Source organism: Callospermophilus lateralis, chromosome 11 (genome assembly GCF_048772815.1).
Source record: "Callospermophilus lateralis isolate mCalLat2 chromosome 11, mCalLat2.hap1, whole genome shotgun sequence".
Lineage (NCBI taxonomy): Eukaryota > Metazoa > Chordata > Mammalia > Rodentia > Sciuridae > Callospermophilus > Callospermophilus lateralis.
In genome coordinates, this window is record NC_135315.1 from 31,946,150 (window position 1) to 32,056,752 (window position 110,603).

General features: G+C 48.4%; 2 protein-coding genes across 3 annotated transcripts; both read right to left on the reverse strand.

Moving 5' to 3' along the window:
- Nucleotides 1-309: 309 nt before the first annotated feature.
- Mrps23 (mitochondrial ribosomal protein S23) lies at nucleotides 310-8,686 on the reverse strand. Of its 2 annotated transcripts, none has more exons than XM_076870419.1 (5): nucleotides 8,577-8,686; nucleotides 7,906-8,076; nucleotides 2,051-2,128; nucleotides 1,757-1,883; nucleotides 310-1,304 (listed from the first exon to the last, which is right to left on the reverse strand). In XM_076870419.1, exons 1-5 carry the CDS (start codon nucleotides 8,618-8,620, stop codon nucleotides 1,155-1,157), a joined length of 570 nt encoding a protein of 189 aa, XP_076726534.1. In that variant the 5' UTR covers nucleotides 8,621-8,686; the 3' UTR covers nucleotides 310-1,154. The 2 variants fall into 2 exon arrangements, with proteins under 2 accessions (XP_076726534.1, XP_076726533.1); XM_076870418.1 differs by having other exon boundaries at nucleotides 310-1,307.
- Nucleotides 8,687-17,526: 8,840 nt separating this feature from the next.
- Nucleotides 17,527-97,819, reverse strand: Cuedc1 (CUE domain containing 1). The gene is made up of 11 exons (XM_076869350.1): nucleotides 97,728-97,819; nucleotides 36,574-37,237; nucleotides 31,946-32,073; nucleotides 27,712-27,838; nucleotides 26,961-27,147; nucleotides 25,665-25,748; nucleotides 23,581-23,652; nucleotides 22,566-22,659; nucleotides 21,657-21,715; nucleotides 20,809-20,879; nucleotides 17,527-19,251 (listed from the first exon to the last, which is right to left on the reverse strand). Exons 2-10 carry the CDS (start codon nucleotides 36,919-36,921, stop codon nucleotides 20,812-20,814), a joined length of 1,167 nt encoding a protein of 388 aa, XP_076725465.1. The 5' UTR covers nucleotides 36,922-37,237; nucleotides 97,728-97,819; the 3' UTR covers nucleotides 17,527-19,251; nucleotides 20,809-20,811.
- Nucleotides 97,820-110,603: the final 12,784 nt, after the last annotated feature.

The following is a 110,603-nucleotide window of genomic DNA, read 5'->3' on the forward strand; positions in this document are numbered from 1 at the left end:
TGCCAGATATTCAGTACCCAACTGCTCAGTCTTTGAATGAATGAAATTTACTCCCCCATCTGAAAGTGAAGTATTCCTTAAACACAAGGAATTGTAAAACAGTGACAAATGTTGTGGGGTGAGGGGAACTTGGCTGAGAATTGCTTTTGCCTCATGGACTCAATGGCCTTCATGCACTGAGCACCCGTATGCAAGGAGGCATTGAAGCTGTGAGAGGCAGACCCTCTTTCAGCCTACCAGAAGACCACACACAGAACAATCGGGTGGAAATGCTACACCGGTTTTAAATCAAGAAATTTTGGAAGCAACTTATTCACAGATAACAGAGGAATGTTTCATTTATTTAGTAAAATCCAGGGAAATGAGAAAGTCAATTCATATGTCCAGCCAGTGAGGATGAGGGAGGGAGGATGTTCACACAGTACATCTGAATTAGATGCCCCTCACCACCTGGGTGATCCAGTGATCTCCAGAGACACCATTTAAATTCAGTCTTGAGTTGGGTGTAATCATTCATTCATTCACTCATTCAACAGACATTTTCCAAGCAGTCTACTATATGCAGGCCTAAGCCAATTGTCTCCAACACACTTTATCCATGAAATTCAAGTTCTGACCTTTGTCTAAAGACAGGTCCTCACTCTCCCCACAAAGCACAGGTCAGCTCAGACTCTTGAGCTGAAGTTAACAGTTTTATGGCAAAAAGTACCAAGATTATCTGCCAACAGAAACAGCTGTCAAGGGAGCACATTACGTGTGCAAGTAAAAACCTGAAGGATCCAGACAAGATTCATGTCAGAGAATCAAATGCAGCCAGCCACATACTAATACACACCTCTGAGCAAACCTATTCAGAACAAGGCCCGTTCAAACAATCTTTATGAAGGTTTCTTCATGTTATTTACAAATTCAAAGTAAATTTACTTTATAAGCAGCCAGGGAATACTTTATTTAGTAATGTCTTGAAAGTTCACAAAACTGCTTCTTTCAAACCATGATACTGAGCTTATAACAATCTGGAAATAGGAACTAAGACAAGGCAAACACAGTGCCTTAGAGATCAAGAAACATTTACATAGTTCAATTGTTAAAAATAGCTCAGCACTCATCCAGTGAGCACAGTGTGTCCCTCATGTTCACAGTACACAAGTCCTTCAGGGAGGGGAGAGGCCTTTAGACTGCACTTCGGGTGTCTCCAAATTTGGGTCCTGGGCAATGTCTTTCTGAGGCTGGTTTCCTTCCAATGCAGTTTGAGGTGTGACGCTCGCATGTTCAGATTTCCAGGAAATGTGACTACGTTCCTGCTGCTTAAAAGACCAGATATAAGTAACGCAGATGTTATCATTTCCACTCAATTAACTGGCTAGAGCCACATGACTAGCACATTCTGAAAAATTTAGCACTAACAAATTCTGTAATGACAAATAGTAAATATGATAAAAATTGATATAGAATCACAATTTCAAGAGCCTTAATGACAACTCACTTGTTCTAAATGGCAGTCATTACCACAAAATTCCAGTACATTCACTCTAACAGTATTTGACCTGAAGTCTTAGAATATGAGCCAAGGTTGCAAAAAAGAAAACAAACAAACTCCCCTTTAATTTCTGTCAAACAGGAACAAAACCCATTTTAACACCAGCTTCTTTTTTTCAGTGCAGAGGGTAGAACCCCGGGCCTCACAAAGGCTGGGCAAGTGCTCCACCACTGAGCTACACCCCCAGTCCAACAGTAACAATCTTATAATACTCACAGTCTTTGTTTCTCCTACTCGTCTTAAAATGACACCTTCTGCCAATAAAGCCTTCCCCGTTTCCACAAATAATTTCTCTTCATCTGTTTCTCCAAGCTTCTGCAGCTCAATGTACTTCTCCACAAACCTGGAATCCCAAGCAACCACACCTGAGGTCTTGTGTGCAGGGCAGTCAGGATATGTGCTACACAGCACCAAGCACTACATCTTTTTATGAAGTAAAGTTCAACAAAACTCCTCAGACTGATGACTAAATCCTTGTAGGGAATAACTCACAGCTTGAAAATGGCTTACCGTTGACAGCTTGACTTGAAGTTTGGGTTGAACAGATCAAAAGCTTTTTGGCCAGACCCATAGGCAGAATAAAATTTCCTGGAAAATACAAACAATATGATATAAATCTCCAATTATAAATTGTGGACAGCAGGGCGGAAGGAATACAGAATAATTTCTAGGCCATGGGGAGTAAAGAGTTAATGCCCCTCTCCCTTCTGCACCCCAATTTCCCAGTTCCTCTCTCAGGAAGCAACATGAACCAATTTCTTGCACATCCACCCAGAAATATCCCACACCAGCATCTATCATTCCCTGTCATAGTCACATTCCCAAAGAATGGGAAATACTGCTCTATATCTTATTTTTTTTAATTGCAGTAAAGTTCACATAAAAATTTACTCAACTGAGTGACATTTAGAATAATCACTATGACCGCTTTCTAATTCCAAAACATTTTCATCATCCTCAAAAGAGACCCTGTAACCATTATGCAGTTACTCATTTCCCCCTCCTAATGTCTTGTCTTATTAACAATTACCTCAAATCAGTACATACAGAATGTTTCCAGTTCTTTGCTGCTCTAGACAGTGCTACAAGAATTATCTGTATCTATAGTTCCTCCTGCACTGTGCACATAAGTCTGTGAAATAAATTTACACAAAAATGGTATTATTGGATCAAGATATATGCATTTGTAAATTAGCCTTCCAAACTGCCAAATGCTTTCCAAAGCAGCTGTACCAATTTACAGTCACACCAGTCGTGTAGGAGTGCCTGTCTCCCTGTATCCACACCAAGCTATTATATTCCAACTTTTTGATCTTTGCCAACTTAATAGCTGAGAAATCATACCTCACTCTAGTTGTTTGTTGCAGCAGGGAAGACTGAACCCTGGGCTCTGTACTTCCTAGGAAGCACTCCACCACACTACACCCTCCAGGCTTGCTTTCATTCCTTCTGTTTTCTCTCTCTCTTTCTAGACAGGGTCTTGTTAATTTACCCAGGCTGACCCCAAACTTGTGACTCTCAAGTAGCAGGGATTATTAGTTTTTTGTTGTTGTTGTTGTTTTTTAATGATCTTTTCAAGTTTAAAGGCAAATTGAATTTCCTTTTCTGTGAACTATCTATTTGGTGGTTGCTGTGGACTGAATGTTTGTGTCCCCTAAAATTCCTAGGATAAAACCCTAATTCCCAAGGTTTAATGATGGGACCATTGAGAGGTTATCAGGCCAGGGGTACAACCCGCATGACAGGATTAGTGCCCTTAGAGAAGAGGAGAGGGCTTGCTTCCTCACCCTGCTTGCCTCCATGTGAGGACAGCAAGAGGACCCTCTTTAAATAGGGAAGAGGGGTCTCACCGGAACTCGGATCTCAGACTTTCCAACCTCCAAAACTATGAGTAATAAATTTCAATTGTCTACAAATCACCCAGGCCACAGAATTTCTTATAGCAACCCAAACTAAAATAGTGGTCTTTTGCTCACTGGTGTGAGCAAATCCTGTAGTTACATAAATAGAAAATTAGTCCTTTGTCATGTGTGCTACTAAATTTTTTCCCAGTTTCTCTGCTTGTCTTTTGATTCCACATTCTCCAATGACCTGTCATCCAGTTCCAATGCCATCCATAGAGGCACAAATTATGTCAATGTATAAATGAAGCACAAAAGCATCCTGCACAAGTACATGCAATGGATCTAAGCAAAAATATACTAAATAAGTCTGATTCCCCGAAATACCTCATTCCTATCCTGAAAATTTCCACATACTTGTTCTGCCACCTTAAGAAAATGCTGTGAAAAAAGAAGTCCTCAAATAAAAGATGCCTGGATCCTGCCAGACATTGGTGGCACAGGTCTCAGGAGGCTGAGGTCTTGCCACTTAGCAAGACCCTGCCTCAAAATAAAATAAACAGGACTGAAAATGTAGCCTATAGTGAGGTGCCCCTGGATTCAATCCCTAGTACAAAAAAAGAAAGGAAAGAAAAGCCGAGATCCCAATTACGTAAAGACTTTATCAATCCATTTTCTTGCACTCAGGAATAATGATTAAGAATAAAGGATGTGTATTAACTTCAATTAGGCACAATCACCAATCTCAACATTTAAAATAAACTGTAGGTACTAAAACTGACGTCAGTGTTTGAGGGGAAGAGCTGTGTCAGTAAATTCTCAGTGAGTGGTGCAGTGCAGATCTATGTCCGGGAAAGCTGAATGTGGCCACAGAAGTGGCTTCTGATCCACTGTTCCACTAGATGCTCCAGGGAGCTCACAAAACTCTGTTGGCTATTCTCCAAACAACTCTAATCCTTTACTCTTCAAGGATTTTCTCTTTTATTTACTTAGGTTATTTAGGTTTGAAGGGAAAGGAGAGGGAACGAGGAATGGAGATTAATGAACAACACCTAATTTGCACTTTGAAAGTAACTCTACTAGACTAGAGTGATTCTAATTAATCTATTATTTCATTCATTAATCTATTAATTTCTTCATCTGGGCAAAACTAATGAGCAACTTCCATGTCAAGTACTGGGCACTAATTACAAGGATAAATCAGATAGTAACTGGCCCATGGTAGTGCTTAATAAATGTGTATTGTTGCCAGGCACAGTAGCACATGCCTGTAATCCCAGCGGCATGGGAAGCTGAGATGGGAGGACCGCAAGTTCAAAGCCAGCCTCAGCCTGAGCGAAGCACTAAGCAACTCAGTGAGATCCTGTTTCTAAATAAAATACGAAATAGGACTGGGGGTGTGGCTCAGTGGTTGAGTGCCCCTGAGTTCAATCCCTGGTAGCCTGCCCCTCGCCCCCCACAAAACAAACCTAAATATGTATTGTTGGCATGCAGAACTATTAAAGACAGGCTTCAGACCCTCACAGGGGCAATATGAATAAAGTACTCAGAATATTCTGGAAAGACACTAACATGGGGAGGCAGCAGAGAGCAATCTCTAAGAGTGTGACATCTGAATTGTTCTTTTCTAAGAAAAAAATAGAGGACTTTAAAGTCATTTTTAAGAAGGTTGATGACAAACCATTAACAAGTACATGCTATTTAAGCTATTCAAGCTGCAGGGGGAAGGATACTCTAGCTTCATTTGCTTTTAGTTACTTAGGTTATTTAGGGTTTGGGGGTTTTTTAAGTTTTTTTTTTTTTTTTTTAAGATACACACAATATCTTTATTTTATTTTATTTATTTTTATGTGGTGCTGAGGATCAAACCCAGTGCCTAACATGTGCAAGGCAAGCGCTCTGCCACTGAGTATAACCCCAACCCCGGTTATTTAGGTTTGAGGGGAAAGGAGAGGAAAGGAGAAATGGAGATTAAAGAACAAATATTTCTACTACTTTCAACACCTAATTTGCACTTTGAAAGTAACTCAGAAAAAGATAATCGAATTTACTGAAAAAGATCTTCCTAAACACTCTAAAACTAAGGGCAATGAGGCCAACAGGAAAAAAAAATTGGTATATTTGAATACATAAAATATCCCAGTGCTCAGCACAATGTCTGGCACAATAGTTGGCACAAAGAAAGCACCACAGAAAACATTCATGGAATAAAGTAATCAATTTCTATACACTAAAAAAAGTATTATGGATAACAAATGTTTGCAATATTTATCTTTGATTCTATAAAGAACTCTAATTGAAAGCTGAGTGTGGTTGCATGCACCTATGGTACCAGCTATTTGGGAGGCTGAGGCAGGAGGATCCCTTGAGCCTAAGAGTTAGAGGCCAGCTTGGGCAACAAAGCAAGACCTCACCTCAAAAACAAAATAAAAATGATAAAATAAAAAAAAACCTCTTACTGATAAGTAGTTACAATTATTACTGGACATGGTAGATCATAACTATAATTCTAGCTACTCAGAAAGTTGAAAGAGAACAAGTTTGAAGCCAGCCTCAGCAAAAGAAGAATAAAATAAATAGTCTAATGGTAATAATTATTACAACAGACTTAAAAAAAAAAGATATTTCAAACAAAATATAATGGCAAATTAACACCAAAGTGGGGAAACTTACTAATCAAGGAAACAAATTAAAATCTCTAGACAGTATTTTAAAAATAATCTAGATCAGAAAAAAACTTTTTTTAAAAAATATTTATTTAGTTAGTTAGTTTTCAGCGGACACAACATCATTGTTTGTTTGTGGTGCTGAGGATCGAATCCGGGCCGCACACATGCCAGGCGAGTGCCCTATCGCTTGAGCCACACTCCCAGCCCCCAGAAAAAAACTTTTAGAAATAATTATCAGTGCTGGCAGGTAGAAAGAGAAAACTCTCAGATACTACTAACTCTCCACCCTACAGAGTGAAGTAGGACAACCTTTTTAAAACAAACTGTGTATCAGCAGCAAAAACTTTAAAATTTTCACAATGTTTGACCTAATCAACTATAGTGGTAGAAACACACCTTAAGGAAACAATCAGTGTTATAAAGATATATATTCAAAAATACTGCTATTTATTACAGCTAATAATATATAAACACCATAAATATCCAACTCTAAGGAAATGTTTATAGAATATTCACAATAAGCTGCTATGTTTTTGAAAATGTGTAACATAAGAAATCGCTCACAATATTAAGTTAAAAAGGACACAATTTACTTGTATCACATTACTGATTAAATATATAGACCCACATACACAAAGAAAACACAAGGAAAGGGCTGGGGTTGTGGCTCAGTAGTAGAGAGCTTGCCTAGCATGTGTGAGGCACTGGGTTCAATTCTCAGCACCGCATATAAATAAATAAAGGTTCTAAAAAACATATTAAACTAAAAAATATATTAAAAAAACATAGGAAAGACCCAAATGTTCTTAATAACAACAATCATTTATTAAAGGCTTACTTTGTGCCAGGTCATGAACTAAAAAACTTTTATGCATTATCTTAAATCACCTTTATAACTCCAGAAGTACTGTTATTATATTTTACTGTATGGAAATTAAAGCTTACGGGGATAATTTACCCAGGCCACATAGCTGAGTCAAGTAACAGGGCTTGCCTTCAAATCACTGTCTCTAGATGGTGGGATTTTGGGTGATTTGTGCTTTCTTTTTTATGCTTCTCTTTTGTCTTTAAATTTTCCATAATAAGCATGTTTTTACTTTTTTATTAAAAAGGAAACAGAGGTCAAGTAAATAAAACATGTAAAAACTTTCTTTCAAATTTAGTGATGATTGTTTTAAATCCCTTGGACTTTTTTTTAATACATATATTTTCAGTTGTAGATGGACATAATACCTTTATTTTATTTATTTTTATGTGGTGCCAAGATAGAACCCAAGATAGTGCCTCACCAAGCACTCTACCACTAAGCCACACCCCCGCCCCAATCCCTTGGACTTTTAAGCATCATTCTGAATGACTTCAAAGATCCCAACTACTAGATCCACAGACCACATATCCCCTATCTCCACTCCCGGAGAAGCAGACACAATGACCAACATGAGCTTGGAGTCAGAGATGTGATTCCCAGAGCTGCTGCCCTCTTGTATGACCACAGGAAGTTAACCTCCTTGACTCTCACAGTCCTCTTGGATAAAATGGAGATAAGAATATCCACCTTACAGGTATAGAGTGAGGCCTATAAGATACTAATTGAAAAGAGTTTAGCTGTGTCTGGAGCACAGCAAATTGGCACAAAACAGGCCGCTACAACTGCAATTGATCTGTCAGTTGCTAGGCTCCACTTCTAAGAACTTCTGTTTCTTCTCACCATAGGGAAGGGAGGGCTGCTGATGCCCTAATTTGACTTTGATATACAAGATCACCCCACAACTTATTTTCGTTACCAGACTGCTACCTAAATCCTCCCTTTTTAACTTCTGTTGTGTTCTGATCACCACCTAGGCTGCACACTCACGCTCTTATCCGATCCTCGTGGTACCAGATGTCCTGAATAGGAGCTTTGGCTTTGCCATATCGCAAGCGGGGTCTTTGGAAGACCGGCTCCCTCAACGGTGGGAAGGCCTCGTATACGTCATACCAGAGGGGCTTCTCCTTCAACACCCCAGCCCGAAGCAGATCCCGAGTCCTTAGAGAGGGAAGAGAATCAAGGTCAGAAGATTACAACAGCCTGCCAAAGACCTTGATCAGTCTAGCAATGCCTGGAACACCAAAGGCGCCAGGCAGTCCACAGCACGTAAGGTGGGAAGGACAAAGCAGCAGGTGTTCCCCACCTACAGGGAACTGCCACATACCACATCAACCCAGCAACACCCAGGGGTTAAATCCCTTTCGCGCGTCCCACCGGGTCCATCACGGAAAATGCAAGGGCGGTACAGTCAGGCCCATCAGCCTCGATTTTCCTCCCTTCCTCTTTCTAGAGACCTCTACTGGGAAGGGAGGCAGTTTATAAAGTCAGTTTAAAATACTCCGAACCAGGAGACAGCATTAGCGCTCCACTGACTTACAATTTCTGTCTTCTTGAGTAGGGACCTCGCCCTGCTCAAGCCCATCCAAGGACGGGAATGGCCCACCGAGACCCGTGCAGAGGTCCGCATCCTCTGCCCACGCCCGGCTGCAAGTACGCACCGCGAAAAGACGCTTCCTACGGTTTCCAGCCGGCTCCCAGCCATGACCCGTGCCTGGGAGAGAGTACTACTGGCCACTACCGGAACCGGAAGCGGCGCCTGCGCTGGCGACGGCAGATACAGGGGAAATAAGTTGCTGGCCGAAAAGAGGATCGAAAGCCTTCGCCGCGGCCCCCACCGCGGGGCGGAGTCAGGCGGAAGCAAAGGACCGTCCGAAGAGGCGCGTTTGGGGCTCTCACCGGGTTCAGACAGGAGCACTAGATAGCCGAGCCAAAAGAGAGGGAGCGAACCAAAGGCGAGTAGAAGTAATAAATGAGCGATCCAGGGAGCGATGAAGTATGATGTTTGCTTTACCTTTTCTGGCCTTCTTAGCCAGGTTTCTATCAGAAGTTAGGACGCAGAGGGAATATGGTGGGGGAGAGTAGGAATGAGAAGCCCCCCAATGGAATAAAGGGACGAAGTCACTAGCTCTAGGGCGGACTGAGCCCACTCTAGGTCAGAGGGACAGACTACGCAGAAAGAAACCGAGTCTGGGACGGGCAGTCACTTTCCCAGGTTACTTAGGCCCCAGTCCTCATTCAGCGCACGCCACTTGAGCCTCCCTGCAGTGCCGCCCGCGTCCGCAGTAACCGGGATGCTGCTTGCACAGGGTGTGTCCTCCGCTGGAGGCGTCACTGGCTTGCAATCCGTCGGAACCTGAAAAGTGAAAGTGTCAAGCATAACAGATTCTGGGAAGGAAACTCGAAAATCCGGGGGAACTAACTTCTCGGTATTAAACTGTTAACAAATATGTGGTCGGGTGTGTAGCTCAGTTTCAGACTTCAGTAAAATTAAAGCATACTTAATCTGGATGTTTGTACAAAAATCATTACGGTATTGTTTGTAGTGGCAAAAAAAAAATCGTCAAATGGAAAGTAGATGGAAAACTTTGGTTCATAAATTGTATGGATACTTATGCAGCTATTGAAATAAAAAAGCTAGATCCATATGTATTTATTTATATTAATTCCTGGGGCTTATGATTAAATAAAAAAGGAAGATGCAGAAACACGTGGGATTTAGAGGGATTCCAACCTGTTAGAGGAAAAAGAAAACATCCATCTGTGTGCTTGTGTTTATATGAGGAGAGAAACTCTGGGAGGACACAACCAGGCTATGAACATTGGGTGTCTTGAAACAAAATTGGAAGAGGGGGATGGAGACTTTTTCCTTTACGAATGTTTTAGAGTTTGACTTGTAAAGAGTTTGTATTTATGTGTGAACTTTTTAATCCAATGAATGTCTTGAATCACACAACACACACACACACACACACACACACACACACACACACAGTCTCTAGGGAGCCCATTATCTTTGTCAGCAAGAAAGACCAATAAGTCATCCCAAAGTCCTCCCACTCTAAGGGAGGCCCCTGAGGGGAAGGCAGAGACTTTTTGATGAGCAGTTACTACTTGGTTGTGTTATCTCACTGAATCCACAGGCCTACTCACAAGGTAACTATTGTCATCCTCATTATAGATGAGAAGCAAGGCTAAGGGAGATTAAGTAATCTGTATGATAAGCAACTGATAGAAGCAGGATCCAGTGGGCCTGGGCCCTTTCCAGGACCCCACAATGCTACTTAAACTATCATAATTCTGGAGACTGGAGAACTGAGGGGGGTGGAGCAAAACTGGCCCCAGAGTCAGGGGGTACAGTGACTAAGGGCTTGGTCCCAACTGAGAAGTGGACTTCACTGCTGCCTTGGGACCTGCAGAAAAAGCAAAGCTCTGGCCTCTGGGCCAATTGTGGAGGCTCCAGTCTCCTAATCCTAAGGAGGTCTAGGATATGTTGCTCTGGGGACAGCAAACATGCCCCTAGCTAAATATAGTTTTCCTGGGCCTCATAACTTTCTAATTCTGCCTAAGCCAGCGCTATCTGCCAGCCAGTAGTACAGACACACTTCTCTTCTCCCACCAGAGCTTGACCCTGGAGGCTAGCAAGTCTTTGCTGCTAAAGAATTAGAAGGGTTTATTCCAAATTTGGGAAGGGGAGCCAAAGGCCCAAACCCTAATGGGAGAGAAATTACAAAGCAGGAATTTTCTCTCTGAATTATCCTGGGGTGATCCCTTCCTCTTTTGAGTCTTTGAGGTTTCCTTTTCCAGCTTCATATTTAATGTTTCTGCAACTCAGAGAGCAGAATATTGGTGGGCAGAATGGGGAGACCAGGGGCCTGTGAGAGCATGACTGACTGAAATCCCTCTGATTTGGTTCATAAATTGTATGGACACTTATGCAACTTATGCAACACTCTTGAAGGTGCACCCAAGAAATGTTCACACATAATGCAGTGGGAAGTTGTTGGGTAGCTGGGGACAGAAAAAAATAGGCATTTGAAGCTTTCTGTCTTCTTGAGTAGGGACCATAGTCTCTCAAAGCTGAAAAAAGCTGGGGCACATAATGAGTGCTGGTGAGCAACAGGCTGATGATATTCCATAGATTACCTGATTGTTTTATTTTATTTTATTTTTTGAGATATGTTCCATTCTTATCACAAGCATTTAAATGACTCTGAGTCCTAGAGATATCAGCTGTCCAATAGGAGAGTTGAAGAGGCAGAGACATAATTGATAAGTGATGCACTGAATCACTTGTTGATTGTGTTAGGTTTTCCAGGGCTGCCATAACAAAGTATTACAGAGCAGGTGGCTAAAACAGCACTAATGCATTTTATCACAATTCCAGAGGCTAGAAATCCAAGATCAAGGTGTCAGCAAGACTGGTTTCTTCTGAGGCCTTGTTCCTTGCCTTGTAGATCTCCCTGTGTCTGTTCATGGTCTTTCTTCTGTGTGCAAAAAATATATCCTATTGGGAACCAGTCATGTTGGATTAAGTTCCACCGGTATGATCCTACTTCACCTTAATTACCTTTTTAAAAACCATATTTCCATATACAATCACATTTTGAGGTATTGGGGGTTAGCCCTTCAAAATATGAATGGGGGGTTAACCCCTAACATTGATTGGCAAGTGTTTGTGCTGAGCAGCCCACATTTGTCCTCAAATCCACACCCACTCTCTGCCATTCTTCACCTTGCTCTATGCCAGAGGAGGCTGACTTCTATGATAGCATCTTCTAACCCTTATGCTGTTGGACTGGGGATGTAGCTCAGATACAGTGCTTGCCTAGGGCACATGAGGCCCTGGGTTCAATCCTCAGTGCTGCAAAAAAAAAAAGAAAAAGAAAAAAAAAAAAAGTGCTGATCCAACTGTTTGCTCTCTGCTTCCAGATGGATTCCAGTTGGTACTGCCAGTGGGAGGAACTGGCAGAGAGCTGGAAAGGTAGGAGGAGGATGCAGTCAGCCTATATTCCCCTGGCTCCCTCCCTGCACTGTCCAGGAACATAAAGTCTCAGCCCCTGTGGGCAGTTCTTTATGCAGAACTCTCTCACACCAGGTGCAGCTCATGCACTGTGCCCTCCATCATTAGCCATGGGGTCTCAGCCATCTCTCCCTTCTGGCTCCCCACATCTTTGAAAATAGCGCCCTATTTAAATAGTGCATGTTAATTTATCAAACAAAAAGAAAAGCATCCCCAATAGTGGAAAACCTCTGAGAAGTCAAAATTCCAGCATATTGAGGAAATCATGGATTCTGGTACTTACCTATCGTAGAGAGCTAGGATCCAGGAACAATTAACTCATTGCTTTAAAAGGGAGGAAGCAATAGTATATACGTAATACATAGTGTAAAATTATGGGTCTGATTACAGGCCTGCTGAGTCCCGGGACAAAGAGGCAGAAGTGCCTTTTCATATAGATATGGATATAGATATAGATATAGATATAGATATAGATATAGATATAGATATAGATATAGATATAGATAGACAGCATGCCTTTATTCTTTATTTTATTTATTTTTTTTATGTGGTGCTAGGGATGGAACCCACTGTCTCACACATGCTAGGCAACTGCTCTGCCACTGAGCTACAGCCCCAGCCCAGAAGTGCCTTCTCTTTTCTCCAAGCTGTTGAGCTCTGCTCCCTCTCCTGGCTGAGCACTCCCTGTGGGACACTCACTTCTACAGCCCTCTACATATTCAGCCAAGCTGCATGAGTGCCCTGACCTGCTATCTCCTTCCCTAGGCTTCATTCCCCCACAACTCTGTTTCTTGTCTGAGTCTGTCTAACTGAGTCTCTTTGAAAACGCAAACTAGGGCCTTTATCTCTGCCTGCCTTAACCCAGCCTGCTGGTTGGCCTGGAGCTGGCTATTAGAGTTGCCCAATGAACAGCAAGGATGCATCAAGCCAAGTTAGGACCAATGAGAATGCAATGATCCCAACTCTGACTTGGTGCCTGCCCACAGCTGGCCCACCCTCCTAGGTCCAGTTTTCCTTTAAGGGCTTCCCCAGATGCACTGCCAGGGAGAAAGCTGTGGTTGGGTGGAAATAGTCACCCATCCCACCTTGCACTGGATATCAAGGTCTGGGTCTTCTCCACTTCTCCCTGTCCTCTGTGCCTCACTGATAGATCTTTTTGACAATCCTCTAGGCCTCGGCCTTGTCGTCTGTAAAATGGAGATAATCATAGCACTCACATCTCTGAGCCTCAGAGAAAAGAAAGCCTTATTACAAGAAGTCAGTGAGTTAACACCTGCAAAGTGCTTAGAACAGTGCCTGGTGTCTAATAACAGTTCAATAAGTACAATGGATGATAACGATTTCCGACTATGAGCAACAGTGTCCTACAGTTAAATCCCATCTAATTTGCAAGGTATTTTCTCATGGCTCCTCACTCTTTTCTTCATCAAACAGGGGCTTGCCTCCAAGGAGAATTCAGTTGAGAACTCAACACTTTAAGTCAACACGTGCCCTGTAAGGTTTGTATCACCTTGGCTCCTTTCTGTATCCAAGGAGCCAGCTGTGCATGGAGCAACCATCTGACCTTTTACTGTTAGAATTAAAAGTCAATTAGAATCATTCCGTGGTCTTTTGCATCCCACTAAGGATGAAACCCTCTAAGACAGATAATTTGGGGTTGCTGTGGACCCTTTTCTTCCTGCAGAAGTTCTATCTTTAGTGTGCATGTGAGCCCTCTTGATATCTTGAGAATCACAGAGTTTGATTCAATAGGTCTGGGGTGAGGCCTGGAACTTTGCATTTCTAACAAGCATCCAGATTGACACCAGTGCTGCTAGTCTGCAGTAAGGATACTAACTCACCTAAGTTTGCATTGAAAATTTTAAGAGACTTTTTTTCATTTTAGCATTGAAAGTTGTGCAACTGGACCACACTAGGTAGGCTGTTTACACCGAGTCTATAGTGAGCTTCACAACTACTCATTCCAGATTCCCTGGAATAATCCTCTTGGCATGACAGTGACTCTTAGGGTTGGGGTGTAGCTCAATAATACAACACTTGCCTAGTATGCTGAAGACCTGAGTTTGGTCCCCAGAGCCATTAAGGAAAACAATAAGGTAAATAAAAAGTATTTTAAAAAAACAATAGCAACGCTTTACTACCTAAAAATGATAGCCAACTCCAGGCCTCAGCCTTCCTGCCAGGGTAGACACTGGTTTTGTGGGGCCTAAATAATATTAGTCTTATTTAACCTCTTAAGTTTAAACAAATCTTTGTTTTGCAAATTTTACAAAACATGAACATGTGAACAAATTCCCTCCTGTACGGCCTAAGGCCAAAGGGGTGCTCACATCTTCCTTCTGGAAAAATGGTTTTCTTTCATTGGCTAGTGACTGCCATTTCTGCAAAGTGACCTCCAGGTGGCAGTAGATTTACACAGCCACTTTTAATCCCCACAGTCTCCAGAAATTTCCACCGTCCCCCAGCTGGCCCAGCCTGTTAATCCAACAAATTAATCTATGCTGTGATAATGGGCATAAGGAGTTCATGTGCTTCTCTCTCAATAGCATTTTTGCCATTTAGTGGAAATGCTAAGAGACTGTTTTTCAAACCAGATAAAGAATGCTAATGGGGGAGTTCCAGGCACACTGTTGGATCACAGATCACTGTGGAGCTGTTTTTGAGCAGATGGATCCTTTTTCTGCTCCACAAATTGAATCCATGCTGGGCTTCTGGGTCTTATCACCTGCTCCCTACTTACCCACAACATATAGCATAGTATTTGAACATCAATTTTGGAACTCAACTGCCTGGGTTCAAATCCAGGTACTAGAACTTACTGAAGATAGATGTTGAACTTGAACAGGACTTAAACATCTCTGAGCCTCAGTTGCCTGACTTAGGTGTATGAAAGGTAATACTGATTTCATATAATTGTTGTGGAGATTATGTAAAAGAAATAATAATAATAATGCATGTGAAGCACCCCCAAAGGATGATTGGCATGCCACAAACTCTCACTAAGTTATTATCTTCATCCCATACCTTGCCTGCCTCCTTTTTCTTCACACCAAATTCTCCTGTTTTTTCTCTAATCCCTATCCCATACTCCCAAGTAAGGTGCTTCTAGAGAAACAAGGGAGGGTTAAGACCCCAGCATTGTAATAGCCAGGCCAGTTCTTCTGGGCATAGTATTTTCCAGACCATTGATCTCCTTGGGGCTGAACCCTGGGGACACCAAAACCTATAAAGGATCAGACTGCAGAGAACTTGGCTCAGCATTTTTGCAGAAGGTAAACACCTTGTGGCTACCAGGAGCCCAGTAATTGCAGATGCATGTATGGTGCAAAAGGCAGGTGATAGGCAGCCATCTGGCCTAGACTGTCTCTACTCTTGCATCCTATCCACACCTTTCAACCTAGTAATCTCTTTTTCCTTCTCTTCATCTGTGTGGTTACCATCACCTTCAGTCTCATCTACAGTAACAGGCAAAATGGCATATGGTCCTCAAACTTTTCAATCACCTGAGATTTTACAACTGGATTCTCAGGCTAAATCCCAAATCAATTGGATCAAGAACTCTGGGAATGCAACCAGTGCATCCAAATGATTGTACTGTGCATAAAGTTCATCTGAAGAGTTGTTCAAATGCACATTCTGGTTCAATAGGTCTGGGTCAGAGTCAGAGATTCTGTCTCTCACAAGCTTCCAGGTAATACTGCTGCTGCTGGACCACAAACCAAATATGAGTAGCCAAGTTGTGGAACTGTAGTTCTCAGAATTGTTCATGTATCAGAATCATCAGGAGGACTCGTTACACTGCACCCAAGTTGCAGGTTCAGCAGATGTGGAGAAGGCCTGATAATAAGTGTTTTTTTTTGTTTTGTTTTTTTGAGGTAGAGATTGAACCCAGGGGTGCTCTACCACTCACTACACACTCAGCTCTTTTTTCTTTCTTTCTTTTCTCTCCCCACCCCCATTTTGAAACAAGGTCTCACTAAATTAGCTGAAGCTGCAGTTAAATTCGTGATCCTTCTGTCTCAGCCTTTTGAGTAGCTGGGATTACAGACATGCACCACCACAACCAGTGATTAACACACTCCCAGATGATGCTACACTTTGAGCAACAGAGGAATAGAAGGTGCTACACAAGCTCTGGCAAAAACAAAAACTTAAATTTAAAAAAAATAAATAAAAAGGGTTAGGGGCATAGGTCAGTGGTAGAGCACTACTGGGTTCAATCCCTAATACCACAAAACACACACACTCCCTACCAGCTTTGGGATCAATCAAGCAAGCCCTTGGTCTCCTTTTCTGGCCTAATGCAGTACTAGCTCTGTAATCGTAAAGGAGTTACTTAAGCTTTCTAAATTGTTATTTCAACATCTGTAGCTGTTTGGGGCAAGCTCAATTGGGCTAATATAAACACCTAACAGAAGGGCTGATCTTTCAGTCCTCAGATTTGAATTTCCTGGGGGAATTTATTTTAAAAAACGAATTTAAAATAATCCCAAGTCATTGATTTAACTGCTCTGGGGTACTGAGCATTGGAATTTTTTTAAAAAGCATTATATGTGGCCAGTACTAGGACTGGCCTAGTACTGCAGTCTAATCTGCTTTGGTGTTCATAAGGATCATGGCTGAGCTCCAGGCCCCTGGTATTTCTGACTCAGTAGGTCTGGAATTAGACTGAGATTTGGCATTTCTAACAAGTTTCCAGGTGGTTCTGGGATATGCTCTGGGTATTACACTAGTCCATGGCAATCAGCAAACAATGTGCAAAATTAGATTGTCAGAGAATCTTGTTTTGCTTAGGACACAACACAGGCAGCACCACCAGTTGTCCCAGGTATGCCATTATTCAAGCCCACCTTGCATAATGGGTCTGATGGGGGTGCAGACAGATGCTCATGGGGAACTTCTTTGTAGGAAGGGCAGGAGGAACAGTTGTTTGTCCTGGAACATGGCATCATGAGAAAGAGGAGCCACATTGGCCCAGGTGACCCAGAACTCAGGAATAAGATGTGTGTGTGGAAGTTACAAAGAGGCCTTTGGTTCAACACAAGGAAGCATTTTTAACCTTGAGAACTGCCCTGTCTGAAAATGGCATCAGCTTCCTCTTTTGGCAACCAGTTTTCCTGTCCCTGTGTGGGAGGTATTCCAGCTGAGCTGGGGACCTGGGATAAGCTAGAGATGCATGAACTGGAAGGCCTCTGCATTCCTTTTTAATTCTGAGGTTGCGCTCCAGTCTGCGTCTCTGTTAATCCACAAACTTTCTATTTAGGAAGGTGACCCTCTGGAGCTTTCCCAACAGACTAGCTTTCCCCATGGTGTTTCTGCCACTTATCAGCAAGCGGTTTACTTTCCCAGGGGAAACCCGAAGGCTACAACGCTGGATAGAGCGGGCAGCAGGTGTCACCTCCTAAGCACTGTGGGGAAAGTGCTGGAGCCCTTTGGGCCCTAGATAATGGGGTTAATGGGGGCAGGTGAAGCAGGTGGGCTGCAGACGCGACACAGATCCCCAGAGGCCAACCCCTGTCCCCAAGGGAGAAGAGCGGGTAAGGGGGGGGGGGGGGTCCAGCCCACGCAGCTGGCCACATCAGAGCACCAAGAGAACACGAAGTCTTTATTACAGGAATTCCTATGAAACCGCTCCAAGAAAAAAACCCACACATAGGAGGAGAAAAAAAATAACAAAGCAACACACACACATACACACACACACACACACACACACACACACACCCCGAGTTGCGGCTTCCTTGCGTGCACTTGGCCCCCGCGTGGGGAGGGGTCAGGGTCACAGCCCAGACCTCTTCCTCTGCCACTCAGGGTCAGACCCATCTGGGCATCCCGCTGACAGCAGGCGGACTGGGGAGGGTTGCTCTTCCTCCCCAATAGAGGGCGGGCGGCCCCACGCCAGGGCCCCTGGCACCGTGCGCTGCTTCCAAACTTGGTCACCCTCCGCGCGCGGTGCTCGCTGTTCTCGGGAGCTAGGGAAGCTCCGCGCCAGGAGTCGCGTAGGGGGCAGGCAGGACGAGGAGCTATCAGGCCCTGGCCTTGCACACACTGTCTCTCGGCCCCTGGGTGCCACCAGGGCCCAGCCAAAGATCGAAGCTCATTCCCAAACTTCCAAACCCGCGTCCCTCCTCCAATAACAGATGGCAACTCTGAAGTTCTAAGAGTCTCGTGCCAGGCCAGGCTTCCCAGCTCTCCGGAAAGGTCAGCGCGTTCCCATGTCCAGGGAGGGGCCGAAGAGACTCACGGCCTCTTTCCCCTTGGCAGTGGTTGGTGCCGGTTAAGCATTCGTAGAATCGGAGTTTCCTTCTTAGGTCACCTTTTGGACTTTAGCAAAGGGCACCCCGTGAGTCCTTCAGTCCTATAAGCTCCCACCCAGGCTGGCAGCCTCTTTGCCAGCTTCATCCCTGCACTTTGTCAAAGGGGGTTCACTCCTGACCACCCCCTCCCACTACTGCCACCCACCCTAAGAGTCCAGCTGAGGAGGCAGGGTCCCTGGGAGCCACCACTGTGGTGTGTGACTCCAGACTGGCTTTTATCTTCTGCCAAACTAAAGACCCTGCCCACCAAGAGTCCTCCAGCTCCGGGGGGAACCACCCTCCCCATCCCTGCTGGGTGAAGACAAGGGGGGGGGGACACGACCCTGCCAGCCCTCAACAGAAGCAGCTTGATGAGCCAGGCCTGGGCCGGTGACAGAGTCCTCCTTGTGGTGACCTAGCACTCCTCAGACGGTGCCTGAGTGACTGTCCAGGGCTCTCCCACACCAAACTCTGTACAAGAGTTGTGCAGAGGGTCAGGAAAAGGATGGGATGCAGGAGACCTTGGGAAGAAAGGGCACGAGTGCCCAAAGGGAGCAGGGGATGGGGGTAAACCAGGTAGCCCATGGCCTGGCAGGAGAAATGGGGAAGAGAGAGAGGCAGAAGCTCTAACTGTAGGCCAGAGAGCCTCTGGTAGGATTACCCTGCCCTTTCCCAAACTCCAACCTAGGCCACCTGCTGGGATTTTTTTTTTTTTTTTTTAAGGAAAGGTTGGTTCCTGCATTCCCCATTGCCCAGAGAAAAGCCTGGCCACAAAAGGGTCTGTGACCAGCTGCTGGGGCCCCAGGTCCCTCCTCCAATAACAGATGGCAACTCCGAAGTTCTAAGTCCCATGAAAAGTGGCAGTGGCTGGGCTGGACTGTGGCCGGAGAACCATTGGGCCTCGGTATGCAAGCACCATCTGTCCGGCTGCAGCTGGGCCCTTCAGCTGGGTGCCGGTGTTGCTCTTGCTGTCCCCACCGGGTCAGAGCATCTCTGGCAAGGAGGAGCTGCTGGCATCTGGCAGGGAAAAAGGATGGATAAAGTCTCTTTCAAAGAAGTCCCTGGTCTTTCTTGGTCTCTAGTTCCTGAGGAGTGAGTCTGGGTTAGAAACCAAACACAGCAGCTCCTTTCTTTCTCCAGGGCCTCTGGATCGACCTGGAACTCTGCCTGGGGTCATTCCCGCACCCAAATTCCTAGAAATTGCACAACTGTAGCTAGTGATTGGGTGGAAATATGGGACAGGGAGGATAGAGCTGTATGGGAAAGGCTCAGAGATAGGAAACTGTCTGACTCACTTTGTGATACACTGGTAGCTCGGGTGAGCTAGACCATAGGGTCCTGGAGGGGCAGAAATGTAGACTGGGGTCAGAATTTGGTGGGCCCCAGACATTAGGCTGAGAAGGTCATACGACTGTGCTCAGAAGATCCACTCAAAGACAAGGGAGAAATGGAACCAAAGGGATTTTTGGTGATGGGATGAAGAGAGGTGGGGCAGCAAAGAGACCAGGGCTGCTAAGTAGATGATGTGTCTAGCAGAGCAGTGATGGGAGGAACAGGGAAGAGAAATGGGATGGCCAAGTCAGGAGGAGAGACTCTGGCTTTCAGAGAGTTGACATCCAGGGCTGGAAAGATAATCAAGGGTGCAGCTGAGGATACAGAGCAGATCTGGAGGAGTAACTGTGCTGGAGATTCCGATTTTGAAGCCAACTGCACACAAGTATTGCTGATGCTGTAAAAGAGGACGGTGGTGCTGCCAGAGAGTGGGGAGGGAGAAGGCTGAAGAGGGTCAAGGACAGAGCAACAAGTGGGTATTTAGGGAGAGGGAGGAGCAACAGAAGCCCGGCAGGGAGGAAAGAGAGCCAGGGCTCCCCAGGGTTACCAGAGCCCAGGGAAGGTTTCAGGAAGGACTGTGGGCACATAGTGTAGACGTGGGCACACAGTGTAGATGTGTGCACACCAGAAGAATGCAGGACAGGATGGGGAAAGGGTGTAGGGGGCAGAAGTAAATGGATGCAGGGCGAGGGGCTGAAAGAGGGGCAGATGTGCTCAAGTCCTGCAGGAGGGGTCTGTCTGCATTCCCTGTTCATTCCCAGAGAGGTGCACAGGGAGACAGGAGGAAAAACAGTCTGGGACCAGGGGCGGCAGCCACCACAGACCCCAGATCATCCAACCCAAGCAGGGGACTGGACATAGTTAGGGGGGAGTGGGGTGGCACCTAGATTTTCTTCAACTGTCTTCTCAGTGTGCCACGTGTGTCCTGGTCTATCTTCTCAACTGGGCTAGAAACTATTCGAGGTCAAAAGCTGATTTTGTTTTCCTGATTCTAGCATCTGTCAAAGGCAGGTATGATTACCTTTTGTCAAATGAATAAAGAGCTAAATAAAAGAAATGCAAAGGACAGGTTTGCATGCAGAAGCCCATGTCCCCTGCCACCACAGGAGGGAAGAGACCCAGGATCTGCACTATCCAGCTACTTGAACCCAGCACCTCTGGACCCCTGGGAAGACAGGGGGTGTGGGGTATGGTGGGTTCTGCCTTTGGGCAGTACCAGGCGGCCGTGGCTCCAGGACTTACCTCTTACTGTCCTTCTCTCAGGGCTTCTTCCACCTTGGGCACCTCCTGCCTCTTTCCCTGGAAGTCTTCATCTAAAATGCAGAGGGACTGCCTCATCGTCCACCCTGCAGCCTTACTCAGGATGTCCCCAGGATGCACAAGAGAGCCACCCTGACTCATTCTGCCCCCTCTGTCTGATGGGACATGTGCTAATTCCCGGGTGGCCAGTGCTTGGGTCTGATGAAAGAGGCAACAGGACAGCCGGGGGTTGGTCTGACTCATCACTGAGCTCAGACCTTGGACAAGTTCTTTCCTCTTCTTTGGGCCTCACTTTCCTTATCCATAAAATGGGATGGGGAAGTTGGACTATCTAGATGACCTCAAGGTCCTCTAGTCCTTCTTTCTGGAGTTTTCCTGACCCTAACAAGGCCCAATGGCATGGGGTTCAGCTATGTGCAGCCTGGTAGGGTCTGAGGCAGGGACTTCTGACCCCTGTTGCATTTGGAAGGGATTTAGTGAAAGCTGAAAGTCTGTAGGCCCTCAGACTAAAGCTGCCTAGTGTTCGGTTCTTCATGTGGGCAGTGCTGTCTGTTCCCTCACACTCTGGAAATACTGCCCAGAATATTCCAGTGCCTGGTGCTTTGTGCTATAGGTAGAGACAGGTGGAAGAGAGGCTGGATCCCCTGTCAGGGACTGTAACAAGGGGCAGGCATTGTGCACCACCCTTCTTTGGATCACCTGCCCACCAACTTTTGATGTATCTGTCCCCTGGTTGGGTGCCCCCTCCCTGACATGGAACACCCAGGCTCCTCTTGTAGGGTTACCCAGCACAGGCAAGACAGAGCTTAAGGGTCCCCTCCCTGCCTCACCACAAGCATGGCCCTCCACGTCTTCCAGAAGATTAGCTGTTGATGCAGCAGCCCCCAGCCTGTCCAGCTGTTCAGGAACACAGTCCCAGAGATGACAAGTACTGCCACACCCCATCCCATCCCCAAACCCCAGAGGCTTATACCTATCTTTCCTACCCCACAACACCCCAATACTGCTAGTTCCTTTCTTGGGGTCAGCTGAGCAACCAAGCCCCAACCCTCTCATTTTGTTCTCATCTCTAGGAACAGGAGAGCAACTTTCTCTCTGCTCCCCTTTTGCTGTTTAGCTTTTAATATCCTGGGCCCTGTTTCACAAGAAAGGATGGGAGTTTAGGTAAAAATGTGGAAAAAATTTTTCTTTTCCCGTAGTATTAGGGATTGAACCCAGGGACACTTTACCACTGTGCCACCTCCCTGCTCCTTTTAGACAAGGTCTATGTTAAGTTGCCCAGACTGAGCTTGAACTTGTGATCCTCCTGACTCAGCTTCCCGATTCATTGGGATTGCGGGCATGTGCCATCATGCCTGGCTTGAATTACTTAATTTCTACTCAAGGAACCAAAAGTGAGAAGGCAACTAAGATGAGGAGACAGGAGGACCGTGGACCAGTTCAACTAGAGAAATTAGGAAAAGGTTTGCTCATTTCAAATGAACTCAGTGATTCAATTTTTCTCCCAAGGAGAAGTTTCCACAGAGGGATGCCCAAAGCCACTCCCCCACTCCCCACGTCTGGCCCCCGGTGTTCCAAGTGATGGGCAGCCAGCTAGTGGCCTGGCTCCCAGAGCTAAAGGGAGGCTACAAAGCCAGGGCCCACTCCTGGGGAGGGCAGAGCCTGGGGGAGTCCAGCTGGGGTCTCAATCAGGGCCTCTGGCATCCACCACACCACCCAGAGCCAGACTGGAAGGATACGATGGATGCTTCGGCAAGTGCTTCCTCTTGGACTTCCTCATTTTGGTCTTCTCGGAGAAGGCCCGGGCCAGTTCAAACAGCTTCCTCCGGGTGGCTGGGGCAGAGAGACCTGTGAGCTGTTTTTTCTCTTAGCATCCAGACCACCATATGGTCTCCCCCCAGGCCTGGGGGAGGCCAGGCAACACCAGGACCCCCCCACCCCCACCCCCGGGGTGGAAGCTGGAGAGAGGGGGTGGAAGCTAGAGAGAGGGAGGTGACAATCCCAGACAGGAATGCCACCTCAGGAGCAAGGCTGCCATCCCAGGTCTGCCTGCAGGGGCAGCACAGGCCACCAAGAAACAGGCCCGGGCCAGCCAGCAGTCCAAGATCAGGGTATTCCTTCCCTGGCTTTGACAGACACCCAGGCATCTTGGCTTTCTTTTCTGCCCGCGGCCCCTGCGCCTGCCTTTCCACCCTCCCCTAGCCATCGCCAGAGTCGGTCCTGGAATTTCCATGACTAATCCGAGATTTTCCTTGAAATAGAGCCTGAAAGAATCTTCATTCACACTGGATGTGGGTCTGTATGGTGGGGAGGTGAGGGACACGGGGACATTCAAGATTGGCAGGACTTTGTGGAACAAGGTCTGAAGGCCTCCCACTGCCACAGAAAGTGGGCTTAGGAAGGGCCTCCCGTGCCCTGCCCCCCCCCCCCCCCCCCCCCCCGCATCAGACCCAGCCAAGTGGCCGCAAGCCACAGAGAATGTGAACAGTGACACGGGGTGAGGGGATGCGTAGCACATTATTTTTCTGCAGACAGCTGGCTCAAGAGGATTTAAACTTAATTTGTCTCTAGACTCAGCTGTAGAGGGAAGTGAGGTAGGAAGGTTGAGAGAGCCAGGCTGCGATTAAAGTGTCACTTCAGTTCACCAAGAGTCAGCAGCACTAAAAATTCTGGTGGGGGCTCCTTCCCTCCCATTAGGTCACAGGGCCTGCCTCCAAAGAGCTGGAGATGGGAGGGGACGTGGGCTAGACTCACATTTTCCCATGTGTTTCAACTTGTCCCTGAATAAGGCATCTTCAGACACACCAGGGTTGGCATCACTGGTTCCTGGAAGGAGGAGACATGCTGAGGGATGGGCCCCTTGGGTTTCTCAGGTCCCACTGGAGAGGGAGAGCAAGCTGCTACCAAGGCCCTGCCGAGGTGGGTCAGGGCTGTTGCAGCCCTATCGTTCCACTTTAGCAATGATGCAGGTTTCTTCCTTAACCAGGAGGGAGTTTAAAGCAAGGAGGATTTGGGGGGTTCTCCTTTCTCCTTGTAAGCCATGTTTTTCTCCTCTATGAAAATGGGGGTACTCTTATGTCTGCTGTATGTATGGAGAGCCAGATGAAACAGGGTCCTGACTATCCACTTCTCTGACAAATTCCACACTGTGAAGTCATGTTGGAAGTTTGAAATGAGCAGTGGGGGATGTTTACACTATGGGGGTCACCCGGCATTGCAAACTGGGCTGCCATTGCACACATTCACCAGCTAACTGGGGGGCTGCCTGAATCCTGACTTGGGTATGAGTCAAAGGAGGAAGAGCACAGCCCAGAGTGCCTGGGGAGATTTCCTTTGTCCTTCCAGGGTCAGCCTCTCCAGGACTCCCTCCCAGGCACTAAGCAGGAATGTGAATAGGGTTTGGCCAAGGTCGGAACTCAGCTACCCCTCAGAGATGCCCACTCTCTCGGGTACCACTTGGGTCTCCTACAGCCCTTCTAAGGCCACTGTTCTCCATCCTGCAACCTGGCTAATCCCAAGTCACCTTGCCTGCTAAGTCCCCTTTGAGTCATTCTGATCCATCTCAGCAGCTCTGGTTTCTCTAGTTAATTCGGGATCAAGGACAAGAGGCTCCGTGAAAACTCCCAGATGCGCATCTGGTGGGGCCTAAGCTCCTAGACTGTTGCTTATGAATCAGTTCCGTGGGATTTTCTCTCTCCAAGCTGGGATCAGCTGAGCCCCACCCCCACCCCATTCCTGCACTCCCCACTCTACTGTGCCATGGAAGGTCTGTTCAGGCAAAAGCTGCTGAGGCTTTCTGTGAGGCAGGCAATTTGTGGATGTGTGTAGAGCGGGGGTAGTGACTGACTAGGGGCCACTGTGTTCACAGGCACAGCATCTAGCTGTTGGGTGTGAAGGCAGGGCACCTGGGCCTCAGCCCACCTTCCTAGCTCCAGCTCAACCCTCTAGTCTGTGGATCCCGGTATCACTGCTGCCCAGGCCCTTGTCCCCCTCAGCATCAGGCCTCCTGAGCAGTAGGGCCTGGCCCTCTTTGAGGCAATTCCTACTTCTCACCACCTTATACTCCAAACTCAAAATTTTCTTCCTTCAACACCAAGGGCAGAGCCTAGCCCATGGCAGATATTCCCCAAATACTTATTAAATGAATGAATGAACCCTTCCCAGGTTAACCTTGTCCTCCTTCTTGGCGTGCATTTGCTATAATCAATAATATGTCCTCAGCCTTACTGGTTTGCTCCACCTATCTTTTGGACATACCTCCTTACAAGACCATAAGCTCCTCCAGGACAGATACCAAGCCTTAGAATAAGGCTGAATGGGGCGGGGGGAGGGGGGCCTGGGATTGTGGCTCAGCAGTAGAGTGCTCACCTAGCACACGCGAGGACCTGTGTTTGATCCTCAGCATCACATAAAAAAATAAATAAAATAAAGGTATTGTGTCCAACTACAACTAAAAAATAAATATTTTTTTAAAAAAAGAATAAATTTGAATCTTTCCCACACCCACTTGCTACCAAGGGACATTATGTGGAGTAGTATGTCCTCTGGAAGACACGCTCCAAGAATTAATTGGGAGTCCAGACAACTCATGTCAATCCCACAGCCCCTGGGTTAGTAAAGACCCAGGGCTGTTCAGTGAAGGGGACATCTCACTCCATGGCCCATGTGGAGGTGCAGCCAGACTCATCCCCTCCAGCCTGCTGAGGGGCCTCAGGCCCCTCCCTGGGTCTATTTCCTCATCCTCTCCCAAACTCCAAATATCTAAGGCAAAGTTGGGGTGTAAGTCCCCCCCACACACACACCCCGTCCAGGCTTCCCTCTCAGGAAGGCAAGGTTACCTGGGACTGAAGAGGGAAAGCCAAAGTCGTTTCCGACAGCCACGCTGCTGGATTTGGATTTCTGGGACTCATATTTCAATCGATCTGGAAAAGGACCACGTTCCTGTCAGGGCAGTTAGCTCCTGGGCTCTCCAAGGCATGCTGGAGGTGACAGAGGCTGAACCCCCCAAATCACACACAAGTGCACACAAGAACACAAATACACAAGCACACAGTATGTTCCCACTCTTAAAGAACCAGTGATAATGGGCTGGGGCTGTAGCTCAGTGGTAGAGCACTTGCCTGGCATGTGTGAGGCACTGGGTTTGAGTCTCAGCACCACATAAAAATAAATGAATAAAATAAAAGTCCATCAACACCTACAAATATATATATAAAAAAAGAACCAGTGATAAGCCAGGTGTGGTGGCACACACCTATCATCCCAGCTAATTGGGAGGCTAAAGCAGGAGAATTACAAGTTGCCAGCAACTTAGTGAGACCCTGTCTCAAAATAAAATAAAAGGACTGAGGGGGTAGCTCAGTGGTAGAGCATCCCTGGGTTCAGTACAACAAAAAGGAAAAAAAAAAAAAAAAGAACCAGCAATAACAGAAACCATGGTCAGACAACCATTTGGAACGTTACAATGTCAGAATTCAAAGGTCCTTGAGATGGTAGAGTCCAGTGCTCCTAATATGAAAGAAAAGGCCCGGAGGCCTCCACCAGCTTGGTTGAGGAACAAGGGCCAGCCCTCAGAACCGGTGTTCTCACGGCACAACTTGCTCCTCCTTCACCGACATGGGTCAGTCACACACACAAACATACACTCCCACACTGTGACCCTCACAAGACTACTTCCACAGCCCTTTCTTTATATGTCACCCTAAACACCATGCTGTCCTAAAGGATAAGGCAGCCAGGCTGGGGAGCAGGGCAGCCCACCCAAATACCCTAATGTGCTAACTAATGTCCTTCGCTCAGAGAGCCTCCTACTCTGGCACCCATGGAACCAGTCACTCTGTCCCTGGGGCTCCAGACCCCTCATGTCTGCCCTGTGGCTGGGGCTTGGTGAGAAAGGCAGTGCTCTCGCCCCTGCTGCTGAACACAGAGCGGATGTGCAAGGGGAGGGAGAGGCCTACGTGGGCACACCCTTCTCCTCTGAGTCCCAAGGTTCCCCAGGCCTCTGTAGGCAGAATTCCGGCCTCCCCCACGATAACATGAGGAAGGCTGTGCCTCATCAGCACAGAAAGCACCTGGCACCTTGGTCTCCATCCCAGCCCTTCCTGAGCCCCAAGGCTAAAGCCTTCGGTGCCCACCTCTCTCCAGGGCGAGGAGGAAGTCACGGTTGCGCTGCAGCTCCTTCATGAACTCCTCATTCTGCAGGAAGAGCGCAATCCTCTCGTCTTCCAGGTACTGCTTCCAGCGGCTGTCCTGGGCCCCAGGCCCGGCCACGGAGGGAGGGCCTCCCTCTCCACTCACAGGTTTGGAGCCCCCGGGGTTGCCCTGAGGAGAGGGCGAACATGCTGAATGCCCACTGACACATGTCCTTTCCCAGGATCCTCCAGCCCCACACCTCCCAACGGGACCTAATGGTCAGTCAAAATCCACAGGAACAGGTCAGAGCCCTCTCTGCTGTGGAAGCAGAATGGTTTAAAAATGACTTTTCCTCCTGACCTTGGACCACCTCGTTCCTTCATCCACAACCTGAGTAGTCCTGAAAAGGATCTGCTGTTCAACAGCCCACCCAGGAACTCTCCAACTCAAACCTCTTCTGCACCCTCTGCCTCAGGGTGAGACCCACCCACCACAGGGGCACCTTGGGACATAGCCAGAAAGCCTCACAAGCTGTCTCCCTCCCTGGGTCAAACAGGAAACCTCCTGGCCCAGATAGGAAGTGAGGCTTTTGGTCCAGAGTCCTTTTCCTACAAACCCAGGGCAACAGAAATAGCTCAGCCTGGTCTTAAAAACCAGGAAGCAAAACTGGCCGACACAAATTGTGTGGGCAAAGAAAGTTGCTGGACAGGCGGGGGGTGGGGGGGGTATGGAGGGGTGGGGACAGATCATTACCTGTATGCTATCCAGCTGCTGGGGCAAGATGCGGAGAAAGTCATCAGGGAGGTTGCCCAGCAATGGCGGGTTCCAGTTCCGATAGCGCCTCTGGCTTGCGGAGGGTCCAGAGCAGAGTACATCGATCCTGGAGAATGGGAGGTGAGGGAGCAGTGAGGCCCAGCGACAGCATAACAGATCCTCAAGCAGGTGGGATCCTACTCAGAGATTCCAGCACCTTCCACTGCCTCCGAACAAAGCTGGTACTCTTTCTCTCATCAGTAGCCTCAACTGATTCCCAGGTTGTGGCTGGCAGTCGTTGCTCTCCAATCACTCAGTGACCTCACAGTCCTAATGCAGATATTGTGTGCAACAGGTGCGCCATTTGTGAATGGCTCCTAGAGAGGCAGCAGTTCTACCCTTCTGTGCTTCTATCCCTAGCATCTAACACAGTGCCAGCTCATGGCCGCTGGGTAACAGGTATGGTCCAAATGAATAGATGCAAAAGGCACCGTCAGCCCGGCTTGCCTGCTCCTTGGTTTGTTGGGGAGGGGAGACTCCAGAACCCCCAGGGGCGGGGGGAAGCAGATCTGAGCTCCCATTCTGCCTCAGCCACAAGCCAGCAGGGTGGTCAAAACTCATGAGCTTGGTCTTGAACAACTTACTGAGAAGTTGGAGATGCCAGTGGAAGATTCTTGTTCCCAGGGACGCTCAGGGGCCACTATTCCTAAGCAAGGTGTGTGGCAGGAGGTCTGTGCCAGGGCAGAGGCCAGCTGAGAGGCAGGGGGCATGAGAGGAAGAGAGACGAGGCCAGCGGCCTCCCTGACCCCCACCCCTCCTGCTCTGACGCCCATGCCTGAGGGCAGCCTGGAGCCGGGCCAGGAGCTCCCCACAGCTCTTCGGCAGCCTGCAGCGTGGCAACCGCAGAACACGTGTTCTGCTGAATCAGGGAAATGACACACTGCGAAGGGCTCGCTCGCTGGCTGGGGCTGGGGCCTGGCTTTGATTTGGCCTCCAGCTCCAGGAATCCCGCCCGCCCCCTCACTGGAGGGGAGCTTTTCCGGGCTGCAGCTGACGGTGGAAATAACTTCCTTTCCTTTTCTATTTTGGGCGGGTGGCCGGCGGGGGCAGGGGAGGGCGGGGGCGGCAGCAGACGGATAACCAGCTGCTAAGTGCTCGGTGCGAGCTCGGTGCGCTCAGCCGGGAGCCAAGGGAACCGTGAGCGCCGTCCACCCTCTCGCTGCACCGGCGGCGGCGAGGCAAGCCTCAGGGAGGAACCTGCATCACAACCGGGACTCCCCTTGCTAGGCCAGGATTCCTTCTACATCACTCCACCACCGTCTACCCCCGGCAGAGGCTGCCCCCTCTCGCCGGGCCTGGAAGGCCACCTCCAGCCACAGCGGACAGAAATCCTCTCCAGGGTCATTCCCCTTCCTTGGGTCTCAGGATCTTCATCTGGGACACCCCCAACTCAACCACACCTCCAAGTCATCCAGGAAAGCTGCAGGGGGAAAGCCCAGAGTTCTATCTGGACTCCCCTCCCCCAGCCCTTTGTTACTAAGATACCCAAATGGGGCGGGGGGCGTGGTCAAGGTGGAGGACCCCTGCATTGTTTTCCTTGTTGGGGTCCTGGAGGAAGGACAGACCAGCCCCCTACTGGCCCTGGCCCTAGCAGAGATGAGGTCAGCCCATAACTGCTGGGTTGGGGAGGTGGGGGCATGGGCAGCCCAGGCAACGCCACTGTGGTCAGAAAGGAATGTCAGAAATGAGCTGAGAGGCAAATGAATAACTTCCAAGGCTGTAATTTCAGAGGAAAAACAACAGGCAGCAGCCTGTGTGGTGGGGTCCCCTGGGCTCCAGAGACTTGCAGTCAGATGGAGGGAAGGACAGGCTGGGGGGGAGGGGAAGGAGACTGAGGCTGGGGAAGATCTCCTGGTGCTGAACCTCTAGTCCCCAAAACTAGACACCCCCCACATACACATTCCAGGTTAAGTCACAGAAAGTCAAACCTGGCTGAGAAGGATTGCCAAGACCGGTCTCCCTGGCAGGGTTTTGGATGAAGCTGTACACTGAGGTGCACAGTGCCTATGCCAGGGCAGAGAGGTTGTCCAGGCAAAACCAGGGTGCAGGGCTCTGGGCATTCCAAGCATGCTTCCCTGGATGGCCCTGCCTCTCTGGGTCCAGCAAAGCAATATTCAAGCTCCCAAACTCCACCCCATCCACAGGCTCTTAGGTACCCAGTGACAAGGTGGCAGAAGGGAGCCAGACCATTTGCCCCTGAAAGTCTGATCTCCCTCAGCAGCCAGGGGGAGGTTCCTAAGACACAAAAAGGGACCACACACCACTCTTCAGCTGAGACCCTTTCAGGGGTTCCCCCACAGCTGCAGGTAAGATGAAAGCTCCTTAGAAGGCCAGGGGGCCCCTGAGATCTGCTGGCTGGCCTCTGCAGGCTCATCCAGCCATGTGACACTTCCAGGCGTTCCCTACATCCCTCTTCCCTGCTTGCAAGCCTGAGCTGTTTTCTTTTTCATCAGGCTAGGGCCAAAGTGAGTGGCCTCAGGTCATAGCTTGAATTGCAGTTCTTTTAGGCAGCCTTCCCACCCTGTGTCCGTGGCTCCCCTGGACTCTGCTCTCTTATGGGGGTAAAGGGACAGACCCACCCAGATCCATCCATTGACTCCTCACTTCCCACCCCAGCACAGCCTGCAGTTTCTGGGTATCACTTGTGATAGACCCCATCTCTGCTCTTATCCCTAACTCAAAACACTAGCTATTCTCCACCCTATAACTTCCTACCACTCCATCAGTTCCCTAAGCTACAGTCAGAGATTTCTCATTAGGGAGTCAACAGCACACAGCAGTACAGAGTAAGTAGCTTTGAAGTTAGAAAGAAATGATCAGGGCACAGTGGCACAGGTCTGCAATCCCAGCTACTGGGGAGGCTGAGACAGGAGGATTGCAAATTCAAGGCCAGCTTAGGCAACTTAGTGAAGCCCTGCCTCCAAATAAAATCAAATAGAACAATTTGAATCCCAACCTTCAGTCTTGGGGAAGTTTATTAAGTCTCTCTGAAGCTCAGTTTCCTTCTCTGTAAAATGGAGTTAAAGACAATGCCCACCTTCTACGTAGTTAGGTAAAGAACGATACCTGTTCTTATTAGCCGTGCCTGTACAATAACACAAGTTCTCCACCACTGGTCTGGGGTTCCCAAGATCCCCAGAAGGGAAGATCCACTGTGGCAAGTCGCCTTTCCTCCTCCCCCACTCCCACCCCCTGCATTATTCTAAGGAACAGCAGCCTGAGGTCCAAGAGACAACATCTGGGCTCCAGAAAGCCCACCACAAACCAGAAAAACAGGGTCCTAGACCCATAGGACCCTGTTGGTATCCTGCTTCATTTTAAGCTTCCAAATCACAGGCTCAAATCTGGAAGAAGTCTCTAGGGACCTCGAAGTCTACTCTTCTACTTCCAGTTATCAAAATGTCCGAGAAAAGGAGACATGCTCCTATTGCTTAAAAATCCCCACAACACCCCTACCCTGGGATGACAAACCAATAGCCATTCTATCGGTGACTGATGACTAGTTGGGGGTGCTGTGTTAAGGAGGATGCTAAGGTTCTGTCTTGACTCAGCAGGAAAGTACGTAGAAATTAATTAGTAATGTTTCCATGAGCCAGGTGTGGTGGCACATGCCCCAGCTACTGGGGAGGCTGAGGCAGGAGGATGTAAAAGTTGAGGCCAGCCTGGGCAACTTAGCAAGACTCTGCCTCAAATTAAAATAAAAAGGGCAGCACTTGCTTAACGTTCATGATGCCCTAGTTCAATCCCCAGTATTGGGGGATGGGGAGTAATATTTTCAAGGGCTCCAGAAGGGGAGTGTCAATATGTCTCCAGTGGTGGAGAACTTGTGCTATTGTTCAGGCACAGCTAATAAGAACAGGTATTGTGCTCTCCCTTCCTACTCTGCATGTACCTTGAGAATAAGCTCCCAGAAAGCAGAGGTTAAGCCATACTTCACTGTGTCCCAAATAGTAGGGGACATGCTACCTAGCCTAGACTAGGAATTAAGTAAATGTTTGCTTATGCAATCCTTATACTTGGAAAGTTCTCTTTGGTATCTAGCTACAATGTTTCATGCCGGTCCTTGGTGGATTAATATACTGAGAGGTCCAGTCAAGCTGCCCACTGTGTTAGTATACAACCCCAGCCCTGTCCCTTCCCTGCTCCTCTGCACTCAGACAAGATGGATTCTCACCGAGGAGGTGGAGTAGGGGGAGCGAGAGGGTAAGGCCTGTCGAACATGTGCATGTGGTAGGCCGGCGGGGAGTACACAGGCGGGGGCTCTTCATCGGAGCTATCAGGTTCCAAAGTCCTTTCCAAGATCTAAATCAGAGACAACAGAGAAAGAAATATTAATAATCCTTCCCTGAATTTAAATGGCATTCAGACAAAAACCAAGTGTGGGTGAGGACTGCTAATAAGGAACTCTGTGTATTGCTGGCGGGAGCATGAATTGATCCAACCACTTCTTTGGAAAACTGGCCTTATCTGCTAAAGCCAGACACCTGGCTACCCCTGCCCCTACTATCCCAGGATTCTCAGCAGACATGAAAGTACATGTACCCAAAGGCCAGGTCAGAGCAGCACTAGCCATCCAAGTCAGGCTCAAGAACCGGAAAAACACACACAGGGACAGAAGTTAGAGCAGCATGAACTCTATGAGGTGGCTAAGGAGGGGAAAGGGCACCAGGGGACTCCCAGGAGCACTTAACCACTGAGCCACAGCCTGTTTTGTTTTCTTTCTTTCTTTCTTTTTCTTTCTTTCCCTTTCTCTCTCTCTCTCTCTCTCTTTTTCTTTCTTTCTTCTTTCTTCTTTTTTAATTTTGAGACAAGTTCTTACAACCTGCTAAGTTGCTGAGGCTGGCTTTGAACTCAATCCTCCTGCCTCAGCCTCTCGAGCCTCTGGGACTACAGGTGTGCGCCACTGCGTCCCCAGTTGATGATGTTTCTTGATCTAGACTTCACAGAGCTGCTGCGTGCTGGAACTTTGTATCCTCTTCTTCTTAATTCTTCTTTTTTTTGGTACTAGGGATTGAACTGAGGAGCACTCTGCCTCTGAGCTACATCCCCAGTCCTTTTTTGTATTTTATTTAGAGACAGGGTCTCACTGAGTTGCTTAGTGCCTCACCATTACTGAGGCTGGCTTGGAACTATCCATCTTCCTATCTCAGCCTCCCGAGCCCCTGGGATTACAGGTGTGCACCACCGCGCCCTGCCCTGTATCCTACTCTTGTGCATGTGCTGTGTGTCCTTTGATGAGAACATCATTCACATCCTTCTCAAAGTACTTCCACATCTGTTGTCTTAACCTCAGATTATGACACCCACTTTATAAATGAGGAAACTGAGGCCCAGGTTGACTAAATGACATAACAAAAGCTACCCATGGTTTTTAGAACCGAGTCTTCAACTTGGATCATGCACTCCACAGCCCGTATCTGAACACTCAGGTTGAATTCCCAGGATGGACAGGGCCCAGATGCCTGCTCTCCCTTTGAACTCTTCTCTTTATCCAGGAGTGAGAAAGAGGGCAGGAAGAGGCCCAGGGGTGGGCAAAGGCTGGGTTCTGTTACACAGACTGACCCAGACCTTACCCCGGAGTCCACAGAGGCATTTGGGGCAGATCCCTCAGCATACACCCCAACTGGCTACTCCTCAGCCTCCTTCCTGCTCCTCTCTCTTCCTCTTGCTAGCTCTTTTTCCATCTCCTCCAAGACCAAGGAAACTGGGAAGGGCTCTGAGGCTGTGAATCAGCCCAGAGTCGCCAGGCCTCACATTTACCTCCAAGTGAGTTTGCAGAAGTCACCCCTAAAGCGGCCTCTGTTTCTGCCTCTGCAGGTCTGGGCTGGGCTACACTGGCTGGCACATCTCTGCTCTAGACCAGCCATGTTCTGCACGCGGAGCCTCACAGGGACACCTTGGCAGCGAGCATGCATATGTGAGCACGCACACACACTGCAGTGCTGTGCGCGCACACAGCCAGACTGACCCAAGGCGGCCTCCACCCTGGAATGCACTAGCGTTTCTTCTTTTGAGGCAGAAAGTATTTAAACAGATGCTTTTGCAGGAAAAGAAGAGTGTAGCTGCTCTGCAGGCCACTGCTTTGCTTACCCCAGATTTTCACAAGAAGGGAGAGAGAGACAGATCACAAACACTCAAGGGCTGTTCCTGTTCACTGACAAATCTCCAATGCCTGGCACAGGGTAATGGCTTCATAAGAGGACCTGCTGCTGCCATGCTCAGCTCACACATCCCATTTCTCAGACCCCTCTGCTCTGCGCAGTCCAGGCTGAGGCTTGGCCTGGACTATCCTAGCTGAGACTGGTCTCATGAGATAGGTGAGGACAGGAGGAGGGCTCAGGGGGACTTTTCCCAGAAGAAGCCACTTGGGTTTCCTTTGGCTGTGGCCTGCAGCAGTCAGCCCCCGAGACTTAGGGAGCACAGGCTCCCAAGCCCCTCCAGCTCCACGGTGCAGCTTCCTGGGGCAGCAGGCCCAGCCTTGCAGAGGCTCCTGGAGAGGAAATGGGGCTATGTGGAGCCCAGAGACAGTGGGCCCGGCAAGCTCCAGAAAGGCAGATACCCAGCCCCACAGAGAGGACTCTCCCCGTGCCTCCCCAGCTCCCCTGCTGCTCTCCTCCAACCCCACTAGTCACAGGAGCTTGTTCTTCTGGCTCTGAAGGTGATGGGCTTTCAGCTCTGTGGCCTCCTGGCTTAAGTCATTGTGGGTGATGGATGCCTGCCAGGTGCTCTGGGGAGCAGGGTCTGGGCCATTTATCTGACAGGAGATATTTCTCTGTGGCAAGGATACCCCTCGGGCCAGCCCACCATCCATCAGCCCCCAGAAAGGGGGCTTTTTCCAGTCAGCAGTTATTGTCATTCCAGCTGCTGCTCATAAATTTTCTGCAGCACTTTCTGCTGGCTCAGGAGCTGCCTGCTGATGGGCCCAAGCAGGGCTCCAAAGGTAGGGGCTAGGGAAAGAGCCAAGGAAGGGTAGGGGTGCTGAGCAGGGGCTCCACCGAAGGGCAAGGGTCTTAGAAAACAAGTGAACACAAAGTGCAGGCAATTTGGGGGCTGGGGAAGCCATGCAGAGGCTCACCAGGGCGGTGCACTGTGGACAAGAAGGAAGCATCCTGCCTGCCTGCCTGTCAGGACAAATGGCGCTGTAGAAAGGGTCAGAGTTTGCAGGAAACTTTCCAGCTTACACTGAAAAAAACTGTATCTGTGCGCGCATGTGTGTGGGAATACACACACACTCACACACACCTCCTTTCCAGTAGCTAATCAAGGCAGATCAAAGGAGTGGTCTCCCCTGGGAAAGAGATGATAGAAAGCTGGGCGAAGACAGCAGCAACGTTTGCTCATTCAACAAACATTCCCTGTGTGTTTGTTGTGTGCCATGGTGTTGCAGGTGATATGGGAATAAACATCTCTGTCTACACAATTTCTCCTCCACTGGAGAGAGAAACTTCAGGGGCACCCAATAAGAAAGGGGGAAGCAAGGAGGATGACCTGCAGGATGGCGGTGTTTGATGGGAGCGGGTGCCTGCAGGGCTCTTGAGGACTCTGAGGCCATATCTGGGTTGTAATAATGCTCCTCACAAAATGTGTGTGGATTAGAAGAGAAAATACCCCCAAAGCATCCAGGATGGTGCCTGGAACAGATTCAGACTCAATAAAGAGTGGAGTTAAGTCCCATCTTACATGTCCCCCCCCCCCATGCCCCTGCAGCAGTGACCCTCTCACTCACAGACTGCGTGCCTTGCCCCTTCTGCAATGAGCACTCCAGATTCTTTGGAGACTGGGTGGGAAGACAGATGTGTGCTGAACTCCCAAATGAGGCTGGAGAGGGCCAGACACTCCCAGCAGGTGGGCTTTGATGTATTGTGGCCATTCTCTCTCCCCAGTCACTTCCCTGGACAGCCAGGAGCAGAGCTGCATGGGAATGGCTCAACACCACCTCAGGGGGACTAAACTGGCAGGTCTTAATGCCATTCTCCCTCCAGGCTGCCTGGGCTCTAGGGATCCAGCTCCATTCTAATTCAGCTGCAGAGACTTTCTCTCTCTCTCTCTCTCTCTCTCTCTCTCTCTCTCTCTCTCTCTCGGATCCTGACATGGTCCTGGGGCCACTTCCTTAGTCAGTCGTGCACTCTTTCTCCTCTGAGTGTCTGCAAAGCTGCTTCCTTTACCCACACCTCCTTTCCGGGCTCTTCACATTTCCTCAGGGTATCAGGTGGGGAGGTCAGCCTCCCTCTGCCTGCGCTTGCATCTCTCTCCTGTAGCACTCACCACTCTGGGTGGTCAATGCCCCACTCTTGCCTCCAGTCCTCTCAGGACTGTGAGCTCCAGGAGGACAAAATTTCCAAGGTCCTGGGGGGTTGACCCAGAGGTTTTACCACCAAGCCACAACTCCAGCCCTCTGTATTTTTTATTTTGAGACAGAATCTGGCTAAGTGTCTTGGGTCCTTGCTGAGTTGCAGAGGCTGCTGGCCTCGAACTTGCAGTCCTCCTGGTCTCAGTCTCGGAGTCTCTGGGATTACAGGCATGCGCCACCACGCCTGGCCATGTTTGCATTTTTAAAACGAGCACATTGATTCTGATGACCAGGACCCAGAGTGTGCCTGGCACACCCTGGGCAGGTGCTCAGCGTTGACTGCCTGCAGGATTTCTGCCCATAAAATAAGGTCCCTGACTGACCAGATGATTCCCGGGGTAAATGGAGGGCTGCGTGCTGGGTAGAACTCAGGCAGGGGACTAACCCAGATCCTCCTAAGAGGTTCAACCAGGTGGTTGAGCTACAGGTGAGTTCCGGGGCCGCGGCCCTACCTCCGGGGGAATGCTGTCCTCGGAGTCGGAGCTGTCCTCGTAGGCGCTGCCGCCGCCCCCCTCCAGGTTCATCTGCAGCAGCTGGTCAATGGTGGCGTCCACGGCGCCGCTGTTGGCGCGCAGCACGCACTCGATGATGTCGTAGTCCATGTTGGGGAACATGGTCTTGAAGTCGTCCATGGCCTGGTTGAACTCGAGGCGGCGCACCTGGCGGGCGGGCCGGCTGTTGTTGAGCTCCTGGGGGGCCGCGCCGCCGCCCCCGGCCCCCGCCCCGCGCGCCCCCGCCGCGCCCCCGCCGCCGCCGCCACCGCCACCGCCGCCGCTGCTCCGGCGGAACAGGCTGGTCATCTTGCCGAGCCGCGTGGGGAGAATGTTTCCGAGCGGCCGCGAAGCCCTGGCCGGTCCCCCCGCCGTCGGCCGCGAGCTGGCTCCTCGGCTAGGGCCGCTCACGCCTGCGCCTCCTCCGCCCCCCGGGCGTCCGTCTGTCCGGGATGGATGGGCGGCCGGCTCCGGGTCAGGAGTCTACCGGCGCCGGGCCCCAGGCGGCCCTCGGGGAGCGGTCGTCGCGGGGAGGCGGCATGCGGGCCTGGGCCGTGCTGGGGCTGGACCGCAGGTCATCCACACCACCGGAGCATCCTGCCCCCGGCTCCACGGAGGGTCCCACCTGAAACGAGGGAGACAGTCAGGATCAGGGGCGGGCAAACCTGAGCTCAGGGTGGCGGCCAGAGGCTATGAGGAAACAGGGCAGGTTGGGACCACCTCTCTCCTGCTGGAGGGAGACCTGCTTTTGTGTTTTCTCTCCAGTGGCGATTCTTAACAGCCATGGGACTCAGGAGAGCTTCAGTTAGCAAGGACTTCCTTTGTGCCAGGTACCCTCCTAGTGCTCTGTGTGGCCTAACTCATGACAACACTCCGAGGTAGTGAGGCAGACGCTAGCATCCCAGTTTGCAGATGGAAACACGGAGGACTGGAAGCAGAGAAGCCAGCATTTGAACCCAAGACAGGCACACACACACACACACCCCCACTCCCCCACCTCAAGCCACTAGTCTCAACCACTACACATACTGCCAAGGACCCCTGAGGACCCAGCTAGGCCAGGAGGGGCTTTGTATAGGTGCCTTGCCCCTCTAGTTTTGAGCCACAACTAGTTACTGCTTTCTTCATCTTGCCACCTCACCACCAATAATACATCATGGTCCCACCACCAGGGTGTTCCTTGTGCAGAGCCCCCAAAGAATCCTGAGGGCTCCCCAGCATCACCAAGAGTTTCCAACCTGAGAGAGGAAATGTCATGTTCATCCTTAAAGACCCTGGGGCTGATGGGGAGCCTGCTCCCACTCTTGGAGGGATCACATCCGGCCCTAAAACTCAGCCCTTGCCTCTGAGAAATACCAGCCCAACAGAGGGAAGCACAGGGCTCCAGGCCAGTGTCCACCCCTGGATTCATTCTCCTCACCCCAGTGTTACACTGACATGTTTCATTTATATCAGAGACGCAGATTTGTTTTTATGGAACACTGTGTCCCGATTTCTTACAAAAAAAAAAATTTATAGAAGTATCTTCTCAAAGTTATCTTGAGGAACCAGGTATGTCTTAAGTTCTGTTCTTATCCCCCCAAGGAACCAGTTACCCTGACCCAGACAACCTGGCCTTTGGTCTCATGCCAGGAGAGTGTACCTGAGGACATGGATGGAGAGGGGGACTGAAAGTCAAGCACAATTAGGGACCTAAGTCTGTAACCCAGCCCACTCAGGACCAGGCATGTAAATCACTGCCAGTGTCACACCCTGTTAGTGCAGACAAGGGAGAGCAGAATGTGTCTACAAACATCAAGTTCTGACTCTCCTTTTTTACCTCAAGATTTACAGTAATTTTGTTAATTGTAGAAAAGTGGCAGCTCTTTTAAGGGACTGTTCCATCAAAGGATATTCTTTGTGTGTGTGTGTGTGTGTGTGTGTGTGTGTGTGTGTAATGAGGGATTGAACCCAGGAGTGCTTAACCACTGAGCCACATCCCTACCCCCCCCCTTTTTTTAATAATTTATTTAGAGACAGGGTCTTGCTAAGTTGCTTAGAACCTTACTAATTTGCTGAGACTGGCTCCTGCCTCAGCCTCCTGAACCACTGGAGTTTTAGGTGTGCACCACTACATCCAGCCCAAGGATATTCTTAAATTTGATGAAACAGGTGCAAAGATCAAAGGGATCTTCCTTACCACTGTCTCCACGTCACATGGCTGAAAGTGTGAGAAACACAGGACCAGAGGGGCCAGGAAGAGCTTCTCCACCCCAAAGTCAGAAGACCCATCGATTCCCTGTTCCTTTAGGTCATTCCCTATAGGTTTGTAGGGACCTCATACTCCACAGGTGGCTTCAAGTGCACCTTGCTGAGGTTCTTAAAACTTTAACACCTCTGCCTCCTTGGAGGGCTGGGAAATTGTCTGGGGCTCCTGTTCTGGTGTCTGCCTAGTCCCAGAGAGATGGGTTGTATTTGAGAACAGAAAACTAGAGGCACATGGACACCAAGGTTAGGAGACTCAAGTCCTCTCCCACCGGGAGGAGACTTGTTAGTATAATCCTGTACTTATGTGTAGGTATTTGTTCTTTGCATATACTACTGTGTGTATGAATCTATTTTACTAAACTGTGATCAAACCATAAATCCTACCATGCCTCTAATGTTTTCTACTTAATAGTGCACTGTGACCATCTTCCCATGTCAGAAAATACAGACCTACTTCATCATGCTTAATGCTTGAGTGGTGTTCTGTTAACTGGGTGAAGCATGATTTATTATCCAACTCCCTCTCCCCAACCTCTTCCGAGGTGAACCAGTCACAGCCCAGGAATCCATCATCATTTCACAAGGGAAAACAGAGGTGCAAGCTCAAATGATCAGCCTAAGCATTCAGTTATGAAAATGCACACAGGAAGTCATGTCAGTATGACATGGCTTCCTACGCCGGCTTCTGTCACCCCAGCCTCTTGATATTCCCCACCATCCCATCCCATCAGAAGGTCAGGGGATGCTGCTGTGGCTTTGCCAAAATGCCCTCTTGGCAGACACTTTTGCCCTGCAGCCTCTAACACAGACCTCTGTGGGTCAGGAGGCCCCGAAGCTAATGCCCTGATCATCACACATAGGGATCACAGCGTTATGTTAATGCCTCTGGAGTGAAGCCACTATCTCCCTGCCCCCTAGTAATCAGTAAGAAGGTTGGGGGACCCGACTCTCGCTTTGCTAAGGGCAGTAACCGAGAGGAGGCGGCCAGGACCTGGCCCACCCCCAGAAGAGGAAGAAAGAAAATGGTGAGGCCCACATTTTCCCCATTAACAGCCCCCTGGACAGGTCTCTCAGGCTCTGCCCCCCTTAGTGTTGAGGAGCCCCTGAGAGGCACTCAAGAACTCTCCCATCAACAATGAGCAGGCACTAGTTCAGACTCAGGCTACGGTTCATGCAGCTGTGCCACTCCCCAGCAGCAGGATTCATGTAAGTCTCCTGTCTTCTCTGTGGCCCAGGACCTGTCTCCCTCATCTGCCTGCAGCCCTGAGGTGGCTTCAATGAGAGTGAAGCAGCACCAGGCATGGAATCCGGCGAGATGCATTCTCGTCTCTATCCCAGGAGGTCGCTGAAGAGCCTGGAGCAGTTGGTGTGCTCGCCAAGATGCTCCCTGGGGCACATGGAGCCGGCTGGAAGGGGGGTTCTTGGGGAGTCTTCCCCACCATATAGATGTGAACCCCTAGAATTCCTTCTGCTCTCTGCATGGAAATGTGGCAGGGAGGCCTGGCTGGCCCAGGCAGCCAGAGTCACCACGGTTCAGACAGCCTCTTCCATTTACTCTGGGTGCAAAGCCTTGCACGTGGGCCATGACCTGTAAACAGTAGACACAGTAACCCAGCCTCACACACCCTCTCCGTGTTAAATGGCAAAGCCTCAGCCTGTCCATCAAAGGGCAGGTGTGTGGATGAGAGGAGAGAGATCAGAAACAGCAATGGGAAACATAGGGAAACTGGGTTTGATTTTTAGAAATACCATCTCCACAGACCCCTGCAAGCACTTAGGGACTCCCCAAAGCAGGCTGCCTATGGTTAGCACCGAGTAGGACTGTGAGGCCCCCCACACACACAATTCTCAGAGGACTGTTCTATCTCCCCCTTGTTAAGCTTGAGCCACAGTTGCAGCCAGATTTGGAGGCGAGAGCTGAGTGTGTCTAGCCACCGGGAAAGGAGAAGGACTGTCCTTAAGGCCAGTGTCATCCGTGCATGCAAGGCCCAGGATGCTCAAATAAGAAGCAATGTAAGCACTGCTCAAATAAGAAGTAATGTAAGCCAGGCCTAGTGGTGCACGCTTACCTGTAATCCCAGAAATTTCGGAGGCTGAGGTAGAAGGATTGCAAACTAGTGGCCAGCCTCAGCAATTTAGTGTGGTCCTAAACAACTTAGTGAGACCCTATCTCAAAATAAAAAGGGCTGGGATGTGCCTCAATAGTAAAGTGCCCCTTGCCCCTTGGTTAAATCCCTAGTATCGAAAAAAGAAAAAAAAATTAAATACATGGAAAAATTAAGGCATGCAGGTAACCTAGGTTTACAAGCTTGTGCCAGGCACTGTCAGTCTTTTTTTTTTTTTTTTTTTGGTAGTGCAAGGGCTCCAACTAGGGCTTTATCACACCCTGCCACTGAGCCCCAGCCCCAGCCCCTACATGTAATCTTCATTACAACTCCACGAGATAGGTGCTGTTGTCTCCACTTTAGGGCTGTGGAAACTGACTCAGATAAGCTAGATGATTTGCCCAAAGTCGCACCGCAAGTCTGTAGACAGACCAGAATTAACAACCTACTTCCCAAGAGCGGAAAATGCCAGGTAAGGCTGGGAGGGCTAGGAGCCAAGAGCCTGAGAAAGGCAGCCATGTGTGCTCCAGGCTCGGGACACTCCAACAGAGGACAGACAGCACAAGGGAGGGCTACTGGCTCGGCCCCAGTCCTGGCTCTGTGACCTTGGGGAAACCATGCCACCTCTCTGAACCCCAGCTGCTGAGCACTGGCAGGGAATCAGAGGAGATAACCCCTGACTGGCTTCTGACAAAGGAAATGAATCAAACCTGCTGAGCCCGTTAGACCTCTCCAGGATGCATGGTTGTGGGTGACCTGAGGACCTGGAAGCAGAAACGTCACACCTGTCCTCCCCCAAGTCCCAGGGAGCCAGTCTCCACCTCCCTGTGAAGGAATGCAGGCCTGGCAGGGGGCGGCACAGAGCCAATCTCCACTCCTAGTGTGGGTATCAGCCAAGCCTGAGTCACTCCCGGCCTGGCTCAGGGAGGTGGGCAGGCTGCCCCAGGGAGGCTCACCCGGCCTTGTCCAAGGTCAAACCAGGCAGCCTCTTCTTGCCTGAGGAAGGCCTTGGCATCAGGGCCAGGGTCAGGTCTGCACAGTGAGTCGGAGAGTCAGAGTCCTGGGTTCACATCTGACCCTCTGAACCTCAGTGTCCTCATAGGTTGAAACAGGGATACAATCTACCTGGGAGGAATGCTGTAACGGAATTTACCTGGGTGCCTAGAGCCTAGTAGGCTCGAAATGAGACAGGCTAGTATGACCCAGGTGTAGGCCTTGGACAGTATGCCAGGCCACACCACTCTCAAGCCATCTCACCCAGCCCCGCGGCCTTAAGTACCATCTGCACTCTGCACACTGGCTCTCATGATCCTCTCACACTTCCTGACCTCTCCACCTCGACTCCTGCCTGCTGCTGTCACATGGATGTCCGTAGCAGATCCAACAAATGGGTCCATGGCACGTCACCTTGTCCTCTGATCCCAACCTGCCTTCTCCATCTTTGTTAATGGCAACTCCGTGTGGCTTAGGCCAAAGCTGCGCAGTCATTGCTGAGTGTTCTCATTCTCTTATACCCTACACCCAATCCTGTCTTCTCCAACTTCAAAATGACTTCAGAACTGGCCGCTCCTTACCACCTCCATGGCTACTACCTCCTGCCTATCTCTCTGCCTCCCCCTTGCCTCCCTACAGACTATTCATTATGTGGCCATGTCACTCCTCAGCTCCAAAGCCCCCAGCGTTTCTTGTGTCCTCAGAATACAGACCAGAGCTTTAATGTGGCCCACCAGGACCCACAGGGTCCTGCTCTTGCCACCTGTTTGACCTTGCCATCAAATGTGCACAGACTGACCTTCCAGACTCTGTCCCACTACCCTGCATCCTTGCCAGATCACCAGCGAGCCACTCATATTCCCATTCAGGGTCTCTGACTGCACTCTTTCCTCCATCTGCCGTGTCCTTCCCTCACAAATCCATGGGGCTCCCTCCCTCTTCCTTTTGGTTGCAGACACATTATCATCAGGGAGGTAGCTCCCCCATCCCCCAAACTCTGCCCTCCTTTGTCCTGTGTATTGGACCACCTCAGATGGTACAGGTGTCATTGACCGTCTCCTCCACTAGCTCCAAGCTCCATGAGGGCAGGGTGCGTGCTGTATTCACTGTGAGACCCCCAGTACCTAGCATAGTGCCTGGGATGATCAACAGATGTTTGGTAAGCGGATCAGTAAAGATGGAGGCCTGCAATCACTATGGCTTTTCTTCTTTTCTGGCACCATATTAAACTACCACTGAATTACATCCAACTTGCGCATGTGCAAATACACACAGGCCTTTTCATTTTTTGAGAAAGGAGGCTGCCCCACTCCGGAGCTGACCTCAACTTCCATTCTGCCCCCTGGAGGACCAGGGTCAACCTGAGAGGTCGGGGTTAGGATAGGAGGCCTCAAGAGGAGGGGAGACGGGAAAGCCAGAGGTCTCAGTGGCCCTTTTTTTGCCCCCTCTGTCCCCCCCTCCCAAAAAAATCACCCTTCTGGAAGGAGGGATGGGATTGCCCCAGACAAGCTTTATTCCTTATGCACCCCAGACTCCCTCTTGTGAACATCCCTCAGGAATGCCCCTGGATCTTGTGGTCTGTCTCTAATGCTAAGATCCCTGCCTGCAGAGGGACTCTTCTTGCCCAGGATCTGGGCCCAGCCCAGTGGCACCGCCAGGCCAGGCCACTAGGTGGTGTCTGGAGCGCTGGCCCTGGCTGCTCTAGGGAAAGGGCACACAGCAGCTTCTCTCCCAAGGACCCACGGATGTGCCCTGCCCCCACCCTGGGATGGCCCAAGGGAGCAAAGAATCTGCCAGTCGCCCCAGGAATCTCAGAAACCTGAGGTGGGAGACACGTAGCATTCTGCCACCACTTTCAACCCCTTGTCCTTGGCAGACCTGGCTGATCCACCCAGGTAGTGTCCCACAGAGCCCGCAGCCTCGGGACCCTTTGCAACAGAGCGTTCTAGGTGAGCCACTGGCCGGTGACTAGAACTGGCATGTGAGATGCAGCCGCTGCCAGCGCTGTCACTTCCCATCCGGGAAGCCTGGGCCCAGGCTTACTTGGTCTCATCAGGAGTCCAGGCTGCAAAAGCCAGCGGGGGGGGGGGGGGGGGGGGCAGAATGAGGTCATCTGACCCCTGGGAGGCTTGTGTAACCATGGTTAAGTCCTGGGGAACCTCAAGTGGGTAATGGCAATGTGAAGGGAGAGGCTGCTGGACCCAGACAGCTGCATCCTCGACCAATTGTCACCTCCAATGCGATGGGGGTGGGGCGCAGGGCAGTCTGCAGAGCTTCTTGGCTTCTGAGCTAAAGAGGCTCCAAAAGGGGGAGAAAGGAAGGAGGGAAGAGCAAGGGACAGAGCGGGGCTATCAGGATGCCTCTGTGTGTGTGTGTGTGTGTGTGTGTGTGTGTGTGTGTACGCGTGCGCACGGAGGGGGGAGAGCAGAAGAGGACAGCCCTGACAGAGCCTCCTTGTCCTCCTGCCCCTGCACAGGCTTGTTTTCTTCCCAAGCTATTAATGTCGCTGCGGCTTCAAAAGCCGGGTGACCTTTAAATGCTGAGCCTCCTGCTTCTGCCCAAGGCGCGGAAACGGCTTAATGGAAACTCGGCCCAAATGGCCACAGCTGCTGGGGCTGCCACAAAGCCAGCCTCATTCCCGAGGCTCTCGGAGCTGCTGCGCAGCCACAGCCACACCTGTGCCCACCCAGGAGTGGCCATTAAGGGCAGAGAGGACCCTCAACAGAGCCATTGGAGAAAGAGGATGGGCTGGGCGTGAGAGAAGGAAGAGGAAGAAAAACAGGGGAGACACAATTCTGTGTCTCTTGCTGTGTGACCCTGGATTGGCCCCTTATCTCTCTGGGCTAGGAAGAGGGATACAGAGAAGGAGGACATATGGCTTCCATGCAAGCCGGAGAGTGACAAGGCCTGCAGGGGTGAGAGACTGGGGGCAGTACCTGTCTTCCCAGGGCTACCACCTGTACCAGCGTTGGCACCTGTGGGCACCCCCACCCCCAACTTGTAGTCAGATCTAAAAGGCATTCTAATGGTTTTTACTTTATTTATTCATTTTTTAAATCTTTACAAAATCTGAAGAAGAAAAAAGAGAAAAAAAATCTTTTGCTATTTTTTTCTTTCTCAATGCTTGTGACCAGGTCGGTAGCTAATGAGTGGGACAGGGACTGAGCAAAAGGATTCAAAGGAGGTTAATGTCCCTCTTCCATGGGAAGATGGGCCCTGGATCCTCAGTGTTGTGGTGTGTGTGTGTGTGTGTCACTAGGGATTGAACCCAGGGGCTGAGCTACCACCCATCTCCCCCCACCACCTTTTTTTTTTTAATTTTGAGGCAAGGTCTCACTCAGTTGCCCAGGCTGCCCTCAGACTTGCAGTCTTCCTACTCTCCTCCTGAGTAGCTGGGATTACAGGTGTGGACCCCCGTGCCCAGCTGGGTCCTCAGTCCTAAGGACATTCGTCTCTGCTCCTGACACCCGAATATGGTGGTTGGCTGCCATAAAAGACGACATTAAGAAGCCAACTCTGTCCTGGCCATAGTGGCGCGTGTCTGTAATGCCAGTGACTCCAGAGGCTGAAGCAGGAGGATGGCAAGTTTGAGGCCAGCCTGGGCAACTTAGTGAGACCCTGTCTCAAAGTTTAAAATAGAACAGACTGGGGGTATAGCTCAGTGGAAAAGCGCCCCTGGGCTCCATCCCCAGGCCCCCCAAAAGGACATGCCAACTCTGCTTTCCAGTCGAAAAGATCCAAGTTAAAGCTCATCAGACATAAATAATCTGTCATTTGTTTGTCTCATCGTGGAAAGATAATGGTAAGAAGAGGAATAATGACAGTTGTTAGCACTGCCTGCTTCCTTAGGAGCCACTGTTCCCAGCACCTTATGCCTGCTGTCTTCCCCGTCTCCATAGCCCTGAGAGGTACACATCACTCCTGCCCTTTCCAATGTATAGATAGAAATGCGAGGCACAGAGAGTGGAGTGACGCGTTCAAGCGGCCAAACTGAAAGATGAACCCAGGCAGTCAGGTTCCAGATTCAACACTCTCCATCCATCAAGCTTGGGCAGCACTCTGCTCCCTGGAGCCAAGCACAGGGCCAGGCACACAGCAAGACTCAGGACCGACCGTGTGCTGCACTAACTCCTAAAGGGTCTGAGTCATCCGGAGAGATGCTGGGGAACTGGGTGGGAAAGAGGGGAGGCCTAGGTACCTCCAGAGTTTGAGAGCCACGGAGCACTCATGCTCAGAAAGCAGGAAAGGAGGAGTCTGCAGGTGAAACCTCACCTACCAGGACAAAGAGAAACCTTGCAAAAATCCGTTTCCTTACAAAAAACTTTTTCTCCACCCGATGGAAGTTGTCCGGTTGCCTGAGCAACAAGCTGTTTAGTACCCCAGCCTGGGCTAGTGGGGGACTGTTTTCACAATCCCTCTCTCCAGCAGCAGACACCAGCAGCTCAGCCAAGATGCCTGGGAGGAGACTGAACCTCCATGCACAGAGGGGTGTTACTCCACTGCCTCTCCCCGCAGGTGCGGTAGCTCTGGGGAGCCCTGCTGGCCTGGCAGGAACATATGCATACCTGGGACCAAGTGGAATGGCCCAGACTGGAAGAAGAGGGCCACTGGCACCTCTGGTGTAGGGCCAGGAAGCTGGGCTGGCTCCAGGTGTGAGCTCATGCTGGCCTAGGCCCAGCTTGGGAGGAAAGAGGGGCCTGCTACTCCTCCTTGGGTCTCCCCTTCAGGCAGGCAGGCGGAGGCCCTTCCGAAGGCTGGAGCTGCAGGGTCTGTGCCTGAGGTCTGAAGTCCAGACGAGAGCAGGCAACATCTCTGGGCCCCCGGGATAGGTGGGCAGTCAATGCCCCACAAATTAGAATCTGAGCCTGCTGGGGAATCTAGGCCAAGGAACCTGAGATTAGGAGGTGTGTTCAGGATAGGCAGAGGAGGGTGCTAGGAACAGAATTCCCAAGCCCTGCCCCACTCCCATTAACACAATGCACCTAATTACCCACTGATTCCTGAATTCCATTTCTGTGAAATTTACCTATCATCTATTCGTACATGTGCCCAATATGTCCATAAGGATGAACTTTGCCACACTGTGACAGCAGAAGATTAGGAAAGTTCTAAATGTCCACCAACAGGAGGCTGGTGAAGTTATGGTACATTATCATCCCCGTATATACAATGGAATATTATTCAACGGTGAAAAAAAATGAGGCATTTCCACATTTCTCCTTTGATTGAGACCTATGGGAACAATACAAGGCACACAGAGTATATTTACTATACAATAGTGCATTATGGTGTGTGTGTGTGTGTGTGTGTGTGTGTGTGTGTGTGTGTCTGTCTGTAGAAGGAGAAAAAAAGTCTGAAAAGAATTCATAAGAAATGAGTAGTATAGTATAAGTTTCCTCTAGGGAGAACTGAGCCATAAAAACAGATCGGAAAAATTTTCCCTGTAAATTTTTTATACCTTTTCAATTTTAGTTCATTTCCATTTATTAATTTTAGAATAAAATATGCAAATAACCTAAAGAACATTAAAGTAATAGCACTGCCAGTGATTTTTATGTTCTTTTTGCATTTGTGTATGTCTATTATCTACAATGGACATGAGTTACTTTTTCTTTTTTCTTTCTTTTGGTGATGGGGATTGATCCCAGGGCCTTGCACATAAAAATCATTACTCTACCCTGAGCTATACCACCAACCCCTTGAGTTATTTTTTAATTTTTTTAAAAATAATATATATTTTTTAGTTGTAGGTGGACACAATATCTTGATTTCATCTTTATGTGGTGCTGAGGTTGGAACCCAGTGCTTCATGTGTGCTAAGCAAGCACTCTACCACTGAGCCACACCCCAGCCTCCCTTGAGTTATGTTTTTTGGTAATAATTATAGCAAATATCCATGAGTACTTGTTCATGCTATGTACTTTCTACGTACTTGGCATGCACTATCTCACTGAATTCCCACAGATAACGAAACTAAGGCTCGGAGAGGTTAAATGACTTACATAAGATCACACAGTTGGTAGCAGAACTACAGTATGAATCCAAACAATCTGGCCCGGAGCCCATGTTTTTCTTAACATCCACCTTACACTGTCTCTCCAATTAAAACAAAACAACAAAGAAAGAAAAAAAAATCTTAAGAAACCAAGTTGCAGAGCCTTCGGGGCATACACCTGTGGCCACCCTTAGACTCCCCCACCCAGTCCGTCCTGCTGTGATTCCTTAGGCAGACTTTGTCCAGTCCTGCCTCAGTGGGAACCAAGCGCGTGCCCGCACTCTGCATCTTCTACCCTGGCCAGGGACCTGCTTGCTCAAGGTAGGGATACAGGGGAGGAATAAAGGCCCAGGGGCAAGAGATGACCCAAGTCACAGCTTTTCAGGGGCAGAATATGGCCAGAGGCAGACACCATCATAAACCGGTGTCCACTTTTGAAGAGTGTCTGGGATAAGAGGCAGCAGAATGGCTACGAGCAGGCAGATGTCCCGATAGCTCAGAAATCCTGCTTTTGCAGCTAACTGGGTGAGGCTGGAGTCTTTCTCAGCAAGTTTTCTTATCTGTAAAACGCAGACACCTAGCCAGGCGTGCTGGTGTACACCTCTAGTCCCAGCAACTCAGGAGGCGGAGGCAGGAGGATCACAAGTTCAAAGCTAGCCTTAGCAATTTAGCAGAGCCCTAAGCAAATTGGTGAGGCCCTATCTCAAAATAAATAAATTAATTAATTAAATAAACAGGGATGCCTAAGCCCTCTCCAGTAGGGCTAGTGAGGGGATTCACTGTGGTGGATACATATAGCACCCCACAACTGGGGGCAGCTGTTAGTAAGACTGGCATGGGCCCTTCAAGCCCTAAGGCCACACAGTTCTCAGGAGTTGACACTAGAACCTGGCCCACAAGTCCAATCAGGCCAGGGGATGTGATCTTGAATCCAGCCCTGCAGAGGGACAGTCTAGAGCACAAAGCCCTCAGTCCAGGCTGGGGACCTGGGGCCCCTGAGGGAGAAGCAAGGAGCAGAGCCAATGGTCCCTCTGTCCTTTCCTGCTCCTATCCTGCCCTCAGCAAAGTTTCCAAGGGGAGAAGTGATTGGAATATTACCCAGGGCGTGGGTTGCCCTCCTCTACTCCAACTGGGGAGACAGCCTGCCACTTGGGGAGGGGTTCCCAGGCCCCAGGCAGCAGGAGCACAGGCAGAATGGCCCTCTCAGAAATCTGGCCTCTGGCAGCCCAGGAATGCAGGCTGAGGAGCTGGGGCTAGGAGGCGGGTGGCTGGCCATGGCTAAGCTTCAGAAGAGCAGCTGTGGCTGGGAGGCCCACCCCCTCAGGCAGCCAAGACACCATCAGAAATCCCACCCAGAGTGACAAGGGCCTGCCCAGACAGCAGATGGGACTTTTCGGAGTCGCTTCCTTGGGGCCAGCTACTCCCCCAGCCATAGGCCGTCCCCTCCACTCCTCCTGATCCAAGTAGCAGCAGAGCTCCACCCAGCCAGGGGCACCCAGAGGCCAGCACCCAGGGACCTCTCCGCCTTCCCTCACCCACACTCCCACGTGCCCACACATGCACTCTGAAGTTCTGCGGTTAGGAAGGTGAGAGAAACCTCAGGTTCTCACTTCCAGAGGGTACAGGTGGCCAAGGGTCACAAAGCTTAGTGACTGCAAGCTGTGATTTGAACCCAGATCAGGAGACTCCTGAACCCAGGGCACCCTCCTTGTGAAGACGCACCCAGAGGCATATTCCCACACACAGCTCACGTGCTCACCGGCTCCTGCTGGCTTCCACACACCAGCTTACCGGCACAGTGCTGCACGCTCGCCCCAGCCCCTCACAGCCACTGACACAGACAGTCTTCATGAACCCTGCCCTCCAGCCCAGGCAATCCGTCCCTCTTCACCTGACTCTGAAGCTGTTTTGAAAATCGTCACTCTCCTACACAAAACACACACACACACACACACACACACACACACACACACACACACACACAAAGGTACACTGTGCTTCCCACAGCTGCCCTGCAAGTCTGGCCCTTCACTAGGCGGATGGCGGATGGCGGGGCCAGATGAGGCCCAGGACCCCTCCCTCTCTCTTCCCCATCTGTGATTGTGATGGTTTATACAGCACTGAGGTCAGGCTGACCTGACTTGCAGCAAAACAGGGCAGAGCCAGGCAGTGGCTCGCACAATGAAGGCTTGGCTTCCTGGCTGCCTGCAAGCCCGACTCCCGCAGGCGGGCATGCAGGGAACCTCAGGCCAGCTGCGCGGAAGCCCTGGCCCTCCAATGTGACAGTCAGGAGGAAGGGGCAGGAGCTCCCAGGGGTCCCATAATGAGCTTCCTTCACCTCCCAGTGGCCTCCGTCTGTACTTCTAGCAAATGGATATCAACAATCCTTGCTCAGTCTGATCACTGAAATCCTCTGGGAAGGCATGAATATAGAAGTGGGGGTGGGGCATTGGGGAAGTGGGTCAGGGCCAGAGAAAGCTACCACTGTGCTAGGCACAAGCCAGGATGACACTTCTGCAGAAGGTCACCGAATCCCAATCCCTCAGGGCCAGAAGGTCCTGTTTACTCCTTTAGCTTCAGAATCAAACCCTTTCCCTCAAGTGAGGCCCACAGAAGTCCATTATTAGAAGAGATTGAATCCAGGGGTGCTTAGCCACTGGGACACATCAGCAGCCCTTGCCCTTGCCCTTGCCCTTGCTCATTTTACAAGATCTTGCTAAATTGCTTAGGGCCTCACTAAGTTGCTGATGCTGGTCTTGAACTTATGATCCTCCTGCCTCAGCCTCCAGAGTTACTGGGATTTTAAAGCCTGAGTTTAACCCCTCCTGTTCTTCTCTCTCTCTCTCCCTCTCTCTCTCTCTCCCCCTCTGTGCTGAGGATTGAACCCATGGCCAACTGAGCTATGTCCCCAGTCCCAATCCTGTTCTTATCTCTTAAACTGTCTTCCTATCTGCCTGTTCCCCTCACTGCTGCCTATGAGGCTTTAGGAAATGCAAATATGCTTTTCAGTGCTTCTAAGAAGCAAATGCTCTTTGCACTCTAGTGGCATATCAAAGGGTGGTGAAGACAGCTGTCATCAGACTCCCCTGAGGGGCTTGCTAGGAATGCACTCTCCACCCCATTGTTAAATCAGAATCTGTGGGGTTTGGCCAGGGAATCTGCATTTTAACAAGCTCCCCAGTTCATTATGGTGCACAGTAAATTATGAGGACAACTAATGCAGTTTGGAGACGGGGACACTGGTTTTAGCTCCATCACTAACTAGCCAGCCTTTAGCCCTTGACCTTAGGCAAGTCCATTTACCTCTTGGACTTTCAGATTCCCATCTGGAAAATGGGCAGGTCTAGATGAACTGCAACATTCCTTCCACCCCTGACATATCTGTGTCTGCTCTGAATCCCTAAATGGTCCAGATGTGTAGGAACTGAGTTTCAAGGACTGTTAGGTCAACATACAATCTGGCACTCATTACAAAGAGTTCCTGTCTAAACCAGGTGCAGCAGCACATACCTGTAATACCAGGAAGCTGAGGCAGGAGGATCACAACTTTGAGGCTAGCTTGGGCAACGGTAAGACCTTGTCTCAAAATAAAGTAAAAAGGGCTGGGGATGTAGCTCAATGATTGAGCACATGCCTACCATGCACAAGGCCCTGGATTCAATTCCCAGAACCAGGGGGAAAAAAGTTCTTGTCTGGGGTTTACTTAGGGAAATCTGCAAAAATACCTTATCTCTCGCTCCAGGATCCAAACAACTGGCTTTAGATTATCCTTGCTCCCTTCCTCCTCCCTGAACACCTATTTTCTTCAATCCAGTCACAGCCCTAAGCCAACCAGGATTCTGTAAACATTGGGTCTGCACACCTGGGCTTAGTCAACAGTCATCAAACAAAGGCACTGCCAAATCACCTCACAAGCCCAAACTTGCACCAGCTCCATCTCTCATGAGAAGCAGTCAGCTTGGGATGTGCATATGGTGAGTTCCCATCCCCCCAGCACAGGAGAAGCATAAGGAGCTGGGCTGGATAGAATGGCCCAAATCTACCAAAGGGTTGTGTTGTTATCCAGACTGAAAGGATATGAGAAGCAGCCAGCAGATGCTTTCAGGAATCTTCTGGAAGCAGCTGGGCACTACTCAGTCCATGGTTCCTTTAATAATCACCGTTAAAACATGACATATTCAGCTTAAACATTTCTTGCTGGTAAGCAAACGTAAGACTGACTGATCCCTTCAGGTCTGAGGACCCTTGACAGTGAAGTTGTAGGGATTATCAGATATGCAACCCAAACGCTTACCGTTGCCTATGGTGAACCTGGGTATGCCAAATAACTAAAAGGGAAGAGCAGACAGGAAAGGCAAGAATGGGAACCCAGTTTCCACACTGGGAAACATCTGTGAATCGTAGCCAGGATCTGCTGATCCTTGTTGTTTAAGAAAAAGAAAATAGATCATCCTCTCCCTTTGACTATGCTGACGGCTCAACATGATTGCACCGCACTTAACAGTGTGCAATGCTGTTGGAAAGTTCATGAACTCTTTCCATCAGCCAGGCAAGGCACTTTAGCTACATGGAATACTCACAACAGTCCTAGAAAGTAGCACTGCTATTTTGCAGTCAGGGAAATCAAAGAACAGAAGAGTTCAATAACTTGCTCAAGGTCTCGTGTCATAGCCAGGAAGTGACTGGGTCAGGATTCTACCCCAAAGCCCACACTCTTAACCCCACTTACAGTAATGAATCTCTGTACTTCTGCAAGGAGCAAAGAAGACAACTTGCCCAGAAGGGCTAGGCACATGGGGTGAGCCTTGCAAAAGTCTGCCCTCCAGCCCTCCTGGAGCAGGAGAGAAGCAATTGCATTGAGTATGTGGCTCCAGTGGGTGGACCCAGGAGTGGGGAGATGAAAGAGAAATGGAGGCATCCAGCTCAGAACCAAGCAGGCCCCCCATGTCTTACATCTCTTCTGCCAGGTCTGGAGGGGACCTTGCCAGTCTCCATGGCTACTCCCAGCAGAACCTCCCTATCCTGGTCTGAGCCCTCTTGTTATATTTCCAGTGCAACCACATAGGGGAACAGCTAGGGTGAGTCAGGCCAGGCAAGAGGAAGTGGCCACACTTGACAATCATTAACACGCAGGGCTGAGCTTGGGTCCTTTGTTCTTAAGCAAGGACTGCAGCATTTCACTTTCAGGAAGGACCTGGGAGGGTGGGGCAGACTCAGAATTGCACAACCAAAGCACAGGCTGAGACACACACAGGTCCCATGTTCAGGTTTGCTTAGACAGGCCACCTGCAGAAAGAGCACATGGCCCCTCCCACCCAGCAGGTCTAGAGAGAGCATGAGCAACCCTTCTCCACTGCTTTTTATTTTATTATGTATTTATCTGGGAGGGGGGTGCCCAGGAGGGCTCTACCACTGAGCTACACCCCAGCCCGCTGTTGTTGTTTTAATTTTCATATTTTGAGATGGACTCACTAAGTTGCTTAGGGCCTTGCCAAACTGCTGGGGCTGGCCTTGAACTTGCTGTCTTCCTGCCTCAGCCTCCCACAAGTTGCTGGGATTTACAGGAGTGCACCACCATATTGGCTCCACTGATTTTTAAACCAGAGAGGGCTTCCAAAAGGGGATAAAGGGCTGGAGTTGTGGCTCAGTGACAGAGTGCATGCCTAGCATGCATGAGGCCCTGGGTTCGATCCTCAGCACCACATAAAAACAAATAAATAAAGATATGGAAACCCAGTTTCCACACTGGGAAACATCTGTGAATCACAGCCAGGATCCAACGACAACTAAAAAATAAATATATTTTTAAAAAGGCAGGGGGTGGATAAAATCGGAGCTTTGGGGGCAAGTCTTCCGAGTCAGAGAGGCCAAGACAAGAGGGGCAGCAGCAGAAGAAGGGGACCAGGTCAACAGACCCTGAGGGAGCTCTGCGTCTGAGAGAGATGGACGACATCCCCTCATCCCCCCAGCTCTGAAAAGCCTGCCTTCCTGCACCCTGCTCCCCCAAAGCATTGTTTCTTCTAACCATGCAGGTGTCATGCACCCCCACCCTGTGTCCCAGGTGAGAGAGAAACACTGGTGATAGTCCTCCGGGCACCTGGCAGCCCTGACACACTGTGGCTAGGGCAACTTGCCAGGGCTGCAGCTGTTCCCCGGAAGAGTCACATCTTGGCCCCCCAGCAGAGGCCCAAAGGCTGTGAAACGAAGTAGTTCATTTTGGGGAAGAAAGGATGAAGGTTGGGGAGGTGAGAGGGAAGGAAGGGAATATGGTTACCAGGGCAGGAAAGTCCGCCTGCAAGGAGAAACCTGTTTCTAAAAATGTTAAACAATCATAAAAAGAGACTTTGAGCAAGCCCCTTGGACCCAGGTCTGTATCTAGGTCCCAGGGTATGTTAACTGCCCCCTCCCCACTGCCCACCCATGTCACAGGGGTCCACAGGAGGCAGAGATTTTACTCTGCTTCCCTCCTGCATCTCATTAGAGCTGAAACCCTGGGGCCCTCAAGGAAATTAGGAGAAACGGGACCCTTGCCCTTTGCCAATTACAAAGTAAACAGCTCTAGGGGACTGCCCTCCTTTGAGGGGGGCAGTCTTCTCACACTCTCAGACACCCCCACCCCCGGGACTAGGCCCCCCTCTCCCTAGACTCAGCTGGTGGCAACAGAGAGAGGTGGCAAGGAAAGGGCCTGTTTAGGGAAGCTGTTACTCGGTGCTCTGTGGGCTGCCTGGCAGCAGCAGGCCACCCACCAGGTCTAACTCACCCCCCTCAAAGCCGCTCTGTTTGTAAAGGGCTTTCGGGGACAGGAAGCAATAAACAGAGTCAAGCGGCCAAGATGCAGGGGCTGATTATGCAGTTGGTGGATTTTCCAGGCCTCTGTGTCCTCTCCCACCAGCTGCCTGCGGCTCTACAGAAAAAGGTACTGGCGAAAGACGGCTGTCCCTGGCTTCACAGGTGGCCCTCTGCCAGGTCTAAGTGGGTCTTTCTGAGCTCAAGAGAGGACTGTGTGCTTTTGAGGGCCCCGTGAGCCACCATGGAGAACACCCTGCCCGTGACACTCCTGGAGTGACACTCTGGAGCCCAGCTCCGCACACGCTGGCCTGCAGCTGGCTCTCCACCCTGCTCTAGTTCCTAGGTGGAGGGAGACTCCCCATATTCCCAGCGGTGGGGAGGGTTTGCCTGGCTGTGGCTTTCTCTTTGCTAAGGGTAGGTGGGTGGCCCTCCTTCACAAGAGAGCTCAACCCTCAGCCTAGTTTGGCTGCTTGGGGAGTGGAGAGCCGCTGGGGCAAAGCCAAGATGGTGGGAAGGTGGCTCTGGCCTACCCCACGAGAGGCCCAGCGGTCCTACATTCCCCCAGATGGACTCTGACCCTGCAAAACGGTAGGTAACCCCACATGTGCAAAGCCATAAATACAAAGTGGTTTGGGAAATCAAAAAAAGGGGAAATCACCCACTTATCTCTCAATACCAGAAACTAATAATACAGGCTATCGCCGCAGGCAGCTGCACCTTTAGGCACTGACACAGAATCACACAAAAACACCAAGCGGTAGTGCCAGCTATATACTACCCTACTTTTGTTAACATGTGTGGGTGTGTATGTGTGGTTTAGATGGGCAGGGAGGATATATGGGTGGATATGCACCAAGCACTGAGCAACAGTTACCTAGAGGGAGGGTTGCAGGAGGAGGAGACTTTGCTGTTTACCTCCTATACCTCTGCATCCTTAATGATTTTCAATACATTTGCTTTATTTTTGTAGTTTAAGAACTTTTTTTTTTTAAAAAAAAAAAAGTACATTGCTAGTGGGAATATAAAATGGGCCAGACATGGGGCACAAGACTGTAATCCCAGGGACAGAGAAGGTTGAGGCAGATGGATTGTAAGTTCAAGGCCGGCCTCAGCAACTTAGTGAGACCCTGTTTCAAAAATAATAAGAAAGAACTGGGGATATTGCTTAGCTGGGTTCAATACCCACTACCCACCCCACCCCCCAAAAAAGGAATGTAAAAATTATATAGTAATAGTGAAGAAGTTCGGTGGTTCCTCAAAAAGTTAAACACAGAATTCCCACGTGGTCCAGTAATTCCACTCATGTATACACACCCCAAAGAGATGAAAGCAGGACTCAGATGATTACACACTGGCATTTATAGCAACACTGTTCCCAACAGGCCACAGGCAGAAACAACCCAAGTGTCTATCAACAGCTGAGTGGTAAAGTGTGTATTCAGAATAATGAAGTATTAATCAGTCGCAAGAAGGAGTAGAATTCTGATATATGCTCTTATGGGGATGAACCCTGAAAACATGCTGAGTTAAATAAGCCAGACATAAAAGGACAAATATTATAGGATTCCACTTATAAAAGATACCTAGAATAGGCAAATTCATAAAGATGAAAAGTGGAATAGAGGTTTTCAGGGACTGGTGGGCAGGCAATGGGGAGTTATTGTTTAAGGGACACAGTTTCTCTTTGGGATGATGACCAAGTTCTGGAAATAGATCGTGGTGATGGTTGTACTGCAATGTAAATGCACTTAAAAATGGTTAAAATAGTAAATTTTACTACAAGAAAGAGAGGGAGGGAGGGAGGGAGGAAGGAGGGAGGGAGGGAGGGAGGAAGGAAGAAAGCAGGGATTAAGGGCAGGATGAGCCACTGATTGCCGAAGACACTGAATCGTGGGCAGAAGGGGGCACTGCTTGGGAAATTCAGAGAGAGGCCATCAGCACACAGGAAATCCTGGTGCACACAGAGGGGCTCTGTCCCCATCTGCGCGGAGTGGGCCGGGACACAATGGCTCCCCTGTTGACGAGGACTGTTCACATGGCCTGCAGTCACACATGCCACGGGGCTGGGGAGGTGGCAGTGCAGGCATACTTTCTGGACATTTGGAAGAGCTGGATCATGATAGATTGGGAAACAGCCTTTAAAAAGGTTCATATGCTGGAAAAAGAGGGCTGCAGCTGAGCACCTCGGACAGAGGGAAGGGGAGCGGGGTGCCTGGGGTGGAGAGGAAAGGGCAGAGTCAAGGCAAGAGGACAAGCCCAGTGTGGCTAGAGAGCGCCCGGCCAGACAGATTCACACATGGAGCACACACTGCAGAGCACTCCCGGCCCTAGGCAGTGGGGAGTGTTACCAGCAGGGGATACAAATGATCCTCAACTTTTATGGGGTCACATCCTGATAAACCCATTGTAAACTGAAAATATCATAAGTCAAAAATGCATTTAGAACCTTAGAGCTAGCTGGGTGCGGTGGCGTACGCCTGTAATCCCAGTGGCTTGGGAGGTTGAGACAGGAGGATTGCAAGTTCAAAGCTAGCGAGTTCAGCAACGGTGAGGTCCTGAGCAACTCAGTGAGACCTTGTCTCTAAATAAAATACAAAATAGGGCTGGGGATGTGGCTCAGTGGTCAAGTGCCCCTAAATTCAATCCCCAGTACAAAAAAAAAAAAAAAAAAAAATTAGAACCTTAGAGTTGGCCTATCCTACTTTAAACATGCTCAGAAAGTTGCATCAGCCCACAGGTGGGCAAAATCATTAACACAAAGAACATTTTGTACCAAAGAGTTGTGTGTCTCATATAACTTATTAAATACTGTACTAAAGGTGAAAAATGGAGCAGGTATGCTTTCACACCAACATGAATATGAAAAATCCTAACTTGAAACATCACAAGTCAGGGACCATCTGTCCTGTGCATCTTCAGTCCTGCCACCTGCCTTGCTCAAAAGTACGTACATCTACAAGACAAGAAAGAAAAGGCACCCTATCCCCACTATACTTTTTTTTTTTCTTTTGCAGGACTGGGATAGAGCCTATGGACACTCTACCACAGAGCTACAGCCCCAGCCTTTTTTATTTTTTGAGACAGGGTCTTGCTAATTTGCTGAAGCTGGCCTCAAACTTGTGATTCTCTTGCCTCAGCCTCCTGAGTCACTGGGGTTACAGGCATGCACCACCACACCCAGCCCACCCCCACATTTTTGCAGAAGGGCAAAATCCCTCTGACTTGGGAAAAGCTCTTCCTGAGTTTTTACCCTGCTTATCTCCACTCTGCAAGAACAAAGAGACAATTAGATCCATAATAAGATCAAACTGCCAGCGTGGGCTGAGCACCCTCGTGGCTGGGCTTACACGATCGTGCCCGTCAGCCAGTTACCAGGCATCAAGGAACACTGCTTCTTCCTTTCTAGGAGGAACAAGCACAGGGGAGCCAAGGCACACCCCAGTGGGATGCCAGACTCTGAGGTCCAGGACCACTCGGGACAGACTTCTTGGAGCACAGTTTCCTGGGTTTCACACTGCTATCTCCATCATACACAGACAAAGAAAAGCTGTGCATGGGGCACATTTGTGGTCAGGGGCAGCTCTACCTCACTCGAGATAAGAATATTTCAACAGAGGACTTTTTATAAAAGGACATTGTATCCAGGGACTTCCTGAAACACGCCAGATATTATTTGTGCCTGTGGGTACGTGTGTGTGCACCCTCACACACCCATAAGAAAGAAAAGAACATGCAGTTCTGAAAGATCTTGACATGACACTATGACCTCCTCAGAGACCCACTTCTAGAACTGTACTGTCCAAAAATGTAGCCACTAGTCACATGTGGCAATAAAAATTGAAGTTTTAATTAAAATTCAATAAGATTTAAAAATTCGGTTTCTTGGGCTGGAGTTGTGGCTCAGTGGTAGAGCGCTCGCCTAGCATGTGTGAGGCACTGGGTTCAATGCTCAGCACCACATAAAAATAAAATAGATTTTGTGTCCACCTACAACTAATATATATATATATATATATATATATATATATATATATATATATATATATGTATATATATATTTTTTTTTTTTAAATGCAGTTTCTTGGTCACACTACCACATTTCAAGTGCTCAACAGCCCTGGTGGCTAATGGCCATCATGATGAACAGTGCATATTTCAGAACATTTCCAACACTGCAGAAAGTTCTATCAGGACCGTTCTAGAAGCCAGAGGAGAGTCCTCCTCCTTAGTAAAACAAGGCCTTGGTTTTCTGTACCTGCAAGGGAGAAGACCAAGGAGGGTGGACAGCAATCCCCAATTAAGGACCTTCCCACCTCCCATCTTCCTGGCCAGGCAGAGCTAGGGTGAGCTCTGTGCCTCTCACCACCCCTGACCTTGGCCTCATCCAGGATCAAAGCTTTGGCCTATTTATTACAAGCCTGACACCCCAGGCAAAGGCGACCCACAGTCTAGCTGAGAGTCCTGATTTCAGAAAGGGTCTTCCAGATTGGCTTGTGGGAAGGGTGTTCTCAGCATCCCAAGGCTCCTCCGCTGGGCACACGTGTGCATAGCCCTGGCACTGCCCACTTGGGGTTTCTCCAGTACAATGAATGGGAAGGATTCAGAGGAAAAGGGCCCACAGGAGATGGAGTGGGCAAGTTCTTATTAAAAATAAAAACATTGTTTAAGAAGAACACAAGTCAGGCCAAAGAAGAGGACCTGAAGAGTTCTTACCACAAAGACCATGACTGGGTGTTTGGGCCTGTATCTATAAACTAACCAGAGAGATGGAGATAAATGGAAGCCCCTCCCACCCCTCAATACACACCATCACCCCTGACTCTGCAGATCTTCTTTTTTTTTTCTTTTTTTTTAATTAATTTTTATTCTGCAGATCTTCTTAAGAAAGTCCCCATTTGAATCAAAGCAGCATCACTATCTCTCCCCAAAAGTTGACAAAAATGACCTGTAAGCCTGTTTTTGTCATAAACAACACATTCGAAGTTGCTGGCTGAGCAGACAACACACCAAGTTTGGGCATAAGGAAGCATAAAGACTTTGAGGGCTGGGATTGTGGCTCAGTGGTAGAGCACTTGCCTTGCATGCACGAGGCCCTGGGTTCAATCCTCAGCACCACATAACAATAAAGAAATAAAACAAAGGTATTGTGTCCATCTACAAAAAAAAAAAAAAAAAGAAGAAGAATGAAGACTTTAAGAAGAGACCTGTGAACCTAGAGAATCCTGTAGCAGATTCCTTTTAAATTTCAAAATTTTTTACATTAAAAATTACATGCATAAAACACACATAAGCTTTATAAATTATTGGGCAAACACCCTCTAACTACCCATGTCAAGCAACAAGACTTTGACAGGCATGGTGGCACACAACTGTAATTTCCAGGGACTCAGGAGGTCTGTCTGAAGTTCAAGGTCAGCTTCAACAACTTAGCAAAACCCTATCTCAAAATTAAAAATTAAAAAAAGGGCTAGGGTGTAGCTCAGCAGTAGAGAGCCCCTGGATTCAATTCCCAGAACTGCAAAAGAAAAAAAAAACAAAAAACAAAAAACTCTGCCAGCCGCTCCAAAACCCCCTCACACCACAAACTGACTTTTGCAGAAATCACTTCCTTGCATTTCTTTATCACTCAAGTGTACATCCCTGAACACACTGTACTTTACGCTTGCCTACTAATTGTTCTTAAATCTACAATTTCTCTTCCATCCTTTTTTTTCCCCTTCATAATTTATGAGTTGAAGAGCCCAGGCTGCTGCTCACTATAGCCATCCGCCCAAGTCCATGGACCAAGCTTTCTCTCTCTGAACCTGTTACCTGCCCTGCCCAATTCATGGAGCGCCTGTGACAACAAAAAGAGACAGCGTGAAGGCGCACAGGGAAGTGTTTATGACACTTTGTTAAACGAAGAATGCAGGATGCAAATTGAAAAATAAACAAAGTATACGCATGTACCTGTGTATGTATACACAGAGAAAAGGATATATGTAAATATATCTATATATACATATTTTTAATGATATACTTTAAAGCATATATAGATAAAAATACTAGGAAAGGTGACTAGAAAGAAATGTACCAATATATCAAAACTTGTCCTGGATGGTGGGATTCTGTATCACCCTGTTTCTCTTTCTTATGTTTTCCCACAATTAGAATATCATAATGTGATCATGAGGGGCCCAGTGGTTTCTAAACATTGAAAAAAAAAAAAAAAAAGAGGGTTCTTAAAAACATGGCACCAGGTGGAATTTGTCTCCAGGCTTGCCCATTCTCCCTTCACAGTGCCCACTGGCTCTGCTCTGGTTTCCCACAGCCACCAAGAATCTAATCAAGACCCTGGGCATCCCAAGCTAACTTCCCTTGATGCCTACTAGCTGATCTGCCATCCTACACCCATCTTCTCTTTGCACTGGGTCACTTCTCAGCATCCTTTCCTTTGTGCCAGCAGACATCTGGTCACCTGGCACCTGCAGGGCCTATTAAACATGCACTGATGGGCTCTCCTCTTAGAGCTCCTGGTTCCCCAGGTCTGCAATAGGGCCCAAGAATGTACACATTCAGGTTTTAAGGGCTGCTGCTGCCTCTGGTCCAGGGACCACACTTTGAGAAGTGAGCATCTGATTTTCACCTCTCCTCGAAATTCCTAAAGAAGCCTTGCCTATCCTAGTTCAGGTTCCCCTTTTCCATGAGGCAGTCCCTGAAAACTTTGGCCATTATTGACCTCTTTCTGCCCTTCTTCCACCCCTAGTCCTGAAGGATAGTCTGGTGGAAGGAGAGGGTGGTTAGGGGCATTGATGAGCAATGTAGCATTTTACCATCTGCTGTCTTTTGGGGTCAGTTCCCCTCCACATTATCAGCCTCTAAAAGCAGACTCTGGGGCAGACACTTCAGTGTCTCACATTATCCAGGAAGCATTGCTCATGTCCCGAGTGACATAAACCTATCTCATTCACAGGCTCTCCAGTGACATCACGCAGAGACTTCGAATAATTAAACTTACTGAGCACTGACTATATGTCAGGATGCATAAGACAAAATTCTCTTTTTAGGCCGGGCGCAGTGACATATACCTGTAACCCCAATGGCTCGGGAAGATGAGGCAGGAAGATGGCAAGTTCAAAGCCAGCTTCAGCAAGAGCAAGGTGCTAAGCAACTCACTGAGACCCTGTTTCTAAATAAAATACAAAATAGGGCTGGGTATGTGGCTCAATCCCAGTACACACAAAAAAAATTCTCGGGCTGGGGATGTGGCTCAAGCGGTAGCGCACTCGCCTGGCATGCGTGCGGCTCGGGTTCGATCCTCAGCACCACATACAAACAAAGATGTTGTGTCCGCCGAAAACTAAAAAATAAATATTAAAAATTCTCTCTCTCTCTTAAAAAAAAAAAAAAAAAGAATTGTGGTTTCTTTCTTTAAAAAAAAAAAAAAAAATTCTCTTTTCAGGCTGGGGGTGTAGCTCAATTGAGCACTTGCCTAGTATTTTTCAAGGCCCTGGGTTCCATCCTCAACACCATGGTGGGGGAAAAAATAAAAGGAAAGTTAAAAATGGAAATAAGTAATATTTAAAATACATTAAAAAAAAAAAAAACACCTCTTTTTAGCTGGCTATAATGGGATGCTAAGGCAGGAAGCTTGCAAGTTTAAGGCCAGCTTGGGCAACTTATGGTGACCCTCTTTCAACATAAAAGAAAAGGGCTGAGGGTATAGTTCAGTGGTAGAGCACTTGCCTAGCACATTCAAGGTCCCATTTTCAATCCTCAGTACCACAAAGACAAAAAACAAACAAACAAAACTCTTTTCTTCCCAGAGCCCTAGAATTATAGAGCATAAATTACAGGAGAAACCTACTGAAAACACTCTATGAGGAATCCTTCCAACTGCAGTCAAATAGTCCGACCCTCTCAGCCAGAGACTGCGACAGACTCACAACTTGGCCCCATATGCAGGTGCTTGTGCCCACCAACAAGCACACACAGTAGCAGTCACACCCTCGTGTAACCATGGTGAGGGCTTGTCTGCTGGCCATAGGCTCCATTGTTCCCCCAGCTAAGCCACTCAGGACTGGCCGGCAGGGTTTGTGGGCAGACATTGTTAGGAGAACAGATGTCTGGGCAGATGCTGTGACTGCGCAGGCCTGGAATGCACCGGAAGGAGTTGAGAAAACACTGCCTCCTAATGACAAGACGGTGACAGGTAGACCCAGGCCCCTTTTGGTCATACATCTCGGAGTCCAGACACTTAGGCCTCTGCCCAACAAGACATTCCAAGTCCCAAGCAAGCCAAGTAGGCTCTAGGGTATTGCAGGCCACTCCTGGTTAAGAGACACTACCCCAGAGGTGAGGTCTGTTAGGCAGCAGATACTCATCTGAGAAGAGGCAGGGGCTGCAGGGGGTTGTGGAGCACAGATGGAGCCCAGAAGTCAGCTGAGAGGAGAAGCAATGTCAACATTGAGACATTGCTCATTTCTGGCCCCCATCCCAAAGATGTTTCCAGGCAGGAAATAGCATTCTCCTCATACAAGAAAACCAGTCCTCCAAGAACCAGCTGTTTTGGCCAATGTATGGTTGAGACCTCCTTCTGGCCACCAGAATTCCCAGGTCCCAGCAGTCTCATCATAACCAACTGCAGTTCTATTTCAGGATTCACATTGCAGTCCTTTTCTTCCAAGAAGTCTTCCCACATGTATATTTTTTCCCCTTTTGTATATGGTTGAGAGGTATTGGGGATGGAACCCAGGGGCGCTCTAGCACTGAGTGACATCTCCAGCCCCTTTTATTGTGAGACAGGGTCTCATTAAGTTGCTTGAACTTGAGATCCTCCTGCTTCGGCCTCCCAAGTTGCTGGAATTACCATTGCACCTGGCTCACAGGCACTTCTTGCTCATTCCCACATGGCCTTGGCCTGTCAGACCCTCTCTTCTCCACCATCCACACAGCAGCACTGATCCCATGATATCATAACTGTCCTAAGGACACTAAGGAGAGAGAGAAAAACCTGGAGTAAAATAGCTGCCTCTAAAGTCCTTATTTCCTGTGGCTTAGGGTCACAATGACCCCATAACTTCACCCTTTGGATGAAACACAGATTCAGGTTGATGTCCACAGGAGCAGGAGCAATCTCTCTCTCTTCAAGGCCCCTCTCCATGAGATCACAGAAAAACTATTGCATGCATCTGGCGGGGCTGGGAATCAGCATTCCTAACCTGGCGCTCTGGGAGATCCATGTAGACACAGGGAAAGGGATAATGTTATGCAGGGCCTTGGCAGGAGAGGACTTTTCTCTTCCATGCCCAACACTCCCAGGAAAGGGAGAAGGGCCCAAGTCTCTTAGCCACAGGTTCCAAGACACCTGTCTACTGGGCCTCTCTGGGCCCAGGAATAGGCCAATGAGGATGATGTCCCACCAGCCCAGGTTGGTTTTTTTCAGGAGAGGCTGCAAAGAGAAGCAGAAGTGATGAATGGCATAAAAGTGGGCAGGAAATAAAATGTATTCAGACTCAACCAGAGTAATTGAAAATGAACCATATGCCAGGCACTTGGCAAGGTGCAGCCCCACAGTCTTTATTTGATTTTCACACCAACCCAGTGAGGCAGCTACTATTCTCCTTGTTTTACCAACAGGGAACTCAGGCATTGTTCTGCTGGAAGGAGAGAAGCTGAAAAGGCAGCCCTCAAACATTGGATGTGTTTGGCCAAGGCTGAGGGGAGGTTTAAACGTATTTGAGTAAAGCATGAAGGATACTTGTCCTTTATTAGCTATCTTCCTTAAAGACAGAACAAAATAAAATGGGATTTAGGTTAGATCCTAGAAAAACTTCTTGACTGTAAAGAGGTGTTTGAATTCACTTCCTAGGAAAGATCTGGGAAGCTGCAGCTCAACCAATTGGTCGTTCTGCGGGCAGGAGACTGGACAACTTGGCCTTTACCACCACAGGAGCATCCGAGGTCTCTTGAGGCAACTTGGCTCCACCACCAGTTTCAATTGAGGCATTTGGATACAGTGCAAAATCCAAGGTCACACACATCCTTTGCTAAATTTAACAAGCAGGTGGGCTGAGGATTCAGATATTAAAATAAAGTCTTTTTTTTTTTTTTTTTTAACAAATGAGCCGAGTTTGGAGGTTGCTGATTTAATCAATGAGGTTAATGTGAATGCATTAAAGTTAGTATGCTTTTTGCTAAAAGCCACTATTCACTTGTTGGACAATGTAGTTCATCAGAGCAGCAGTGACAGAGATGTCTAGGCAGGCAAGGAGCTCAGGCAGGAAACTGCCACCCCACCTTTGGAAGTCTTTGCTGCCTGGCTGCCCTCCCCACTCCTGAAGTACTGGAGGACCCCAGGGACATAAAGCAGATCTGCTGCTGCCCCCGGCTGCTCAGGCCAACTCTGTGTTGGCCTGGAACAGAAGACTCCCTGGTGGGTTATGATTATCCCAGGAAGGCTGAACATTCTGGGCAGTAGGAGAGGGCTGTCGTAAAGCAAGATGCTATCCTGAATGCTTCCTTTCCAACCCACAACTTACTGAATTAAACAGAATTTACTACTACTGATCACTGGATAATTGTAAGGCAAAAACTGCAGATGTAGATTTTCCTTCAGGCAAAAGAATTTCCATCACCAAAGCCCTGTCTTCTCCAGAGATGTAAACCTCTTAGGAGAAGCCTAGGCCTGGAAAGGTCACAGGGCTTGCCCTCAAGGTCACGCCAAAGAAGCAGAACTGGTGCCAGCTCACTGACCCCTACCCAGCAACCCGCCCCAGGTGGCCAGCAGCTGCCTCTAAGAATACAGAGGGCTGAGAGGGGCTGAGAGAATTTATAAATCACTGCACACCCCACTCCACCTCCATGGCCTCCCAGTGCCGAGGACAGACTATGCAGGGCAGGCCAGGTCAGGAGCCATGCTGCAGGGATGCCCAGCTGGAGTACTGACCCAGGCCGCCACAAGGCCTCCTGCTATCAGTCCCTGCGATGCCCCCACCTCCCCCTTTGATCCCAAAGAGAGGAGGGGTGGGAAGCAAAAAAAAAAAAAAGTCCCCACTAGCATCGATTTACCCAAAGCAAAGGCAACACAAAGGCTGCACCTGTTTCCATGGAGACGCGATTGGCTAAGCAAAGGAACAAAACAGAGCAAGAAACACAAGCCCGTCACCACCTTCCGGGCCAGCGTGATGGATGTTGGCCAGCCAGAGCCCCGACAGGAAGGATGAAAGGTAATCAGCAGATCTCGGAAGCCACACCAGGAGCCCTTTCAGATGTGGGGTGCGGGGGAGGGGGGGATGCAGAGGCCTCCCCGACTCCCAGGCCCACTAACTCACCTGCCTGGGCCCCACTCTTGAGAAAGATCCTGGACAAAAATCCAAGGGGAGAGATTATTCGCTTCACAAAAGAATTCTTTGTTTGACAAAGGGATTCCTCCAAAGGACATCCCAGGGTGGGTGGAAGTCTTTGTCTCATTACTACTTCTCTGAGGCTGAGGCTGAGGGAAGGGATAACTTCCAGTGGGAGGTTTGCAAGAAAAGATGACAAAATACCTAAGGGGAAGGGATGGAAGGGTGAAGACAGGTCTCTGCTTATGAACTACCTGCTGGGAGAGGCCCACAAGGAAACTGAGACGTGGCAGCTTTGAAACAGAAAGGCGAATGAGCAGAGTGCCCTGGGCCATTTGACAGAAAGGACACAGGAACAGAAAGAAAGAGTGGAGGAAGCTGGGCAGCAACAGGTGTCCAACAAGGGCCCTCATGTGGCCACAGATCTCAGCAGGGTGCACAGACATTGGGCTGAGAGGAAATGTGGGGAGTATCCCTCATCTACCCAGGGACCACAGGGAGGAGAGAGGCTTGAAATGTGCCCAGGGTGGAGGCCAGAAGAAGATGCCAACAGTGTGCTCAGCAGATGGCAGGGGCTCAAGGGCAGTCATAAGAGCCTGTTGGCTGGCTCTAGCTATTCATCAGGTGACATATATTAAGCACTTCTTTGCACATGTCGCCATCCTGGAAAAGGGGACAAGGCCACACACCCTGCCCTTGGAGAATCTCTCCAGGACTTCACTCTACTGGGTTTCCCCCCTTGTTATAATTCCTACAGAGAACGAGGATAAAAAAACAAGGATAACAGCATAATATTTACAAAGCATAAATAACCTTGTGTCCTTCATGCCCTCAGCCACTCCAGTTGGAAGAAACTACTACTCTTGCTTCATTTGCTGATGCAGAGACAGGCACAGGGAGCTAAGTAACTCAGTCGAGGTTATGGAACTGAAAAGTAGAAAAATCTGGCTTCAAATACAGGTCTGCCTGCCTTTAGAGCCCCTGACTGCCAGGTGGAACACCAGCCACATTGGCCCATTACAGACATTGAACATGCGAGAACACAAGGGGCATGCCCTGAGGCACAGGGAGACGCTGGGGCACAGGTGGACGCTGAGGACCAGGTCTCCTAACCAACACCAAGGCGTTTTCCCTTATGACGCCCCCCCCAGGAAGGCCAGCTGGCTTTCTTGGTAGGGTACGTGACCAGCTCTGTGGTCATGAAGTCACTCTCCTGTTCTGGGCCTCAATTTCCCCCTCCACAACAAGGAGCCATCACTATAGCTTGAGCCCCCTACCACCATCTTCTCACTGAGAAGAGTAACATGGGACATGCATCCAGGATGTCACCAGGGAGCCAGCGGAAAGAGCAGGCTCAGTACTGGCTGCAGCAAATATTCCCGAAGACCCACAGGTTCTAAAATAGGCAGCGTAATGTTTGCAGAGAAAACCCTGAGCATCTCTCCAGCCTCTGGTTGGATGGACTTCCCACCAGGGTACATTTAGGGAACCCAGGGACTTCCAAGGGTGTTCCACTATGGATAGCTTCCAGAGAATCAATTTCCACCCATACTCTGTCCTAAAATTGATCTGCTGAGAACCGTCTGGGTCTGCCAGTTCTCTCTTACCCATTCCCTAAAGAAAACTTTAGCCCGGTCACCCCAACTTTACCCTGGTTCCCTGCCCCGAGGTGAAAAAGCCACCAAAGAATTCCATCCTCTGGAGAGAATTCCAGTAAGACAGAGAGAGATTCCTTAAGACAATGAGGAAGACAAGCCTGGTGTGGTCGGGCACTTGGGGCTGAGTCAGGAGGATCACATGTTTGAGGCCAGCCCTGGAAATTTAGTAAGACCCTGTCCCCAAATAAAAATTTAAAAAGGCTAGGAATTTAGTTCAGTGCTATGCATTTTCTTAACATGTGTGAGGTCCTGGGTTCAATTCCCAATACGGAAGGGAAAAAAAAAAAACCAACAACAAACTCATCCTGAAGAGGGACTGGCTTTATTTTTACCTTCAATTCATCAGTCATCTTCTTATTTTGGGGTTAGAATTAGGGAGCAAGAAAGTGAAACAGGGACACGTATGCAACACAATTCTTTGAATTAAAAAAATGAAGTCAGACTTTTTCTGACCCAAAGGATGACTGGCTGGCTGGTCTCACAACGAGATCCAGTTTCGCCAGTTAGGAATCACAACAGACATTTTCCATCACTGCTGAGTTTGCAGCTCTAGGGCTTTAACAAAAATATATCTGAAGCAAATATATGACATATAAAAAGTCTGGAAATGGTCTACTTAAAATTATGATAAAAATTCTATGTCAGCTTAAAAATGTGTGAGAGGATCCAATTTTTCAAAATTCCTTGTGGCAGTGAAAAAGTTTTAAGCCTGTTGCTTTACTTCCACGGAGTCTTGTTCAAGGACTATTGCTCCCTCACAGACAGACCCACTGGGCCACAGCTGTAGAAAGTTCTCAAAAGAAGGCAGAAGCACACTAAAAAAATCAAAAATGAAACAAAACAACAACAAAAATCCCAATCAATAAATGAGCAAATGAAATAAGCAGACACTTCTCAAAAGAAGAAATACAAAATGGCCCAACAAATATATGAAAAAAATATTCAACACCTTTAGCATTCAGGGATCTTCAAATTAATACTACACTAAAAGTTCATCTCATTCCAATTAGAATGGCAATCATCAAGAATACAAATTACAATAAATGCTGGTGAGGATGTAGGGGGAAAGGAACACTTACACACTGTTGGTGGGGTTGTACATTCGTAGAACCACTGTGGAAATTAGTACGAGTACTATAGAGGTTCCTCGAAAGATGAGGAATGGAACCAACCATGTGACCTGTTTATACCACTCCTTGGTATTGATCAAAAAGAATTGAAGGAGCGTGCTATAGTGATACATGCATACCTGTGTTCATAACAGCACAATTCACAGTAGCCAAGTCATGGAAACAGCCTAGGGGTCTGTCAACAGATAAACTGATAAATAAAATGTATATATATATACACACATACATACAATGGTGTTTTATTGAGTCATAAGGAAGGACAAAAATGTGTCATTTGCAGGAAAATGGATGGAATTTGAGAGTGTTATGTTAGGCAAAATAAAGCAGATTCAGAAAGTCAAGGGTCCTATGTGGAAGGTAGAGAGAAAAAGAGAATAAAAAGAAAGCAGGAAAAAATAGAGATATTTTTTCATAAAAATAGAAGGAAGACCAGAAGAGTAGAGGAAGAAGACCAGGGGCAGGAAAGAGAGAAAAGGGAAGTACTGGGGAATGAAACTGACTGAATTATGTTACGTGCATGTAGGAACATGTCACAGTGAATCTCACTATTATGTATAATATATCAATAGAAATGAGGTTAAATGTTTATATTTATTTATTTATTAGTTTTAGGTGGACACAATATCTTTATTTTACATTTATGTGGTGCTGAGGATCAAACCCAGTGTCTTGTGCATGCTAGACGAGCACTCTACCACTGAGCCACAGCCCAGGTTAAATGTTTTTAATTAAAGAGAGAGAGAAAGCATACAATAAGTACTAGATCTAGATCCTGGGTATGAATTTGCTTCTGCTGCTTCTTAGCTGTGTTGATCTGAGTGAGTCCCCCAACCTCCTTGAGCCTCAGCTTCCCCATAAGTATAATACAAGCCATGTTTAAATTCTGATGATGCCGGGTGCAGTGGTGCACACCTGTGGTCCCAGGGACTCCGGAGGCTGAAGCAGAATTGCTATGTCTGAGGCCAGCTTTAGCAACTTATCCAGACCTTATCTCAAAATAAAAATAAAAAGGGCTAAGGGTGTAGTCTTGTGGTAGAAAGCCCCTGGGTTCAATTCCCAGTACTGAAAAACAAAAAAAAAAGCCCCATCCTGGAGATGACGATGACATTAAATGAATAATAGAGGAGTGCGTCAGCACAACAGCTCCAAATAGTAGCCAACAGCAAGGGTTCTCTGGTTTGGACCACTTTATGTCATTGGTCTCGCGGTGATATTAACAACGGTCTTTACTGTGCAATCACTGTGTGCCAGGCATGGAGTGAGTGCTTCAAGGCCCCAGTGCATTTTGTTTTCCCCGAAGTCCTGAGTCAGGTGCCCTTCTGATTCCTGATTCACCAGCACAGAGAGCTTGTGTACTTACTTAGCTCACTCGGCTCTCAACTAAGAGCCCATGGGTCTGTTTGTTTCCAAACCCCAAGCTCTAGAAGCCTCTCTACTCGTGGCGCAGCCCTTCAACCAACAGCACACACATCAACTCATTAGCAAAGCAGGATCCCAGGACCTTGTCCAAACATACTGAATCAGTAGCTGCATTTTAGCAAAATCTATGAGGGATTCATATGCACATCCACGTTTGAGAATTGCTGCTCCAAACCATCAGTCCGGCAGGCTAACCATCCTGGTTTTATCTTGCTGAAGGTAATATTAGAATATTTGCTTTCTCCATGCACACAAACACAGCTGGCAATTAGAGCAAGCAAGATGGTTAGGGATTATAATAATCCATCAGTAACACACGCCAAATGCATTTTTTAAAAAGGGTTAGGAAGATTCACAAAACTGTCCTCATTGGTTTCCTCTGAGGAGTGATATGGAATGGAGGGTGGAGGGAATTAAAAGGAGCTTTATATTATTTGAAAATTTTCATAAAAAAGATGTGGTTGTACATTGGTGATACAATTTAAAAGGAAAGTATATTTTTATTTTATTTTATTTATTTTTGGGTACCAGGGATTGACCCCAGGGGCGCTCTACCCCTGAAATACATTCTCAGTCCTATTTTTTAAATTTTATTTTGAGACAGTTACTTAGGGCCTTGCTAATTTGCTAAAGCTGGCTTTGAACTTACGATCCTCCTGCCGCTGCCTCCTGAGCTGCTGGGATTAAACATGTGTGAGAAAGCATGTTTTAAAACACAAGTGAGATCACTGGAAATGGATCCTATGAGCTCTGTCTACCCAAGGTGCTGTTGACAGTGTCTAGCCTTTGTCCCTAGAAGGCCAAAGTAGTCAACAAGGAGATGTCAGTAAAACAAAAGCAGAGCTGTGCCTGGAGCTGGGAGACCCCAATTCAAGTCCAGGTTCTGCCCTTAATTTGCTGTGGAACCTCAAGGCTCTCACCCTGAGCCCATATTCCCTCTGTTGTAGGAGAGGGGTCACCCGGCACCACCCTCGGCCTCATAGCGTGGGCACAGGAGCGAACAACACAGGGAAGTACATAAAAGGCCCTTGTGAACTGCACGGTGCTGTACAATGCCAAGTGCTTTCATGAAAAGAAGAGATGAAAAAAAGCAGTGAGACATTTACCCTCACTCATTCCATTCCCTAACACGGATATTCCATGACTTTATAAGGAAGACATACAGAGTAACCTGGATTTAGATTCCGTGGGAGCTCAGGCTGATTTCCAAATCCTTATTCCAACTAAGAAGTTAGGTTTGGAAATAGTTCAAAACATGAAAAGAAAGATCTATTTCTCAATGTCTGGCCTGTTTTCTTTGTGCTTCCCGCCTGGTCTTTCTGCAGGCTCACCGGTCCTCAGGAGTTCCATTTGAGGGTTCTGGGTACCTCCTGCTGCACCTTTCTGTAACTCCTGACAGGTCACCATCTCTAGCACTGCCTCCCAGTTGCCTCTAGGTCAGTTCACTTCTGGCCAATGCCTCGATTCCCACTTTTAATATTAGAATTCAGATTTGCTCATGTGGGGGTGGGTGCAGAAGGATAGAGACTTGCTTGAACCCATAGAGCTAACTTAAAATAAATAGAGTTGGTTCGGGTTCTCTGGCTCCAAAGTCCATAATCTCTGTATAGCCTTGGGAAATACCTCCTTCCCTTCAGACTGCTCTGTCATTTTCTGCAACTAGTCTGTCACTGATCTCACCCCTCCACTCCTCATTCTAAGAGACATGACTCTGAGGACTAAAAGCTGCTGTACTTTTCCTCAGACTGAACAATCCTAAGACTACATTGTCTGGAGGTATCATCGCAACTGATTCAGGAAAGAATACCCAGCCAGATTTTCCAAGGAGAACCAGACCCATCTCAACCATCATGAGCATCATTATAGGAAAGTAATGCCAAATGAAGCCTTGGGGCAGACAATTCCAGCCCCACTAACTATGCCACCTTAGACAACTCAGTTCATCTCCTGGACCAGTTTTCTCATGCAAAGACAGGGAGAGCACTAGTACCTCTCATGTTTGGAATGCAGACGACAGACTAGGATAATGTTCTTTGTGCACAGTAGAAGTTCAATAAAGAGCAATTATTACCATCATGATCATCCATATTTGAACCATCCACTGAAAACAGGGGTCTAAATCAGTTCTCCAGCCCAACCTCACATTAGAACCACCTAGGGAACTCTTTTTTTCTCTTTTCAAAACCAGAGCCAGGTGGCTGGGGTACTGGCTCAGCGGTAGAGAACTTGCCTATCATATGTGAGGCACTGGGTTCGATTCTCAGCACTGCATATAAATAAATGAATAAAATTAAGGTCCATCAACAACTATATATATCTATATCTATCTATCTATATGTGTATATATATATATCTTTTTTTCCCTCCAGATCTTATTCTCTGATTCTGATTTATTGGTCTGAACGTGGGTCCTAAGGAACTAGTTTTTTTTTTTTTTTTTTTTAATGGTACTAGGGATTGAACCCAGGAGCACTTAACCACTGAGCCACATCCCCTGACTTTTTAAAATTTTTTATTTGAGACAGAATCTTGCTAAGGTGCTTAGGGCCTCACCAAGTTGCTGAGGCTGGCCTCCACCACTTGTAAATCTCTTGCCTCAGCCTCCAAAGGTTGAGATTACAGGTGTGCACCACCACCACTCCTGCTGGAGACAGTACTTTTTTTAGAGAGAGAGAGAATCTTTTAATATTTATTTTTTAGTTTTCAGTGGACACAACATCTTTATTTTATTTTTATGTGGTGCTAAGGATCAAACCCAGCGCCCGCACATGCTAGTCGAGCACGTTACTGCTTGAGCCACATCCCCAGCCCCGAGTCGGTACATTTTTAAGAAACTCTCCAGGTGATTCTGATGTGCACAAGCAGCTGAAAACTGTGGTCTAAATCAGCACCCCTCACCCTTTAACGTGCACATGAATTTTCTAGGGATCATCCCAGAATGCAGGTTCTGATTAAAAAGGTTTGGTATGAAGCCCTAAGAGTCAGCATTTCCAACTAACACCCAGGTGATATTAATGGCACTGGTCCCTGGCCTCAGGAAGAATGGTGCCCCAAACTCCAGGTTGTAGGAGGGTGGCTGGAAAGGTTACAGGATTCTTCTTCCTGCACAGTCTCAAAGGCCAGCTCTGTCAAGCCAGACTGCAGTGCCTGGAAGTCAACTCTGTGACCTCAGACTGGGGCACAAAGACCCAGAACCAAAGCCTGTCCCCAGATGACTCTCTTTGGTTTCTTGTTGGTTTTTTGGCCATAAATGTAGCCACAAAGACACACTAGCAAAGTAGAAACTGCATTCATGCAAGTTGCCTTCTGAAGATCTCCAAGGGAGAAGTCGGAGGAAAGGGCCCTAGTTACTTTCACTCTCTTGAGCAGACTGTAGGAGATCATGGCCTGACCTGGCAGGATGTCCCAGCCAGAAGGAGTTGGAACAATAGCAACTCTGGCCAGCCAGACTCCTCTGATCAGTCAAGCAGGAAAGCTTCCTGCCTGGACCTGGCTTGGTAAAATCACAGTTGAAGGGATTCTGGGAGGGATCTGGGTGGGCCCTGCCTTTGAGGTCGGTACATTTTGTGACACTGACTGGGCACCTACTGTATGCCAGGCATTTTAAAAAAATAACTTCATGGCGGGTACAGTGGTGCACACCTGTATGCCCAGTGGTGCCGGAGGCTGAGGCAGGAGGATCACACATTGAAAGCCAGCCTCAGCAAAAGCGAGGCACTAAACAACTCAGTGAGTCCCTGACTTATACAAAATACAAAATAGGGCTGGGGATGTGGATCAGTGGTCGAGTGACCCTGTGTTCAATCCCTGGTACCAAAAAAAAAAAAAAAGAATTTCATTTGCCAGGAATGGTGCTGCACACCTATAACCCCAGCTACTTGGGAAGCTGAGGCAAGAGAATTGCAATTTTGAGGCCAGCCTGGGCAATGTAGCAAGATCCTATCTCAAAATAAAATAAAATAAAATAAAATAAAAAGGTCTGAGGTTATTATACCTCAGTGGTAGAGCATTTAGCATGCATGAGGCCCTGCTTAGCATGCATGAGACCCTGAGTTCAATCCCTGATACCAAAAAAAAAAAAAAAAGAAGAAGAAGAAGAAGAAGAAGAGGAAGAAATACTTTCATTTGATCTTCACATCAACTTTGCAATTCAGGGATTGCTGTTTTCATTGTACACTGAAAACTGAGTGAAACTGGTTGTATGACGTCTGAGACCGACATTCAACAGGCACATGACAAGGGAACACACACAGGTCAGAGTTAGGATCACAATCTAATCCTGTCCAATTCCTGCTGCTGGAAATTCTTAAATCCCTCAGTGACTCAATTTACCCTTTCACTGGGATAGAGAAAAAAGAGGAAAAGTGTAAAAGCAACAGAACTGGCAGTGGCTTTAGGTCTCCAAAAACAAAGAATAAGGCTTATTATAATTATTGTTAATCATTACCATCATCAAGTATAATTAAGAGATGCTGAGACAAAAGGTGGGTTTTCTATCCAGTGTTTAGGGAGGCTAGGCAAGACCCTGGCCCCAGGCCGTTTCCAGCAGACCAGTCCCTCTGGAAAGCTGGACACCACCCGAGGCCTTCAGGGTGAACACCAGTCTTTGGGAGAAAAGTCTGTGGGATTAATCAGAAGCCAAGCAATCCAACAGCTCAAGGAAGGAGGTGGCGTGAGTCAAAGCAGCACGTTCCTGGCACCTGAGCCACCACCTAGGCCCAACACTAGGAAAGCGACTCAGTCAATGTGCTGCTGGGCCCCAGGAGCCAATCTCAACCTGCATTCCATTACTCCACCTCTGCAAAAGCCACAGGAGGCTTTCTGAAGCAGTCAGAGGGCACTCAAATGAGTGTCCACTCTAAAGAGTACAGAGCTGAGGGCAAAGACGCCATGCTTCGAACCTCTGTCCCATGATGGCCCCAGATCTATCTGTACCATAGCCCGGTCTTTCTTCCTAGTGCCTTAGCAAGAAGGGGCCTTGGCAGAGGCCCCAGTCCTGGATTAATATTACACCTGTAGAACCCAACAAATGGCTCCTGACTTTCATGCTCCATAAAGTTCTGAGGCTTAAAATGGAGAAGTGTGTGATTGTAAGAGCCTGGGGGGAGACAATAGTAAAGAATTGAGGAAATGCTTTACATTTAGCATGATTTTTTTCTTAAAAAATAAACTATTTAATTTTAAATGTTCATGTAGTATTACATGAAAAAAAGCTAGATTCAAAGTATGTATTCAGTAATATCACAACTAGTTTCCTTTTTTGGTCAGTGCTAGGGATTGAACCCAAGGGTGCTCTACCACTGAGCCACAACCCCAGTCCTACTTTGTATTTTATTTAGAGACAGGGTTTCACTAAGTCGCTTAGTGCCTCCCTTTGCTGAGGCTGGCTTTGAAATCACTATCCTCCTGCCTCAGCCTCCCAAAATGCTGGGATTACAGGCGTGTGCCACTGTGCCCAACTATTTTTTTTTCCCCTTCAATTTTGAGACAGGATTTTGCTAAATTGCCCAGGCTGGCTTTGAATTTGTGATCCTCCTGCCTCCGTCAAGTGAGTTGCTAGGATTAGAGGCGGGTGCCCCCACATCCAATTCACAACAAGTTTTTGAAATCTATGTACATTTGAAGAAAACAAAAAATGAAGGGAAATACAACCAAATGCTACCAGCGGCAGTATTTTAATGATCGCAGTGACCCATCTTTATTGGAAATGAAGCGTTTTCCAGTTTTTCTTTAATGAGCATGTAAACTACCCAGGGGTAAGAACAACGTATCCTGGAGGAGTCAGGATGGAGACCTGTTGAGGTGGCGCAAACCCTCAGGAAGCCCGTAGCTGGGAAAGCACAGCTGCAGTCCAAAGGCCCGGGAGCCCTGTTGTGGTCGGTCAAGGCCCTGGGGTGCCTTCTCCAGAGGCCCAAATTCTCCAGGGAACAAAACAAAAAGCCCATTCTCCTTTCAAGTGCTCTAAAAGAGTTTGGCAAGACACCAAAAAGAAACAGCTCAGTCAGGTGCTCTGCCCCAGGCAGAGGCAGAAAACAGCTGCCCTGCAGGGTCCAGCTTCCCTCGGAGACCCCCAGTACATGAGGATTCCTGTCTGTGCTGCCACCCCCCCCAGTACAGGGCCATAAAAGAGACCAGCTTCGCCATATGGGGCCCAGGAGCCTCCTGAGGACGACAGCATGAGGGAGAATGCAGGTCCCCCACCATGTGCACATGTGAGGAAGGAAGGGGGTTAACAGACAGGAGCCGCAGCAGCTGTCTCCAAAGAACACTAATTACCGGGGCTGTGCTGCCTGAGCGAGGCCTGGGACTGCCAGCAGAGGCCCCAGAGCTGGGGGCACTCATAGGCCACCTGTGCTTGGCTGCCTGCGGCTGGCCCTGGGGTGGCAGGAGATCTGGCTGGGGCTCAGGGCCCCTCTTGCTTCCCCATGTGGGCAGGAAAGCCCCCAGTGCAGCTTCCTGTCCTCATCACAGGGTTAAGAGGCCTGTTCTGGGGTCCGGGGCTGGGAGCTCCTGGAACACAGGGATAGCTAGAGAATTTCCTTCCCTGAAGACATTAAACACCTCAGCATCTGGAACAGCTCAGCCCTGGAATAGGAAAAAGGAAGGTCCCAGCTCCTGGAAGCTGGAGAAGCAGGCAGGGTCCAGTGGCAAGGCAAGAAGGCAGTTCTCTAGCCTCTCTCACCACACCGAAGGTGCCCCTCCTGGATGGCCTCTTGTGGTGGCATTCCGGCTGAGATACAGAACTGAAAAAGGCCACCCTTACAATGCCAAGGAGACAAGCACAGTAAAGCGCTGGCCCGGGAGGCAGAACTGCTGGGTCCTGTGCCTGTTCAATCCCCCTCTCCCTGAAACAGGGTTAGTGACTCCCGTCCCCAACTGCTGCACCAACCTGCTCACAGATCCACGTGAGGCTCTGTATGAGATGGCATTTTGAAAAACCAGTCAACTGGGGCCAGAGTTGTGGCTCAGTAGCAGAGCGCTTGCCTGGCACGTGTGAGGCACTGGGTTCGATCCTCAGCACCACATAAAAATCAATTAATAAAGTGAAGATAGTAAGAAAAAACTAATAAAAAATCAATTCTAAAAATAATGGAAGGTGTCACGGTGATTCCTGGACATCGTTATAACTTGGGAAGTTTTGTTTCCTCTTAGGACAATACACAAATTAGAAGCAAAACCAGATGAGCGCATTTGTTATTTTTCCAAAGCACTCAAGCAAACACCCTAAAACAGGGTTGATGGGGCTGCTTCAGGAACCCAAGAGATGGGCTCAGAAGCTGCTGCCTCGCTGGGCCTCCTGGGCCAGGGGGCAAAGGAAAACACACAACCAAAGAAATCAGGGAAGAAGTGAGGTGGTTAGAGCCCCACATCCTGGGAATGAGGCTGGGATGAAAGAGAGGCACAGCTGGGGAAATGGCCCAGAGAACAGACCGGCAATTGTTCCTGGGACGGCTGGCCCACGATGCACCAGGGGCTGGCATGAGCTTTGTGCGTTAATGTAATTAAGGGCCCTGTGGGGGCCAATGTTTGGAATCTTTTAACTCCCGCCATTCTCACAGCACAGCGGAGAGAGAACACAGCACTGTAAGAGGTGGCGATGGGTTTCCAAGCAGCTCAGCTAAAAGAGGGCAGCAAGGGGCAGGCGGGCCTGGACAGTGGGAGGCCAACCCCCATCCCAGGATGCCCGAGAGGCACTTTCTCCTCTTGTGCATGGTCCCCAAGGCCCCTGCCTCCTCAGCCTAAGCCTTGCCACTGCCATAGCCCCAGTTAACATTCTCCCCAATAATTGGGGTTGCAGAGAGTCTGAAAGCCCAGGGAGCAAGAGTCAGAGTTAATTAAGGGAAGGAAAAATGTCTCTGCTCTTCTTTGAAGCTCCCTTCCTTCCCACACCTCCTGGCTTGGGCATCTAGTTTCAGAAAGCTCCCAGGGCGAGGTTCTCCATGATTGGAGCAGAAAGAAACAACAGCACATAGACTTGCTGGACAGGAGCAGCAGGGTCAAGAGGGCTTCTAGAAACCTTGCTCCCTGGAACCCCCAATTTCCCAGAGGTATGGCAAGGAGTCCGCCCCCTGCCCATTCAAAGGAGAGCCTCATCTTCACCTACAGTCCAGGTGCCTGTTGCTCAGCAACAAAGGCAAGATGAGTTCCTGCTACCAAGGTGGGATTCCCCCAGATGGCACGGGGACATTCTGTAGGCTAAACGACAATAAATGACACAATGCAAGCATTTTACAAACATCATCTCATCCAAACTCCTAACTACCCTATGTGGTAGGTATAGTTGTTACCCCACTTTACAGATGAGGAACCTGGGGCTTAGAGAGGATAATTAACGGTACCCAAGGTCAACAAGCCAGCAAGCAGCAGAGGAAGGATACAAAGCCCAGCACCCTGACTCCAAAGCCGGTATACATAACCCCTGTCCTCTCCTGAGAGCCTCTCAGTCACTGGACAGCAGAAACAAGCCTCATGGAGCTTGCAGCCTGGTATGAGGTTCTTAGCTGAGGGTCTGTGAGGTTTCTAGGAGACCTGCGGCACCCCTGTGAAATTGAATGCACAATTCAATGTGTTTGTGTGTGCATGCCTTAAGGTGGGAAGAGCTTCAGAGTTCTCTGTAGACTATCAAAAAGGGTCTGGGACTAGAAAAAGGATTAAGAACTAAGGGTCAATTTATAGGTAACCCCAATGTCTTGCTAAGTTGATTCTAGAACACAGATATTCTGACTTGAGTTGAACCCTCTACTTTTTCACTTTACCTATTTCCTCTCCTAACAAGAGGGCAGTCTGAATTCCTCTAAAAAGGGAAGGCATATTAGCCTTTGAGAGTTTTGGGCAACTGATTTTGAAAACCCACCAAGCCTGTTAGTATATCCAGGAGGTATACTGGGGGGCAGGAGGGGAAAAGTTAACAGCCAGGTCCTGTGGAATTAAAGGATTTCCTACTTCTTTCCAACACTTAAAACCAAGTTCCAACATTGTCCCAATTCTGGTCCCGGGTTTTTCTTAGATCTACATGGAGGAAAATTTATTCTGAAACCCCCAAACTATCAGAAATTAGTAGAGAGGGACAAGTTTCTGTTCTAAACTAATTTGCTACCATTTTAAAGATCACAGGATGTCCTTCAGCTGAAGCTATCTTTCTCATTTTCAGATGTTCCAAGACAGTACACATTCACAATGATGCTGCTGCCAACATTTGATCCCCAGCATTGTCAAGCACAAATTCTGTGTGCTGGGCTCCAAAGCTCTACTCACCCCTACCCTAGGGGGCAGAGGCATTATTATCTCCAATTTCAAGATGACCAAATTAAGGAGCAGAGAAGCTAAACAGCCGCCCAAGTATACACAGCGAGTACATGGCAGTGCCAGGATTCAAATCTGCATCTATTTGACCCCAAAGTTAGGGTTCTCAACCAGGGCCATTAAAAGTGCATCTGTAAACCACCCACAAATGGTTAGTTGTGGGTCCTTGGCAAAATTAGCATAGGAAAAGAAAGTAGGGAAGAATTCAAAACCTTTCTAGCAAGTTGGCTGTAGCACAACATCCAAGCACGTGACCCGCAGACTTGCCTCCCTGGTAGGAAATACAGTAATTCAGATGTTGTCAGACTCACATGAACTGCTCATTGGTCCCTCAACAAATTGGGGGGGAAAGATGTCTTTCAACTCAGTCTAAAGCCAGAAGCATGTAAGATGCTCAGACGAGCCCTCAGCTATCCTTCAGCTTCCAAAGGACTCTACTGTGCACATGAATCACCTTGTTAAAATGCATTCCTATTCCATGCCCCCACCCCACTCCTCTCCTCCCAACCACATCCTTCCCTATCTCCAAATTCTGCTGGAAGCATATCCCCAGAAGGTCTGGTCCAGGCACAAGAGCAGGGGTTTCCCATCTGGGCCACTATAGATATTCTGAGTCAGATGGTTCTCTGTTGGGGGTGGAGGGCTGTCCTGTACCTTGGCAGATACTGAACAGCATCCCTGGCCTCTACCCACAAATGCCAATAGCATCACCACTCCCAGCTGTGACAACCAGAACCGACTCAGACACTGTCAATGTCTCCTTAGAGGCAAGGTTGTCCCTGTTTGTGATCCACTGCACTAGAGGGGATGGTTCTTCACTCTGGGGCACATTAGAAGCACCTGGGGGCACCTATAATCTTAGGTATGCCTGGCCCCACCCCACACTGGCAGAATCAGCTATTCTAATAGGCAGCAAGGGGAGACCACTGCAGGGAAGTACTCTCTGGAGATTTTAGACCTCTGTCTGATCCAAGCTTCTACAAGTAAACAGAAACACCTGTCACTTTAGATACTCTAATGCTCTTTTAACGTGTTGGTTGGCTCCTCTGTTAGACCAGATCTCTCCAGATGCAGGAACTGTAGTATCTAATTTTCCCTCCCCCACTCCCCCGACTCCCACACAAAACCCAATATAGTGACTCTTATTTATGCACATCAAAAAAAGTTCAGAAAGTTCATAAATGCCCTCCACCCAAATTGCAGATGAAGGAACCACTTTAAATGCACCAACTCACTCAGATGCAGCACGTTACAAGGAAGAATTACAAAGGGAGGAAGAGACAGGAGAGATGGTGCAGGAGAACCCAGCCACCTGATTTGGGTCTGAATGTCCAACCCCTGATTGAGACTGTTCATGCTGTCCTTGGGGTGGGCATGGCTGGAGTCCCCACCTCTGCATACCTGACCTCTGGATGCTCATGTTTATGAGGCACCACCCCTCTGACCAGAATGGAGGGCATGAGGCTGGGGTCATCAGCAGTGAACTCCAGTCTAGCAGACCAGATGCTACCTTCCTCAGGCTGACGGTGACTTGAGGATTAGTGAACACAGGCCCCGGCCAGCTCCTTTCTGGGTCCTGCTTCTGGGCTGGGATCTTTTCCCATACCTCCCTCAAGGGTCCCCAGGAGCAACGGGGACCTGACTGAGAGGTCAGCCCAGCGTTCAGACACACAGTCACCCTACATGGAGGCTGCCCCTGCCCACCACCCCTTCAGACAAGACTAAAGAGAAACGGAGCATCAAAGCAGGGTGTATCTGGGTGTGGACGTGGCTCTTCCCTGAGAAGTCGCAGTGCACTCATCAGTCGCTCATTCACCAGGAGACAGAGAACACCTCACATGTGATCTAGGCGCTCAGAGAGAGGACATGCCCTCCTTACTGACTGCCACATTCGGGCACCTTAAAGACAAAAGGTTGAGCAGGGGAATTCAGGGACAAAGCTTCCCCCAGAGACAGCAATGACTCTCCAAGTACCCACGATCAGCTTTCTCACTAACATTCGCCCGCTAATCCAGAAGAATGCAAATTGCCACTGTGGTCACCTTACATTTAATGAATGGGTTAGTGTTCTTTCTGGGATGTTACTTATTTGGTATTCAGTGCCAACAGGATGAGCAGTGCTTAAAGCTCTGCTTCAGGTGGCCCTGGCCAGCTTGCCGAAGTCATGCAGGGCAGAGGGCCTTCCACTCTGGCGGTGGCCAGAGTTGACAATGATCTTTCTTCCCTCCCCTCAATTACACACACACTCACAGCCTGTTGCCTAGAGACGGACGCATTCCTGGTGCTTACTCTTCTTTTCAGTCCTCAGAAGCAGGAGCTCTGGAAACAGGGGCCTCCAGGAAATATGCCTGGGGCCAGGGGGAAGGGGGAAGCCAGCCCCATCCCCGCTGCCCTCCCTGTCCTCCCTGTCCTCCCCAGGTTTGAAAGCCCCAGTAGGCTGGAACTGAAGGGCTCCCACAGGGAACAAGGCCCCCTTTGAAAGCCTGTGTTTACCCCAGCTGCCTGCAGCCAGGGGTTGCTATGGCCACAGTCCACCTTTACCAGCCAAGCCTAGGCAGACTGGGGTCTGACCAGTCTCAGCACCCACACACTCCACCTTGAACCCCTTCTAATGGACTCTACTAACCCCACAACACCCCTGTCCTGGACCCTCACTACTGCTGGAAGCTCCCCAGGCTGAAAACATAAGCCTGGAGAGTAAAAGGGACCTGCTGGAGAAAGTCCAGGGCTGCCTCCCCCTCCAGGGTCCCTGAGAGAAAGACCAGGCAACTCAAGTAGCCGGGCTGGGGAGGAGATGCTGGCCAGGTCCACACATGCCTCCCCAGGAACCACCCTGCCCCCTGGGCAGCCATTGGCCCAGCTGCTGATGGGAATGACTTATTTATGTAATTCATTATCACTGTGTCCTGAAGCCAAGCGGGATCTGGCAGAGGCAAGACCTCAGCCGCTGAGGGAGGAAAGGGAGGGACTCTCCTCCCTGCCTCAGCCTGAACCAGGCAGCCCAGCCACTGCTGCTGCTGCTGGAAACTGCTGGGCCCTCCCTGCCCCAGGACAAAGGTGGGAAGCCGAGGTCTGGCAGTGTGGGCTCCACTGGGCTCCTGAGCCAGAAGGCCCCTGAACAGAGGCCCTCCTTGGCTCCCCAGGTCTCCCTAGGCCCTTCCCCCTAAGGAGGCAGAGAGCAGAGGCTCTGAATAATTCAGCCCTCAACTGCTCTGTGGTCAGAAGGGCTTCTTCATTTATCTTTTAATTCTGGGCTCTGCAGTTGCAGGACCGGAAGCGCTCTAATCCCAAACCTGAGGCCTGGTGGGAGAGCCAGCACCCAGGATCTTGCAGAGTCATCCCTAAAGGCTCCAGCCAAGGGGCAGGGAAGCAGATGGGGGAGGGAGGAGAGATGGTCAGCATTGGCTCCTGGCTCAGAGGCTGTGTCTCCACCTGAGTGTGGACAGCTCTGAAAGAACCGGATTAATAGGAAGACCTGAGCAGCAGCGTGGATAAGGCCCGAATCCCTCCATTGGCAGGCTCTCCACGCCTCCCTGCTCCCCCTCCAGCTTCCTGTCCTCTCTCAGGGCTTCTTCTTGCACCTCCAACCCCAGATAGACCTCCAAGTGTATTTTCCCTTGTGAAGGGCCTGAGCGCTGACCACCTGCCTATAGAGATCCCTGGAGTTGGCATGGCCTCGGTTTCTATGAATAACATTACTTAATATTTTGCCGGGAACTCATTCATGTAATCCTCACAGCACCACCTGAGGTCGGTAAGGAAACTGAGACTCAGGGAGTTAAGAAATCTGCCCTGGTCACACAGCTGACAGGCAAACAAGGATTCAAACCCAGCCGTCCCACCCCAGCCTCCACGCCCGCACCCGCATTTGTTTAGACAGAGGCTGCCCGCACAGAGTCTGCAGAGGACAGAACTAACTAAGCCCCAGAGAGGAGACTTGCTCATAGGTACACAGCCAGTTGGGTCAGTGTGGAGACAAGGACTGAAGAGCTAAATCCGGGTTAACATCCCTTCCACGTCACACAGGTTCAACCATAGAAGCATTTGTATTCGTGTAGGTGAGAGATACACACTTACTCCCTCTTTTATGATGTTCTGCTCTAACAGCCCATAAACCTAGCTGAACCCTTGGCAACAGCTGGGCTGGCCAACCACTCCCTCCCATACCCATTTCCTGACCTTCCAACAAACAACTCCTCTATCTCCACCAAGAGTTTTATATTCTAGTTTACACCATTATAATCCCTCCTATGCCCTTTTAGGGCAGTGCAATCTCCAAATTTCCTAACAAGAGGTCCCACACCACCATACCAGTTCATATGTAAGCAGCTCCTTACAGTGTTCAAAGCTTCTAGAGACGTTATCCAACCAACCCAACAACCCTTGGACCAGCTCAGCATGGCCAGGTTTCTGAGGTGTCTGCCCAGCTCACATCCTTTCTGTGAGGACTGGCTCTACCCCCATTCACAGAGGAAGACCCTCAGTGCCGTGGGGGTACTATAGGACCATGTTTCCTAGCCATAGCTAATTGAACCAGAAGTAGAAGCTGACCCAAACTAGCCAATCAGATACTCTCCCCAGGAATTCAAATCAAAGTTCAGACACTTATTTTGTCTCTGATGGTTACTAGAAAGAGGATGGGTCTACTTGGGGCCAAGGGACCATGACATCTGACACATGTCCACAAAAGCAGTGGCATCCTGCAGGTGCATCAGAGGCACCGAGAGCAGCTGCCTTCATCCCGAGCACCCAGGAGGCCAGCTGCATTTCCTGTCCTTGATTCTTCAATTCCCCCATGGCTTCAAGTAGCTGGTTTCTGTTCCTTACACCCAGTCGAGTCTGAACAGAGATGGCTGGTCTTACTATCCCCAGGTACAAAGGAAGAAAGAGACCCCAGAAACGGAGACTATGGATATCACATAACCAACATGAAATCACAGAGTGGTTACAAAGCCTGCCCTTCAGGGCCACCTCCGCCTCCTTCCTCAGGCCAAAGGGAGGGGCAGGTATTCCCTTCCTGTCTGGGATGCTCCAGTATGATAAGGCCAGGGACGAGGAACACAGAAATCCTCTCCTTTGGAACTGTGAAGACAGCCCTCTGCTCCTCTACAGGAGCATGTCCGAGCCTCCCTGGGAGCGAGGTCCATGCCATGTGGCTAGTTCTGGCGAGTGAAGTGAGAGCGGCAGGTAGTGTCCTGCCAAGGCAGTTCAAATCCAGGATGCTGCTCTTCCCTTCCTGCAGTCCCCTTGAAGACCCCATATTCCAGGAGGACTGACCACAGATGGAGAACTGCCTCAGTCATGTCAGAACTCCCGGGAGCTAAAGATAAACCTTGACTGTGTCAGGCCCCCAGGAAGCAGGGTTTTGAGTGCTCCTGTGGCACAGTCTGGCCTCTCCTGAGGGAAGCACAAAAATGACCCTCACATGCCCTTCAGCACATCCTGGTCTACAGGATGCTGCATTCAATTGGCTAATGTTCACCTGTGTAGCAAGTATTTCTGGAGCATCAGTGCCAGATGTCATAATGGGTACAGTCAAGGGCATAGTACTAAGGGGAAAAAAACCAAAAAATACCCCAATAGCTACCCTGAAGAAGCTCCCTCTGTGTTGACCCATAGATCCCACTGGGGACTGAAAAAAATAGTTCTACAGGTGCAAAAGCAGAGCTTCCACAGGACCCCTGGCTGACAGAGTCCTGAGATATGCCAAGTTACAGGAGGCAAAGACAGCGTGTCCCAAGGACTCCAGGAAGGTGGCAGCCAAGAGCAGTTCACACTAGGCTTTCCCACCCTAGACTCCACCTCTCCCAGCCTTGTGGCTGTGGCTGCAAAGTGCCTCCCTGGCCCTGGGCACAGGTCAGAGGGGGGAAGACATCAAGAGAGTATGAGGCTGCAGAAAATGGGAACAGCGAAAGACACGGTGCATCTGCCTCCACCCTCCTCTGCAACAGAAGGAAATTCTTCTTCTGGGATCATCTCCCTGCTTAATTTTTAAGTGGAAAAGTCCTCAACTTCTGAATTTTTACCCCATCAACCCACATAGCTGAGAATTGACCAGAGAGGTCATCACTTTGTCAAGTGTCCAGCTACATAGTCTCCTTTTCTTATGCCAAAAGCTAGTTGAAAAGAGGAAAAGTTAGGCAGGCAGGGTCACTGTAGACAGTCGTGCAGGCTGTTGGCTGCACAAGGTGCCCCTCCAGAGGAGCCAACAGAGCAGGAATCCAGCCCACACTCTGCTTACCAGGCTGTGGACCCTGGAGGAAGGGACCTTCTTCTAATTCACCCCCACGTTGTCTGCTCGGGCTTCTCCATAAGAAGCGAAGAAGCCTGGGGATGGGTACCTAGAAATTTACTATACTAGACACTCTACTTTTGTGTAGGTCTGAACTTTATCACAACAAAAGATTAAAACAACAACAACAAGCGATCCCATCCAGTAAGTGGATGTATTACTTGGACAAGTTACTCAGGCTCAGTTCCCAGATCCCAAAAGATAACAATCCCTGGCTCTTTGAGCGGGTGTAGAGACTAAATTAAATTACATAAATAAAATGCTTGATACAGAATTTGTCCTCTTCCAAAAGGGAGCTATGAACCGTAGCTGCTGATGACGGCTGGGGCAGGAAGAAAACAGGCAAACAGTGGGAAAGGGACACTGTCAAGAAAAGTAAGCAGCTGGCGAAATGCATGACCAGAAGTCAGAGTCTGAAAAAAGGACCACCTTGTTAATGTTCCTGATTGAGCCTGGGGCCCAGGCTGGGCTGAGATTTCTCATGCACTGCACTCCCTCCTTGGCAGCATTCAAGTCCCTTGGGGAGCCCCAGCCTCGGCTCAGAATCCACGCTAAGGTCACTGGCCTACAGAAAGGTCATGAAGAGTGGCCCAGCAAAGGATGTGCTCCCCATCCTCCCAGCAAACCTGAGGTGGGCTGGCCAAGCTGGAAGGCTCATGGCTGGAGTCCTGGAAGAGAACCAGACGACCCCACAGATGTCCCAGGGGGTCGGTCACAAAGAGGACCCTGGGTATGAGTGATCATTCACATCCAAGAAAGTCCAAAACTATTTTCAATTGGTTAGTCTTATGGGATACATTTTTATGCTAATGTCTTCCACATGACCATGGCTGAGGATGAATTTCACCAACCGTCTACTTTTAAAGACACATCCCCTCTGTGTTTCCCTTTAAGGCCTAAGGTCCCAGAACCTCACCAGGATGGAGAGGGCTTAGGGCGGCAGTGATGGAAGCTGGAAACCCTTCTGAAAGCCCCTGGAGGGACCTTACCCTTGGCAAAAGCCACCAGGAACCTGGTACCCACCCTAAGAGGCAGGTATGGAAGGCTCTGGCTTCAGTCAAATGCCATGTCACTTGGCTCTTGTGCGCACACTCCCGCTCTCTCTCTCTCTTTCAGGATGAAAACTAATAGGATGATTCATTCTCTTATTAAATCAACTCCTTAGAAAAAGGGAAGTCACCCAAGTTCCCAACCTTCGGTAGAATACAAGCTACTTCATGGCTCACCTCCCACATGGACTTAACAGAAGCGCCACTAGAATCCCACCCTTCACCTTTCCTTTCCTGTCTCAAGCTGTTGAGAGCCACAGCCCAGTCAGAATGATGCCTGGCATTTGCCAGAGGGAATGGTTGAAAGGTGACGCCAGGGAATCATTGAGATGATGATTTGAGTTAAGCTATATATAATTGCTGTGATGCTGGATTGATTGTATTGTATATTTGACCTTTACTGTGGGGCAATAGGGCGGCTCTTGCTGCCTGGGGCGCCCTACTTTGGAGTTCCCGTGAGTTCTCCGGGGGTTCTGAGAGATTGGACGGAGCCCGGGTGAGGGAGTGTGTTCCTTTGTGGTGTGTGCAGTGCCGGTGAGAGTTGGGGAATAAAGAGTTGCTGTTTGAATCTACAAGGCTTTGTGGGGGCTCGGTTATTTGTGCCCAGCCAGACTGCGGTATCAAGCATTCACTATCTTTGGCCATTTTCTATGTTCCCATGGCTGGTGCCGCTGGGTTCAAGTCATGGTTTAAAGACAGGTTTCCAGGGGCTGGGGATGCGGCTCAAGTGGTAGCGCTCTCGCCTAGCATGCGTGAGGCACTGGGTTCGGTTCTCAGCACCACATAAAATAAAGATATTGTGTCCACCTAAAACTAAAAAATAAATATTAAAAAAAGATAGGTTTCCAATAAAAATGGGATAGGAGGGAAGGGGATGTGCAGCTTTGAAAGCCACAGGTATGCAATCCCCCCCAGCAGATAGTAAAAACCCACCCAGAAAATGTCCTTCTCTGTCCCTGCCGAATCTCCTCAGCTCTGTCCCAAACTTAGAAACAGCTGTTTCACTATAACTCCAAAATAAGCTCTCAGATGCTCTGTCTCCTCCTTCCAACACTGTGATCTGTACACTTAATCTGCCTGCAGGCTCAGTTTATCCCTCCCTCAGCCTGTCCAGTAAGAAGAGTAACAGTCACGGAAGAATCGCAACACTACAGTGTTACAGAGCACTCTGGTGAACACACAGACCTAGTTGCTGATTTTTTGAGTTCAAAGCCCACTTCCTCAGCTATCTAGTGGTATGACCTTAAGCAAGTTCATTTAAACTCTGGGTGCCTCAGTCTCCTCCTGTGTAAAGTGGTAGTAATACTATCTCCTAGAAAGTTGATTAACTCCATTAATATTCCTACATGCTTAGGCAACTGACTGGAGTGCAATAAGTATGCAATAAATATCAGCTGTTATTACTAGACTGTTACAACAATCCTGTGCAGTTGGGATCATGATTTGCAGCTCTATTTAACAGATGTGTTCAAAAGTCCCTTGCTATAATAGGGTAAAACCATAAACTAGCCTCAAGAAAAGTACAAATTAACAAGTTAAGTGACCTGCCCACACGGCAGAACTAAGACTAGATCTCTGGTCATGGACTTTAATTTGCATGCTCACAAATTTCACACTATAACACGCTCCCTCCTTCAGGCGTGGAAACTTGAGCCATCCCATGGATCTGCATCCAAAACAGCTTTCAATTCCACATCCCCTAAAGAGAGTCAGAATCTCAAGGGAATGATGCAGGATTTGCCAAACAAAAGTAATTTCCCTTCTTTTTCATATTCCCAAGAAAACACTCCAAAACATCCTCAGGGAAAGGGTGCCACCCCATCAAAGGTGTCTAAGACTGCTCAAGACCAGGGATTACATCGGCTCCAACACTGTTTCAGCCTAAAACAGCTCCCTTGGGAGGCTCCTGGGCTGTCAGCAATTTTGCAAAAGGTCAATGCAAATCATTTGGGAACACATTTGGGTAGGCATGGTCTAAGACTGGTGGACTTCTGCCAAGCCCATATATTTTTTTTAAAGCATCTGTACTGTCTTCACCCTTGATACATTGCAGCCAAGTTACAGGAATATTTCCATTACACTCAAAAGTCTGCTTTGCCATCGCTACTCATGGAAATGGATGTTTCCAATTTGAGAACTCCTCCTCAACAAAAACATCTAGAAACACCCAGACTTTCCAGCAGAGACAACTAATGTGGCATTTAGAAGACCTCTAAATGCTAGTGAATGACATATATGGAAGAAAATTATTTGGTAAACATATATCCTCATGTCCAGAGACTAAGTATATCTAAAAAAGGGCTTACTCCCGCTTCTTCTAGTTCTTTCATGAGCATTCATTAGAAGTCTTCTGCACAAACACTTTCATAAAGCTCTTCATATGTTTCATAACTAAGGTAAAATCACCTTATGATCATGCAGGAGAGAACTAGGATTTAAAAAAGTTTAGCACCATAGGGGGCTGGGGTTGTGGTTCAGCTGTACAGTGCTTACCCGGGACTTGTGAGGCACTGGGTTTGATCCTCAGCACCACATAAAAATAAATAAACAAAATAAAGGTATATTAAAAAAAAAAACATTGAAATTCTTAAAAAAAAAAAAAATTAGCACTACAGCCCAGGCTCTATCACTAAGTAGCCATGCAATTTCATGAAAAAAAAATTTTTTAAGTAATGATAATAACATTAACATTGAGAACTTACAATATATAAAAAGCATTGTGCTAAGGGCTTAATAATTATTTGATCCTCATTAGCAACCATTCGTAATATCACTACTTTCAATATATGAATTAGGAAGCTAAGACTCAGAGAGGTTGAGTAACTTGCCCCCAAAACAAAGCATCAACTAGCAGAGGCTGAATTCAAACACAGGGAGTCTGATTCTGTGCTCTTAACCACATACCATGCGTCTTTTCAAGGTGCTTAATGACCCGGGACCACAAATTCCTCTAGGAGCAGACTGAAAAAAATCTTCAAAATCCTTTCAGGCTTTAAAATTCGGGGCTCCTCTCCTTTAGAAGTAAAATAAATTTATGACTTCCAAACATCCAATGCAATGATGCTCTAGTTCTGCTAAGATGGAATGAAACATCTGTGTATGCCTCACCCAGAACCAGTCAGGGGAGGAAAACCACTGATTTTCTGGGGTAATGATGCCCTGTGAAGCAACCCGACTGGCCCCAACCAGGAAAAATGACAGCTTGAAGTTCTTTGAGGGTGCACCAACATGCAAAGGTCTGCAAGTTCACAACGACCAGTTTTCAAACTTTCATTTACTTTTTTTTTTTTTTTAAGGAAAGCCAAATGCAAGAAAATGCTGCTCATTTTGGTGGTCAGTCTACAGGATGCCAGCACAAAATGTATTTGGTCTTGTGCCAGGTGCAGTTTGCTTTCCTTTCCTGTCTACAGCTGCTCTTGGAAAATCCACCCTCTCCCAGGTAATCTGTGTATTAAGACTTCCCTGTGACCTCCTAGCCATGGCTCAGTAGTCCTGTAATCACGTGGGGTTTTGTCCTAGGCACACCTGATATCCTCATATGCTCCACCACCCAGCCTAGCCTCTGAGGCTCACTCAATCGCTGCCTTCCCCAGCTCCATCTGGGATTCGCCTCCTTCCTCTCCCTGCTCAGCACAGGAGTTCCCTCTCCACCCACCTTGCCACTTGCCCACACAGCCCGCGGTGAAACTCTCTCCCAGCTCATCCCTCCCCTGGCTCTCACCAGCTCTCAGCTCCTGGTACAGCCTGAAACTGAAACTAATCTCAGACCTGAACAAGTGAAGCCATTTCCTGAGCCAGATCACCCTACATGACCACAGAGCATCTTCACCTCAGCAGAGCTCCAAATCCAGCTTTGGAAAAATACAAAGGTTGGCAGGCTCCCTCCTAAAACCAAATGCCTCCTTAATGAATGGGGTGTCATGGGGCTAGAGGAGGAAGCAAGAGCTTTTGCCATGGTGGTTTCTGCTACTTCTCTTTAATTTGCACAAGTCAATTTAAATTCATCCTGGGAGCTAGAGTTCACCACCCGGTATTTTAAATTCCTTGTCCAGCATGTGTTCATATTTGATTCAATCTTAATCAGAGTCCCTTCTGAGAGCAAGCTTGCTCTCTTCTGAGACCTCTGGAGCCATCTTATCGAATGCAGTTGAGATGGCCGTACATTTTCCCCCCTAAATTTTGAAGCCTTTTTACTTTTGTGCTTGGAACAACAAAAAAAGAAAAAGTCATTATTAATGTACATGTCAGCCCTTGATGATCTTTCAAAGAATTATAAATCTTAAGAAGGATTGTCAGCCGTGTTTTGGTAATCTTACCCTTGCCCCTCTGCATAACTGTTGGCCCCTCTCCCTGTTGCTGAAGGTATTACAAAATGATTTCACTGTTGTTTAAGCAAAAAAAAAAAAAAAAGAAGAAGAAGAATAGGAAGGGTAAGTGCATTGGCCTAGCAAGCATATGGTCAAAGAGAAATACCTTGGATTATCTGCTGTTTACTCATTCATTCGACAAAGTTTACTGGGTTTACTGCCTAAAGGTCCTATAGGTGATGGGCCAGAAGATGCTGGTCCACCTGGGAATGCCATTCACAGAAACATCTTCTAAGTGGGGATGGATGCTTTCTGAAGCCACTACCCAGAGAAATGCTCAACTACTTCCAGTTCTCCTGCCTCTCTTCTGCCAAGGTTTGGATCTCTTCCTGGAAAGCTGTGGGTCACTCCTGTGAGTACCCCCACTGGCTGGGATTCACTCAGGGCCAGAGCCCCAGCTGCTGAGAAGATGATGGGCCACCCAATGTTCCTATGCATTTTTTTTTTTTTTTTTTTTGGTCACTTCTTGGTCAAATGAGGGCTTGGGCCAGATATAAGCAACCTTCTAATCCAAAACTTCATATCCTTTTATCCCCCTATCACTGAGCTGACACGCACCTCTAGGGGCCTCTACTTCATCTTCCTGTCTCCAGATGAAACAAACCTCTTAAGCCACAAAGATAAATGAAACTCGTTCCATTTCCAAAGACCTTTGTGGGGAGGCCATTCCCCTCTGCTCCTATGAGTCACTTGTCTTAACATTTCACATCCTATCTGGAACGTCCTCCTCAGATCTTAAATTTGAGTCCCTCCTCCGCAGCTTAAATGCATTTGCCTCGGGTTCTTCTTCTAGGGCGCAGAGAGACAAGAGTGAATCACTGCATTCTGAGTGGCAACCCTTAAGAGACTTCTGTTTCTTCAGCGCAGGAGGTGACAGTGACACTCAGCTATTAAAAACCACAAAGGCATCAAGGAAGCTGACCACACTGCCCAGTTCCTGCCTCATCCAGCCAAGGGTGCTGCAGGATCAAGAAAACCTGACCTCCTCTGAGGCCCATGCACCGGCCACTCCACTTTACTCGGAGTTCATGGAGCAGGAGAGTTATGTCCTCCTGTGGCCAAATTAAGAACCTAGAAGGCAGCAGCCACCTTACTCACTCAGTTCAAGTGCCCCCTTCTCCAGGAGCCTTCCTTGATCTAGTTCCTCCTCAAAGTAGCCCATTCTTCAGGGCTTCATTGGGTTTTTTTCTTCTTTGTGGCACTGGGAATTAAACCCAAGATGTCCACACATGCTAAGCAAGTGCTCTACCACTGAGCCACATCCCCAGCCCCAGGGCTTCATCTTGTCACAGCACTTGCCATGATGATTGGAACTCTAGGCTAAATTGTTTGTCTTGCTTCTAAACTACAAGCCTCTTCAGGGTGACCTTTGTGCCCTGGGTCAGACATCAGCAGAGTGCCTAGCACTTGGTCAGTGGCTCTCAGCAGACTGTATTCAGTGGAACCCTCCAGTCCTGTTCCTGAACACTGAACACACCTAACACTGCCCCCATCGGCAGCACAGCCAACAGAGCACAGCCCCCCATTTCCAGAGACACCACAGTTTGGCAAAGGCCTCTTCAAGAACGTCTGAAAGGGTGTGAGCCTAAAGCAGGCCACTTGAATTACAAATCCTGCCTCTGCCACCTCCATGATCTTCGGCAAGTTATTTAACCTCTTGATGTCTCTTAGGTTTCTGTTTGTTCATCTGACAAATGGATGTATCTCACAGGGTCTTGTGAGGCTTAAATGAGCTAATCCATGGAAGCACTAGGGACAGGGTCCCATCCACAGCAGTGATCTGACCTCTCTATGAGTGTTGGAATTAGGTGTCCCAAGCCTAGTCTCCCATGGAAACCCCTTACCACCCACTTCCACTAGACTGCATATTGGGTCTCCCCCATCCCCTCACTAGGCACCCTGTCCCTCTATTATTCCCATGCACCCTAGTTTCCAGCTAATAGGGCAAACTCTCCAAGAAAGGGGAGGAGAGTTGGTTCCACAGGGGGGCTACAACTGCTGAGTCATTGCACTCCTAAAGATGCTTAGCTCTCAGCCCTGACTTTTCAACACCTGCCCCCCGCCAATACACCACCACGTTCAAGAGCCTCACCCCACCTCCTCCATCCCTCCAAAGCCAGCCTCAGCTACTACAGTATTTTGTTTGTTTTGGTTGGGTTGTGTGTGTGTATGTGTGGTACTGGGAATTGAACCCAGCGGTACTCTACCACTGAGCTACATCCCCAGCCCTTTTTATTTTTATTTACTATTTATTTGTTTGCAGTACTGAGATTGAACACAGGGGCACTTTACCACTACATCCCCAGCCTTTTGTATATTTTGTTTAAAGATGTGGTCCCACTAAGTTACCCAAGCTGGCCTTGAACTTTAGATCCTCCTGCCTCAGCTTCCTGGGTAGCTGAGATTACAGGTGTGAGGCACTGCACCTGGTTTTATTTTTTAATTTTGATATTGGGTCTATGCTACTGCATCTATATGGTTTTGACCAAAGGTTTTCCTTAATAACAAATCTCCGAACTTTTGCACCCACATGCAGAAATAATAATAATAATAGCTTCTAACAAATGACAACTTACTTTTCATATCTCTTTCAACTCCTTCTAAGCATGAATACTTCTAAACATGAGGCATTTACAAAGATTTAGAGTAAGATGAAGAGCTGGAATTCTACCTGGGGAGCCCTAACTTCAGATCCTATGCCCTAAACCACTAAGCTGTGGGGGCTGACCGGAGCTCAGTGGTAGAGCACACATAGGCCCTGAGTTTAATCCCCAACACAAACACACACACACACACACACACACACACACACAAACGGAAACCAAAAAACCACTAAAGCCTGATGGAAATGGGCGCAAAATGGCTGGATTGCTTCCTTGGGGTGCAGGTTAGACCCCTAGAGTTAGATCTTTCATATCCCACCAAAAATTCCTTAAAAACCTTTGGTGCTGTCATAATAGAAATGCGGTGATCCCATTGTATGAGAAAGGATTTATGTTTATAAGTATTGTTATTGCATTTATTATTTATGACCTGTTTTAAAGATAAGAACTTTAAAGACATCATTAAGAATCCATTATATTGTTCTGACACATCCAAGAGGTTGGAAACAGGCAGATAGGGGAGGAGAGTGAGCCAACACAGAGGTCACCAACTCACAGCAGCAAGAGCCACAGAAGTTACACACTGGGGAAGATGAATTTGCAGTGGTTGCCATCTTAAGTGCTACTAAGATTACTTCCAAATCCAAAGTCAGGGACCACTGGACAGCCCTTGCCAGTATCCTTTTTTATTTATTTATTTTGAACCCAGAGGTACTTCAACACTGAGCTACATCCCCAGCTCTTTTTCTTTTCTTTTTTATTTATTTATTTATTTTATATTTTTGGTACCAGGGATTGAACTCAGTGGCACTCAACCACTAAGCCACATCCCCAGCCTATTTTGTATTTTATTTAGAGACACTGTCTCATTGAGTTGTTCAGGGCCTCAGAATTTCTGAGGCTGGCTTTGAACTCGTGATCCTCCTGTCTCAGCCTCCTGGGCCACTGGGATTACAGGCATGAGCCACGGTGCTCGGCTTTATTTTCTTATTTTGATACAGGGTCTTGCTAAGTTGCTTAGGGCCTTGCTAAGTCACCAAGGCTGGTCTCAAGCTTGCAATGCTCCTGCCTCAGCCCCCAAGTCACTGAATTACAGGAATGTGCCACCATGCCTTCTCCAGGGTCCTTTAAGGCTCTTACTTCCATAAATGTAGGAGACAGCAGACCAGAGACACCACCTCCTTCAGGTCACTTTGTATAGTCAGAAGTGATCCCAGTCTGAAGCCCAGTTTCCTGTGCCCAAGGGTTCTAAAAACTCCCAGCTCTGTTGTTTAGTGCCAGAAAGAGTAACTGTAGAATAGGCTCAAGGAAGAAACTGGAGTGAGTGGTCCATATGCCAAACACTGTGTTCAAGAGTTCAACAAAGAGAAGTCCCCATGAGCTGCTATAGTCAGGGGATGGGAGGGACTTGAGATGAAGGAGGGCTTATCAATACCAAGGCAGAAAAGTTACACATAGCAGACCCTCCTAAAGGCTCTTCTAAACTGCAGACTCCACAAACACCTGTGCCGCAGCCCAAGGCCCAGTGAGCTGTGGGTAAGAAAGAAAAGGCAGGCCAAGCCTTCGGGCTGCACTATCTCTGGCTTCTACTTACCTTATAAAATCCTGAGGGATGGAAGGAAGCTATAATACCCAGATCCTATTCTTGGGCAATTCTGCCCCAAGGTCTCCTTAAGAAAGTCTTTCACTTTTTTTTTTTTTTTTTTTTTTTGGTACCAGGGGCACTTAACCACTGAGCCACATTCCCAGAATATTTTTAAAATATTTTGTTTAGAGACAGAGTCTCAATAAGTTGCTCAGGGCCTCACTAAGTTGCTGAGGCTGGCTTTGAACTCAAAATCCTCTTTCCTACCTCAGTCTCCTGAGCTGCTGAGATCACAGGCATGCACTACCACTGGCTGGCAGTCTTTGACACTTAGCACTCTCCACTTAGGCACCTCAAAACCATTTCCCCAAGACGTGAAGGGGCTCCTAGAGGGCCTAGCTCCTGCACCTAGTTAAAAACCCCAGTATACCCACCCCACACTAGTGCATTTATTTTGCTCTAACTTAGTAGCCCAATTGCCCCAGCCCAGGGCCTCCACACCACAAAGACAGCAAACTCAGCCCCTGGAGAACGGTCACCTCAGCTGTCCCCATCCTCTAGCTAGCTGTAGGGAGCTGGGAGCCAAACCAGAAACTCCAGGTCCCCAAAGTCCAAAGTTGCATGGCAAGGTCATGAGAAAAGACCTCACAAGAGGTATACTTTTTGCACCCTGGGATTATTCATTACCAGCAGCAAAGGAGGGAACTGTTTCAAGTGGACTAGGCTAGACCACAAACTCTAGAGTAAGGGTCTAATCAGAATCCTGCATGTGTGCATGATTTGGGGATAAGAGGGTAGAACATTCACCAGATTCTCAACAAGACCCATGACCCTAACTTCTAGCTTTAATTCCTTCCTTCCCCGTAGTCATTTCACCATATCTGGGCTATCCTAGCTGTCCAGGATCTGTTCCCCTGCCTCCTGCTCCTTCCAGTGGCAGAAAGTAGACAGAGAAGTTCAAACCCAACCCCTCTGCAGACATCCTCCAGCTTCCTGTTGGACGAGACATGCTCCCATCCCCGAGATGCCACTCTCCCTTCAAAGGGAGGTCCCAACTTCACACTTGTTCCAGCAGGGGCCAAACCTCTGATGAGATGACTTCCTCCATCAGAGAATTCCCACTCACCTCCTTCAGGCACCCAGGCTAACTCCACCAAGCTACAAAGAAATGGTCTGTGAGGCCCAGATCATCCTTTCTCCTGGGCCAGGTGGCTCGAGGGCTGCAAGATAACTAAGGGAAAGGCTTTTCCCCCAACTCTCTGTTGCTGCCTGAGGAGCAGGTGGGGAGTGGGATGGATGGTCTTCTATCCAGTATCACCTCTGAGACGTCTTATTTCTAAACTCCCAGTTAGCCCCTTCAATCTCTACTGCCACCAAAGGAAGGAAAATCTAAAACCTCCCTCCCCTTAAAACAAATTCCTTCCTGGAATTTAGCTCCTTTCTTGGAGTTAAAACTTTTTAAAAGAGGAAATGAAATGGCTAAGCCAATGCTGGGTGCATGGCAACAATGCACAAGAGAAAATGAAGAGGACAGAAGGAATAAAGGCAACCGCCAAGCCCCTGGAGCTTAGCGCCCTGAGCACTTAAGAGCCAGAGGGGCGGGGTGGGGGGCAGCAGGGGCGGGGACAGCGCATTCTGAACTTTCCCTAGCCCAGTCTCCGGGAGATGCAGCTCCCAGGGGACGGGGTGGGACCAGAAACGGCTAAGCCGACCTGTGACATCGGCGGGAGCAGGAAGCGAGTCTCCCCTCCCCCTAAAAGGAGCTCTGCTCCCAGCCGGCACCCCAGCCTACTGTCGCTGCCCTGCCTGCACCCCCAGACCGGGACAAAACGGGGAGGGGCGCCCACACAAAAGGGGGAGCGGCGGGAGAGGGGACTCAGGCGGCGCCCGCTCCGGGAGGCCTCCGTTTCCTCCCCCGCCGCGCCGGCCGGCGACCACCCCTCTAATAGCGCGCCGAGCTCCCAGCCCCAGGTGCCCGCACGCCCCCCGCGATCAGGGCCCGGGATGAGGTGGGGTTCGGGAAGGAGAGGCGGGCGGGGACCTGCCACACGCGACAGGCGCGGCGCGGGCTCCGGGGAAGCCGCGGCGACAGCACGGGGAATCAAACTCGCGACGGCCGGGCCCTCGCGGCGGCGCCTAGGCAATGGGTGACGAGAAGGTGGGGCCGCCGGGCCGGGACCGGGATTGCGCGGGGCGCCCGGTGGGGTCCGCGCCCAGGCCCGGGCGGAAGCCGGCGAGAACGAAGGAGGGTCTTACCGAGCAGCCGCCGCGCGCCTCCGCTGCCCGTGGGCCGGTGGGGCCGGGCGCGCCGGCGGGCGGGGGAGGGGCGGCGATCCCGCGGCGGCGGCGGCGGCGGCGGCGGCGGGCCGGGCTCCGCGGCGCTGCTGGGCGCGGGGAGGCGGAGAATGCGAGGCGAGGCCAGCTTCCTAGCGGCGGGCGGCGAGAAATGCAGCTGTCCCTGCGCGGCTGCCGGCGGGGCCACAAGTGGGGCCGTGCAGGGAGGAGCGGGGCTGCAGCGGGGGCGGGAGCCAGGGTGAGGTGCCCCCAGACCCTCCCGGGTGCCCGACCCCTCTCCAGAGAAGAGGGAAGCAGAAATGGGGGTCCCGAAACCAGCGCGGTTGCGGGAGGCTGGGGGTGCCGGGTGAAGATTAGGACAATCCCCTCCGTGTCCACCCCATACCAGCTGCATGATTCCCTGGCTTACGGGGAGCCTCAGTCTCCCGGTTAGAGCGGAGTGCGGAGCGCACTGCCCCTCCCGGTAAGGGAGCAGCGCGTGGAGGTGGTGGGGAGGGGAGACACAGAACCTCGGAAACTTGGATGGGGGGAGCCTAGGAGCAGAGCTGATCCATGAGATTGGAGGTGTAGACCAGAAACCCACGGTAAGGGTGCAGCATGTGGACGCGTACCTGGGGCTGGGAACAGGAGGAGTGTCGGGGAGGGACGGCTCCCTGGGAGTTAGGGCCCTGGCAAGGAAAACAAAACGCTGAGGTCAGAGGAGATGGTGGGGTGGGGCAGGAAATCAAAGCTATTCCGCATTCACACTGTCGGGTACCACTTGCCATCAACCCATCTCTTCTCTGGCGCCCTGCTCCTCACTTAAGGGACTTTTGAGCCCTAGAAAGATTTGTTTAATAAACGGGAAAACTACTTTGGCTATTCTTTTTCCATGTGCTTTGGTTTCCAACTCCAATTTAGTGGTGGTAGGATGGGGCAGGGGGTAACTACCAAACAAGAAGAACTACTTAGGAATCTGAGGAGGGTGAAGGCCCGATCAATTCCAGCTCTGTCTCCCAACAATTTTCAAAGGATTGGGACCCTTCTGCAAAAGCCTGTCTTAGAGACCCATTTGCCCCTCTAGGCAGGGACTCAGAGGAATAGCTCCCTCTCCCCTCCTCTAAAGGCTTGCAAACTGCTAGCCTTCCTGAGAAGAATCAACATGCTCAGCCACAGAATCATCTGATGGTAAAAAACCACAAACCAAAGTACCACAGACACCAATGTGTTTCCATCATTTGCATGTCAAGGGTAAATTTCAGCAAGTTGGGAACCTGGAGAAACAGGGAGGAACCTCAGAGACCCAATATTAGGTTAGCACGTTGAGCTGAGCTCCAGGACGCGGTTCCCATACCCCTCTGAGAATCTTCTGCGTTCCTTTGCTGGTGCTCTTTCACTTGGTTGTGTATTCAATTTCTGGGAGCCTCGAAAGTCCAGGAGATGATCCCTAGAGCTCAGATTAGAGATTCTTTTTTTTTTTTTTAAAGAGGACCTTTTTTTTTTTAAAAAAAAAAAAAGAGAGAGAGAGAATTTTTTAGAATTTATTTATTTATTTTTTTAGTTCTCGGCGGACACATCTTTGTTTGTATGTGGTGCTGAGGCTCGAACCCGGGCCGCACGCATGCCAGGCGAGCGCGCCACCACTTTAGCCATATCCCCAGCCCAAGATTAGAGATTCTTATTCTAGAGGGACTGACCCATGCCTCTTTGCTGACTCCTGGCTCCTCTCCCATGTTGTGTGCAGTTCATCTGCCACTTTTCTGCTTACTGGTAAGATCCCCCTGGAGTTCATCCCTGCCACTTTGGGCATTTCAAGACTGCAAAAATGTATCTGTGAACTTGGAGATTTCCCTGTTTGCACCTGCCACTGAATTGCTCATAAAATGTACAAATATCATTATAGTCATCAATAAAACCAGTCTCTGTGATAGACACTCTTGCTTGTGTAAGTTTATGGGTATTACCTCTTGTAATCACCATGAGTGTATTACCACTTGTGTAACCTCTCCCACTCCAACAGCTGCCTCAGAGCCCCCAGGGTTCCAGGCCTGATCTCCCTCCCACACTCCAGCCCCTCATGCCAACTGGCACAGCTTCTCCACCTGAGAATCCTTTGGACACCAAGAGCTGAAGGAAGCTAAAAGCACACCTACAGCTGTTCTGTCCCAAGCCTCCTTCTTGTCTCAGTGCCACTCTGGCCCCAGAAGTGGGAAGCCTCAACCCTTTACCCCACCCCTTCCTGGACATTCTGTCGGTTTCCAAGTCCTGTTTATCAGTCCCTCCTTTCCCTCCACTTCCATCTATCCCCCAGCTCCTGCCTGGTCCAGGTCCCTACCATCTGTGCTCTTCTCAGAGGGTGAGATGTCCCTATTGCTTTCTAGCCAAACCTCCTGTCTGCCCTCAGAAGATTCTTAGTTCTTGTTCTTCCTGTTTCAGACCTACCAACGTTTGAGGAGGCCTTGCTGTCAAACCACTGCCATGTTGCTGTCTTCCTTGTTCATCAATAGACCCTCCAAGATGAGCCCACTTATATGCTCCCCGTTTCCTCAGCTTCCTGCAACTGGGCCTTCTTCCCCATCATTCCAGAGGCAGCTCTCAATGGGAGGCTCTGGGACCTCATTGTTTTAACTCTTGGGCCCCTTTCTTACCCACTCCTTGGCTCCTGCATGGCCCCAGATCCTTTTAATGCCTCAAAGAAATTACTTCCACCCCATGGCTCCTAGTTTCTTGGTTTTTCTACCTACTCCTTCATTTCTTTAGCTCTGACTCTCCAGGTCTCAGTCCTCTGTCTTACAAACCCCTCTCCCAGGTTGAGCTCACAGAGGTTAATAGCATGGAGCAGGTACCAAGCTCTGACAGCTTTTCCTGTATGCTGCAAGACCTTAGGACAGTTACTTAACTCTCTCTGTGCCTCAGACTCCTCTTCTGTATTTGGGCTAACACTAATACTTAACCTCAAAAAATTGTGGTAAGAATTAAACAATCCACACATGTGAAGAGCACAAAACAGCACCTGTCCTGTTACATAACTGCTGGTATTGTTATTTGTGTGTGTGTGTGTGTGTGTGTGTGGTGCTGGGGATTGAACCCAGGGCCTTGTGCATGCAAGGCAAGCACTCTACCAACTCAGCTATATCCCCAGCCCTGGTATTGTTATTAATAATTATACATCTGCCCTCAGGTAGAATGTAATGATGACCCCTCTCTGCATTCCATTCCCTTTCTCAAGCCCCCAGTCTAGAATTTGAACATTCCAGCCATTGGAAATGCTGTCCCACAGCGACCTCATTTTTAGCGTGACAAGCCTGGAACTCATCATCTCCACACCCTCCTTTGCCAGAATCTCCATCCTGGATGAGGACACTTGCCATTCACCTGAGCTCCTGACCTACATGCTGCCTTCCCCATCTCTCACATGCAAACTCCACAGTAAACATAGGGCTTTCTAATTTCTGATTTTTTTTTTCTGGAATCCACCCCCTGTTCGTTCCCACATCCTGTCCTATTTCAGGCCCTGCCATCAGGGTCCCGCCTGTCAACTCATCCTCTTCAGCATTAGCTGTTTTTCTTAGCCAGATGTGGCGACTCATGCCTGTAATCCCAGCTACTGGAGAATCTGAGGCAGGAGGACTGCAAGTTCAAAGCCACCTCAGCAACTTAGTGAGGCCCTAAGCAACTTTATAAGACCCTGTCTCAAAATGAAAAGTAAAAAGGGCTAAGGATGTGGGCTGAGGTTGTGGCTCAGAGTTTGAGCACTCATCTACCACGCGTGAGGCCCTGGGTTCGATCCTCAGCACCACGTAAAAATAAAATAAAGATATTGTGTCCGCCTATAACTAAAAAGTAAATATTAAAAATATTTTTTAAAAAAATGGCTAAGGATGTGGCTCAGTGCTTAAGCACCCTTGGGTTTAATCCCCAGTACTAGATAGATCGATCGATCGATCGATAGATAGATGGATGGATGTTGGATGACTCTCCATTGCTTGGAAAATAAAATTAAAACTCTATTATAGTTTGGATCTGGAATGTCCCCCCAAGGCCTATGTGTTAAAAGCTTGGTGCCTGAGGAGGTGAGGCCTAGCGGGAGATCTTCAGGTCACTGAGAGCATGCCATGAACAGTCCCCTTTTCTTCCTGTCTTTCACTTCCATCCAGTTTTGCTCTGCAAATGTACTCCCTGCCAAGACATGTTGCCTTGCCACAGGCTCAAAAGCAATGGGGAGGCTGGGGTTGTGGCTCAGCGGTAGAGCCACATGCCTTGCACATGTGAGACCCTGGGTTTGATCCTCAGCACCACATAAAAATATATGAATAAAATAAAGGTATTGTGTCCAGCTACAACTAAGAAATAAATATTTTTTTTTTTAAAAAAAGCAATGGGGCCAATTGATCATGAACAGGAACCTCTGAAACAGAGTCTAAAAAAAAAAACCCTTATAAATTGATTATCTCAGTTATTTGTTACAGTATCAGAAAGCTGACTCTTTTGTTTTTTTCTTAATATGCTTTTTAGTTGGCAGTGGACCTTTATTTTTATTTTTTATGCGGTGCTGAGGATCGAACCCAGTGCCTCACACATACTACTAGGCAAGTGCTCTACCACTGAGCCACAACTCCAGCCCAAACACAAACTCTTTACAGGGTCGTTCCTAGCCAGTCCCTCACCTAACTCCCAGATCCTTTCCTTTCCTGTCCTCATCCTGCCCACACACCCACGCTCTAGAACCCACTAAGAACACTGTGGGTTTCCATAGTGTAAACAGGAAGGTGAAAGGAGCCTTTTGTTGAGTCTGGGCCTCTGCTAAGCTCAGAGGATTGGGAATGAACATCATTATCCACTGTGAAGATGAGGATGATGGAGAGCTGTTAGGCTCAGGATTATAAAGGGTGGGCTGAGCAGGACCATGGAAGACAGGATATTTCCCTTCCAGATTTCCCCAGCTCTGGGCAAATGCCGGGACATGAATGGTGCAGATTTGGAACCAACCACATTGTCCCTGCCACCATGAGAGCCACTCCTCCTAGCACCCACCTTAGGCAGCTTATCAAGGCCCGAGGTAGAAAAGCAAAATGTAAACACCAGAGCATGTAGATAATCCTGTCCCTTTCTCCATCTTGACTGATTTAACCAAGAAACTCAGGAAACTTTCAAAGAAGCAGTAATATCATTAGGAGATTTGAAAGAACACCCTGGTGAAACATGGAAGCAGTGAGGATGGTGGGGGTAGGGGGTGGGGCAGTGGAGGGGCAGTTCCTTTTGGGGATAATAATTAAGTGGATGCTTAGGGTTTGCAATCCCATGGCCACCAGAAGGGATCTCCTGCCCTTCTGCACTGAGGCTGCCACCTCGTTCTCTACAAGGCATTGGAGGGGTAGAGATTCGCAGAGATAAATGGAATCCCATGTAACCAGTAACATTGGCTTCCCTGGGGACAGTCCTCATGACTGTGATGCATACCCGTGATCCCAGCAACTCAAGAAGCTGAGGCAGAAGCGGGAGGATCACAAGTTTGAGGCCAGTTTCAGCAACTTAGCAAACCCTGCCTCAAAATAAAAGATAAAAAAGGCTGGGTTTGTGGCTCAGTGGTAAACGCACCCCTGGGTTCAATCCCATGTACCACAAAAAATAAAATACAATAAAAAATCAGTTTCAAAGTATATTTAATGTCTGTAAAAACAGTCACGATATAATATTATGGGAAAGGAAAGCTACAAAAGAGTCTATGTAATATGATCCTATTTATTTTTATTTAGTTAGTTATAAACATAGAAAAGACTAGAAGATATGCCAAAATGTTAACAATTATTGAATGAGGATTTTATCTATAATTTTTATTTTGTTATTAATATTTTTCTAGGTTTTACAAATTTCCTAACTTGGACGTACATTTCTTTACAATCACAGGTGTATCTACATTCAATCTTCAAAATCGTTATGACTAGAAGGACGAAGATTAAACATAAGTAACTTTCTTCCTTAATTATGTTTAACAGACTTTCAGTCCAGTTCCATGACTTTTTCTTTTCCGTATTGGGAATTGAACCCACAAGCATTCCACCTCTGAGCTGCATTCCCAGCCCTTTTAATTTTGATATAGGGCCTTACTGAGTTGCTGAGGCTGGCCTGAAACTTGAGATCCTCCTGCCTCAGCCTCCTGAGTCATTGGGATTACAGGCATGCGCGACCCGCTCCTGGATTCTTATTAAACATTTTTATTCACCTTCCCTGTGCTTATACTAAGATCCCAAAGACAAAAATAGGCAGCACCTTCACACCCACTACCACCAAGTCTAAGGGGAAAGTAGATGTGAAGCAGCTGGAAAATAATACAAGGTGGCGTGGGATGCTTGCTAAAATGTGACACGTGGAGCTCTGGGGCTCCACAGAGAGGAAGTGGTTAGTTCTGGTAGGGGAGGAGCCACAGAGGGCACCTTAGAAGAGCTGGCATGTGAGCTGAACCTTGAGCAGTGAAAATGATTCAAATGAGGGGGAAGAGTGTTCCCCTCCAGAGTGCAGCTTAAGCAAAGGCAAGTGGGTAGGGATTTGAATGTAAGTGAGTGACTATCTTATGTGGCCAGAATGGTGGGGTAGATGGCGATTACAGGGTGGGTGGAGGGTAGCAGCTAGGTAAGCCTGGAAAGATAAGGAAGGCATGACAGTGAACTGTTTGGAACAAAGGGAAGAACTGCAGCAGGTGGTGGGGAGGCATCGAGGGCTTTTTAAGGACAATAATCACAAATTGACAGTCAAATGTACTTTAATTTCCCAAACAATATCAAGAACTGAGGCATGAAGAACCCCAGCCACTCAACGGAGCAGTTTGTGGGTAAAGATGGCCTGGAGTTAAGTATTTGCTACAAACACTTTCAGAGGCTTGAGGCAGGCTTGCTGGTCCATGGTTAAGAGCTTCAGTCTGGCCGGCAACAGTGGATGCCTCTTTCGTTCTGAACTCCCTCTAAACCCCCAGAACATAAAGTAGTGGCTAAGTGCCGGGACCTTAGAGCCAATAAGACCATGGTACAAATAAATCCCTGTTGCACCAGTTCCTAACTCGGTGACCTACCGAGGGCTCATTACTTAATCTCTCTGAATCTCATTTTCCTTATCTCTAAAATGGCAAAGAGAATATTGACTGGGCTTTCACTAGATTTAAAATGATAATAGTAGATGATAAAGTTTCTTGAACATTTACAATGTGTCCGGCCCTGTTTTAAGGACTTCTGCATGTCTTACTCATTTGATCTTCAGAAAAACCCTAAGAGCCAGGCTTTAGAGATTCAGAAATTGAGTCACACAGGTGTCAACTAAGTTGCCTAAGGTCCCACAATAAGTATGGAGCAAGTTATAAACCTTACCCTGCCTCAGCCTCTTGAGTAGCTGGTATACTGGAATGTGCCCCTACGCCTGGCTGGTGCCTGTTTTCCTTATTGTCCTTCTTTTAGTTCTGAGTAATCTTTGAGATCAAGAGTCCAGAAGTTCAGACCCTCAGAGGAGGTTGGGAGTGGGGAAGGATGAATATTCCTGAGTGGGACTTGGGGGAGCAGATTCCATAAGTACTGTGGTGTCCTGGGGAGGGGTTCTTTTGGCTTGGAGGGGATCCCTCTACTGGGTCACTATTGGCCAGGGAAAGAAGAAGAAGAGGAAGGGGGTCTCTGGGCACTAGTGGAAACAGCAAAAATGTCCTACTCTTTGGTGAAATAACTTCACTCTGGTTGTAAAACAACGTTTCAAAATGGTAAATGAAGAATCCTGAGGGCTGAGCAACAGCTTTGAGCTTTTCATTTATCAGGTCTCTCTCTCTCTCTCTCTCTCTCTCTCTCTCCACCAAGGATTGAACTCAGGGGCACTTGACCACTAAGCCACATCCCCAGCCATGTTTTATGTTTTATTTAGAGACAGGGTCTCACTGAGTTGCTTAGCTCCTTGCTTTTGCTGAGGCTGCTTTGAACTCACCATCCTCCTGCCTCAGTCTCCCAAACCGCTGGGATTACAGGCGTTTGCCACCGTGCCCAGCTCAGGTGTCTCTTTAAAAGAGAAAACAGAGCTGGGGTTGTGGCTCAGTGGTAGAGCACTCACCTAGGATGCACGAGGCACTGGGTTCAATCCTCATAAATGTAAAATAAAGATATTGTGTCCACCTAAGACTTAAAAAATATATATTCTTTTAAAAAGAGAGAAAACAGATCCCCCTCCCTTGTGTTCCTTAGGGCAAGAGGACCCTGCGGCTATGGCAGGACTGAGTTTCTGGGGGCCAGATCCTCAGCCTTGAACCATCCACTTAAACTTGAAGGTCTTGCTCCCTTTGGGACAGGAGGAGACAGAGCCCAGGGCTCAGTTCAGTTCTCTTTCCTAGCCATGCAAATGTTACAATAGTGTGGCAGGTCAGAGAACAAGCAGAGTTGGGGACAGTAGCAGAGATGACCTACCTTCCACTGTGGGGCTGGTTCACAGAGGCTGGACTGAGATTTAAAGAAGCAGGAGGATTTAAGCATTCATTTATGCATAGTTTTATGGATTATCATTTTCCTTCAACAGTTTAACATTTATTATTATTATTTATTTCAGTGCTTAGATTGTTGTGGATTGGGCTATTTGCTGTCTCTTGATGTTCTGATATGTTCCTGTCTTCTTTTTCTCTTTTAATATTTTTTTTTTAGTTGTAGTTGGACCAATGCCCTTATTTTATTTATTTTTATGTGATGCTGAGGATCAAACCCAGCACCTCGACGTGCTAGGTGAGCACTCTATCACTAAGCCACAACCCTAGCCCCTGTTTCTATCTTCTTTAAGCTCCTCCTTACTCTCTTTTTGATCATCATGGTAAAGATTGAATCAGAACATTAATGGATGCTACTTCTCAGAAGAAATTTTTTTTTTTTCTTTTGGCAGGGGTGGGTACCGGGATTGAACTCAGGGGCATTCAACCACTGAGCCACATCCCCAGCCCTATTTTGTATTTTATTTAGAGACAGGGTCTCACTGAATTGTTTAGCACCTTGCTTTTGCTAAGACTGGCTTTGAACTCGAGATTCTCCTGCCTCAGCCGCCGGCTACTGGGATTACAGGCGTGCACCACCACACCTGAACCAGGGGAAATCTTAATGAAGAATAGGATATTTGGATGTTCTTAGTGTCTCCCTTCAGACTGCTGATTAGTTATGTGTAGGGGAAGGCTTTCATATGGTGGGGAAATTAGACAACACTTTGATTGGATGGTCCAAATTCATGTCACATGTGGGAGACAGGGACATCACATGCCTCCAGATGGGATATCCTGGGGACACATTGCTATGCAGTATTCTAGCTAATGCATAACAATGCATAACTTCATGAGAAAATGTCAGACAAAGACAAAATGAGGAATGTTCTAGTAAAAAAATAAGGCAGGGATATCTTTAAAATTCTTCAGATATAGAAATGTTCCAGAATTAAGAAGACTAAAGAGTAGGGGATAGGAAAGGTAGCAGAATACAACAATCACTAACATGCCATTATGTAAAAAGGTGAGTGTGTAACCGATGTGATTCTGTAATATGTATTTGGGGTAAAAATGGGAGTTCATAATCCAATTGAGTCAAATGTATGAAAAATGATTTATCATGAGCTTTGTAATGTTTTGAACAACCAATAAAAAAAAAAAAAAAGAAGACTAAAGAAACATGACAATGACATGTGGTACCTGGCCCTAGACTTGATCTTATACTTGAGGAGAAAAGAAATGTTGATAAAATTGGATTATGGATGGTAGATTAAATACAAAAAATATAAATATATAAAATTAATAAATGGGCTATGTAAGAGTATTTCTCCATTTTTAAAACTTTTTTTTTAGTTGTTGATAGACCTTTATTTTATTTATTTATATGTGGTGCTGAGAATCGATGCCAGGCAGTGGGCTACCACTGAGCCCCAGCCCCAACCCACAAGTATTTCCCTATTTTTAGTAAACACACAGGAAAGTATTTAGGGGAGGGACTATAGGTACCCAACTCTGAAATAGTCCCGAAAAAATTTAGGTATATAGAGCCCACAAGTGATTAAGCAAGGGATAAAATGTCAACTCATTAAATCTGGATAAAGGTTACATATGTGTTTACTGTAGTATTTTCAATTTTTCAAACTTTTGTAAATTTGGAAACATTTCCAAATAAAAACAATTTTCCTTCCCTAATGTTCACTTTGTGTTTTCTCTGCCTAAGCCCCGCCATCAGCTTTTTCCTCTAAGGGAGATCCTAGTTAAAATAGCATTTAACCGCATTTTGGAAGTAGATGAAGGCCAGCCAGTGATGCCCATCTGTAATCCCAGCAACTTGGGAACCCGAGGCAGGAGGATCCCAAGTTTGAGGCCAGCCTCAGTCAGCATCTTAGCAAGGCCCTAAGCAACTTTAGTGAGACCCTTTCTCAAAATAAAAAAATAAAAAGGGCTGGAGATGTAACTCAGTGACAAAGTGCCCCCTGGGTTCCATCCCCGGAAAATTAATAAATAAAATGTAGTAGGTGATAGGTGAATGAGAAGAAAAAGCATTCCTCACACGTGGAACAGTGTGATCAAAGGCAAGAAATGTGACATAAGTATAGATAGTAGAAAGGACTGGTGCTGACAAAAAAAAAAAAAAGGCCACCCTAGCGAACCACCGACCTCCCAGGATAAGCCATAGCCTTGCCTGGGTGTGCAAAACGCAGCCCTCCACAGTTTCCCAGAGGCCTCTTCCAGATCTCTTGCACGTGAGGGATTTGGAGGTAGGATGCAATAAACGGACAGATTCAGACATCCTTGAGGGAACCAACTTTGCATTTGACAGCACATGATCTGCGAAAACAATGGAACTGAATCTTGCCTATTTACATAGAATGAGTACAACTATTGTCGGAGCGCAGAAGGTAGGCACAGTAGTAAAGCTGTGAATGAGCAGCCTGACCGACATCCGACCAATCAGAACCCAGGAGATACCAACCAATCCCAGCTCGGCGATGCTCCAGTCGGGGCGGGGCCAACACGCCCAAGAGTTGTTTGTCTGCCCTCCCTACCCCACCCCTGCCCTGGGGGCCCAAGCCCTGGCTCCAAGATCTAGGGAGAAGGAGGCTGAGAGGATGCCCAGAAGCTGGCAAAAGGAGGTTAGGCCCCCAAAGTGGAGGGCAGCGAATGCTAGGCCTGCATGATCCAGCCATGACAACACCCGCATTTGTCTTGCGCTCTGTGGGACTCCTCCCTCAGACCCTGAGTCCAAGACGCCCTGTGAGAGCAGATGCAATTATGAGGACAGCTTCTGGAGCGACCTGGTCTAGAAGGATGTCAGGCCTCTTCTCCAGACAACCTTGGTAGGTGGTGGTGCCTTCCCCTTTCTTGTTGGAAATGAAAGAAGAGGTTTGCAGCTAGCTATTCGGAAGAACTAACTCCCTGATTATCAGGAGGATGAAATTGCAGCTATACAGGAGCCTTCTCTGGAAGCAGTTAATATGGGGAAGAGAAGTGCGATGGAACACTTCTCCAAGCAGGATGTACCATCCCCAGATAGGCACGTGTCTTCCAGCTTGGTGGTTCTTCCCAGGGTTTAACCGAAAACCTCCCTGTCACATCTAGATCCAACCTTCCATTAGCTGCTTCTCAGATGTTTCCCATCAAATTTTCTCATTTCTGTAATGAAGCTTTTGTTTCCATACCAGGTTAAAAAAAAAAAAAAAATCTCCGAGGTGAGGAAGCCGTGGAAGATGGCAGTCAGCTCATTTGCAGGTCTTTCAAGGGATACCTTTGAGCAAACCAATGTTGCCATGACTGAGACAGGAAAGAAGGAAGACCAGGTGGAGACGGGAAGCATTAGATTTGAGGGTTTATATTGTATATCAGGCTCCGTGATAGACATTTTGTATGAATTGAATCAAATCTATACTATGTTGGAGTTATTGGTGTCCTTTTTTTACAGCTGAGGAAAGAGACCCGAGAGGTTATATACCTTGCCCAAGGTCACACAGCTCCAAGTAGCTCATCTTAGATTTGCTATACCTGGCCCTGTCAGAATCTAAGCTTCTGCTCTTGATCACAACCCTATATTATGATCCCCCACCCCTTCATTCCATCCCTCTGCTCTGGATCCTCTGGAGGGCCTCCTCACTTACTTTGCAACTTACTCCTATTTCTAGCCTTGGCTTGATTCCTTGTTGTATTTCAGATCTCCTAGACATTGGGACTTATCCACAAAGGGCAAAATCACCAAAAAAAAAAAAAAAAAAAAAAAAACTCAGTCTGCCATGCCTTACTAATTTGGAACAGATTTAAGCCTGGCAAAAATTTTGGAACCTACAGTCCAAAAGTGTGGTTGGAGGGTTGGTTGTGGGGAGGGTATTCTAGGCTCATGGGACAGTGGAAGCTGTTGTTTTGCCTCTTTTCTCCTTCTCTTCCCAAAGACCCACCCCATTCTTCTCCTTAGGGGTCCCTGATGACAAAACCCCTGGGGCAGACAAAGTGACAGAAGTCCCTTGTATTGGAGAGGGCTCCCTTGGAATCAGGGCCTGGACTCTTGTGAAACTCGGAGATTCCAGGAAGGAATGGGTCCTCTACCTCCTGCAGCAGGAAGTGGCTTATAGGTTCCAACTCCTGGATTCCCTCCTCATTTCTTGAATCTTGCCTGTTTCTTCAGCTACTGATTTTATCTTTTATCTGGCCAAGAAAAGCACACCTTCTTTTCTGCCTATTGACAATAGTTGAAATGATCACAGCTGGCTTGGACTAGCAGCCTGACTAGAGTCCTCTGAATAATCAGATCCAGCTCAGGGAGAGGTGCCTGGGGAAAGAAAGGAGGTGAGGGAGGGGTAATGTCACAGTTAGCCCAAGGATATTGTCTTCAAAATCTCTCTCTC

Coding starts and splice junctions, on each gene's coding strand:
- Mrps23 (XM_076870418.1), bottom strand. CDS start 8,620: ATGGCTGGGAGCCGGCTGGAAACCGTAGGAAGCGTCTTTTCGCG. Junction 2,129..7,905: donor CACGAGGATCGGATAAGAGC/GTGAGTGTGCAG, acceptor TGTATTTTCCAG/GAAATTTTATTCTGCCTATG. Junction 1,884..2,050: donor TTCAAGTCAAGCTGTCAACG/GTAAGCCATTTT, acceptor TTGGGATTCCAG/GTTTGTGGAGAAGTACATTG.
- Cuedc1 (XM_076869350.1), bottom strand. CDS start 36,921: ATGACCAGCCTGTTCCGCCGGAGCAGCGGCGGCGGTGGCGGTGGCGGC. Junction 27,839..31,945: donor CCCCCTACTCCACCTCCTCG/GTGAGAATCCAT, acceptor CCCATTCTCCAG/GATCGATGTACTCTGCTCTG. Junction 20,880..21,656: donor CGTGGAGGGCCATGCTTGTG/GTGAGGCAGGGA, acceptor TCTGCATTTTAG/ATGAAGACTTCCAGGGAAAG.